The sequence below is a fragment of the Oncorhynchus kisutch genome, linkage group LG10 (genome assembly GCF_002021735.2).
Source record: "Oncorhynchus kisutch isolate 150728-3 linkage group LG10, Okis_V2, whole genome shotgun sequence".
Taxonomy (NCBI): domain Eukaryota; kingdom Metazoa; phylum Chordata; class Actinopteri; order Salmoniformes; family Salmonidae; genus Oncorhynchus; species Oncorhynchus kisutch.
Window position 1 is genome coordinate 11,021,089 of NC_034183.2, and position 121,896 is coordinate 11,142,984.

General features: G+C 43.7%; 4 protein-coding genes across 7 annotated transcripts; 2 read left to right on the forward strand and 2 right to left on the reverse strand.

Annotated features, from left to right (window-relative positions):
- Positions 1-4,770: 4,770 nt before the first annotated feature.
- Positions 4,771-15,995, reverse strand: LOC109897745 (40S ribosomal protein S13-like). 2 transcript variants are annotated; one of them, XM_031833052.1, is made up of 8 exons: positions 15,886-15,987; positions 15,239-15,388; positions 13,756-13,834; positions 11,007-11,176; positions 9,040-9,140; positions 7,724-8,525; positions 6,043-7,373; positions 4,771-5,432 (listed from the first exon to the last, which is right to left on the reverse strand). In XM_031833052.1, exons 6-8 carry the CDS (start codon positions 7,905-7,907, stop codon positions 5,190-5,192), a joined length of 1,758 nt encoding a protein of 585 aa, XP_031688912.1. In that variant the 5' UTR covers positions 7,908-8,525; positions 9,040-9,140; positions 11,007-11,176; positions 13,756-13,834; positions 15,239-15,388; positions 15,886-15,987; the 3' UTR covers positions 4,771-5,189. The 2 variants fall into 2 exon arrangements, with proteins under 2 accessions (XP_031688912.1, XP_020347878.1); XM_020492289.2 differs by lacking the exons at positions 4,771-5,432; positions 6,043-7,373 and having other exon boundaries at positions 8,452-8,525; positions 15,340-15,388; positions 15,886-15,995.
- A 6,521-nt stretch (positions 15,996-22,516) lies between these two features.
- Positions 22,517-95,901, reverse strand: LOC109897747 (phosphatidylinositol 4-phosphate 3-kinase C2 domain-containing subunit alpha). Its single transcript, XM_031833040.1, has 33 exons — positions 95,805-95,901; positions 85,302-86,506; positions 74,360-74,454; positions 73,587-73,747; positions 67,652-67,772; positions 64,778-64,889; positions 63,672-63,751; positions 63,487-63,550; positions 63,089-63,235; positions 61,325-61,358; positions 60,889-61,147; positions 54,863-54,985; positions 53,680-53,847; positions 51,160-51,268; positions 45,471-45,613; positions 40,482-40,670; positions 39,786-39,879; positions 39,586-39,680; positions 38,797-38,977; positions 37,658-37,762; positions 34,253-34,345; positions 33,462-33,591; positions 32,993-33,129; positions 32,346-32,515; positions 31,131-31,287; positions 30,336-30,445; positions 26,239-26,446; positions 25,877-26,001; positions 25,593-25,710; positions 25,393-25,474; positions 25,212-25,321; positions 24,819-24,944; positions 22,517-24,438 (listed from the first exon to the last, which is right to left on the reverse strand). The coding sequence occupies exons 2-33, from the start codon at positions 86,415-86,417 to the stop codon at positions 24,256-24,258; spliced, it is 5,145 nt and encodes a 1,714-aa protein (XP_031688900.1). The 5' UTR covers positions 86,418-86,506; positions 95,805-95,901; the 3' UTR covers positions 22,517-24,255.
- Positions 95,902-96,637: 736 nt separating this feature from the next.
- On the forward strand, positions 96,638-105,358 carry nucb2b (nucleobindin 2b). 2 transcript variants are annotated; one of them, XM_020492259.2, is made up of 13 exons: positions 96,638-96,768; positions 97,758-97,895; positions 99,996-100,103; positions 100,355-100,487; positions 101,177-101,274; positions 102,867-103,052; positions 103,284-103,374; positions 103,504-103,562; positions 103,733-103,825; positions 103,960-104,049; positions 104,175-104,345; positions 104,909-104,969; positions 105,180-105,358. In XM_020492259.2, the coding sequence occupies exons 2-13, from the start codon at positions 97,758-97,760 to the stop codon at positions 105,290-105,292; spliced, it is 1,341 nt and encodes a 446-aa protein (XP_020347848.1). In that variant the 5' UTR covers positions 96,638-96,768; the 3' UTR covers positions 105,293-105,358. The 2 variants fall into 2 exon arrangements, with proteins under 2 accessions (XP_020347848.1, XP_031688927.1); XM_031833067.1 differs by lacking the exons at positions 104,909-104,969; positions 105,180-105,358 and adding an exon at positions 104,697-104,902.
- An 8,848-nt stretch (positions 105,359-114,206) lies between these two features.
- Positions 114,207-121,651, forward strand: LOC109898401 (tripartite motif-containing protein 16-like). 2 transcript variants are annotated; one of them, XM_031833053.1, is made up of 6 exons: positions 114,207-114,871; positions 115,260-115,355; positions 116,964-117,197; positions 117,344-117,503; positions 117,629-117,688; positions 118,110-121,651. In XM_031833053.1, the coding sequence occupies exons 1-6, from the start codon at positions 114,278-114,280 to the stop codon at positions 118,631-118,633; spliced, it is 1,668 nt and encodes a 555-aa protein (XP_031688913.1). In that variant the 5' UTR covers positions 114,207-114,277; the 3' UTR covers positions 118,634-121,651. The 2 variants fall into 2 exon arrangements, with proteins under 2 accessions (XP_031688913.1, XP_031688914.1); XM_031833054.1 differs by lacking the exon at positions 117,629-117,688 and having other exon boundaries at positions 114,215-114,871.
- Positions 121,652-121,896: the final 245 nt, after the last annotated feature.

The following is a 121,896-nucleotide window of genomic DNA, read 5'->3' on the forward strand; positions in this document are numbered from 1 at the left end:
CACGCAAGAAGCAATAGCAGCAGACATGCTGCAATCCCCTGCAATCCTTTCAGCACTCCGCCATGCACCGCCGTTGCCTGCCGTTGCCTAGAAACAGGGGTCAAAGACCACCATGGCTACAGATACCCTGAAAGAGTGATGCATTGGAGGTAGGAGGATAAGAGTGAGAGATGCTGAGGAAAAGAGAGAGATGCTGAGGAAAAGAGCTAGAGATGCTGAGGAAAGAGAGAGAGTGGTGCTGATTGAGAAACAACGAGGGGGAGAGAGAATGAAAGGGGGACAATGTCATTCTCTCTCCCACTCTTGTTGTTTCTCACTCAGCATCCCTCTCTCTCTTTTCCTCAGCATCACTCACATGAGAAGGACAGCGGGAGACTTCATATCTTCATTACGATCTGCTACCCAAAACAACACCTCACTGCAACAGTAGATAAAAGGTTAATTTAAGTGACTAGTTGACTTAAGGTAGGATAGAGTAGAATTGAGCATTCATTAGTGACATACAAGGAAGCCTATCCTCTAATCTGATGGATCTGTAGCTCCTTATAAGCTTCTCAGCAGAACTGCGTCTAAGAGCAACGGGGGATGCATTAGGCAGTACGACTGGGTTTGGTGTGGTGCTGACTGAGTGCAACACATCAAAACACTCAACATGAAAACATTTCACCGAAGCATCGGTCACATGAGTCACCTGCTGGGAAGCATTGCAAAGTCATGTCAGCAATTGCACACCTTTACACCATCCTGCTGGTGGCTTCATGTAGTGTGAGTGTGTGTGTCAAGGGGACATGCTAATTGATTTCTTCTCCAGGGAAGTAATTTCATCATACTTTTGTTTTTAACTCTAGTCTTACACAATGCTTGCAGTACAGTCTCCCTGAGCATGGATGCCGTCTCGAAGGGTGGGCAGGAGGGGGAAATGTGTGTAAATAAAATAAAGTTAATAAAGGTGTGAATGAGAGGGATAGGTGAAAATACACAAAATATACAAAAGTATGTGGACAAATCTTCAATTTAGTGGATTTGACTATTTCAGTCCAGGCGTTGCTGACATGTGCATAAAATCGAACACAGAAGCCATGCAATCTCCATAGACAAACATTGGCAGTAGAATGGCCTTACTGAAGAGATCAGTGACTTTCAATGTGGCACCGTCATAGGATGCCACCTTTCCAACAAGTCAGTTCGTCAAATTTCTACCCTGCAAGAGCTGCCCCGTTCAACTGTGCTATTATTTTGTTGTGGAAATGTCTAGGAACAAAAATGGCTCAGCTGCGAAGTGGTAGGCCACAAAAGCTCAGAGAACAGGACCACCGAGTGCTGAAGTGGGTAGCGAGTAAAAATAGTCTGTCCTCGGTTGCAACACTCACTACCGAGTTTCAACTGCCTCTGGAAGCAACGTCAGCACAATTACTGTTCGTTGGGACCTTCACAAAATGGGTTTCCATGGCTGAGCAGCCATACATAAGACTAAGATCCCCATGCGCATTGCCAAGCGTCGGCTGAAGTGGTGTAAAGCTAGCCGCCAGTGGAAATGCGTTCTCTGGAGTGATGAATCACACTTGACCATCTGGCAGTCCAACGGACAAATCTGTGTTTGGCGGATGCCAGGAGAACGCTACCTGTCTGAATGCATAGTGCCAACTGTAAAGTTTGGTGGAGGAGGAATAATGTTCTGGGGCTGTTTTTCATGGTTTGGGCTAGGCCCCTTAGTTCCAGTGAACGGAAATCTTAACGCTACAGCATACAATGACATTCTAGGTTATTCTGTGCTTCTAACTTTGTGGCAACAGTTTGGGGAAGGCCCTTTCCTGTTTCAGCATGACAATGCCCCAGTGCACAAAGCCAGGTCCATACAGAAATGGTTTGTCAAGATTGGTGTGGAACAAACTTGACTGGCCTGCACAGATCCCTGACCTCAACCCCATCGAACACCTTTGGGGTGAATTGGAATGCCGATTGCGAGTCAGGCCTAATTGCCAAACATCAGTGTCCGACCTCACTAATGCTCGAGACTGAATGGAAGCAAGTCCCCGCAGCAATGTTCCAACATCGTGTGGAAAGCCTTCCCAGAAGAGTGGAGGCTGTTATAGCAGAAAAGGGGGGACCAACTCCATATTAATGCCCATGATTTTGGAATGAGATGTTCGACAAGCATGTGTCCACATACTTTTGATCGTGTAGTGTAGATAGGTGACTAGGTTTATGATGTGAATTGTGGAGTACAGTGAGTTATTCAGGAAGGTGCAACATTATACAGAACATACAGACATGCTGGTATGGTGTAGGTTAAAACTGACATGTTTCTCTCTGTCACTGACTCATGTGAGTTCTATAAATGACATTTTTATCTCCAGCGTTTTGAACTTTCACTCCACTGAACACACCCCAGGTGACCACACCGTGCATGCTTTGTAAGCACTTCACAATGCTAAGGCGGAGACAGAAAGCCTAATGGTTTTACATGTAATGGCTGTGCCGACAAAAGGCATTGAATCTAAATGTGACAAAGGGCTGGACTCAATCTGTATCGCTGAAGTGTTATAGATTGCACGATCGAAATTTTAAAGTAATTTCTGATTGAGCCAACATATGCAGCGTTTACCGTGAATGCAGTCTCCGCTAACAGAGGAACGTTGCCTTTAAATTTCAATCACGCTTTAACGCTGAACTTCAGCGATACAGATTGAATCCAACCCAAAGTCCATATCATTAGTCATTGAAGTTATTGACATGAAGTGACTTCTGTGTAATACAATGACAGACATATAGGTTTGGTTGACCCCACACAAGAGAGTCAAAGTATATACTCCTAATATTGTAGCTACACAGCAAATTGGCCAGTGTTACCTAGTGTTGATTTTCAGTGTTACATTTCTAGTGTTGATTCAGGTGTTAAATTAACACAGTGGTAAATTAACCCCATTGTTGGTGTTAATAACCAGAGTTGAACCAAAACCACTACCATCAACATATTTCCCAGCATGCTCTATTGTACGTTGATTTTTAGAGATGTTTGTTCCAATATCTATGGTTTTGCATGTACATCGTTTGATTAATTAATCTTGTACAACTCAAACATAAATAACATACATTTTTCTAAACTAATCAAATATGTTACTTGGACTTACTGCACCCATTATTGAAATGGTTGTACCAGTTTAGATGGTTTAGGTAGTCTCATAACATAATATTCCCAAAAGTTTAGTGATGTGCATTTTAAAAGTATTTTGGATGAGTTGCATCATTTGACTCGGCTCATCATTAACCACATAAAACAGTAGTAGGATCTAACTTGTAATTCTATGACAAGATCCATGACATTGAAAAGCTCTAATGTAATGCCCAAAAAGTCAGCTACAATTGTGTCAGATCATGACATGCACGATCAAATACATTTTTACATTGCCAAATGATTAGATAGCCTGCAAAAAAATATATATATATTTTTTTATGTACTGCAAAAATAAGCGTGGACCAGAATGAAGCGCTCTTCCCTCTATTTACCGTTTCTGCAGTGGGGATTCACAATCTTCAGATAATTAATTTGTAACTTTTTTGCAGATAATGGTTGTTTGAAACTCAAAAAGCAATAGTAGCCGTATGGAAATCAGGGATCCGAATGAACGGCTCTTTTACCGATGCGATTCGGTTCCCAACGTTCACCAAAAAGAGCCCCTCAAAGTCTTATTCGTTCGCGAACAATCCATCACTGCTTCTCAGCCCGGCAGTCACTGCTTCTCAACCCGGCAGTCACTGCTTCCCAACCCGGCAGTCACTGCTTCCCAACCCGGCAGTCACTGCTTCCCAACCCGGCAGTCACTGCTTCCCAACCCGGCAGTCACTGCTTAACCAACCCGGCAGTCACTGCTTCCCAACCCGGCAGTCACTGCTTCTCAACCCGGCAGTCACTGCTTAACAACCCGGCAGTCACTGCTTAACCCGGCAGTCACTGCTTCCCAACCCGGCAGTCACTGCTTCCCAACCCAGCAGTCACAGAGGTCCTGAATCCAGGCTGCTGGTGAATAAAAACAAACATATTGGATATCCCCTCGGGCCTGATTCCAATAGGAATTACACATTTTGTAAGCCATCATAATGCAACTTGTACACCTGAAAACCATCAGTTTCAGGCCACTGTATAAAGGCAAAACTAGGCTCTCAAATAAGGCCACATTACTTGCATTGCATTTAAGAATTTAATTTGAATAATAACATATTTGCTTAGGATCTCACTTGGTGAATGGCACAGGACTGAACATGTGTGAATGAATGTAACTAAGTCTCTGTCACTAACACATAGTCATGGTGGGGTAAATACAACTTAATTGTGGCAAGGTCCTCTGGGAAATACGCAAATAAGGCTTTACACAAACCAATCATTTACTTTAAACACTGGGAAATTTGCCGTGTATCTAACGTTTGCTGTTATAGCTAGAATGTTGAAATATGGTTGAGTCACAAGTCATCAAAAACATGACTTGAATCCAAGTCTAGTCCCAGTGCTGGTACTACAACAGCTTTCCAGTAAAATAATCACGCCAACAGAATGTATCCTGATTCTTCACGTAGCTGACATGTAAAAGCAGATGCTTAGTTGTGTCTTTTCCAAAGTCCTAATCGTGTTAAAGTCAAGATTCAGTCTTTTGAACGTTACACTGCTCAGAGATGCACAGAATCTATATAGCATTCAAAGTGGGTGAATCCTTCCTATAACCTGCTTAGGAACATTCAGAATGTGTTAAGATGAATATAGACAGTCCATTATGATTATGGTGTGAAAAAAGGTTTTATTTATTAACTACAGTATGATCACAAATACCATCTGCTAATAATAATAATAAATAGAGTTCTAAATACACCACATACTTGGATTAGCATGAATATTTCAAAACTGATACAATTCAAACACTTCAAACATTCACAATAAAAACAAGCTCCATAGGGCATGAATAAATTACATAGCTGGATCAATGAGTAAGGCATACAAAAGTACATTACATACAAGATTAAAAACTATAATAAATATAAAATCAGTGCAACAGTCACTTGAGTGTTTTGAGGTACAGTGTGGGTAACATTTGATGCCAAATCCTATTGGCCTAGGACCACCTTTGTTCTAATGGACCTAAAAACATGTGTTGCATTGCAACCAGTCAAAAGTCTAATAGAAAATTATGGAGAAACATTTATGTTCGGAGCACTTGGACCAGAGGAGTGGCTGATGTTGAAATGCTAAGCAGATTGGCCCAGATCTTCTCTCTGTGAGACTGACTGAAGCAGTAGTCAATGGTCTGCTCTGCTTCCTGGATCCTCCTTCGGAACCGGCCTCGGTCTCGGGCTAGCTCCTCCCAGGGTCCTTTGCGAGACACATGCCTAGCGAAGGGCCAGGTACGCATCACGTGGACCTGAACAAGAGGTGAGAACCGCACCTAAAACATACAAAACAGGTGTCAGAGTCAGATAAGGTCTTCTTCAATCGCACATTATTGTAGTTAAGAATATAACAGAATGGGCATCTTTAGTTCCATTTAAATATTCTAATCCAGTTGTGTTAAAAAGAGCATTTGACTGGAGTGTCAGACTGACTCGCACAACACCAATTAACTGGAAATAAACTCTCTGCTGACTCGTATCACATGACAGGGTTAGTCATGACAACCTCTGTTGTTGCTAACCAACCATAAACAAGGGCTTGGGTGAGTGCTTATGAGGCAGAAGTGTCATATTGACTGACCTCACCATAAACAATACTATAAGTGACATGACCTATTAGTAATCACATACATTGGTTGTTAATACCAAGTTTTTCTGAGTAAATTAGTGGTTCTACCATTCAGTTCCTAATATTCAAGTAGTGTGAACTGGATTTCTTGTGTGTTCATTGTTTAGCTAATATGTCAAGTTTGAGCTATAAATAGCCCATGTTTAGTTGTGTATGTTTATATGGAGGATGTGATAGTGGTACATCATGTTTAAGGTGGTAACACTAGAACTAGGACTATAGACTGAGGGATGTAGAACACTGAGAACTATAATAACCTTTTTTAGAGGATGGATGTCCTTGTCTTCCTGTGTTACTTTAGCTTCAGGTCTCCTCCAGGGCACCAGTGTAGTAGCTGGGTGGCAATGCTGCTTCCGCGGTCTCTTGGGTAGACAAGGCTTTGTGGGCCTGGTTGTTTGGGGTTTTTTGGTCCCCCTCTGCTTAGCCTGGCCGAGTGGTGTCTCTGTGGGGCAGCTATGTGGAGTAAGTGGGTCTTTAGTGCTGAAGGCAGGTGGTTCTGTGGTTTTCGGGGATCTCTGGAAGCAGGCACGGAAGTTCAGAGGGTGGTAAAGGTCGTCGTTTTGGGAGAGGGACATCCATAGATGCTGCTCCTCATCATCCTCAGAAGAGGAATGGCCCACACTCTCCCTCTCTGTGTCAGAAGAACATGAGGTCATGACTGAGGCCCCTTCAGCCTCCTGGAAGTGTGTAAGTGTTTTGTCTGTGTGAGGGACTGAGCTGACTACAGATGCCGTGAAGCACAGGGGGTTATATGGGTCGGTGGGGCTGGTGAAGAGCTCCCAGAGCCTCTCACTCTCCTCTTTGTCCAGGTCTGCGCACGAACCTTCAGAACTGCCCCAGCTGCTTTCACTATCTGAACGGCTGCTCCAGAAGTTCACGCCACCGCAGGTCTCTTGAAGTTCTTCTCCGGGCCTGCTGGATAAGTTACATTCGAGGCGGCTCCCAACACAATCTTCATTTTTTCCTTCCCCCATATTGGAGCAGCTTGAAATGCAGGCGGAGAAAGATAGAGGGTTGTAGGGGTCGCTGGAGATGGACAAGGACTCCCAAAGTGCTTTATTGTCCTCGCTGTCAAACTCACCCATGTTTCGGTCAGCCTCCTTTCCCCAGTTAAGATCCATATCATCTTCAGTGGTGTCATGTTTGGGTTTGAAGCCAAACACTTTCTCCTTGTTCTTGCAACACATTTCATCTGAGCTGGAGCTGCTGTCAGTGCTGCTCATAAACAGGTTCCAGTCACCTGGAAAGCCAAGTTTCCAGCTGGGGTGGAGTCCAAGGCAAAGTCCATCTTCGCTATCCATTGTGGCGCGGGACACGAAGTCGTCCACCAATCCGCAGCACAGCTCCTCAGCTCGTAGGCTGGACAGAAGGGACCCTGCGTGGGGATTCCCAGAGAAAGAATCACCCACGTCCCCACAGAAATTCGATAGGGGGTTAGAGCCAGCAAGCATGACACTTTCTTCACTGTCAAACAATGAGGAGAAGAGGAAGGAGTCAGCTGGATTTGATGCCGTGGTCATGTGCTGGACGTGTTGACCAGTTTCATCGGTGATTCTCAGGTGAACTTCAAACCTGAACATTTGGAAAACTGTTAAAAAGAACAAAACAAAAAGATTAGGCTCACAATAAATTCACAAAAAATTTGCCCTCTTTTTGCCTGATTAAACCAGACTATGGATTTAACAATTAACAAAAATATGACAATATTATGGCAACAGTAGTTCCAAATCCGGCATGTGTTACTTTGTAACGTCACTAGTACATTCTGTCCGTGTTCTAAAACGTAAGCCACCGGTATATTGTTACGAACGATAGTACAGCAGGGTTTAGAAACTGGGTCTGTTGTACTGTAACAAAACACAAGTTAGCAGTCTGACCAGGACCACATTAACCACACATACAAAATAAACACTGGAGGTTTCTGTTACATCAAATTACCTGCCAAGAAGCTGTAGTAAATGACATGGACCAACACCCGTAGTTGTTCCCACAGTACGGTCAGTACGTGCTTGGTCCACGGTAGAAGCGCCATACCCCCGTCGCCAAACCTCTCCATCGCAGTTCGATGAGAACCCTTCCTAAAATCAACACTTGATGCCATTTTTTCTTGAGCGATGTCCATGATCCTAGGAATTATCCTCACGTATTCTGATATTCCTCGTCCAAAACAAATAGATTATTCTCCGTCGTCAGTTGTCGTACTATACGAAAAGGCTTCATTTTCACCAGAATGTATTTCTTTCCACTTATATAAAATCTCAAATGTTGATTAGTGGCGCCATATTTCCAGTCGTTCTTGTTGTAGCTAGAGTAGAGTGAATGTCAAATGATTGCAACACTGCCCTACTATAAACAAGTCGTGTCGTCATAACATGATGTGATTGGACAAACAAGTCGTGTCGTAAAAACATGTGATTGGACCAAGTAAGTGTCAGTTACACCCAAGTACCCCATTGTAGACACTGCCTCTGTTTTAGTGACGCACTGAAAGTGCCCGTAAATTCCCGCTTACCCCTTTCGGTCAGTGTGAATTTAAATTGAAGACCGCACAATAACAAAGACAGCTTTCACTATCCATTTCATGCCGAAGTGTTATTCAATGGTGGGCTTCATAAAGCCAAACAAACTATTCTCAAACATTTCCTCTTCAAATAAAGACAAATTAATATTTGAATCCAAATTCTTTATTTCTCCAAAACGTGATGATTATGCCACCAGAGCAGAAGCTGTTGACGACTCACTGTAGAACAGAAAGATGGAAATGATTAGAAATAGGAAAACACAAGTCTACTTTTATAAACCAAAAGTTTAACACAAAACAACCATGAGGAAAATACATAACTGCTTTGCATTTCAATACCCAACATTAATCCAGGAAACCACACTTTCATTTCAAGGCTTTACTTTAAAATCCTAAATAATTACTCACTTTCTAATAATTTATATCTGATCCCAGATCAGTCTGAATAAGCCTATGTGAATCAAATGAATAGAGTACTGGAAATCCCAGGAACTAAACCATTGGTTGGAGTGTTTATACAATACTGTTTGAAGGTGACTGGAAGAGTTGACACAGTGCAGCCACTCTGCTAATTGACCTCCAAAGTTCCTCTGGCACAAAATATATCTCATCTCTTACAGAGCAGGACTGTGAATTGTGCAGGATGAATGGCATAGACAGTGGCTTGATACAGTAATATAATGTGATTTATCAGGGGTAAAACATTTCCCTGACAGAGGTTTTGGGTACATACTACTTCCAGTTGGGAGCAACTACTCTCCTGGTCTTATAGTAACGGGCCAGCCTGTGGATCCTGCTCTCGGTGAGGATCAGGCGGAACTTGGCATCCTTGTCCTGCAAAGAATACCGGTACAGATATTAGCATATCTAGAAACAAAAATCTTGACAATCGATTCTTGAAGAGTGTGAACATGACTCCTCCCCACATGCAGTACAAAAACACCCAGCCAAGAAGGGAGTGTGCAGTCCATGATATGGCTCAAAATAGGCTGTAAGCAACATACTATATATCTATATATATCTAGAAACACACACACAAAAGTATGTGGACACCCTTTCATTTTAGTGGATTCAGCCACAACCGTTGCTGACAGGTGTATAAAATTAAGCACACAGCCATGCAATCTCCACAGACAAACATTGGCAGTAAATTGGCCTTACTGGAGAGCTCAGTGACTTTCAACGTGGCACCATCATAGGATACCACCTTTCCAACAAGTTAGTTCATAACATTTTTGCCCTATTCGAGCTACCCGGTCGACTGTAAGCTCACAAAAATCGTCTGTCCTCAGTTGCAACACTCACTAACAAGTTCCAAACTGCCTCTGGAATCATCAGCAGCACAATAACGGTTCATCGGGAGCTTCGTATAATGCGTTTCCATGGTCGAGCAGCCGCACACAAGCCTACGATCATGCGCAATGCCAAGAGTTGGCTGAAGTGGTGTAAAGCTCGCCGCCATTGGACACTGGAGCAGTGGAAAAGCGTTGCCTGGAGTGATGAATCACGCGTCTCCATCTGGAAGTTTGATGGATGAATCTGGGTTTGGCGGATGCCAGGAGAACCCTACCTGCTCAAATGTATAGTGCCAACTGTAAAGTTTGGTGGAGGAGGAATAATGGTCTGAGGCTGTTTTTCCATGGTTTGGGCTAGGCCCCTTAGTTCCAGTGTAGGGAAATATTAACGCTACAGCATACAATGACATTCTAGATGATTCTTTGCTTCTAACTTTGTGGCAACAATTTGGGGAAGGCCCTTTCCTGTATCAGCATGACAATGCCCCTGTGCACAAAGAGAGTTCCATACAGAAATGGTTTGTCGAGATTGGTGTGGAAGAACTTTACTGTCCTGCACAGAACCCTGACCTCAACCCCATCAAACACCTTTGGGATGAATTGGAACGCCCAATCGACCAACATCAGTGCCCAACCTTACTAATGCTTGAGGCTGAATGGAAGCAAGTCCCCGCAGCGACGTTCCAATAACTAGGGCAGAATGTTCTAGTGACCAACTTCATATTAATGCTCATGATTTTGGAATTAGATATTTGACAAGCAAGTGTCCACATACACTACATGAACAAAAGTATCTTGTGACAGAAAAACATGTTTACATCGGTTGGCCTACTTTGCCAATTGTGAGATGGGGGTCACGTCGACTATCGGATGTTAGAGTAGCTAGCTAGTGCAGCACACAATATTTGGTTCAGAGAAATAATAATGTATAAAATACATTACAGTAACCTGGGTTGTTTATTAGACTCGTAATGGGGGAAATCGTGGAAATTGTGTGTGTAATGAACGCAACACATGCATTCTGGTTCTTTCAAAAACCTGCTTGACATCTGGATACATGTCTTGTGTAGCTCATTCCCAAAAATGTGTCCCTTTTCTCTTCCATAGAGGTAGGCAAGAGCACCATCTAGTAGTTTCTACCCCATAACGTTCACTTCTATCAGATCGATGGAGTGACTTGAGGGCTTGAAGGGACAGCTATCTGAATACAATGCAGCTTAAGTAAAAAGAAACCTCCAAACCCTTGTAGTAAAAACTGATCGGTCATGACTAGATTTCACCCATCAAATCAAACTTTTTCAAATACAACAAGTGTAGACCTTACTGTGAAATCAAGCCATATTAAGAGCAGCCATTAGCCTACAAGGAAGGACACTTTTTTTAAATGTTATGTGAGCCTGCTCACCTTTCGGTTCCTCTCCAGATGCTTCCTGACAGCCACAGCCTTCTTGATGAGGTGATACAGGTCCTCTGGGAGGTCTGGGGCCAGGCCCTTGGTCTTGAGGATCCTCAAAATCTTGTTGCCGGTGACAAAGCGCACCTGGGCCACACCGTGGGAGTCCCTTAAAATGACACCTGGACACAGAGGGGGAGGAACGAAAGGTCAGAGTCAACTGGACAGTCAAGAGAAATTACCTATATCAAGGCTGGATGCCTGTCTGGCATAACAATGGCGTCTGCCTATGAAGAAACGGACAGACACCGGAGCTAGCCAAAATCCAGCTTAACAACAAATAGATATTAATCGCTCTCATTCATGGACTGTCTGCTAGAGGAACATTTTTGCTGTTTACTAACATGAATACTTAGTATTGATAGATTTTATATTGAACAAAAATATAAAAACGCAACATGCATGTTTCATGAGATGCCATTATTATTAATTTGTGCACAATGCTGATTAAACAGCATGATCATTACAGGTGCACCTTGTGCTGGGGACAATAAAATGCCACTAAAATGTGCAGTTAACACAATGCCACAGATGTCTCAAGTTTTGAGGTAGTGTGCAATTGGCAAGCTGACTGCAGAGCTGCTGCCAGAGAATTGAATAATAAATTCTCTACCACAAGCTGCCTCCAACATCATTTTAGAGAATTATGCAGTACATCCAACCAGAGACTACATGTAACCATGCCAGCTAAAGACCTTCACATCCAGCTTCTTCACTTGTGGGATCATGAGACCAGCCACCCAGAAAGCTAATAAAATTGTGGCTTTGCACAACTGAATAATTTAGTTACAAATCGTCAGGAACGGACTCAAGGAAGCTTATCTGTGTGCTCGTCATCCACACTGACTGCAGTTTGGCGTCGTAACAGACTTCAGTGGACAAATGCTCACCTTCGATGGCCACTGGCATGCGGGAGAAGTGTGCTCTTCATGGACGAATCCCGTTTCAACTGTACCAGGAAGATGGCAGACTGCGTGTATGGAGTCATGTGGGCGAGTGGTTTGCAGATGTCAATGATTGAACAGAGTGCCCCATGGTGGTGGTGGGGTTATGGTATGGGCAGGCATGTGCTATGGACAACGAACATAATTGTATTTTATCGACGGCAATTTGAACGCAGCGATACCGCGATGAGATCCTGAGGCCCATTGTCGTGCCATTCATCCCCCGCCACCACTTCAGTTCAGCACGATAATACATGGCCTCATGTCGCAAGGATCTGTACACAATTCCTGGAAGTTGAAAATGTCCCATTCCTGCACTCACCTGACATGTCAAACATTGAGCATGTGTGGGATGCCCTGGATCGACATGTACGATGGCATGTTGTAGTTCCCGCCAATATCCAGCACCTTCGTAGATCCATTGAAGAAGAGTGCTACAACATTCCACAGGCCAGAATCAACATCCCGATCAACTATGTGACGGAGACTGGTTTTCTGATCCAGGCATCTGTGACCAACAGATGCATATCTGAATATTCCCAGTTAAGTGAAATCCATATAAAAGGACCTAATGAGTTTATTTAAATTGACTGTAATATGAATTGTAAGTTGTTGCGTTTATATTTTTGTTCAGTGTATTTGCTAGTAATTAATTATTATTTTTTAAAACATGACAGGGATATCACAAAAAAGTCTGACGTATTTCCAGTGTGGTCCCAGAACTGGATTAGACCGGTTTTCTTTTAATGAGTCCCATAGCGCGGCGCACGTTGGCCCAGCGTCGCCCGGGTTTGGCCGTCATTGTAAATAAGAATTTGTTCTTAACTGACTTGCCTAGTTAAATACAGGTAAAAAAGAAATATATATATATATATATATATATATATATATATATATTTGTAACTACGTTATGGTCAACATGGGCTTTGAGTTGATGTGATCATTTGTTCCACTCAACAGCGCAGGTATATAAAAAGGTTTTTAGATACTCTTGAATATATTAAGAGTCTCTGGTGCTGTATTGGTAGACATCTCTAATATAAGTCAAATAATAATAGTACCTGGGGGCTGAGTCTATAGATAATAACTCTATACAACAGACAAAGCTGAGTTAATATGACAATTCTCTACAGATAACCAGCCTAGCTGATATTCAGTTAAAGACCCACTATGTAGAAACAATATATTGTGACAATATAAGCAAGTATAGTGTTGAGAATCATTGTACCATCGAAATCGCTGTGAAATATATTTTCCATTACGAAAAATATTGTATTTTCAGCGGTTTGAAGCCAATTTACAAAACCAAAGGACTCTGAATAGAAATTGCGCACTTGGAACCAATCTACTGCTTCTTAAGACTTGCTTTCAATGACAGATCTGTAACTTATTTCTATATGAATTTGGTCATGTCCCCCAAAAAGTTACATACTGCAGCTTTAAGAGTGATTAACACAATGCTTAGCATATTTATACATTTCCCCTTTCTGTATGCATAATTTCCAGTGTTCTTACTATAAGTTGCTCAGGATAAGAGCGTCTGCTAAATGACTTGAACGTAAATGTTTAGAGAACATTTTGTACAATCTAATTAGAATATAAATCACCTGTCTCCAAGAGCCCAGTTAGACATTATGTAATTCTGTGCTGGAGGTGTTCTCCTTGAATTAAACCAGATTGATAATATCAATACAAAAATCAATGACAGCTCTACTTATGTGTTAATTCCTATTACACTGTGGAGTACTTAACCTTACCAATCTGAGAGGGGGTCAATCCCTTTTTGGCTAGCTTGAAGATCTGTTCCTTGACATCATCAGAGGCCAGCTTCAGCCACTGGAAGAGAAGACCATAAGAGTATTACGGCCCGATGATCACCTCACACAACCCAAACTCAAAACGGATAGGAAAATGTTCCTCAATCCAGGACTTGAGTCGGAAAAGGCTATTCCCGATTATGCGTCAACTCAAAGAGGCAAATCAAATGTAGCAAAATACATTTAGTTTATTCATAAAAAACAGCTTTCCATCTCCAAGCTAATGCTAAAGCAGGCCAATGGAATCCAAAGTGTGACGCATATTGTTGGGATGAAAAGCTGCCGTAGGAGTCTTGGAATACAATGGGCAGGCCGCTTTAGCATTAGCTACCTAGCTAACAGTTGGAATGCTGCGTTTTTTTAAAAGAACTAGGCATATTTTTTATACTTTATTTGCCGCTTTTTGTTGCACTGTTCTAAAGCATTTTGCAACAATGTGCGACTATTGAATAACCCCCGGGACTGAGGAACCTTTTCATATCCATTTGGAGTCAGTGTCCAGCGAGCAGATCAGGAAATGACAACAGTAACACCTAGCCACACTAACCAGGTATGTGGTGTTCGCACACACGGTTACATATTGCTGTTGGCTACATACTCACCAAATACAGAAGCATTTCAACCCAACTTAACTTGTCGATACTTCATTCTAGTTTTGGAAAGTGGCTTAAACTCCTGTGGCTAGCCGCCCATGATAACCAGGCAGTCAGGCAGTAATTTCATTTATTTTTTTGCACCATGCACAAATTACATTTGAGTAATTTAGCAGATGGGCTTATCCAGAGTGACTTACAAAAGCAATTCGAGTTAAGTGCCTTGCTCAAGGGCACAATGACAGATCTTTCACCTAGTCGGGTCAGAGATTCCAACCAGCAACCTTTCGGTTTCTGGCCTAACACTTAACCGCTAGACTACCTGCTGCCCCCCCCCCCCCCCCCAAAACCATACTGCCATCGTCTTTCCCAAATATCATCTTGTTTGATCAAGAGGAGTAGGTAACGACTCATAATCCAAGCAGCACTGTGACATGCAGTACTTTGGGTTGGACTCATTTGTGACACACCATAGCGAAACGTTGTCACAGAAAACACTTTGCAACTTGACATAAAAGCGGTTGAGTTCCGTTATGTTCTTAAACAGTAGTTGAGGTTAATCTGCATCGCTCTGCTGCCCTGCTTCAAAATAATTAACTGCCACGAAACAGAACTAAAACCCTTTTAAGTCATGTTTCAAAGCAATTGGAGTAAACGGTTTCCATTGTAAAACGTTATGCTACGGTGTGCCACGAATGAATACACCCACCTTGATCTATGAGAAGAGATCGAAGAGAGATCAGATGGCGAGAATTCAGAAAGTATCGCCAAGTTCAAATCTGATTAAATTGGACTGCAACAGGTAGGTGTCCAGTCACCTTCTTACTTACCCGTCTTATGTAGATAGTAGACACTAGTTGCCTACATCCACTGGTATAGTAAACAGCAGACCAATATTGACCCAACAATATTGATGAACCGTTATACTTACAGTGGGGACACTTCGCCTGTACGGCAACGCCGACTGGGACAAGCCCTTTCTGCAACAATAATTATATTAAATGTATAAGTAAACTGTGACTATAAAAAAAGTTGCAAAAAAGTTGAGTGCGGTGCAATTCATTGGCTACAAAATAAATGAACCAACTGACGTGGCAATAGCGAGATAGCTAAATCTGTCAAATACTAACTAACCAATGGCTCTATTTTAGACAATATGACAAAAAAAAATGTAACCAGGGCGTAGGCCTGACTAACTAATTTATAAACCAGTGATAAAAATTGCGTTGTGGATCCTTTAGCTTGTCGACTTCACATCCGACATGATTATGAAAGCAGTGAAGTTTGTTGGCTAACTAACATTAGCTAGCGGCAACTAGCTTATTGCTGGGTAGCTTGTTCAAATCAATTATTTGGAACTGGGGAAATTTCGACGTTTCAATGTGGATGTCATGTGTACACAATATATTCCCATTGTATAAATGGTAAATACATGTCATTTAGAAAAACACTTTAGTACGTAGAAAATAAAGCTTACCCTGGAGCATGCATGCGACCCATAATGGCGCTAGAGGAAGAGAGGACTTCCAGCCGACTGAAAAGACGACTTTGTGTCTGTGTGGGGAAATGACGTCAGATGTTCTTGAGTAGATAGCCACAATCCTGAATTTCATAACAGATCTTGGATTTCCAAGTAAAAATATGTTGCATTTAGGGACATATTTCAAATATTTATTTTTGTCAATAACGACAACAAAAAAACACGGTGTTCTTACAACCCTTCCATAAGTTTATACAACTGTAACCCCTGGCTTTTTATCCTTGTTTTTTTTATATATATTTTTTTAGGAACTTTAACTTTTGAAAGTCAATTCTTGTGATTTAAAAAAAAAATATATATTTTTACTTTTAATGCTATTTTATGTTTTTTTTTCATAAAAATATACATGTAGTGATGTCTTACGTTAAAAAATATATATAATTTTTAAAAAAACGTTACATTTTTGTATTCCTGCATTTCTTTCTCAGCTAAATGAACCGCAGCACCACAACTTGTTTAGCTGTAAAGCTGAGGGATGGAGCTGGAGGTATATCCACTCTCAAATCAACCCTATTTTTGGTCAGATGAGTAGTATAATTTTATTTTGGGGCTGTAATATGGAAAGAATGCTTGTCTATCTATACTCAACAAAAATATAAACAACATGTTTCATGAGCTGAAATAAAAGATCCCAGACATTTCCCATAAGCCAAAAAGGCTTACTTCTCTCAAATGTTGTGCACAAATTTGTTTTATATCCCTGTTATTGAGCATTTCACCTTTCCCAAGATATTGCATCCACCTGGCAGGTGTGGCATATCAAGAAGCTGATTAAACAGCATGAGTATTACACATGTGCACCTTGTGCTGGGGTCAATAAAAGGCCACTCTAAAATGCACAGTTTTGTCACACAACAAAATGCCACAGATGTCTCGAGGGAGCATGCGATTGACATGCTGACTGCAGGAATGTCCAGCAGAACGGTTGCCAGAGAATTTGTTAATTTCACTACCATAAGCCGCCTCCAACGTCGTTTTAGATAATTTGTCAGTACGTCCAACCGGCCTCACAACCGCAGATCACGTGTAACCACGCCAGTCCAGGAATTCCACATCCAGCTTCTTCACATCCGGGATTGTCTGAGACCAGCCACCGGACAGCTGATCCAACTGTGGGTTCGCACAAACTGTCAGAAACCAGCTCAGGGAAGCTCATCAGATTTCTGTACACAATTCCTGGAAGCTGAAAATGGCCTGCATACTCACCAGACATGTTGCCACCCATTGAGCATGTTTGGGATACTCTGGAATGAAGGGTACAACAGCGTGTTTCAGTTCCCTCCAATATCCAGCAACTTTGCACAGCCATTGAAGGAGTGGGAAAACATTCCACAGGCCACAATCAACATCAGGGTCAACTCTATGTGAAGGAGATATGAGGCAAATGGTGGTCACAGCAGATACTGGATTTCTTATCCACGCCGCTACTTAAAAAAGGGAAGGTATCTGTGACTAACAGATGCATTTCTTTATTCCCAGTCATGTGAAATCCATAGCTTTGGACCTAAGGAATTTATTTCAGTTGACTTTCCTTATAAATCTTAAATGGTTGCATATTGCATTTATATTTTTGTTCAGTTTAATAAAATGTTTTAGGCCAGTGGGCCTGTCTAATTTAGGTTTTTACTGCAAAATGATAATTGTCTGGCTAATAATGGGGGCAGAGGAAAGAAAATGGTCCGATGTGTTAAATGCCAGGGCCTATTTCTGATCCCAGTCTGCCCGACTCCAATGCATTACATTGATTGATTGGAGTCATTGAATCCCTCTTGGATTACCTGAGGGGAATTGATCAAAGCTTTAAACAATTGACTGGAGTAAATTGTATCCAAAAACAATTGATCCTTGATTGCAATACAGTTTTGAAAACCTTGAACACTCAAATATAATTTAAAGAATTTGACAAATACAAAAAGGTACACTTACTGTTAGCTGTTTTAGCACCGATTTCCACTGAGGTTTTGTGGAACAGCTTCGAGCCAACATTTTTTCTGAGTTCCCTCCCAAGTTTCCATAGTTAAGGTAAATGTGCCATGCAAAAAAATACCTCTGTGGGAATCTGTTAAAAACGACACACATTAAGGCTGCAATTAGACAGGCAGGACTATAATGCGCTGTGGTTAACGCTTCGAATGAGAACCCAAGGGTTGCCTGGCCCTTTGGATCCCCAAGAGATAATCAGGTGCATTGAAATATTAGCCCAACTTTGCAGGCGTTAAAGAAATGGCTGAAAATACAGGGGGCGCAGATCAGGGTGCTTATATGAGAATTCATCGAGTGGGTAACCCTACCATCCGTTCTATTGGCCAACGTGCAATCACTGGAGAATAAACTGGATGAGCTCCGTTCAAGACTATCTTACCAACGGGACAATAAAAACTGTAATATCTTGTGTGTCACAGAGTTGTGGCTGAACGACAACACGGATGATATACATCATCAGGACAGAACAGCTACATCCGGTAAGACGAGGGGTGGGGGTGTGTGTCTACTTGCAAATAACAGGTGGTGCGCGATGTCTAATATTAAATTAGTCTTGGTGTATTGCACGCCTGAGGTAGAGTACCTCAAGATAAGCTGTAGATCACACTGTATATTTTTCGTAGCCATCTATTTACCACCACAAACCGACGGTGGCACTAAGACAGCACTCAAGGAGCGGTATAAGCAAACAAGAAAATGCTCATCAATCAACAAGATAATTGAAAAAAAAGTTGTAAAAAACGCTTATTTTATTTCATAATATACACCATTTAAAACAGCCAAACTTTCTTCACAACAGTATTCAGTTAGTAAGAGACAGACATTCAGTAAATACTAGGATTAGTTTGTGCACCATCTATATATTATCCAGACAGAAAAGAAAATAGGCAAAATAACATTTAGATTTAGAGCAATAAAGAAATGTAATAATTTATCTGAGCAAACCAGAAACCTTTCAATATATAAATTCAAACAAATACATCGGAAAGTCGGGCTGGACTATGGTAGATAGATTGATTCTTTATCTTTTTAGACTGTTAAGAGTATTTATCTGGTCAATATGCCCGTGTATTATGTCTGTTTGTAACAGTGTGTTATGTCAAAATGTGATCGTATTATAAATTGTTTAATGTTTAAGGACTCTGGAAGATTAGTCCAAATGAGGACTTAAAAGCAATCCTAATAAAATAAAATCAAGTAGCGATGCTCCTAGTGGCCAGGGACTTTAATGCAGACAAACTTAAATCAGTTTGACTTCATTTCTACCAGCATGTCACAAAACTCTTGACCTTTACTCGGCACACAGAGACGCGTACAAAGCTCTCCCTCGCCCTCCATTTTGCAAATTTGGCCATAATTGTATTCTCCTGATTCCTGCTTAGAAGCAAAAACTAAAGCAGGAAGTACCAGTGACTCGCTCAATACGGAAGTGGCCAGATGATGCGGATGCCACGCTTAAGGACTGTTTTGCTAGCACAGACTGGAATATGTTCCGGGATTCATCCAAGGGCATGATACCACCTCAGTCATCGGCTTCATCAATAAGTGCATCGATGACGTAATACCCCAACCAGAAGCCATGGATTACAGGCAACATCCACACCAAGCTAAAAGGCTACAGCTGCCGCTTTCAAGGAGCGGGACACTAATCCAGACGCTTATAAGAAACCCCGCTATGTACTCACATGAACTATCAAACATCAATACAGGACTAAGACTGAAACCTACTACACTGGCTCTGACACTCGTCAGATGTGGCAGGGCTTGCAAACTATTACAGACTACAAAGGGAAACCCAGCCGCGAGCTGCCCAGTGATTCGAGCTTACCAGATTGGCAAAATGACTTATGCTCCCTTTGAGGCAAGCAACACTGAAGCATGCATGAGAACACCAGCTGTTCCGGACGACTTTGTGATCATGCTCTCCGTAGCTGATGTGAGCAAGACCTTTAAACAGGTCAACATTCACAAGGCCGGGGGGCCAGAAGGATTACCAGGATGGGTACTCAGAGCATGCACGGCACAACCGGCAAGTGTCTTCATTGACATTTTCAACCTCTCCCTGATCGAGTCTAATTCCTACCACCATAGTTCCTGTGCCCAAGAAAGCGAAGGTAGCCAGACCCATTCCAATTAGCATACCGCACCAACAGATTCAGAGGACGCAATCTCAATCACACTCCCCTTTCCCAAATGGACAAAAGGAACACCTACGTGAGAATGCTGTTCATTGAGTACAGCTCAGTGTTCAATACCATAGTGCCCACAAAGCTCATCACTAAGCTAAGGACCCTGGGACTAAACACCTCCCTCTACAACTGGATCCTGGACTTCCTGATAGGCCGCCCCCAGGTGCTAAGTGTAGGCAACAACACATCTGCCACGCTGATTCTTAACACGGGGGCCCCTCAGGGGTGCGTGCTTGGTCCTGCCCTGTACTCCCTGTTCGCCCACGACTGCGTGGCCAAGCACGACTCAAACACTATCATTAAGTTTGCTGACAATACAACTGTGGTAGGCCCGATCACCGACAGCAATGAGCCAGCCCATAGGGAGGAGGTCAGAGACCTGGCAGTGTGGTGCCAGGACAACCTCTCCCTCAATGTGAGCAAGACAAAGGAGATGATCGTGGACTACAGGAAAAGGAGGGACGAACACGTCCACGACTCCAGTCACCCAAGTCATAGACTGTTCTCTCTGCTACCGCATGGCAAGCGGTACCGGAGTGCCAAGTCTAGGTCCAAAAGTTTCCTTAAGTCTTATGGCTTGGGGGTAGAAGTTAACAATTAATCAAATGGCCGCCCGGACTATTTGCATTGACCCCCCACCCCCTTTGTTTTTACACTGCTGCTACTCGCTGTTTTATCTATGTATAGTCATTTTACCCTTACCTGCCGTCGGAAGTTTACATACACTTAGGTTGGAATCATTAAAACTCATTTTTCAACCACTCCACACATTTCTTGTTAACAAACTATAGTTTTGGCAAGTTAGTTAGGACATCTACTTTGTGCATGACAAGTCATTTTTCCAACAATTGTTTACAGACGGATTCTTTCACTTATAATTCACTGCGTCACAATTCCAGTGGGTCAGAAGTTTACATACAAAGTTGACTGTGCCTTTTAAACAGCTTGGAGAATTCCAGAAAACTATGGCATGGCTTTAGAAGCTTCTGGTAGGCTAATTGACATAATTTGAGTCAATTGGAGGTGTACCTGTGGATTTATTTCAAGGCCTACCTTCAAACCCAGCCCCTCTTTGCTTGACATCATGGGAAAATCAAAAGAAATCAGTCAAGACCTCAGAAAAAAAATTGTAGACCACAAGTCTGGTTCATCCTTGGGAGCAATTTCCAAACACCTGAAGTTACCGCATTCATCTGTACAAACAATAGTTCGCAAGTATAAACACCATGGGACCCCACAGCCGCCATGCCGCTCAGGAAGGAGACGCATTCTGTCTCCTAGAGATGAACGTACTTTTGTACGAAAAGTGCAAATCAATCCCAGAACAACAGCAAAGGACCTTGTGACGATGCTGGAGGAAACAGGTACAAAAGTATCTATATCCACAGTATAACGAGTCCTATATTGCCCTAAAAGCCTACTCAACACAGAAAAAGCCACTGCTCCAAAACTGCCATAAAAAAGCCAGACTACGGTTTGCAACTTCACATGGGGACAAAGATTGTACTTTTTGGAGAAATGTCCTCTGGTCTGATGAAACAAAAATCGTTATGTTTGGAGGTAAAAGGGGGAGGCTTGCTAGCCGAATAACACCATCCCAACCGCGAAGCACGGGGGTGGCAGCATCATGTTGTGGGGGTGCTTTGCTACAGGAGGGACTGGTGCACTTCACAAAATAGATGGCTTCATGAGGTTGGAAAATCTTGTGGATATATTTAAACACCTCAAGACATCAGTCAGGAAGTTAAAGCTTGGTCGCAAATGGGTCTTCCAAATGGACAATGACCCAAAGCACACTTCCAAAATTGTGGCAAAATGGCTTAAGGACAACAAAGTCAAGGTATTGGAGTGGACATCAAAGCCCTGACCTCAATCCTATAGGAAATTTGTAGGCAGAACTGAAAAAGCGTGTGTGAGCAAGGAGGCCTACAAACCTGACTCCGTTACACCAGCTCTGTCAGGAGGAATGGGCCAAAATTCAAAATTTGAACATTTAAAAGTTAATACTAACAAATACTAATTGAGTGTATGTAAACTTTTGACCCACTGGGAATGTGATGAAAGAAATAAAAGCTGAAATAAATCACTCTATTATTCTGACATTTCACATTCTTAAAATAAAGTGGTGATCCTAACTGACCTAAAACAGATCATTTTTACTTGGATTAAATTTCAGGAATTGTGAAAAACTGAATGTGGAGGAGTTAAAATGGAGTGTCGCCTTGCTAACATCAAAGTAGAAGTCGCAGGCTTTTTGGCTTTTTTAATTTCCCCTGAAAAACGGGACATCCGGTTGAATGGGCTATTGAAATATAGACCTTTCTCTCAATGAGAGTCAATATCACAGATTATATTGACCCTTATCCAAAATAAATCATAAAAAAACAATGTCACAATCTTTGTTCAAAAAACATTTAATTTGCTTTAGGAAAGAGGGATTACAGTACACACCGATTCATTCGGGTTAAGGTAACCAATTAAGAATAAATAACTGGCCATGTTAATAGAAACTCATACAGTCATTAAAATAGGAGATCAAGTCGCTCATCATAATAGTCTTTGTTGACATTCTCTTGAAAACCCCTCCTGGATGAATTCATTATTTCATCCTTAGGTTTGTAAGCAGCTCAGAGGAAGCAGTGCATCTCCTGACCTGGATGGCTTTCCCTTTTTTTCTCCAGTTACCACTTGAGCACAAGTTTACGATCACCCCACTCTAAATTCTACCCTTAAAACCAATAAGAGGTGAAATAAAAACTGGCATTGGATCAGCGTTGAGGCAACTTGTCTTCCCCAAAAGTGTGCCGTGAAAAGTCAAGTTTTTACCATATTAAATATATGGTAGTGTGCATACAAGTGGGAGGTGACCATTCCAACACCTTCTGATGCTTGTCCACAACCCTGCTCACACTGAGAACTGTTGACATTATTTGACAGAATAGATACATTTTTTTCAATTGGAATATCACATTTTTTTAAATAAAGTACATTGCAATAAGGCTAAAGTGGAGTGTATAAGAGATTGTGAACACAAACAAGGCACCATGATCGGTTCCCCTTTGGGAGAGTGGTTTGCCATCATCAGTTATTTTGGCATGTGATTGGGAAACACAAGAACACTCTTTCCTGGAGTCTGGTTCGTGATGGGCAAATTCCCAGACGTTCTCAGCTAGTTTAGCAGGAAACCAGACTCTTCCTATTTGTTTACGTATAATTATTTTTTTGTTGTAAAAATGAGCCACTATAAAATGTTTTAAAAAAGTGTCAATCTATATATACTCTTCTGAAGGTAAGATGTTTTGGTCCTCGAATGTCAAAATTTACAAAACATTACAGCTCTTGTGTTATAGTTTAGGACAAACTAAATAAGTGGAGATTGAAGCAAACAATGAGAAAAAAACCTTGATTAGTGAGGGAGAGAGAGAGAATGGCCCTACCCAGAATAAACCCCTAGCCCCCATCTATCTAGGCACTTGTGTAGAGCTGAAAGGTCGGTGCTACAACCATATTGCTTATCATTCTTTGAGATCTAACAAAAGGGTTAAGGGGCTAGGGATGGTTTCTGGACAGGGCCTAAGGGTGGTTTCTGGACAGGGCCTAAAGGGGTAAGGGGTGGTTTCTGGACAGGGCCTAAAGGGGCTAGGACTGGTTTCTGGACAGGGCCTAAAGGGGCTAGGGATGGTTTCTAGACAGGGCCTAAAGGGGCTAGGGGTGGTTTCTGGACAGGTCCTAAGGGTGGTTTCTGGACAGGGCCTAAAGGGGTAAGGGGTGGTTTCTGGAAAGGGCCTAAAGGGGTAAGGGGTAGTTTCTGGACAGGGCCTAAAGGGGCTAGGACTGGTTTCTGGACAGGGCCTAAAGTGGCTAGGACTGGTTTATGGACAGGGCCTAAAGGGGCTAGGACTGGTTTCTGGACAGGGCCTAAAGGGGCTAGGGGTGGTTTCTGGACAGGTCCTAAAGGGGCTAGGGGTGGTTTCTGGACAGGTCCTAAAGGGGCTAGGGGTGGGTTCTGGACAGGGTCTTGAGCTTGAGGAGGAAGGGGGAGGATTTGAGGCACCACCCTGGGGTGTTCCGCTGCCCTTAAATAGGTGTATCTCGAGTTTTCTTGATAAGCAGCGTTTTTCTCAGGTGGAGTCATCTAGAAGTAGGGTACGGCAGTCAGCTTGTACCACTTGATCGTCTCCTTGCTGAGGTCGAAGTCTTTGAGTGTGAGCGTGACGCCGCCTAGGTAGCAGTTCTCTCTCAGCGACTCGGCACTGAGCACGCTCAGTTGTAGCTCCCGCAGCCCCAGGGTCTCCTTGCTGTAGCCACTGTACACCAGCTGAGGTGGAGGAGGTAGTCAGACTAGTTAGCAGCAGTTTGTATAAGTTAGATCAGTCACACAAGCAGATCAGGAGAACAGTGGCAGGGTAGCCTAGTGGTTAGAGCGTTGGACTAGTAACCGGAAGGTTGCAAGTTCAAATCCCTGAGCTAACAAGGTACAAATCTGTCGTTCTGCCCCTGAACAGGCAGTTAACCCACTGTTCCTAGGCCGTCATTGAAAATAAGAATTTGTTCTTAACTGACTTGCCTAGTTAAATAAAAGGTCAAATAAAAAAAAACAAAGTGACACAGCAGGTCAGGACACAAAGTCGTTAACTATGACAATTTGCTACAGGGCCCTAATAGAAATGACCAACATGCTACACCGATTTCACTCACCATTTCGTTGAAAGTGGGATTCCTGGTCTTCCTGGATATCTTTGTTTTGCGCTTGGAGGTTTTGTGGGGGTCTGGGAGCAGGTAGGTTTTCACATAGGGGTTAGGGTCTGTCCCCTCCTCAGATACCTATGAGCAGGCGGATGTTAGCTAATGCTCCACTAACTAAGGCCAAACTGAGGATTCACGTTCGTAATTCAATCCAATAAAACTTTATTCATCCCATCAGGGGCAAATAAATGTCCCTTGAGATATGTTTAATGGTAAATGAACCATCACGCTGCCGTAGCCCCATCTGTAAGGCTGAGGATAAACAGTATAAATTCATTATAAAAATGCTAAAAGTTTTGAGTGGTGCGCTAGTTAGGATTGGGCCCTGTGAGCCACTGTACTCACCAGGTCCCGGATGTGCATGACCATGATAAAGAGTGTGCTGTTTCTGTAGGACACGGACAGCTTCACCTCCCCCTCCACTCTGCCGGAGCTGGGACTCAACGGGGGCTTATCTGCAGAACAAATCACTCTTTAAAAACTGTAGTGGCGACAATGGTCATACATAGAGTGGGCTCAGGTTTACCTGGTGCTCTGGCCGTCGTCTCCAATCCTTCCGTCTTGTCGTCTCTCGCGATCGGATGGAAGAATGTGTAGATAAGATCACACTGATAGAGAGAAAATTATCAGTGAAAATTGAGTGCGTTGGGCTTTTTACTTGTGTGTGTGTGTGTGTGGATGGATAGATGGATGTGGTGGGTGGGTGTGTGTGTTTGTGTAAGTCACCTGTGTGACCTCTGTGGAACTCCTCAACAGGTTTTGAACATAACCGTTGAGCTCAATCTTCCTCTTGGCCGCCACGTCCTTGATGTGGGTACGGCCCAGCACCATCCTATTAGGGAACCTAGGGAGGGGATGGGGAAAGATTAGTGCACTAACAAGAAGGGTGCATCTGTGGTACAAGTGGGAGCTCCCTTTGGTGTATCTCCCACTTTGGCTTTCTAAGGTCCAATAAGGCAGACTTTCAACCTTCTCCACACGTGTGTCTGTCTGTGTGTGTCTGTGTGTACCCTGGCAGCTTCCACAGAGGGAAGAGGATGCACAGCTTGTTGTGGAGCTCCTGGAACTCATCGAAGGTGCGGAAGAGAAACTGGGCCTCGCTCTGCCCCTCGCGTAGGAGCCTCACCACGTACGTCTACAGGAGGGGGAGGAGGAAGAGGAGGAATTTGAGCTCATCTTAGTCAGAATTCCATTAATGTTGTGACTTCTCTATATAGTTTGATTTACACAAAGAACTGTGTATGCCAGATATGTGTTCTTCTGGGATCCTATAGGAAAGCTAGGCCCTGTCAGTGAAGGAACAGTGAGACCATGGTGTATGAAAACACATCAGTAGACATGAATATATGTACGTCTCTGGTTGGAGACTCACGTAGTGCTTGTCGGGGTTGTATCTCTTCTGGAAGGAGAAGATGGAGGCATCGCGGATGCGCCCCTCCTGCTTCAGCGTGTAGGTCTTGGGGGAGAAGGACAGGATGGGCTCGTCGTTGGACGGTAGGCCAGAGAAGCGCAGCTGGGCCAGGTTGTGGATGAAGAAGTTGAACTTGGTGGCCACGCTGCCCAGGCTGGATTCGATCAACCTGGAGGGAGGGAAAGAAGGTTAAACTTCAGACAAAAGGGAGTATGTTGTTGAATTAATCTATTACACAGAGGAAGAAGAGAGACAGGAGGTGAATGGTAGATATAACATGGCTAATAGCAGCATTTCACATCAATGTTTTAGGCTAGTAAATGAGAGTTCTAAGGCGTTCGTAATGTTGTGTGTATATACACACACACACACACACTAGATTACTAACAGGGGGTGCTGTTTTGAAGCCACTGTAAATCCATCTTGGTACTCCACCACCATTGTAAAAAACTATTTGGGAAGCTATAAAAATACATTTGTCTACATGTATTTTTACTGAAGGCTGAAGAACTGTGGTCACTTCTCAGAGGCTCTTAGTCATTTGCCGTGTGATCAGGTTACTCAGAAGCAGAGACCTTGAAACAATACAGGTCTATCTGTTCCTCAAGCTTATCTCTATCTCATGTCCTTGACAACAAGACCAGCTGTGGGGAGTGAACGTGGAAGAGAAGAACCATCCTCTCTCAGAAGCACAGCATTGGCACTAAAGATACGTCTTTACAATTTGTTAAGCATGTTAAAGTGTTAACTATTAATATTAAACAAATCAGGTAAATAGTGCTTTCTCTCACAACCCTTCTCCAAGGCCCGCATTACTCTCTGCCACATGGTGTCAAAACGCACCATAATGTTTCTATCCATCGCCCACACACTTTCAACACTTAGATAAAGAATTTGACCCTTCCATTGTGTTAATGACTGAGGATTGGTTGCAGTCCAGGGTTTATATACATCATTGTTATGCTGCCACCAGCTGGGCATTGTGGGGAAAGTACACAGTTTCCCACTATTCCATTTCAGCCAAGTTATATTTTATTTGAGACTACTGATTGCTTTTTTCAAGTGAAACTAATTCAAGCTCCTAAACAGAGTAAGAGTTAAGGTGCATTGTGCACTGTAAGGCAGAACAATGTCTGTGACAGAGGCTCAAAGTGGAGCAGTGCACCTTGTTTCAAGATAATCACCAGAGAGTTTGTGGGAAAACAAACACTTGACAGACAGCACCTGGTGAAGATGGTGGCCTCTAATATAATATATTATGTTGAAGGTAGATTGTGCTTCCTATTTGGCCTTCTTTTGAAGACTGCTCATTAAGAAATGCTAGCGGCCATGACTCAAGCCAAACGAGTTGTCTTGAGGTTGTGTTATGTTTGTACTTCGTACCCTGGGAGGTACTGTTGTTTGTCCATCCTGAGTACTGTTGCAAAATTCCTGGACCTTTCAATAAATTCGCTGGTTGTCCCGAGATCCTGGTTGGAGGATTCCCGGAATCAGGAGGGAATAAGCAACCCTAAGTCACCGTAGCAATGTTCTGAAAATAGTCACTTAAAATAGTTAGAAAGCTACGATAACAAAACAAAAAAATGTAATTTCTTTCTTTCTCTCTCTCGGAGGACCTGAGCCCTAGGACCATGCCCCAGGACTACCTGACATGATGACTCCTTGCTGTCCCCAGTCCACCTGGCCATGCTGCTGTTCCAGTTTCAACTGACCTGAGCCCTAGGACCATGCCCCAGGACTACCTGACATGATGACTCCTTGCTGTCCCCAGTCTACCTGGCCATGCTGCTGCTCCAGTTTCAACTTCCACCTGACTGTGCTGCTGCTCTAGTTTCAACTGTTCTGCCTTATTATTATTCGACCATGCTGGTCATTTATGAACATTGAACATCTTGACCATGTTCTGTTATAATCTCCACCCGGCACAGCCAGAAGAGGACTGGCCACCCCACATAGCCTGGTTCCTCTCTAGGTTTCTTCCTAGGTATTGGCCTCTCTAGGGAGTTTTTCCTAGCCACCGTGCTTCTCCACCTGCATTGCTTGCTGTTTGGGGTTTTAGGCTGGGTTTCTGTACAGCACTTTGAGATATCAGCTGATGTACGAAGGGCTATATAAATACATTTGATTTGATTTGATTAATTCATTTTGACATTTTTGAAGAGGTCTTAGTCGCACAATTTTGCATCTAACTAATGTTTTTGGTGCAGTATTTCTCAAGTGAAAACATTTGCAGGAAAAACTAGACGGTGCACTGCATATAGTCAATCGAGTCGGGAAAGTCTGGCTGCACGCTCAAGACTGATTGCTGAGAACAATAACATGTCTACAACTTCCTCATCAGCGGTCAAAGTATCGTAAATAAAGCACAAGCTACATGATGTTTGTCAGTGCCCAAAATCACTGGCTGGCAAGCTAAGTTCCAACTCTGTGTCTGTTAATGAAGCTAGCAAATAGTAGCTAGGAAGCACATTGAGCAGCCAGACCACAATCAGCTTATCAAGTCCCTGGCGAGTGGCGACGTGTGCTTCAGTGCCATTTTGTTTTTTACAACTTTCTCACTATCTATTAATAACAGAGTATGCGTCTGTCTGGCAGTGTTCCATATCAGGTTGGGGGAAAAACAACATGTTCGCAAATGGGTTTTGGAATATTGACAAGTTGCAGTTAGGTGTGTTCTGATTGTTTCAATTCTCAAGTGATTGACACTAGAGTCAATCAGCCAGTGGCCAACCCATGAAGGGTTTAGGGCCAAGGGTTATTTCAACATGACATTGGCGATGTGTTGTCTTAGGTAAACAAGTCAGAGGGGCTGCATAATGGGCAGGTCTGTCTCACTCTCAGGAGGTTCTGTCTGCTATATGATTGGATAGAGCACATGCAGCTGTTACTGGGCAAGTGGGCATGATCGTAACCCATACCCAATACCTCAGTAAATTGTGACACAGTCACACAAAAAAGTGTTTTGTGCGAGAGACTTTATGACCAAAACAATCCTATTAACACTAGAATTAATGTTTCTGACCAGGGGTTGGAACCCAAATTATTTTCCAATCATTTAGTTCTGAACAGAACCACTCTTTTTTTCATTCTGTTCCACTCTTCAGAACAGCAAAATAAAGTTCTGAACTGGTTCAAAAGTAAGTTTATATCCTTCCTTTCTGTACCTATTTTTTTGGTGGTGGGGGGGGGGGGCTTGACACTAAATTACTTAACCAAACTTTGTGGATAGAGCAGCTTGCTATGGCGTGGGCACGTTATTTACATGCATTGGACAGACAAGTGTAGGACGCAAGATGCAACTGAAATTTTGCAGGTGGGGAGAGTGCGAAGGAGGGTGGAAGAGGATGGCTTGGCTTGAAGCGCTGGGAATCTTCTTATGACATGCATTATCTGAATAAGGCCCACAGAATTATACCTACGGAGGACCGGCTTCTATGGAGGAACGTTGAATGTCTTTGTTGGACCAAAACTAGCTAGCTAGCAAGCCTTTCTGTAGAGCGGCACCAGAATAATAAAATAAAAACACGTCTTACCTTTTTGAAGTTAATAAATCCAATGTGAAATGTGAACTTTAGTATCCTTTTTTTTTTCCTAGCTTTGAAAAAGTTAATCCATTCTTCTCTAATTAAGAATATCTCTCCACAATTTCTGAGTCACACTTGTAACGTCAGTATTATTCTCGTAGAGGGGGAGGGGCAGGAAGCTCACAGAGGCATAGATTTTCAACTGGCAGGCAGACACTGGATTAAGTTTGAGTGACAGATTGAAGTCTTTGCATAGGCACTTTGTTGCATTTTTTGTGTGACCAAAAAAATGCCCAGAACGTAAAATAACATGAATGACCGTTTCCCATCCTTTTAAAATAATGCTTCTGTTCCCGAAACAGTATAGATCAGTCATTCCCAGTTTTGATTCTGTTCCTCAAAATATTACGTTATTTTCCGGTTTGGTTCCTTGTACCGGTTCCAACCCCTGTTTTTGACTATATCGATACCAGATAAGTTGGTTCATAAGGGGCAGTTGATCGTTAATATATGGTAATATGTGTCTCTATGTACCTGGTGAAGAAGATGGTGGCCTCTGCGTCGGTGGTCTGGGGCTGCAGAGCGTCGTATACATACTTCAGGTCCTGATTTCCCGTCAGCTCTGGTAGGCCTGACAACGTCATCTGTCAATCACACACACGTGAATTTGTTTTGGTTTGAGACAGTAAAAAACTGTTTTATAATTGCAAATGCAATACATTATAATGTACAAAGAAATGATTTAGTAAAAAAAAGACTAAGAACCAATGATTTGAGGAAGGTAATACTGTAGCCAGCAAGGTTTGATTCGAGGCAAGAGTAGAGCATTTGAATCCCTAAGATAACACTCAAGAAATTCCTTGGGCCATCACCACGGCCAAACAAAAAAGATTACCCAGGCAACAGGAGAGTAATCATTACCAGTTATTTACTAGGCTGGCATCACACTTTTAAAAACACTTATTTCATGAAGCAGTCTCTTTGTGACCCATCCATCCGTCAGTGGTCCTGCAACTGATCTATCTTTCAGCTGTCCTGTGCACCTTGGCCTCCATTGGTGTGAATTATTTATCATTGGCATGAATTATTTATCATGCAAACTCAAGAAATGCCAGGTAAATTCATATAAAAGGCCAATGTAGTTATACGACTTGAACTTGGTCTTAACTAGTCTGGTCCCAGATCTGGTTTTGTTCCATTTCCGACTCCTTCGGTCGTTGTCACGTTAAATGTTTGGCATGACAACAACCATAGGAGTAGGCTATACAGTACATGCTGATCTGGGACCAGGATAGAACTGGAACTTGACAGCAGAGTTTTAGTTATTACCAGGGAGAGCAGGTTGAGGATGAGGCCTGAGTGTTTGCGGATGAGGTTGTAGGCCTGGGAGCACAGGTCCACAAACAGCTGGAAGCGACTGGTGGGCCTCTCTCCCCCGTTGATCACGTAGGCCATGTCAGAGGTAAGCACGAATGGAGCACGGTCCCTGGGAGAAGGGGAGGGAGAGAAAGACTCAATAAAACATGGGACACATGTAACCTGGTTAAATGGTGAGCATAGCGTTCAGTCTGGTTTAAAGCTGGAATCCTTAATGGTGAAACTGCCACGTCTTCCCTCAGACTTTGACGTGCGATAGCAGAATATCTACTGCACATGTTTATACCACGACACTCCTCACCTCCACTTTGTCAACAAAACTAAAACAGCGGTGGGGCGGACACTGTTTCCACCCACTGCAGAGTCCATCTTGACCCAAGCTGGGCCTACATGTCATTTTGTATGGACAGCTGAGAACAACATGCAACCTACTTTCTGGTTTCCCAGGTCTAAGTCAGAGAAAGAACACTCAGGCCCCATCTGGAGTGCAAATGGTTCTCGGAGCACACGTCCTTGTTGTCAATAAACCTTTACTTCTAGTATTTTAACTAAGCACACAATTGACTTTTACTAAGGAGGGGGAAGAAACAGTAAAAGTTAGGGGGGAGGGAGTGAGGGAGTGTGCTAGAAGAGTAGTGGGTCAGATTTGTTAGCACTGTTGCATGTGATCTGGAGGAAGCAGGTTACCCATGCTAACACTGTTACAACGTGTGTTCTGGAGGAAGCAGGTTACCCATGTTAACACTGTTACAACGTGTGTTCTGAAGGAAGCAGGTTACCCATGCTAACACTGTTACAACGTGTGTTCTGGAGGAAGCAGGTTACCCATGCTAACACTGTTACAACGTGTGTTCAGGAGGAAGCAGGTTACCCATGCTAACACTGTTACAACGTGTGTTCTGGAGGAAGCAGGTTACCCATGTTAACACTGTTACAATGTGTGTTCTGAAGGAAGCAGGTTACCCATGCTAACACTGTTACAACGTGTGTTCTGGAGGAAGCAGGTTACCCATGCTAACACTGTTACAACGTGTGTGGAGGAAGCAGGTTACCCATGTTAACACTGTTACAACGAGTGTTCAGGAGGAAGCAGGTTACCCATGTTAACACTGTTACAACGTGTGTTCTGGAGGAAGCAGCTTAGACCACCGCAGGTAACATTCTTACCTTTTGAAGCTGCCGAACATCTGGGCGTGGCCCAGAAACTTGCCAAAGTCGATGTGGAACATGTGACCGGTGGAACGCAGCATGATGTTGTCGTTGTGGCGGTCGCAGATACCCAGCACGTAGGTGGCCACGCAGCAGCCCGCACACGAGTAGATGAAGTTCTCCGAAGCCTGAACACACACATAGAGAGGGGCAGAGAGTCGTCGTTAGATACACAACATTTTCACACAGTCATGCTGAGCCAAACCAAACTGTGCTGGATTGGATTTCTTTGGTTCACATTGCCCTCTTCAGCACTGTTCCAGCAACTATGGTGGACGTGTAACCAGGGCAGCTCAGAACAGCTGGACTTGGCGCCATTCAGCTCAGTGTGAAAAGCCCTACAGTATCTTGTCCTCAATCCAAAAGGAACTCGGAACTCTGAGCTAATGCTCAATAGAGATCTGCATACGTAAATTGGGACTTTCAGCTGAATCATGCATTGATATCAAGGACAAATCAGTGTGTAACATATGCATATCGAATACAGACAAGAAATAAAGCGTAGAAGTCATCATCAGTTGTTCATCTTCCCAACCTCACCCTCTGTAAGAGTCTGTGTTAGGGTTCAAAGGTCAGAGGGTAAAGTTTCGGGGTCAGACAGTTACCTTGTCGTACTCGTCCTCAGCGGGGTTGTACTTGCGGAGCCACTCCGCCAGGGGCTTGTCCTTAAAGGAGCCCGTCACTCCGTACTCCGCCTGGATCTTCCTCAGGGTGTCGGAGGACGGCACCAGCTCCACCATTCCTGGCAATACACATACAGAACCACGTCAAAACTGCAGGCATGGCATGAGTACACATTTATAAATTAGTAAACCGGATGTAATATGACGCAGAGAACCAAGTTCATCAGCAATCATCTAACAATCACCCACTGAAATATAGCTGTGACGGTGCTGTGACGGTGCTGTGACGGTGCAGTGGCATCCACTTTGAGCTAGTTTTATAATGGCCAGAATGGTAGAATCAGAGCCACAGAGGTTGTGATGAGGACAAACAGGTTTCAGTAAGTTTCATTCATATCAGAATGATTTATCTGGTGATTTGAGTGTGAGTTCTAGTCTGTGTGTGTAGTACCGTTGTCTTTCCCGGTGGAAATGCATTTGAAGTTGACGATGCGCAGGTCCAGTCCCTCCTGAAGCCAGATGCGGTCCATGACCCGGATCATCTGCAGAGCCAGCATGTCCTGCCTCAGGTCCTCTCCCACCTAGTAGACCACACACACATTAGTTACCATCCACAGAGACCTATTATAATATTCTCATTAAGGAGTTTCATTCCATCTGTGTGTCTGCAAGTCTGGTCAAACAAAGACTCCCGTACACATTCTATCATCAGGGTCTGGTGTTATATTATGCCACCAGGTGGTGCTGTTTCAACTATGAAAGACAATGCAAACGAGTGCAGTAACTGATCTCTTCCCTATGGGGAAGATAATGGACAATGCAGCGTTGATATTAAGCTGTTATATCATCAAAACACAAAGGGAACTCTTTAGAATATACTCCTGCATTCCTTCAAGCTTCAAATACTCCAGAAGGAATGGTGAAGTCATGCAGAGAATGTGTTCTAGAACGTGTCAAGGTATTTCATGGATTACTTAGTATTACATTTGTGATAAACTGCTTGTCTATGGAACTTTGCATCTTTTCAGAGACTCTGGCGCCATAGAAACAGAATCTAGTCGTCTAATCTGATAGCTATTTCTGTGTGGACCCCAATTCACAAAACGTGGCCAGAATAGGAGTGTAAATATAGGTTCAGCTATTTACAAGGCAAAACTGGTCCTAGATCAGCACTCTAAATATATCCCAGGTGTGTTTAAAGTAGGAATGCTGATCTAGGATCAGCGTGTCCCAGCCACCCACCTTGAACATGACGTTGATCTCCTCTCCCAGAGGGTCGGAGTTCACCAGGGCCAGCTTCAAGGGCACCGCGTTGGAGTTGAAAAAGGAGCACGACTGTACATACACACGTGCACAAACACACACACAAAGAGAGAGACCCTGTGGTTAGTTATACAAGCCTTCCTTGGCCCCTGGGAGCACTAGCCTGCTTTAGGGAGACAAAGGGCGGATTTTATTAAATGAGGGGGCATCGCCATGGCTTGTCTGGTATGAGATTGTGGTCAGATACACCGCTGAGCAAAACACATACTCCAACAACAAATACACAACCTCTCATATACAAACACACTTGCCCAGCGGTGAGAAACGTGGCCGTGAGAATGGAGCAAAACACTCAGACAGGAAAAGAGGAGCAATCGGGGACAGCACACACACGCCCAGATATTGTATTCTAGTCAACGGCCTCTTACAACAGAGGTGGTGGGGGTAACTGAAGTGACCTGTAGATGAAGTGCCAGTCAGCGTTTGGATGGTAGAGGTTATGGTGACGTCACCAATCACTAGGACGACTACATTATGTGTCAGGGTTTACCGAACATCCATATGCATTGGGTGCGAAACACATTAGGACGGCTACCCACAGGGCTCAAAATCATATTTACATGATTGTAATTAGTCTTAACAGAAGATAAATTATCCTAAGCAAAACATTGCCTTGGATAGTACTAACATGGTCTAGAGACGCTCCATGTCTAAGCAAAACATTTAAATCATAAATGAATATAATTTTAAAAATAAAACAATTTAGCCTAGAATAACAAGTCACCAGTAATAAAACATCAAAATATACGTGTATAAAATCATTTGAGAACAACCTGTCTTATAGGCTATTTGTATGACCATTTTCATTAATAAATAACAAAACACAGATGTTTACAAATACAATCTAGGCCTCTCTAGTTGAATCTCTATGTAATTTAGCATCTATTTAATTTAGCCTAGGCATGAACCTTTTAATTAGGCCTAACAAATAACAAAACATGGTTGTCTATGAACACAAGGACCGGCCCAGTCATGGCTAGAATGGATCCAGCTTTTTTTCAAATGAACGTCAGATTTCACTTTTTGTAGCAGGTTAGGATAATTAACGAAGCAGGTTAGGAGAACTTACACAGCAGGTTAGGAGAACTTACACAGCAGGTCAGGATAATTAACGTAGCAGGTTAGGAGAACTTACACAGCAGGTTAGGAGAATTAACGTAGCAGGTTAGGAGAACTTACACAGCAGGTTAGGATAATTAACGTAGCAGGTTAGGAGACTGAGGTTAGGAAAAGGGTTAGTGTTAGCTAAAATGTAACCGACCAAAAAAATACTTTTGATGTTAATTTGACAAAAGCTGGATGCCTTCACCACAGCAGTGGAAAGAGGACACTTATACTTAAACTATATGCAAATAAACTAAACCTATTAAGGCTGGTTCATTAAGCGAAAGCTTATTTTTGTGAAATGAAGCCATGCATTTATGAGAGCACTTGATTCCAAAGTTCAAATTTTATCTCACCCTTTACAGTTCTACTTATCGTTAATACATGATGTTTACTGTAATTTGAACTATCGTTTGGTCGTGACTCGTGTCATGTGGCTTATTGATAACAACTCGGGTTCCTACTATAGGCAGATGGCTGCCTAGTGATTGCAACATTGTAACGCCGCTGTGAATAGTTGGCAACGATGTTTCGTTTCCAAGTGCAACTGAATAAGCTCATCTGAAATGCACCAATTGCGCATGATACATATCATTACTCTAGTCCAGGGCTCCCCAACCCTCTTCCTGGAGATCTACCGTCCTGTGGGTTCTGTCCAACCCTCTTCCTGGAGATCTACCATCCTGTGGGTTTTCCTATGGGTTTTCAGGACAGTAGATCTCCTACAGGACAGTAGATCTCCAGGAAGAGGGTTGGACTGAAAACCTGCAGGACAGTAGATCTCCAGGAAGAGGGTTGGACTGAAAACCTGCAGGACAGTAGATCTCCAGGAAGAGGGTTGGACTGAAAACCTGCAGGACAGTAGATCTCCAGGAAGAGGGTTGGACTGAAAACCTGCAGGACAGTAGATCTCCAGGAAGAGGGTTAGACTGAAAACCTACAGGACAGTAGATCTCCAGGAAGAGGGTTGGACAGAAAACCTACAGGACAGTAGATCTCCAGGAAGAGGGGTTGGACAGAAAACCTACAGGACAGTAGATCTCCAGGAAGAGGGGTTGGACTGAAAACCTACAGGACAGTAGATCTCCAGGAAGAGGGGTTGGACTGAAAACCTACTGGACAGTAGATCTCCAGGAAGAGGGTTGGACAGAAAACCTACAGGACAGTAGATCTCCAGGAAGAGGGTTGGACTCAAAACCTACTGGACAGTAGATCTCCAGGAAGAGGGTTGGACTCAAAACCTACTGGACAGTAGATCTCCAGGAAGAGGGTTGGACTCAAAACCTACTGGACAGTAGATCTCCAGGAAGAGGGTTGGACTCAAAACCTACAGGACAGTAGATCTCCAGGAAGAGGGTTGGACTCAAAACCTACTGGACAGTAGATCTCCAGGAAGAGGGTTGGACAGAAAACCTACAGGACAGTAGATCTCCAGGAAGAGGGTTGGACTCAAAACCTACTGGACAGTAGATCTCCAGGAAGAGGGTTGGACAGAAAACCTACAGGACAGTAGATCTCCAGGAAGAGGGTTGGACTCAAAACCTACTGGACAGTAGATCGCCAGGAAGAGGGTTGGACAGAAAACCTACAGGACAGTAGATCTCCAGGAAGAGGGTTGGACTCAAAACCTACTGGACAGTAGATCGCCAGGAAGAGGGTTGGACAGAAAACCTACAGGACAGTAGATCTCCAGGAAAAGAGTTGGGCAGCCCTGCTCTAGTCTATCAATCCATTCCAAATCTTTAAACTATATATGAGACAGGGGTGGCATATGTTGGTCTTGCCTAGGGAGGCAGCAGACCTGCTAGAAAAGGGCCAGAGGAACACAATTTGCCTCTAATTTACTTGCGCTTGCAGAGGACATTGGACTGCTCAAAGTGAGCTGCTGCTGTTGGGAAATCAAAACTGTCCAACTCCTTGGAGCAGCTTGATGCACATCAGCCTTGTTACCTTGTACTCAAGAAGGAGCGATCTGGAGGCTGTCTTTACTCTGTTTTGAAGAAAGAATCCCCTCTCGGATTTTTTCAGGCAATTTGGCGGGCAACTATTTATTTATTTTTATTTAAAATCAGCCAAAAGCTGGCTAACAGAAACCCTGGTATGGGTCATAGTCCATATGTTGTTGAGATGGTAAAAATGATTTTGATGGTCAAATGGGCATTTGCAGAGTGAATGGTCAAGCTTTGGGTCACTCTTTCCATTGGTGGACAATGGTCTTACCTTGATATTGAGTTGTTTGGCCTCCAGGCTGGGGCTGAGGGGCAGCCTGCAGCTGTTCTTCTGGAAGAATGACTGCATCCTCTCCAGACCCTCCTGGAGCACCACCTGGACACACACAAATAGTTGAATTACTGGCAACCAATTAACATTTGGCAGCGCTTTATTTCATCGTTTAGCTGATATTTACAACGGAATTACAAGGTAAAAATTGGAAACTTAAACAATTTTTAAATAACTGGTACCAAATGAAATAAAAGTGATTTTAACCCCTTCAGTCCCGAGACCCCAGCAAAAATCCTATTTTCATTTATCTGCCTTTCAGTTAGCTGCATGTCCAGCCCTTATATTTAGCTTCACAATTAAGTGTTTTATCATTTTCCTTTCAGGACAACCAACCAGGGCTAAAAGTAGAACACAACCCTATTTGACAAACAGTTGCATTCATGAATTTTATTGACAAATGTCAATAAACAAAATAAAGTCTGCTCAAAATGAATTTACATGAATGCTGTAAACACAGAAATTGTTTGCTGAGTGGGAAATTAATATCCAACTAGTCAGTGACAACTCTGTGGCGTTTGTGACAGCAACTATGTGAACTTAAGGTATTATAGACACTATGTCCAGGGATTTCCTTTTATCTTCTACGTAGAAGAACCCCGTACCTTCTAACAACTCTTGTGTAGCTTGTGAGCGTCATAGAGCACATGTTACATGTGCATGTTCGATAGAGTCTCAGCTTTTCATAGATTGGTTTGAATTACAAACTACTTAAAGCTTTCTGACTACAGATGTTTTTGTAAAAATAAAAAAAAAGACCTGGCCTCGGGTCCCATCCGAGATCCGCCCTCGTCTCACAAACACCGCTCTAGCTCAGCCCCAGTAAATTACACAGACGGTTGGTTGGTACCAACAGATGCCGAAGAAATAGACGAGTTCTATAGCTCAAACTCACAATGTTGAAAAGGGGTTTGAGGTCCTAAATCACAGGGGCGGGACTCATTGGGTTAACAGGACATCCCTACCATAAGTAAATACAAGATGAACAGCTGACTGTAAAATAAAGTGTTAACAAGTCCTTTTAGAGGCTCCCTGAGGTATAGGTTGGACATTCTAGTAGCGTTTCCTAGCCCCATCACCTGTCGTGTGGAGCCCCCGGCCTGCCGGACCTTCTCGGCCAGCTCCCCCAGCAGAGTGACCAGGCGGGTCTGTTTGTCCAGCTCATCCCGGAGGCCGGCCCCACACAGACACAGCAGGGACCCCAGCACTTGGTCGTACCTCCGGCCAAACGCAGGGTCTAGAACTGCATCTCTCAGTAGCCTGGTGGGGGAGAGAGGATCCGAGTACAATGGGATCAGACAAAGCAGTTGATATCGCTAATAGCTCCGTAGAGATTATTGTGGCTTTTTAGATACAATATTCTTACTACATGTAGTCCTACGACAGTTCCCAGCCTAGATACCTACTTAAAATGATCTGTTTTGGGTGTCCGGGACAAGCACACTACCTCCTTTTCCATAAAGGTCCAGACCACTTAGCAGAGGCCATGTACCTCTATATACTATGCTACACAATATATTATACTTAATAAACAAGGTCCGTGGGGGTGTGGTATATGGCCAATTTATCACGACTAAGGGCTGTTCTTACGCACAACGCAACGCAGAGTGCCTGGACACAGCCCTTAGCCATGGTATATTGGTCATATACCACAAACCCCAGAGGTGCCTTATTGCTATTATAAACTGTTTACCAATGTAATAAGAGCAGTAAAAATAAGTGTTTTGTCATACCCGTGGTATACGGTCTGATATACCACAGCTGTCAGCCAATCAGCATTCAGGGCTTGAACCACCCAGTTTAGAATATGCTATGTTCTATACACCATATTATATACTATGCTACTAGTTCAGTGGGTGGAGACTCACCAGTACAGGTAGTGGGCGATACTGACGTTGCCCTGTGCTCTGGACAGTAGGAACATGACCAAGGCATTCTTTAGGTGACACTCAAACTTCAGGGCCTGAGAGAGCCAAAAGAACAGGGACAAGCAGATGGGGTGAGGAAAGCATTCAGAGTCACTAACAAACTGATTTCCTGTGTGTGTGTGTGTATACACACTGTTTACCTGCACTAGCTGAGGCAGGTAGTCGGCCAATTCGTCATCACTGCTGGATTCGATCCAGCCGACAGCCACACTCCTCACCTCTGTGTCAGCAAACCTGCAGGACAGAAACAAAGACCGACAGAGTGACCTTCAACCTATGTTCCTTACAGTAAAGTATTTGTCACATACACATGGTTAGCAGATGTTAATGCGAGTGTAGCGAAATGCTTGTGCTTCTAGTTCCGACAATGCAGTAATAACCAACACGTAATCTAACTAACAATTCCAAAACTACTGTCTTATACACAGTGTAAGGGGATAAAGAATATGTACATAAGGATATATGAATGAGTGATGGTACAGAGCAGCATAGGCAAGATACAGTAGATGATATCGAGTACAGTATATACATATGAGATGAGTATGTAAACAAAGTGGCATAGTTAAAGTACAATCTGACCGTCTACCATTTATTGAACTATAGTCAAACAGGTGATTTAAGTAGTATAGGTTACATTCTCTTAGCTCTCAAGCTAACACACACAGAAATATAAAAGACTCCTGTGATATCAACTTGCACCTCCCATTTTACAAATCCAACTTTTTTCTATTGACCATAAATCAAACTCGAGCTCTCTCAAACAACTTCTCTCAACGTCTCAAAAAAGTGTATCAAGTGTTCAAGAGAATCTGTGTGCATGTGTACGCCACACATACTTAGAGTGAAGCAGCTCCAGGGCACAGACTGGTTGAAGCGAGGGCCAGTGATGGAGGAGGGAGTGGATCTCAGCCATGCTGCCCCAGTCCCAGCTGGGGGCGCTGGCCAGCACCTTGGGCAGGCTATGGGTGTGGGCCCGGCAGTGATGCCGCTGATCCCACAGCAGCTGGCGGTCGGCCCGCGTCAACCTGAAAGAGGGAGGGAAGAGGGAGAGGCATAAAACAAATCAATATTTTTTTTATTTGTATTTTTTTAACACTGAGAGCCACGTCCTCCAAAACACAACCCAACCAAGCCGCACTGCTTCTTGACACAATGCCCACTTAACCTGGAAGCCAGCTGCACCAATGTGTCGGAGGAAACACTGTACACCTGGCGACGACCGTGTCAGCGTGCACTGCGCCCGGCCTGCCACAGGAGTCGCTAGTGCGTGATGGGACAAGGACATCCCTGTCGGCCAAACCCTCCCTTAACCCGGACAACGCTGGGCCAAATGTGCGCCGCCCCCGGTCACGACAGAGTCTGATGCAGTGTCTTAGACCACTGCGCCACTCAGGAGACCCCCACTATCCATCTTTATTGATCGGTCATATAGAGACCATGGAAAATGTACATTTCGCTATTACAGTACCCCTCATACTGTACCCCTCATCCTGTACATACACACGACCGGCTGGGAACAGCACAGGGTCCACCACAGAGCTGGCTGGGAGCAGCACAGAGGTGGTTAGGGGTTAGGCTGGGAGCAGCACAGAGCAGGTTAGGGGTTAGGCTGGGAGCAGCACAGAGCAGGTTAGGGGTTAGGCTGGGAGCAGCACAGAGGAGGTTGGGGGTTAGGCTGGAAGCAGCACAGAGGAGGTTGGGGGTTAGGCTGGAAGCAGCACAGAGGAGGTTGGGGGTTAGGCTGGAAGCAGCACAGAGGAGGTTGGGGGTTAGGCTGGAAGCAGCACAGAGGAGGTTGGGGGTTAGGCTGGGAGCAGCACAGAGGAGGTTGGGGGTTAGGCTGGGAGCAGCACAGAGGTTGGGGGTTAGGCTGGGAGCAGCACAGAGGAGGTTAGGGGTTTAGGCTGGGAGCAGCACAGAGCAGGTTAGGGGTTAGGCTGGGAGCAGCACAGAGGAGGTTAGGGGTTAGGCTGGGAGCAGCACAGAGGAGGTTAGGGGTTAGGCTGGGAGCAGCACAGAGGAGGTTAGGGGTTAGGCTGGGAGCAGCACAGAGGAGGTTAGGGGTTAGGCTGGGAGCAGCACAGAGGAGGTTAGGGGTTAGGCTGGGAGCAGCACAGAGGAGGTTAGGGGTTAGGCTGGGAGCAGCACAGAGCACGTTTGGGGTTAAGTGTAGAGGTCGACCGTTTAAATCGGTATGGGCGATTAATTAGGGCCGATTTCAAGTTTTCATAACAATCGGAAATCTGTGTTTTTGGACACATTTTGGAATATATATATATATATTTTTTTACACCTTTATTTATCCTTTATTTAACTAGGCAAGTCAGTTCAGAACACATTCTTATTTTCAACGAGGAACGGTGGGTTAACTGCCTTGTTCAGGGGCAGAACAACAGATTTTTACCTTGTCAGCTCGGGGATTCAATCTTGCAACCTTACAGTTAACTAGTCCAACGCTGTTACGCGAATGCAGTAAGAAGCCAAGGTAAGTTGCTAGCTAGCAATAAACTTATCTTATATAAAACAATCAATCATAATCACTAGTTGACTACACCATGGTTGACTTCGACAAACAGGGGATGATTTAACAAAAGCGCATTTGCGAAAAAAGCACAATCGTTGCACGACTGTACCTAACCATAAACATCAATGCCTTTCTTAAAATCAATACACAGAAGTATATATTATTAAAACTGCATATTTTGCTAAAAGAAATCCAGGTTAGCAGGCAATATTCACCAGGTGAAATTGTGTCACTTCTCTTGCGTTCATTGCACGCAGAGTCAGTGTATATGCAACAGTTTGGGCCACCTAATTTGCCAGAATTTTTTACGTAATTATGACATAACATTGAAGGTTGTGCAATGTAACAGGAATATTTAGACTTGCCAGTTAAAATAAGTGTTCATTCAGTATTGTTGTAATTGTCATTATCAAAAATACATTAAAAAAAAATGGCAGATTTATCAGTATCGGCCTTTTTTGGTCCTACAATAAATCGGTATCGGCCTTTTGTGGTCCTACAATAATCGGTATTGAAAAATCATAATCGGTTGACCTCTAGTTAAGTGCCTTGCTCAATGGCAGTAGGTGAGTCATAGGATGGGTCAAAAAAGACCACTGCTGACAGGGTCATCACTATCTGGCAATAGGATGGACAGCAGTGCGACATTATCGCTACCAATGCCAAAATTCTTCAACCTTACCCAGTCTAAAGCCATCTACTAGTTGGCAACGTACCCTCTGATGATATCCCCTTTATTGCACATGTTAGTACGTCCTTTATATCTTGGTCATCTAGAGACCATCCTGGGCTAGTGGGAGACCAGGCATGGGCTTGTTGGAGTCTTATACCAGCCATTTCCTTTCAGATCAGTGAAGGGAACTGAACAAGTGCACACTAGCTGAAGTCTCTTGTTTTAAGAGAATCTTAAATAACTCCGAAATACACCCTAACAAAACAGATGGCAAAAGAAGAAGTTCAAACCACAGAAGGTTAACATGGGAGTAAATGAGAGAACGCTCAGAGAAAGTCAAAGGGATTAGTGCCTCAGAAGAAATGACTCTCTGTGGAGGCTGAAAAAGGCTAATGGATCTGGCTGGCAGCCTGGCAGAGGTTGGCAGTGGGTGTAAGTGGGCATTTATATGCCCACAATTAAACGTCTGGGGGAACAGACACTCTGGAATGAGAACAGATAGACGTCTATGGTCTGGGAGGACTGGAGAGTCATTTGGGCATGAAGACTTGAAACTTCCATCATAAAATCCTACACAAGAGTGTTAGAATATGAAATTCATTGCTATAAACCTGGACTTGGAACTACTCTCTGGGTGCAGGTATAGGGCACCAGCCTGCAAGAAAAACACAACTAGACAATCATTTGTGCCAGGTGTGATATCTCTCCTAAACAGCTGGGGTTAATGTCCCTAGCCACCCAGTAAGGTGTGATATCTCTCCTAAACAGCTGGGGTTAATGTCCCTAGCCACCCAGTAAGGTGTGATATCTCTCCTAAACAGCTGGGGTTAATGTCCCTAGCCACCCAGTAAGGTGTGATATCTCTCCTAAACAGCTGGGGTTAATGTCCCTAGCCACCCAGTAAGGTTTGACATCTCCCCTAAACAGCTGGGGTTAATGTCCCTAGCCACCCAGTAAGGTTTGACATCTCCCCTAAACAGCTGGGGTTAATGTCCCTAGCCACCCAGTAAGGTGTGACATCTCTCCTAAACAGCTGGGGTTAATATATAATGTATATAACGGCCCTGATTTTGTTGTCTACTGTACTGTTGTCCTTTTCTTAATTCCATTTTAAACGTGGAAAATAAAGCCAGTAAAGATATGTCACGGCAGCAGGTAAAGTAAAGATATGTCACGGCAGCAGGTAAAGTAAAGATATGTCACGGCAGCAGGTAAAGTAATGATATGTCACGGCAGCAGGTAAAGTAATGATATGTCACGGCAGCAGGTAAAGTAATGATATGTCACGGCAGCAGGTAAAGATACGTCACGGCAGCAGGTAAAGATACGTCACGGCAGCAGGTAAAGATACGTCACGGCAGCAGGTAAAGATATGTCACGGCAGCAGGTAAAGATATGTCACGGCAGCAGGTAAAGTAATGATATGTCACGGCAGCTGGTAAAGTAATGATATGTCACGGCAGCAGGTAAAGATATGTCACGGCAGCAGGTAAAGTAATGATATGTCACGGCAGCAGGTAAAGTAATGATATGTCACGGCAGCAGGTAAAGTAATGATATGTCACGGCAGCAGGTAAAGTAAAGATATGTCACGGCAGCAGGTAAAGATATGTCACGGCAGCAGGTAAAGTAATGATATGTCACGGCAGCAGGTAAAGTAATGATATGTCACGGCAGCAGGTAAAGTAATGATATGTCACGGCAGCAGGTAAAGTAAAGATATGTCACGGCAGCAGGTAAAGATACGTCACGGCAGCAGGTAAAGATACGTCACGGCAGCAGGTAAAGATACGTCACGGCAGCAGGTAAAGATACGTCACGGCAGCAGGTAAAGATACGTCACGGCAGCAGGTAAAGATGCGTCACGGCAGCAGGTAAAGATGCGTCACGGCAGCAGGTAAAGATACGTCACGGCAGCAGGTATCAGCTTATGACAGACGCAACAGTTATGATGGCAAACTGTTAAGAAACATCCATCATAAGGCCCTACATAACACTACTATAATTGTAACAGTTGTCATGGCAGCTAGTATCAGCTTATGAAATCAGACCCATCTAAGATGCTAACACCCTTGCCAACTAGCTAGGGTCTTTGCCTAAGACGTTGATTCATGAGTATATTTGGTGTCAATAGTCACCACAGTCAGTGCCACCTTAATTTGTCCTCCTGTTGTAGCCTGTGTTTACTTTGGCTTAGCACCTAATTCACCAAACCTGCCCTTGATAAACAAATGCCCTACGGCTGGGACATAACGTCATCTTTGTGTATTAAGTCTTAAGCATAGGAACATTTGCATGTGCCCAATTTTTGGGGAATACTTTAATACCTTGGCTGGATCTCATTAGAACGTAGATAGTGATGATGTAATCATCGAAAACAAAGAAAAAAGCTACACAATAAAATAGTGTCTTTAAAACTTAGCTGTTACCTTGTAGACAGGCCTAAGCAACCACTGAAGAGTCCAACAGCGGAACAGACCAACACAAAATCATTATGCGATACACACGCCCGTAAGTCAAATGTTTCTCGAATTGATATCGATCAGGATTTCGGTAAAGTTGTAGCCTGTTACATAAGTTAGGGATGGGGGGTGGCCTTACTGAAGTGCCCCAGTAACTCATACGTACCCGAAGGTGGAGGCTCGGCTGCAGAGTTTGTCCACCTGGCGACGCAGGTCAGGGTCAAGCTCCTCCAGGGTGTTTGGATCAGGGCTGGGTCTCTCCTGGGGTCCCACGTACAGCACATCCACCGCTGGACTGGGGAAGTCCACCTGAAGGGGGTCAGAGGTCATGGAATGGTTAAGGCATCCGCATACTAGGTTTGGTTTGTTCCTAGCATAATTTGACTAGGCGAAGCGAATGTCTGTGCCTTGTATACACCCTTAAAAATACATTTGGTTGAAAAAATTTAAGAAAGAAGTAAATTTACTGTTTGTCACCTTTTTGAGACGCCATAGCAACAACATAGGTAGAATCAATCTAAGCCAAATCAAGAAATGTGTCATAAATGTGTACGTTTTTGCATCTAGCTAAGATATTTAGTACCGTGTTTCTCAAGTGAAAAAATGTACATGAAAACCAGTCGTCTCTCATTAGACAACAAACACTTAATTGAAGAATCCCTACTCTTGACCAATAATCAACGAGTGGGGGCATAGACATCAGCTGCAGAACTTCGGGTGCCACAAGAAAAATTGTGTGCTCGAACAGCAGGGAAAAAAACATAGTCAATACTGCTGAACACCAAAACTAACAATAACGTCACAAAATATTGTCGTAATATATGCTCAAATTGTTTGGACTGGAAAGCATACGGTAAGCTCTAGGTAGACACACACGTATTAGGTCGCCACAGAAGAGGAAATATATTTGTGTAAGGGGAGTGTGTGAGCAAGACCTTGGTCCTGTTTCAAATACTTAACAATAACAAATATATAATAACAAATAAGCATCTTCCATTTTCTTGAGGTAAAAACAGATCTAACATGACTGAACAGGTGCTTGATTTCCAATGGCTGAATCACTGATTGCTTTGAGGAAGCATTTAAACAGTGCCTGTACATTACAACATTGCCGAAAATTGACTTTAATGGTAAAGGCCATTCCAGTAATTCCCAATTATATTGGTTGTAAAATTTCACATTTATATGGGTATTCCCGTGTGTGTGTGGTGTTTGTGTATTTTATTTAACTAGGCAAGTAGTGTGTGTGTGTGTGTGTGTGCGTAGAGTGGTGTGTGTGTGTGTGTGTGTGTGTAGAGTGGTGTGTGTGTGTGTAGAGTGGTGTGGTGTGTGTGTGTGTGTGTAGAGTGGTGTGGTGTGTGTAGAGTGGTGTGTGTGTGTGTAGAGTGGTGTGGTGTGTGTGTGTGTGTGTGTAGAGTGGTGTGGTGTGTGTAGAGTGGTGTGGTGTGTGTAGAGTGGTGTGGTGTGTGTAGAGTGGTGTGGTGTGTGTAGAGTGGTGTGGTGTGTGTAGAGTGGTGTGGTGTGTGTAGAGTGGTGTGGTGTGTGTAGAGTGGTGTGGTGTGTGTAGAGTGGTGTGGTGTGTGTGTGTAGAGTGGTGTGGTGTGTGTGTGTGTGTGTGTGTGTGTGTGTAGAGTGGTGTGGTGTGTGTGTGTGTGTGTGTGTGTGTAGAGTGGTGTGGTGTGTGTGTGTAGAGTGGTGTGTGTGTGTGTGTGGTGTGTGTGTGTGTGTAGAGTGGTGTGGTGTGTGTGTAGAGTGGTGTGGTGTGTGTGTAGAGTGGTGTGGTGTGTGTGTGTGTGTGTGTGTGTAGAGTGGTGTGTGTGTGTGTAGAGTAGTGTGTGTGTGTGTGGTGTGGTGTGGTGTGTGTGTGTGTGTGTAGAGTGGTGTGGTGTGTGTGTGTAGAGTGGTGTGGTGTGTAGAGTGGTGTGTGTGTGTGTGTGTGTGTGTAGAGTGGTGTGTGTGTGTGTGTAGAGTGGTGTGTGTAGAGTGGTGTGTGTGTGTGTAGAGTGGTGTGTGTAGAGTGGTGTGGTGTGTGGTGTGTGTGTGTGTGTGTGTGTGTGTGTGTGTGTAGAGTGGTGTGGTGTGTGTGTAGAGTGGTGTGGTGTGTGTGTAGAGTGGTGTGTGTGTGTAGTGTAGAGTGGTGTGGTGTGTGTAGTGTAGAGTGGTGTGGTGTGTGTGTGTAGAGTGGTGTGGTGTGTGTGTAGAGTGGTGTGGTGTGTGTGTAGAGTGGTGTGTGTGTGTAGTGTGGTGTGGTGTGTGTGTGTAGTGTGGTGTGTGTGTGTAGAGTGGTGTGGTGTGTGTGTGTGTAGAGTGGTGTGGTGTGTGTGTGTAGAGTGGTGTGGTGTGTGTGTGTAGAGTGGTGTGGTGTGTGTGTGTAGAGTGGTGTGGTGTGTGTGTGTAGAGTGGTGTGTGTGTGTGTAGAGTGGTGGTGTGTGTGTAGAGTGGTGTGGTGTGTGTGTAGAGTGGTGTGGTGTGTGTAGAGTGGTGTGGTGTGGTGTGGTGTGGTGTGGTGTGGTGTGGTGTGGTGTGGTGTGGTGTGGTGTGTGTGTGTGTAGAGTGGTGTGGTGTGTGTGTGTGTGTGTGAGTGGTGTGGTGTGTGTGTGTGTAGAGTGGTGTGGTGTGTGTGTGTGTGTAGAGTGGTGTGTGTGTGTGTGTGTGTGTAGAGTGGTGTGGTGTGTGTGTGTGTGTGTGTAGAGTGGTGTGGTGTGTGTGTGTGGTGGTGTGTGAGTGGTGTGTAGAGTGGTGTGGTGTGTGTGTGTGTGTGTAGAGTGGTGTGGTGTGTGTGTGTGTGTGTGTGTGTGTGTAGAGTGGTGTGGTGTGTGTGTGTGTGTGTAGAGTGGTGTGGTGTGTGTGTGTGTAGAGTGGTGTGGTGTGTGTGTGTGTAGAGTGGTGTGGTGTGTGTGTGTGTGTAGAGTGGTGTGGTGGTGTGTGTGTGAGTGTGTGTGTAGAGTGGTGTGTGTGTGTGTGTGTGTAGAGTGGTGTGGTGTGTGTGTGTGAGTGTGTGTGTAGAGTGGTGTGTGTGTGTGTAGAGTGGTGTGGTGTGTGTGTAGAGTGGTGTGGTGTGTGTGTAGAGTGGTGTGGTGTGTGTGTGTAGTGGTGTGGTGTGTGTGTGTAGTGGTGTGGTGTGTGTGTGTGTGTGTGTGTGTGTAGTGGTGTGGTGTGTGTGTGTGTGTGTGTGTGTGTGGTGTGTGTGTGTGTGTGTGTGGTGTGTGTGTAGAGTAGTGTGGTGTGTGTGTGTAGAGTGGTTGTGGTGGTGTGTGTGTGTGTAGTGTGTGTGTGTGTGTGTAGAGTAGAGTAGTGTGGTGTGTGTGTAGAGTAGAGTAGTGGTGGTGTGTGTGTGTAGAGTAGAGTAGTGTGGTGTGTGTGTGTAGAGTAGTGTGTGGTGTGTGTGTGTGTAGAGTAGTGTGTGGTGTGTGTGTGTAGAGTAGTGTGTGGTGTGTGTGTGTAGAGTAGTGTGTGGTGTGGTGTGTGTAGAGTAGTGTGTGGTGTGTGTGTGTGTAGAGTAGTGTGTGGTGTGTGTGTGTGTAGAGTAGTGTGTGGTGTGTGTGTGTGTAGAGTAGTGTGTGGTGTGTGTGTGTGTAGAGTAGTGTGTGGTGTGTGTGTGTGTAGAGTAGTGTGTGGTGTGTGTGTGTGTAGAGTAGTGTGTGGTGTGTGTAGAGTAGTGTGTGGTGTGTGTAGAGTAGTGTGTGGTGGTGTGTGTGTAGAGTAGTGTGTGGTGTGTGTGTGTGTGTGTAGAGTAGTGTGTGGTGTGTGTTGTGTGTGTGTAGAGTAGTGTGTGGTGTGTGTGTGTGTGTGTAGAGTAGTGTGTGGTGTGTGTGTGTGTGTGTAGAGTAGTGTGTGGTTGTGTGTGTGTGTGTAGAGTAGTGTGTGGTGTGTGTGTGTGTGTGTAGAGTAGTGTGTGGTGTGTGTGTGTGTGTGTAGAGTAGTGTGTGGTGTGTGTGTGTGTGTAGAGTAGTGTGTGGTGTGTGTGTGTGTGTAGAGTAGTGTGTGGTGTGTGTGTGTGTGTAGAGTAGTGTGTGGTGTGTGTGTGTGTGTAGAGTAGTGTGTGGTGTGTGTGTGTGTGTAGAGTAGTGTGTGGTGTGTGTGTGTGTGTGTAGAGTAGTGTGTGGTGTGTAGAGTAGTGTGTGGTGTGTGTGTGTGTGTAGAGTAGTGTGGTGTGTGTGTGTGTGTGTAGAGTAGTGTGGTGTGTGTGTGTAGAGTGGTGTAGTGTGTGGTGTGTGTGTGTAGAGTGGTGTAGTGTGTGGTGTGTGTGTGTAGAGTGGTGTAGTGTGTGGTGTGTGTGTGTAGAGTAGGTGTGGGTGTGTGTGTGTAGAGTAGTGTGTGTGTGGTGTGTGTGTAGAGTAGTGTGTGGTGTGTGTGTGTGTAGACTGGTGTGGTGTGTGTGTGTGTGAGACTGGTGTGGTGGTGTGTGTGTGTGTGTGTAGAGTGGTGTGGTGTGTGTGTGTGTGTGTGTAGAGTGGTGTGTGTGTGTAGAGTAGTGTGGTGTGTGTTGTAGAGTAGAGTAGTGGTGGTGTGGTGTTGTAGAGTAGAGTAGTGTGGTGTTGTGTGTGTGTAGAGTAGTGTGGGTGTGTGTGTGTAGAGTAGTGTGGTGTGTGTGTGTAGAGTAGTGTGGTGTGGTGTGTGTAGAGTAGTGTGTGTGTGTGTGTGTAGAGTGGTGTGGTGTGTGTGTAGAGTGGTGTGGTGGTGTGTGAGTGGTGTGGTGTGTGTGTGGTGTGTAGAGTGGTGTGGTGTGGTGTGTGTGTGTAGAGTGGTGTGGGTGTGTGTAGAGTGGTGTGGTGTGTGTGTGTAGAGTGGTGTGGTGTGTGTGTAGAGTGGTGTGGGTGTGTGTGTGTGTGTGTGTGTAGAGTGTGTGTGTGTGTGTGTAGAGTGGTGTGGTGTGTGTGTGTGTAGAGTTGGTGTGGTGTGTGTGTGTGTAGAGTGGTGTGGTGTGTGTGTGTGTAGAGTGGTGTGGTGTGTGTGTGTGTAGAGTGGTGTGGTGTGTGTGTGTGTAGAGTGGTGTGGTGTGTGTGTGTAGAGTGGTGTGGTGTGTGTGTGTAGAGTGGTGTGGTGTGTGTGTAGAGTGGTGTGGTGTGTGTGTAGAGTGGTGTGGTGTGTGTGTGTGTGTGTAGAGTGTTGTGGTGTGGTGTGTGTGTGTAGAGTGGTGTGGTGTGTGTGTGTGTGTGTGTGTGTGTAGAGTGGTGTGGTGTGTGTGTGTGTGTGTGTGTGTGTAGAGTGGTGTGGTGTGTGTGTGTGTGTGTGGTGTGTGTAGAGTGGTGTGGGTGTGTGTGTAGAGTGGTGTGGTGTGTGTGTGTGTGTGTGTGTGTGTAGAGTGGTGTGGTGTGTGTGTGTGTGTGTGTGTGTGTAGAGTGGTGTGGTGTGTGTGTGTGTGTGTGTGTAGAGTGGTGTGGTGTGTGTGTGTGTGTGTAGAGTGGTGTGGTGTGTGTGTGTGTGTGTGTGTGTAGAGTGGTGTGGTGTGGTGTGTGTGTGTGTGTGTGTGGTGTGGTGTGGTGTGTGGTGTGTGTGTGTGTGTGTAGAGTGGTGTGGGTGTGTGTGTGTGTGTGTGTGTGTGTGTGTAACAGTGGAGTGGAGTGGAGTGGTGTGTGTGTGTGTGTGTGTGTGTAGAGTGGTGTGGTGTGGTGTGGGTGTGTGTATAGAGTGGTGTGGTGTGGTGTGTGTGTGTGTGTGTATAGAGTGGTGTGGTGTGGTGTGTGTGTGTATAGAGTGGTGTGGTGTGGTGTGGTGTGTGTGTGTGTGTGTATAGAGTGGTGTGGTGTGTGTGTGTATAGAGTGGTGTGGTGTGGTGTGTGTGTGTGTGTGTATAGAGTGGTGTGTGTGTGTGTGTGTGTGTGTGTGTGTGTAGAGTGGTGTGGTGTGGTCACCTGCAGTATGATCCTCTCAGCCAGGTTCTTCCTCCGGCTCCCGGCTGCAGCAGAGGAAGGCTGAGGAGACGTCCACAGACACAGCAGCTTGGTCCCACTCATCAGCACCCTGAAACACACACCTAAGTATTAACATACATAGTCACACACACCCCACCCACCACTCTATACCCACACACACCCCACCCACCACTCTATACCCACACACCACACTATACCCACACACACCCAACCCACCACACTATACCCACCCACCACTCTATACCCACACACACCCCCCTCTACACACACACCCCACCCACCACTCTATACCCACCCCACCCACCACTCTATACCCACCCACTCAACCCACCACTCTATACCCACACACACTCCACTCTATACCCCCACACACACACCACTCTATACCCACCCACCACTCTATACCCACCCCTTTATACCCACACCCCCCACCCACCACTCTATACCCACACACACCCCACCCACCACTCTATACCCACACACCACACCCAACCCACCACTCTATACCCACCCACACCCAAGCCACCACTCTATACCCACACACACTCCACCCACCACTCTATACCCCCACACACACACACACACACCACTCTATACCCACCCACCACTCTATACCCACACACACCCCACCCACCACTCTATACCCACACACCACACTATACCCACACACACCCAACCCACCACACTATACCCACCCACCACTCTATACCCACACACACCCCCCTCTACACACACACCCCACCCACCACTCTATACCCACCCCACCCACCACTCTACACACACCCACTCAACCCACCACTCTATACCCACACACTCCACTCTATACCCCCACACACACACCACTCTATACCCACCCACCACTCTATACCCACCCCTTTATACCCACACCCCCCACCCACCACTCTATACCCACACACACCCCACCCACCACTCTATACCCACACACCACACCCAACCCACCACTCTATACCCACCCACACCCAAGCCACCACTCTATACCCACACACACTCCACCCACCACTCTATACCCCCACACACACACACACACCACTCTATACCCACCCACCACTCTATACCCACACACACCCCACCCACCACTCTATACCCACACACCACACTATACCCACACACACCCAACCCACCACACTATACCCACCCACCACTCTATACCCACACACACCCCCCTCTACACACACACCCCACCCACCACTCTATACCCACCCCACCCACCACTCTACACACACCCCCCTCTACACACACCCCACCCACCACTCTATACCCACCCCACCCACCACTCTATACCCACCCACTCAACCCACCACTCTATACCCACACACTCCACTCTATACCCCCCCACACACACACACCACTCTATACCCACCCACCACTCTATACCCACCCCTTTATACCCACACCCCCCACCCACCACTCTATACCCACACACACACCCCACCCACCACTCTATACCCACACACCACACCCAACCCACCACTCTATACCCACCCACACCCAAGCCACCACTCTATACCCACACACACTCCACCCACCACTCTATACCCCCCCACACACACACACACACACCACTCTATACCCACCCACCACTCTATACCCACACACACCCCACCCACCACTCTATACCCACACACACCCCATCCACCACTCTATACCCACACACACACACCACCCTATACCCACACACACCCCACCCACCACTCTATACCCACACACACACCACACACTCTATACCCACCCACCACTCTAGACCCACCCACCACTCTAGACCCACCCCACCCACCACTCTAGACCCACCCCACCCACCACTCTATACCCACACACACCCCACCCACCACTCTATACCCACACACACCCCACCCACCACTCTATACCCACACACCCCACCCACCACTCTATACCCACACACCCCACCCACCACTCTATAACCACACACACACCACTCTACACACGCCACCCCCCTACACACACACCCACCCGCCACCCCCCTACACACACACCCGCCACCCCCCTACACACACACACACACGCCACCCCCCTACACACACGCCACCCCCCTACACACACACACACACACGCCACCCCCCTACACACACACGCCACCCCCCTACACACGCACACGCCACCCCCCTACACACGCACACGCCACCCCCCCTACACACGCCACCCCCCCCTACACACGCCACCCCCCCCTACACACGCCACCCCCCCTACACACGCCACCCCCCCTACACACGCCACCCCCCCTACACACGCCACCCCCCCTACACACGCACACGCCACCCCCCCTACACATGCACACGCCACCGCCCTACACATGCACACGCCACCGCCCTACACACGCGCACAACACTCTGAATCCCCAATAGACAGCGATTACACACAATTAACTCTTGAAATAGACCACAAGACTATGCCATACAACACAACAGACACACAGAAATGACACAACCACACTACTAAAATGTATATGTGGTTGTGCAATACCGTCGAAAGTCAAATAGGGGCAGGGAGACTTTGCCCAGCAGCTCTGGTCCTTTGCGTTGTTTGTTGGAGTCTGGGGAGCCACTGACGTTCTGGTTCAGAACCCCGAAGAGAGAGAGAGTCAGCATGGACTCCAATGGAAGCAGGGCCACCGCCATTGGGAAGTTGATCCTGGAGAGAGACAGAGACAGAGACAGAGAGAGAGAGAGACAGAGACAGACAGAGACAGAGAGAGAGACAGAGACAGAGAGAGACAGACAGAGAGAGACAGAGACAGAGAGAGACAGACACAGAGAGAGACACAGAGAGAGACACAGACACAGAGAGAGACACAGAGAGAGACACAGAGAGAGACACAGAGAGAGACACAGAGAGAGACACAGAGAGAGACACAGAGAGAGACACAGAGAGAGACACAGAGAGAGACACAGAGAGAGACACAGAGAGAGACACAGAGAGAGACACAGAGAGAGACACAGAGAGAGACACAGAGAGAGACACATGATCGCTTATCCTGATCACATAATGAGTAGTTATTTGTGGGACGTAAGGTAATTTTTGGAGATCAGTGATTCCGCGCAGTCTGACTGCATATAGTTCCTCTCAAACACACAATAGCGTAAGTATGAATGTGCATCGTCTGTGATATATAATGGTAGTGTGTGTTTGAGTTGGTAAGAGGGTTCAACAATCACATACTAAACATTCACTGACTGTACCCTTAAGTTTCTTTGGATAAAAAAAAGTGTCTGTTATGTGGGGATCTGTAATTATTACTGGTAATTGTATCCAGCGGTTGACTAAAGGATACATGTATTACAAGGTAACAATCCTTTAAATGTTGTCATATCATATCAGTTTGTATTATTGTCCTGATATGTTTGTGGTGTTGGTGACTGGGCCTGTGCAACAGATGCCAAGGAAATTTGATCCTAGTTGACATCTGACCCTAAATGGGGAAACTCAAGATTGGTATAGGCACAAAATTCAATACAACGATATTATAGATTAGATAAACACCACAATTATAGATTAGATCAGCTATTATTGATTTGTTCAGTTGCTTCGTGATCATGTACACATAAAAACAGAACAATATACAGTGAAAATTCATATGGTTGTTTTATGTATAATGTCTTGTCTAACGGTATTGTATTTCTATGGGTAGAGGGCAGTAGTGACATACAGTTCGTCCCATTTGATGTGGTAGAAGAAGCTCTTGTAGGTGCCGACTTTCTTGGACTGGATAGGCTTGAACAGGTTCCGGCCATTGTGTGTCAGAGCACACATCAGGTAGTACTTCTCATAGCTGCAAAAGAAAGGAGGAAGGAAAGAAAGGAAGGAACTAATTATTCTAGAGTTAAAATCCATCTTTGTACAGAGAGAAAAAAAAAATGGTGATAAGTTGGCTCTGTTTATTTTCACAGTTCACATTATTGATGTAAGACATCTTTGACATTTTGAAAGACCTGACAATCCATAAGCTCCAATGAGAAAACCAGGCAGTGAACCATTTAGGATTCCAAAAGATTTCCTATTACTCAACGCCATCTGTCTTGTGCTTCAACACAGCACAACACGCATGCGTTCACTGTTGCTGGTGCATCACTGTGCCTACAGATGGTGTGTGTGTGTGTGTGTGTGTGTGTGTGTGTGTGTGTGTGTGTGTCATAATACGCTAGCCACAACAGATCAGAACAGTCCCTCCTTAATGATGAGACGATTCCAGCCATGCCATAACGTTGGAGTAACTGTTAGTTCAAGACTAAATATTTCCGGGCCGCATTTCTCGTCGTGTTACGGGATTAATATTTTCAGTTCCATTGATACGGTGCTCAGAAAGGTTTTCCATGCCTCCTAAAAACACACTATATGTATACACAAAAGTATTCAAATTAGTGGATTCGGCTACTTCACCCACACCCGTTGCTGACAGGTGAATAAAATTGAGCACACAGCCATGAAATCTCCATAGACAAACATTGGCAGCAGAATGGCCTTACTGAAGAGCTCAGTGACTTTCAAATGTGGCACCATCATAGGACGCCACCTTTCCAACAAGTCAGTTTGTCAAATGTCTTCCCTGCTAGAGCTGCCCCAGTCAACTGTAAGTGCTGTTATTGTGAATTGGACACATCTAGGAGCAACAGTGGCTCAGCCGTGAAGTGGTAGGCAACACAAGCTCACAGAACGGGACTGCAGAGTGCTGAAGTGTGAAATAAATAGTCCGTCCTCGGTTGCAAGAGTCACTACAGAGTTCCAAACTGCCTCGAAGCAACGTCAGAGCAAAAACTGTTCGTCGAGAGTATGTCATGAAATGGGTTTCCATGGTCGAGCAGCTGCACACAAGTCTAAGATCATGCACAATGCCAAGCATCGGCTGGAGTGGTGTAAAGCTTGCCACCACTGGACACTGGAGCAGTGAAAACACGTTGTCTGGAGTGATGAATCACGCTTCACCATCTGGCAGTCTGACGGACGAATCTGGGTTTGGTGGATGCCAGGAGAACGCAGACTTGCCCCAGCAGTGCCAACTGTAAAGTTTGGTGGAGGAGGAAAAATGGTCTGGGGCTGTTTCATGGTTCAGGCCCCTTAGTTCCAGTGAAGGGAAATCTTAACGCTACAGCATACAATGACATTCTAGATTATTTTGTATTTCCAACATTGTGACAACAGTTTGGGGAAGGCCCTTTCCTGTTCAGCATGACAAACAGGTGTCCACATACTTTTGGTCATGTAGTGCAAGCTCTTGGACGATGCCCTATGGATGACGGGCAGAAGGAATTAGCCTCCGATTACCAGTGCATCTTTTTTTTAACCCTCGTTGGCCAAACACACAGGCACAGGTGTCCGGAACACATTTTCCAGTGGCATTTTGGACCTGCCTCCCTCTCACCAAGCCTGGGTTGTGTTCATTAGGCATCAAACGGAAGAACAGTGACCGAAACTGTCACTGCCAGTGTTTCAAAACATTTTCCATTGTGTGCCATAATGAACACAACCCTTGAGTGAGACAGTCAAAAATGTGCCACTCCAAGTCTCCACTGCCGTGCAAGATTGTGCTCACTGAATGGAAAGGTTGGCTCAAGTCTGTTCCAGGAAGAAAGATGGATATAGATACAATTGAGCCACAGAGGAATTGGATACTGTTGTGGAAAATGAGATGCGGAGAGAAACAAGAGGTGCAAGAGATCAAAGGTATCACTTCTAGGGCCAAGTCCTTCTTGAAGGTGGAAACTATTGTTTCTAGTGTCTTCCTTAATGCAATTAAGTCCACTTCAAATGATGGCACTTTTTATTTTATATTGAACTAAAATATGTTCAAAAGAACTTGACCAGGGCAATAAAGGTGTGATGCAAAAGGTGAAAGGTATACCAAATGACAGGCACTGACAAGTCCATTCAGAAATGTGCAAACAGAAAGTGACTATTAGGATGGGACTGGTCAGTAACCAGGAGTAAAGAACACCACTTTTTTTTACTGGGGGTTTCTCTTTCTTGGCTCAGTTCATAACATACGTTCCTGGGTGTGCAAATCTGTAACAACAGAAGAGTCACTGTCCAATTACCGAGCAACAGCACCTAGCAGACATTCCAGCCTCACGCAACATTCACCAGAGTTATGGACTCGAGTCACAAATTTCATGACTTGAGACTCAACAGAAAATAAAATAATGAAACTTGACTCAGAGCCTCAAGACTCAACTTTGACTTGAGAAATTATCTGGCCATGTTTTCTAATGCGTTCTCTCTCATTTTGTGGCACAGAGTCTACGGGGATTACTCTACACACAGCCAGAGACCGTAGCATCGCCCTTGCAAAAAAACCTGCAACAGTTTGGCTAGTGAAACGCACCCTCGGCACTCTGATTGTGCCAGAAAACTGACAAACAGGCCGGGTGGTGAGCTAGCATACAAATTGCTGATCTGCTGTACCGCTATAGGGTGCAGCAAAAACATCAAATTATAGGAAGAGAAGATGATTTATTATGGAAAACATGCAGCTCCAAAAATTGTTTGGTGATCAAGAATACTTTGCAAGCTCATCAGCAATGGGGCAACGATTACTAGCATAGGCCTACTGGTATGTAACAATTGCTTGACATGTTTAATTTAGTTATGAATTTTGCATTTGGAATTTGTTTAAAATGAATTATTACTGTGGTGAGGACGCACCATAGGCGTGGTCCTTCACTTGCCCTCTCCAAACTCCCGTCAGTGGAGTTTCTCTTGTTCAAATGTTTGCTGTTGTTTTCACATGTTTAAATGAATAGGCCCTATGTGGTAAATCTCTATTCCATCTAATACTACAATAAAATGCTAGCATTTCATCATTCCATCCCCGAACCTTTCATTGCAACACGTAGACATTTGTTTCATGTTTGATAGGCTTCCGATACATTTTCATTTAGCCAACCATTTCTTACCCTCTGAGTGGCGCAATGTTTATTGTGCACATGCACATTAACAAAACTCATGAGGTAGAAGTTCTGTGTATTTATTTTAATTCATTGTATGGTTTCCTTTGTTCATATTTCCCAGGTTACGTCTGAGTTCCGTGTGTCTGTGTCCTACGTCTCGGTCATTCTGGTTGTGTATAATAGCAACGTGCGCGCCTCAGTGCACATAGAAATTGGCTACGTGGCCTGAGCTCCAGGCTTTGGAGTCAGAAAGTTGAATAAGATAAAATTGTTCCATGTATGCATGTGTTGAAATCTCATTAATAATAATTAAGTCTGATTAAGACAAATGTATGTGGAAATAAAGTTTCACATTGTAGAAGCCGTTGATTGGTGGTAATCGTATGGTCCTGGAGGCCAAGTGCTTATGTTGTGGAGGCTTACCTTTTAGACCGCCTGTTAGACAGATTCCATTTGGTTTCTCAAGGGGAGGCTGTACAGCCTTGCCCTCTACCGGTGTCGATTCAGATAGGACAGGTTAAAAGGATTCTCAGGTACATTTGTTTACATTTTAGCCAGTAGTCACAAAGTACTGGAGCATGTATTTAAGTCTGATACAGAGGCTATTTCTTTTGGGCTATTGCCGGTGCACAGGGCCTTCAGAAAGAATTTAGACCCCTTGACTTTTTCCATATTTTGTTACGTTACAGCCTTATTCTAAAATTGATTTAAAAATTATTTAAAAAAAATATCAAATCTAAGCACAATAACCCATAATGGCAAAGCTAAAACTGGTTGTTAGAAATATTTGCAAATTTATACAAAATAAAAAACAGAAATAGCTTATTTACATAAGTATTCAGACCCTTTGCTATGAGACTCGAACTGGAGCTCAGGTGCATCCTGTTTCCCTTGATCATCCTTGAGATGTTTCTACAACTTGATTGGAGTCCACCTGTGGTAAATTCAATTGATTGGACATGATTTGGAAAGGCACTCACCTGTCTATATAAGGTCCCACAGTTGAGAGTGGATGTCTGAGCAAAAACCAAGCCATGAGGTCAAAGGAATGGTCAGAGATAGGATTGTATCGAAGCACAGATCTGGGGAAGGTTACCAAAAAATGTCTGCAGCATTGAAGGGCCCCAAAAACACAGTAGTCTCCATTCTTAAATGGGAGAAGTTTGGAACCCCCAAGAGACTCTTCCCAGAGCTGGCCCCCCCGGCCAAACTGAGCAATCGGGGGAGAAAGGCCTTGGTCAGGGAGGTGACCAAAAACTCAATGGTCAGTCTGACAGAGCTCCAGAGTTCCTCTGTGGAGATGGGAGAACCTTCCAAAAGTACAAACAATCTCCACAGCACTCCACCAATCAGGCCTTTCTGGTAGAGTGGCCAGACAGAAGCCACTCCTCAGTAAAAGGCACATAACAGCCAGCTTGGAGTTGACCAAAAGGCACTTGTAGGACTCAAACAATGAGAAACAAGATTCTCTGGTCTGATGAAACCAAGATCGAACTCTTTGGCCTGAATGTCAAGAGTCACATCTGGAGGAAACCTGGCACCAAACCTACGGAGAAGCATGGTGGTGGCAGCATCATGCTGTGGGGATGTTTTTCAGGGACTGGGAGACTAGTCCTGATCAAGGGAAAGATGAACAGAGCAAAGTACAGAGAGATCCTTGATGAAAACCTGCTCCAGAGAGCTCAGGATGTCAAACTGGTGCAAAGGCTCACCTTCCAACATGACAACGACCCTAAGCACACAGCCAGGACTGGCTTTGGGACAAGTCTCTGAATGTCCTTGAGTGGCACAGCCAGAGCCCGGACCTGAACCCGATCTAACATTTCTGAAGAGACTTGGAAAATAGCTATGCAGCGACACTCCTCATCTAACCTGACATATTTGATTTGACAGGATCAGTAGAGAAGAATGGGAGAAACTCCCCAAATATAGGTGTGCCAAGATTGGGGCGTCACACCCAAGAAGAGTCGAGGCTGTAATCGCTGCCAAAGCTGCTTCAACAAAGTACAGAGTAAAGGGTCTGAATACTTATGTAAATGTAATATTTCCGTTTTTTTATTTTTATACATTAGCAAAAATGTCTAAAAACCTGTTTTTTTTCTTTGTCAGTATGAGGTATTGTGTCTCATCAATTTTAGAATAAGGATGTAGCGTAACAAAATGTTGAAAAAGTCAAGGGGTCTGAATACTTTCCGAATACACTGTATATTTGGAAAATGCACTGGTATATTTTATATGATATGGGGCTTTCACCATTGGATCACCAAGACCTGTAAATAAATCTACACTCTGAGCACGTCAACCTGCTGATGTCATGTCCTTACGACTGCTACATGGTCCCCATTTCACAATTACATCATCAAAATGTGTTGTAGACAAAATCATGAAAAGGGCTGTCTGGTAGTCTCAATGAACAAAGATTTGTAGTTGAACAAGTTGTTGCATGGATAGATTTTTTTTTACTTGACTTGAGACTTGACTTGCTCTTAGAATGCACGACTTGGACTTGACCCGTTCTAGAATAAACAGTGACTTGGTCCTACCGCTGACATTCGCTACCAAACATGTTTGAGGATAGATAAGACAGATGTGTAGCATAGCATCCAAACTTTGTAAAGTGCCATATTGTATTTAGTTAATTATTGGACTGCTAGGTGAGGATCTTTCCTGTTTATTTGTATTATTATCAAACCATTCCCAAAAAGTAGCTAGTAGCAAAACAATGTGTTAGTAAACCCCTAGCTAGCTGCACTACCATGTCAAGCCAATAGGTGGTGCCTGGTACACTCACCTGCTGACCCAAGCGGCAGGGATGCCATGCATGGCGAACAGGGTGAACTGCAGGTGGTCAGTGGTGCCCGAGGCCTCCTTACAGCTACGCCCCTCCACAAGAGACTCCCCCTCGGCATGCTGGGAGATGGATAAGGAGGAGTCAGGGGAGGAGCTAGAGGAAGAGGAGGCGGGGCAGAAGGAGCGCAGGTAGAGCTTGGCCAGGTCATAGACGGCATCTGTCAGGAAGCACATGCTCTCCTCTACGGGGCTGAGGTGACCTGGAGGGGTCAAAGGGTATGGAGAGGGTCATGTTAACTCAAACGATTTGAACTATTTTTTGTTGATTTCTGTAAGCAGGAAGTTGCGCCACTGTGTGTGATGATATTCTGATCATAGTCTTGCTGAGTCAAACTTTTAAATGTGTGAAAATTGTGACTGGTTGTTGTAGCACTCACCATTTGCAGAGCCACCTAAGGATTTGGAGCCCACCTGAGACAGAAACGTAAACAGATATGAATGATAGGACTGGAATTCTATGCCCATCTCTTCAGTTCAGAGAGCTGTTAGTTTCGTTTATTAGGATCCCCATTAGCAACCGCATATACGGCAGAAACTTTTTATTTGTTCCATAAAACATAAACACATGACAAAGTACAGAACTGTTAGAGACAAAATAAATAAGAGTGATATATTGTAAACAGAACATAATTACTATTTACACACTTCATATATCCATATTCTTATATACAGTAGAGTTAAATCAGATCTCTAGAGAGAGGAGAGGTGCTGTGACAATATCTTTTTTATACATTTTTTAAAGCTAAAAACTTTCTTTCCTCTGGTGGCGGAGCCTTCCACGATTACATGGCTCTATATATACATAACTGTGACGCATTAAATCTGTTTTTGGTTTGGGTACTTTGAAGAAACCCATAGTGGCATGTCTGGTGGGGTATGCATGTCTGCTTGAAGTGTATGCAAATAGATTATACAAGTGGTTAGGCATTTTCTATGGGAGGCACACAGTACTACATAGAGCTATGACTGCATCAAGTAACTGATGCAAGCAGTAGAATCAGATCAAAAAACACAAAACAAAATACACCTTATGGAACAGCAGGGTCTGTGAACACACACACACACACACACACACAAACGCTAGCACTCTACACACGTACATTGAAATAATGTTGTATGGTGGTATTATACATTTTGTATTGTAGATATGTAGTGGTGTAATAATGTTATATGATGAATATATGATTATATTATTATCTTCATGAACCCCAGGAAGAGTAGCTGCTGCCATGGCAGGAATTAATAGGGATCCCTAATAAACCCCAGGAAGAGTAGTTTCTGCCAAGTCAGCAGCTAATAGGGATCCCTAATAAACCCCAGGAAGAGGAGCTGCTGCCATGGTAGGAACTAATAGGGATCCCTAATAAACCCCAGGAAGAGGAGCTGCTGCCATGGTAGGAACTAATAGGGATCCCTAATAAACCCCAAGAAGAGTAGCTGCTGCCAAGGTAGGAACTAATAGGGATCCCTAATAAACCCCAAGAAGAGTAGCTGCTGCCATAGCAGGAACTAATAGGGATCCCTAATAAACCCCAAGAAGAGTAGCTGCTGTCATGGCAGGAACTAATAGGGATCCCTAATAAACCCCAGGAAAAGTTCCTGCTGCATTGGCAATAGCTAATGGGGATCCCTAATAAACCCCAGGAAGAGTAGCTGCTGCCATGGCAGGAACTAATAGGGATCCCTAATAAATCCCAGGAAGAGTAGCTGCTGCCATGGCAGGAACTAATAGGGTTCCCTAATAAATCCCAGGAAGAGTAGCTGTTGCCATGGCAGGAACTAATAGGGATCCCTAATAAATCCCAGGAAGAGTAGCTGTTGCCATGGCAGGAACTAATAGGATCCCTAATAAATCCCAGGAAGAGTAGCTGCTACCATGGCAGCAAATAATAGGGATCTCTTCTAAACTTGACCAAATTCAAAACAGCAATCCTTCTCTTTCAATATTAGATCTTCAATAGACAAATATGATGGTTCACTGTTGTCACTTCACTTCTCATTTTGTGCACTTTACTAGGTGAAATAGTCGTTGAAATGAATGGCTACATCAAAAGGTTTTGTTAGTCGGTGCCCAGTAGTAGAGACATGAACAACCCATACATTGATATATTCATATGATGTTTATGCATCGTTGAACATACCTCTGGCGAGCGTGTCCTGGGGAGGTTTACTGAGCGTTTGACTTTCTTGACTGCCTCCGTGATGGCCTGGGTCTCTACCTCATCCAGGGCACAGCACAGGTTCTTCACCATCTGAACCACCCCATCCACAGTCTTATACTGGGTACTCTGTGGTGGAACAAAGTCATTGTTCAGAGTGTGTGTGAGAGCAATCTCTATTGAGTTACTCAACAATGCAAGTGACTCTTGAAACAGCACGTGTTCCAGGAATCTATAGGCCTTTCGCAATTGTGTGTGAACTACCCACGCAACGCACAACCCCCATTCAACGCCTGATAGCAATTCTGCACCACAACCCCACATACATGTTTAAGGCCGTCAATGCAGCATCAAAGAGGTGAATTTACTTCATAAATTACCTCATTCTGCAGGCAGATGTTGACTTGATTGTGATAGCCTTCCAGATAGTCGGCCAGGCCTTGCCTGGGGGGGGGGGGGGGGGGCGAGAGAATCAACAGATAGTTATTGGGAATTCCAGATGGCCTTATTTGGCTCCAGACAATGGTGAAGATGATGCGATAAGAAGCAGAAAGAAAGTTCCTACCTGGTGACCTTTTCCTTAAACAGCCTCTCCACTTGGCTCAGGTGCCTCTCCAAGTCCACCGGAGAGGAGTCATCTTCCGCCTGCATGCACACAAAGCATGAAACAATGAGATCTCACTGTGCTCTCACTCCAGTCTCACTAGGTGCTCAATGGCTGCAGTCCAAACACGTTATTTTTACCCCCTCAGCCCTGGCGCTAGCCACTTTCCCTTGGGGGAATCCCCATTGTAACCGGATGGAGTTTGATTGCCATCATAAATGAGGGTCCAATTCAATAACGTAGCCACCCTCGGTCCTCGATTTATAGCTCAAGGGAGCAAGTGAAGAACTCTGATCACTTATGGGGTTGACATGACCCACAATTCAACACAAACTGTAGTCACGTGTCATATCCCTTGGTGGCCGCGAAGTTTCATATTTAATCAACACAGCATTTTCGGCGAGACAAAATTATGACACGAGCTTACTAAAATATATATATAGATGAATTTAGCATTGGCTTAGTCTTGTAGTGAGTGGCCTATAAAAAACATAGCTAGCTTCATTAACATATTTTTGGCAATTCTGAAATGTATTGGAATAAATGACCAAACAATAAAACTAGCTGGCCAGCTATGGGTAACTGTAACTAGCAAGCTACCCGACAGGAGTTCTAGCTAGCTACGTTAGCTTACTAGGTACATTAATAGCTTTAGGTTGGTTGTTTTTAAGCTCAACTTCAAGATTTCCACCAAGAACATTGTCTCTCCGATCATCACTTTCCCTCGCTTGGGCAAGGCACATTTAAGGGCTGAGGACCGGGTTTAGACTGCAGTTTGTCTAGCTATTGATGTGAGATATCTTTCTCTCTCTGAAAGTCTACCCGTCGGTCTCTCTCTCTGAAAGTCTACCTGTCGGTCTCTCTCCGCAAGTCTACCTGTCGGTCTCTCTCTCTGAAAGTCTACCTGTCGGTCTCTCTCCGCAAGTCTGAAAGTTCGTCTTTCTGGACGTCTGTCTGTTTCATTGACCTTCCTCCAGGCCTCTGACCTCTAGCTGGTCTTTCTTTGTGACAAACACACACACACCAAAGTGATACGTCGCTGATTGGTTTGTTGGTTTGGGTCTTACCGATCGTGCCAGATCCCTTCTCATGGTGCTCTGGGAGAGCAGCTGGAGCTTGATCTCTGCTTCCCACTTCCTGCAGCTCTGTACATACTCGTGGCTGCCCAGGCTGTGTTTACTATGGAGAGGACACAGGACCAGGGGTCAAAGGTCAATGTGATATCATGGCACCAATCGGAAAAAAACATCAGGGATTACCTTGGTCCAAAAAGAAACACATGTTCTTCTGCCTTTTCAATCCGTTTTTAAATGTTTCCTGTTGCCTGCTCAAATGAACAACACCCGGCAGTAATATCCTTATGCTCAAACAATTGTGAGGCACGGGCCCAGTTCCATTTTAGCCTTCAGGCCCTAGCCCTTACCACCTCTCCTTTTGATATAGATCAAAGGATGGAATGATGTCAGCAAAATGATGGTGGATCCACCTAGACATCCTATAGGCTACAGTGGGACTTCCAGCATCTTGTTTAACTTCTTGCGGATCAGTGAGACGCTACTGTCCCATTTCGACAACATCCAGTGAAATGGCAGAGCGCCAAATTCAAATTACAATAAATATTCAACTTTAATGAAACCACATGTGCAATACATCAAAATAAAGCTTAACTTATACCGATATCAGGATTGCAGCCATAAGTGTCATCAACAACCACTGAATAGCATAGCGCTACATACAATAACAATTACTATAAATATTTATATTAATGAAATCACAAGTGCAATATAGGAAAACACAGTTTAGCCTTTTGTTAATCCACCTGTCGTGTCAGATTTTGAAATTTACTTTACAGCGAAAGCAATCCAAGCATTTGTGTAAGTTTATCGATCGCACGATAAACATTAAGTACACTTAGATTCAGGTAGCTCGGTCACGAAAATCAGAAAAGCAATCAAATTAATCGTTTACCTTTGATGATCTTCGGATGTTTTTACTCACGAGACTCCCAGTTACACAACAGATGTTCCTTTTGTTCTATAGGTTATTTTTAGATCCAAAATACCTCTGTTTGTTTGTCGCGTTATGTTCAGAAATCCACAGGAAAGAGTGGTAACGACCAAAAATTCCAAATAGTTTCCATAATGTCCACAGAAACATGTCAAACATTTTTATAATCAATCCTCAGGTTGTTTTCAAAATATTTAATTGATAATATATCAACTGCAAATGTCTTTCACAGTAGGAGAGGGAAAAGCAATAGCTATCCAAATTCTGTTGCGTGACCACTTGATGCGATGTTATCATTCTGGCTCATTTTTCAAAATAAAAGCCTGAAACTATGTCTGAAGACTGTTGACACCTTGAGGAAGCGATAGGAAAAGGAATCTGGTTCATATCCCTTTAAATCCAGCAACGGGAGGCTATGGAACATGGAGTTTTCAAAATAGAAGCCATATCACTTCTGTTATACTCACAGACAATATTTTGACAGTTTTGGAAACTTTGGAGTGTTTTCTATCCAATACTAATAATAATAATAATATGCATATATTAGCAACTGAGACTGAGGAGCTGGCCGTTTACAATGGGCACCTTTTCATCCAAGCTACTCAATACTGCCCCTGCAGCCATAAAAAGTTAACTTGTTGTTAATCCAGCCGCCATGTCAGATTTCAAAAAGGCTTTACGGCAAAAGCAAACCATGCGATTATCTGAGGACAACGCCCAGCACACAAATGCATAACAAATCATTTTCAACCATGGAGTTGCGACATGAAAGTCAGAAATAGCGATATAATATATGTCTTACCGTTGAAGATCTTCTTCTGTTGGCACTCCTAAAGGTCCCAGTTACATTACAAATGGTCATTTTGATCGATAATGTCTTTCTTTATATCCATAAAAACTCAGTTTAGCTGGCGCGCGAGCTTCAGTTAATAATCCACTCGGTTTCCTTCCTTCAAAATACATAAAAGTCTATACAAAATGAATCCCAAACGTGACCAATAAACTTATCCAAGTCTATCAACGTTTATAATCAAACTTTAGGTACCCTAATACGCAAATAAATGATACAATTTAAGACGTAGAATCGTTAGTCTTTACCAGAGATAAATACCAAAGAACGAGCTCTAATTCACACGCTTGAAAACACTACAGCCAAAATGGAAGCTATCTAGAAAATTTCTGGCTCAAACACCGGCCTGAAACTCTTTCTAAAGACTTTTGACATCTACTGGAAGCCCTAGGAACTGCAATCAGGCACGATTTCGCCCTATTATTAAAGTACCAGCCATTGAAATCAGTGGTATGATGAGGGGGCGGGGGGGGGGGGGGGGGGGAGAGTAGCAGGCAGTTTACTTTGGGCACGCTTTTCATCCGGAAGACAAAATACCACCCCCTAGCACAAAGAGGCTAAACACTTAACACCCACTTAAAAGTTAGAGTTCCCATGAATCTAAAGAGTGAGAGGGGGACCTGACTTGAGATGCTATGCTTAGCAGGGAACAATGGAAACATCGGCTGAGTCTAATTCCATCACTTTCTGAGGGCTTGCCAAGACCAGACAAGGCTGGGAGAGTCTTGATCACACACACACACACACACACACACACACACGTAGTGGGACACAAAGCAATACAAATATGTGCGCACGTATAAGTATACACACAATGTGCCTAAGAAGTCTCTAAAAAGGGAGACCTGCTATTGCACAACCCCTCCATTGTTTATTAGTAAAAGCATCCACTGCAAAATGGCCAAAGGGAAACATTTTCCTAACACAATTAAAAGACAAATAGCTCCCTGCTTGTGGAATGTTGGCAGTGATCTTATTGATATCCTTCTTTTATCTCACTCCCCTCTCTCTGCCAGGGGACATTGAGGCAGGATTGTGGGAAACGCAGGGGTCAGTGAGGTTTCTGAGTATGTGCAGGACTCACTTTTGCAGCACCTCCTCCTGGCCGCAGACCTTGAGGACGTAGCTGCCAATATCCACCTGGTTGAGGTCGTCATGAACCCAACATAGGGCCTGCATGATGAGGAGTTCCACAGGAGAACTCACTATGGGGTAGAAGGTGGTGGGTGAGAGAGAGAAAGAAGGGCGAGAGAGATTAAAAGAGGGGAGAGAGAAAAAGGGGGGGGGAGTGAGTGAGTGAGAGAGGGGAGAGAGAGAAAAGGGGGGGAGAGAGAGAAAAGGGGGGGGAGAGGAAGGATGGTTAAAACAAGCATAATTGCATACACAGACCTGTAAAGTGTATCCTTCCCTTTCCCTCTAATCACTGATTAGACATGATTGGTGAGCGCCAGCCCTCCACAGGGCTTTCAATGGTCCACTCATTTGTAATCAGTGAACACAAGAAAGGGAGAAAGGAAGAATGCACATGTAAAGTTTGAACAGGGCCATAGGCTGCATCTCACACTACTAAGGGGCATCAGGCATAAAGCAAGATGGCCTTTGTCTATGTCTCGTCACAGGTAGGAGGGGAGCAGATTTTAATGAAAGGAGGAGGTTAGATCTAGTGATCCACGCAATAAGTGAAGATTCCAAGTCCAAGAGGCTCAATGGAACTATGTCCGAAACAATCACTCATGTAAAAACAGTCAATTGGCCCGACAGAAGTTTTTTTTATACCGTGGTGGGCCTCTTGGACGGATTATACTCATACTTAACCTGTTCCCAGACCTGTATGTGCCGTCTTGCCAACTTCTATAGTCATGATAATGACTATAGAGTTGTCAAGATATCATAAACAGATCTAGGACAAGGCTAATTCATATTCTATTACCATATTCCCTTATTCAATAAAAACAGTTAACCGAATCCAGATCTCAAGATGCTACAGTACTCTGTTATTGGAAAACACATGTCAGCATGTCTCCTTCTAGGAAATATGTGTGTGTGAAACCTGACACACAACAGATCTGCCACTTCTGGCGGGGGGTTACTGCCTTCTCCGTTTGATGCCAACACACACACACACACACACACACACAATCACCCCGGGCTCTCCAGCAATAACAACCCCACACCCACTGAGGAATGGACCGGATTAAGGTACCAATACTAGAGGGATTCAGAGCGTGTTTTGATTGGTCACGCCTTGGTAGTGGGTGGGTGCTGTGAGGTGGCTTTCTAGGGATACTTGGGAGGCTAAAATCATCAACGACCGAAGAGGTAGCCTGTTCCCAGATCTGCTGGTGCTGCCTTGCCTCCTGGTCATAGGAGGAGGCAAGACAGCACAAACAGATCTGAGACCAGGCTGGCATTTCCGAGGGTGTGTGTTGATAAAATTTAAAAAAAAAAGACTCTACAAACTCACACATGGTGCTGGAATGTTTGAGACGTGCAAGGTCACACACACCAATATGGGTGTTAGGGGGTTGGTCTGGTCTAAAGCCAGATTGGTGTCTATGATTACAGTACTAGTCTAGCAACACAGCAGGATGCTAGGCAAAAGGAGAACATAACAAGTGAGAGAAAGAACATACCAGAAGATAATAAGAGAGAGAGTATGATGGCCAGTGCATTTCAGAGAACTGCAGCAGAGTTCAAAAGAGATGGTTTGATTAAGGTGGCATCCAACACTCAAAGCCACAAGACATCCACCTCAGCCAGTTCCCAGGGTTTCCCCTCTCCCCACACCAGGGTATCACTAACCTAAATCTTGCTGTTGGAGATTCTAGCCTAAGAAAGAAGTCATTATCTCCCCGGTAACAGAAGCCAGCTCGGCTCTGATTGGCTGTTAAATACAGTAAGAGTGTCAGCGGAGAGCAGAGAAGCTGCAACAGTAGCAGTTGGGGAAAGAGTTGTCTGGGAATGGGTCCCCCCCCCGGTTTACTTTTCCACGTGTCACATTTAGGAAGCTGGTAAAACGCTGGTGGAAGTGGAAGAAAGGGGCCTGGCCTACCTGACGACAAAGAGAGGAACGCCACAGATTAGAGAAGCAAGAGACAGGGAAAGAAAACAAACAACTTTTCCGCCTGCTCTCCTTCCCCCCGCACACCTCTCTTCTAATAGAATAGAGAACTGAAGGCCAGTGTTCCTGTGTGCCGATATATACGACCTTGGCTTTTCCATTGTGACCAATCAGGGGAATCTAAACACAACAATGTGGGTCAGCACAATTGGGTAGCAAACCAGGAAGTGAACCGAGGAGGAGGCGGTGTGGCCAGCGAATCAGGCCTGGCCGTACAGTACAGGGGAAGGAAGAGACAGTATGACCAGTTAGTGAGGTACAGAGAGAAACTGGGTCAGCAGGACTGGGCACGCACACAAGCACAACACACGAAATAGCAAACGATACCAGTTTGTTTGGCACAGAGGGTAAAAAAAAAAAAAGGCAATTAGGACAGATGAAACACAGACATCATGTGAGGAAAGGGAGGGACGCCATTTGTAGCTTCCCAGCTAGAGTCCTCAGTGGGGACAGACAGCGCCTAAGCTCATAACACAGTCAGTATTATCCACACACAAAAGGTTGGTGTTGATTCGCTGCCAGGGCCCAGGGAGTCCAGGACAGACTCCATCAGAGAACTTGGTCACAGTGTGCGGGCCAAGAGAGATCAGTGATTGGCTTTGGAGGGGTTGCCTCGGAGGCGGAGCTACAAACCTGGGGTCAGCCAATGACAACGCACCCCCAGAGAGTGAACGAAAAGCCCTTTGGACGAATGAGAAGATAATATAGAGAAGGCCTTATACAGTAACTACTGCAGGACAGGGGTATAGAGAAGGCCTTATACAGTAACTACTGCAGGACAAGGGTACAGAGAAGGCCTTTGGTGCGACACAGGGACAAGGGTACAGAGAAGGCCTTTGGGGCGACACAGGGACAAGGGTATAGAGAAGGCCTTTGGGGCGACACAGGGACAAGGGTACAGAGGAGGCCTTTGGTGCAGGGGCCCAACCTTTTATGTGAGGAGAGGGAATGTGGCATATTCCCACAACAACAAAACATATATTTTTTAAATGATAATAGTAGCTCCAACTCCAAAAAGTTCTGAGACACTGTGAAGTCCATGGAGAACAAGAGCACCTCCTCCCAGCTGCCCACTGCACTGAGGCTAGGTAACACGGTCACCACTGATAAATCCATGATTATCGAAAACTTCAATAAGCATTTCTCAACGGCTGGCCATGCCTTCCGCCTGGCTACTTCAACCTCGGCCAACAGCTCCGCCCCCCCCGCAGCTCCTCGCCCAAGCCTCTCCAGGTTCTCCTTTACCCAAATCCAGATAGCAGATGTTCTGAAAGAGCTGCAAAACCTGGACCCGTACAAATCAGCTGGGCTTGACAATCTGGACCCTCTATTTCTGAAACTATCTGCCACCATTGTCGCAACCCCTATTACCAGCCTGTTCAACCTCTCTTTCATATCGTCTGAGATCCCCAAGGATTGGAAAGCTGCCGCAGTCATCCCCCTGTTCAAAGGGGGAGACACCCTGGACCCAAACTGTTACAGACCTATATCCATCCTGCCCTGCCTATTTAAGGTCTTCGAAAGCCAAGTCAACAAACAGGTCACTGACCATCTCGAATCCCACCGTACCTTCTCCGCTGTGCAATCTGGTTTCCGAGCCGGTCATGGGTGCACCTCAGCCACACTCAAGGTACTAAACGACATCATAACCGCCATCAATAAAAGACAGTACTGTGCAGCAGTCTTCATCGACCTTGCCAAGGCTTTCGACTCTGTCAATCACCATATTCTTATCGGCAGACTCAGTAGCCTCGGTTTTTCGGATGACTGCCTTGCCTGGTTCACCAATTACTTTGCAGACAGAGTTCAGTGTGTCAAATCGGAGGGCATGCTGTCCGGTCCTCTGGCAGTCTCTATGGGGGTGCCACAGGGTTCAATTCTCGGGCCGACTCTTTTCTCTGTGTATATCAATGATGTTGCTCTTGCTGCGGGCGATTCCCTGATCCACCTCTACGCAGACGACACCATTCTATATACTTTCGGCCCGTCTTTGGACACTGTGCTATCTAACCTCCAAACAAGCTTCAATGCCATACAACACTCCTTCCGTGGCCTCCAACTGCTCTTAAACGCTAGTAAAACCAAATGCATGCTTTTCAACCGGTCGCTGCCTGCACCTGCATGCCCGACTAGCATCACCACCCTGGATGGTTCCGACCTAGAATATGTGGACGTCTATAAGTACCTAGGTGTCTGGCTAGACTGCAAACTCTCCTTCCAGACTCATATCAAACATCTCCAATCGAAAATCAAATCAAGAGTCGGCTTTCTATTCCGCAACAAAGCCTCCTTCACTCAAGCCGCCAAGCTTACCCTAGTAAAACTGACTATCCTACCGATCCTCGACTTCGGCGATGTCATCTACAAAATGGCTTCCAACACTCTACTCAGCAAACTGGATGCAGTCTATCACAGTGCCATCCGTTTTGTCACTAAAGCACCTTATACCACCCACCACTGCGACTTGTATGCTCTAGTCGGCTGGCCCTCGCTACATATTCGTCGCCAGACCCACTGGCTCCAGGTCATCTACAAGTCTATGCTAGGTAAAGCTCCGCCTTATCTCAGCTCACTGGTCACGATGGCAACACCCATCCGTATCACGCGCTCCAGCAGGTGTATCTCACTGATCATCCCTAAAGCCAACACCTCATTTGGCCGCCTTTCGTTCCAGTACTCTGCTGCCTGTGACTGGAACGAATTGCAAAAATCGCTGAAGTTGGAGACTTTTATCTCCCTCACCAACTTCAAACATCAGCTATCTGAGCAGCTAACCGATCGCTGCAGCTGTACATAGTCTATTGGTAAATAGCCCACCCTTTTCACCTACCTCATCCCCATACTGTTTTTATTTATTTACTTTTCTGCACACCAATATCTCTACCTGTACATGACCATCTGATCTTTTATCACTCCAGTGTTAATCTGCAAAATTGTAATTATTTGCCTACCTCCTCATGCCTTTTGCACACATTGTATATAGACCCCCCCTTTGTTTTCTACTGTGTTATTGACTTGTTAATTGTTTACTCCATGTGTAACTCTTTGTTGTATGCTCACACTGCTATGCTTTATCTTGGCCAGGTCGTAGTTGCAAATGAGAACTTGTCCTCAACTAGCCTACCTGGTTAAATAAAGGTGTTCTCAACTAGCCTACCTGGTTAAATAAAGGTGTTCTCAACTAGCCTACCTGGTTAAATAAAGGTGTTCTCAACTAGCCTACCTGGTTAAATAAAGGTGTTCTCAACTAGCCTACCTGGTTAAATAAAGGTGTTCTCAACTAGCCTACCTGGTTAAATAAAGGTGTTCTCAACTAGCCTACCTGGTTAAATAAAGGTGTTCTCAACTAGCCTACCTGGTTAAATAAAGGTGTTCTCAACTAGCCTACCTGGTTAAATAAAGGTGAAATAAAAAAAATAAAAATAAAATAGTAAACTGGCTGTTCCCGAATGCTGCTTCCTCCTTCAGACCTCTCATCCAGTGTTCTCATCTTCTATGTGAAGCTCAGTCTTAAAAAGGGAAATGCCTCAGATACAAATAGAAAAGTAAAATGAATTGGAGTTGGGTTATTGAAACCTGGAAGAGCTCCATTCTAAAAAATAAAAATAAAAAAAAGAGGCCAATTGATGTCATTGCATACTTTTATGGGTATAAAGGTGTCTTACCACAAAGCCTGCACACTCAGGGTCTGGGACCACTAAGCTCCTATGTTTGGGTCAGGGTTGCAAAGAAACGTTCCTAAAATTCCCAGGTTTTCCAGAAATCCCATTTGGAGGATTCTGTTTCCCCTCCTGATTCCCGGGAACTCTCCTATCGGGATTTCTGGAAAACCTGGGAATTTTGAGAACGTTTATGGGATTTAGCAATGTTAGTAGGTGTATTGTGTTATTGTCCTTACCGTCGCAGGTGAAGGTGACAGGCTCCTGGGACTCTGAGATCTCGATGGACACCTTGACGCTACAGCCATTGTCCCCGCCCCCATCCCTCTGAGGGATGACTGCACTCAGCACATACCCCGGGTTGGTGTGGAGGTCATCATGGGTGAACTTTGACCTCAGGCTGAAAAAAAAAATAGCCAGTATGTCATCTTTACCGTTCATAAACTTCATATCCTTAATGATCTTATTTGTATTTCCTTAAATTAGCTTATCTAGAAGTTATACACCCATAAACTAGTAGATAAGTAGGAGAATGGATCATAAAGGGATTAACTTCCCATAAAAAAGTAAAACATGTATTGTCACATACATTTCACTGCATCTATCTAGTGTGTTGTTTTACAGGGTCAGACAGACATATGCCGCCCCTGGAGCAGATTAAGTGCCTTGCTTGGGACACATCAGCAGATTTTCACCATGTCGGCTCAGGTATTCGAACCAGCGACCTTTCAGTTACTGGCCCAACGCGCAAACCACTAGGCTACCTGGAGCACTTTCACTGCCCCGTACTTCCTTATGGGATCCAAAGAACTTCAAATACTCTTCTGCTTTGCTGATATTTGTTGCATATGTGTTTATTGAATAGTGTGTGTGTGTGGTGTAATGCAGGTGTTCATCATGTCAGAGTGATTCCCAGAGCACAGATATTCATCACTGCACCCTGAAAGGACTGGAGTGAGGCTGCATACCGAATCATTCAAACATTATAGCACACACACACACGGTGGCTTACGTTGCTACGTCTTCACAGAAGGCTACAACTTCTAGGTTCTGGGCTTCCTTCTCCTCCAGGGCGGTGTACAGTACTCTCACAGGTCTCTTATCGTGCTGCAAGACAACGACACACAACAGTAAGCAAACAGAAAAACAGTTCATGGGCCAAAACACACATTTCATATGGAATTTAATTGGTGTTCGGTTAGTCATGCATGCATGTATGTATGTATTGTAAACAGATTAAAACACAAAAACTTGCAGTAAAGACAGGAAATACAAATGAGCACCCCAACACTAAATTGGACCAATCCACGAATACATTTACACATTATACAAACTGACTGAGGCTCTGTTCATTTAGTCTTGTGCATTTTCCCCAAAGTAACTGAGGTGTTTAGGAGTGGTGTATGCTGACGGCTTAAATAATGAGGAGACATTTTGATATGAACGCATTGAATCCCATCGAGTGAATAAACATCAAGTCAGGAGGGGCAGAGACTGGGGCAAAAAGCTACACACTAAAAGGACCCCCCTAGGAATTGAGTTCTGGGATTCCTGGATGTAGTGTGAAAGCTGCCAGGAACTGGCAGGAAGTACGCCCCATAATATTACAAACTAGCCATCTAAGAATGCGTATCCTTTCCTGTGCAACAGGAAATTACCAGCAAAAGTCCCGCCTCTTCATCGTCTACTGTGATTTGGCACAACCGCACAAGAGGTGTGTTGGAATTCAGTGACATCACGATGCACACAGAGGAGCGCTGGAATTCAGTGACATCACGATGCATGAAAGAGAACGACTGATTCTGCTCAGAGGGAATTGGGGAGGGTAACAAAAATGCCTCGTAGGCAGAGTCCCTTTCGTGTGTTGTTCCATGTGTTACATTTTAAACCAAAAACACAAATGTGTGATTTCTAGGACACGGACTAAAAGTTGCATCAGAGCACAGCTTTACACTGAACAACATTCCACTAGCAAAGTAATTGCACCTGGAGAGCCAATCACATTCTCTGTAGCCGATGGAAAACCTGTTTAAAGGTTAACATTCAGAAGACCACAGGGCCAGATGAATTACCAAAGACGCGTACTCTGAGCATGCACTGACGAGCTGGCAAGTCTTCACTGACATTTTCAACCCATCCTCAACCCAGTCTGTAATACCTACATGTTTCAAGACGACCACCATTGTCCCTGTGCCCAAGAACGCGAAGGTAACTTGTCTAAAATGACAATCACCCCATAGCACTCACATCTGGGTTGTTCGCCAATGCTGGAAGGGGGGCCTTCCCCCAGAGTGAAAAAGTTTGTGATCCCCTGCGCTAGAGAACGTTGCCGGGCAGCTCAAACATAAGCACCAACACTTGATTAACAGTGTAAACTATTGTAGAGGATTCATTGCATGAAGAAATATATCAGGATTTTTTTTGTTTTGTTTCCTTTACAATAAAATGTAGTCCTATAGCCTATTTTAGTTTCCTTTACAATAAAAACACACTAATGTAATCCATTTGATTAACTTTATTTGTAGATTTGATTAGTAATAGACTTAATAGGAAAAGTCCAGTTACAGCTCTGTTTGACAAAGTAGAAATTAAAAAGATGATAATAATAAATAATAACAACCCCAGGTGCACAGGTGAAATGATTTGCCTAAACAAAAGCACCAGCGCATGAACAATCGTAAAGGATGAATTCCATAAAAAAAATGTGGAAATTAATTAATGACAAGATAAAGTAATTTGTTGATCGTATTGGAAACTGTATTGTGGCCTTATACGTGTGCCTTTTCACATTAATCAATCTAGTCTTCTCTTTATGCTTCGTGTCCACAGTCGGCACACATTTTCGGGGCTTTGTGCGAGCAAGCCCCACAAACAAAATTGATTGAACTTCAGTTTATGGGCCTTGTTTTGTGTGCACATGCCGCACGTGTGGCATGGCCTCTCACACAAGAGGTTGTGTGGCATGGTCTCTGGGGAAAAAGGTCCACCCCATACCTATCATACCAAAATGACTCCACATTCCACGGACACACAAGAGTACAATAAATGCTTTGAGTTCATCCATAAACATGTCTCATGTACGGTTTCCTTTTCTGTGCGCATAAGCAACAGTACAATCTGATATGCTGCAACATCTGCATGTCAAACTCATCACTCCTTTCTACCTAAACCGTGCCCCCCCCCCCCCAGACTCCTGTCTCACCGTGCCGTCCCCCCCCAGACTCCTGTCTCACCGTGCCGTCCCCCCCCAGACTCCTGTCTCACTGTGCCGTCCCCCCCAGACTCCTGTCTCACCGTGCCGTCCCCCCCAGACTCCTGTCTCACCGTGCCGTCCCCCCCCAGACTCCTGTCTCACCGTGCCATCCCTCCCAGACTCCTGTCTCACCGTGCCATCCCTCCCAGACTCCTGTCTGGCAGTTGGGATCAACGTCTGTTGGCTCTGTTGTTTTTCTGCGGCGAGACTCAGGCATCGGAGGCAGAGGCTCGAAGTAAACATCAGAATCAGATTACTTTTCATCAGCAACGTCGATTTCAAGTTCAATAGCCAACCCGCCATCCAACTCATCTAAATTCTGCAACATTTGCAATGCTGTCAGTGCATCCATTTGTTTGGTTGGGCATGCTATTGTATGGTTGTACTCAGCGTCTATAAATGGTATATCATTTCCTGAGTCATATCAATCTTTCATTATAAATGAAGACCGCCCACGACTCTTTATCATTACACTATTGTTCTAAATTCAATCATCCTCTTCACCCTCAGAATTCAGATCAAATTTAATCACCCTCTTCCTCATTCAGTTCATTGAAGTCACATGCACCATTATCAGTTTGTCAGGTGTCTATTCATTGATGACAGAATAGCATATTTTAATTGTATGTGATTGGTTTTATGTTACTTGTAGCCAAAGCAATGCTGCCGTGCAAGTGGTCATGTTCTGAATGCATGGACAGCACGGATATTCCTGGAAAAAGTCACACTTGGAAATAGAGCTGCACCTCTTCAATTGAGAGAGTTATGACACTAATAAATGTCATAGAACCAGCAGACCATGCTCTTTCTGATACTATATAGAAGTCAAAATGTCTTACACGCATGTGACTGAAGGAGGATTTGATAAAGTGATGCTCCTTTCCCTGCATCTGTTAACCCACTGTTCCTAGGCCGTCATTGAAAATAAGAATTTGTTCTTAACTGACTTGCCTAGTTAAATAAAAGGTAACATAAAATTTAAAAAATTTAGGCATAGTTGAGGTGGGCCTGACTGGCATTGTTCCTTTCCTGCTCATCAACTTTGATCGAGTCAAGGATATATGTTTTGCATTATTCTAAAGGCCTAATGCAACACATAGCATATTTTCGTTTTCCTTACAATACATTTGATTAGTGATAGAGTTAGTCAATAACAGTCCTGTAACAGCTTATTTTTACAAAAGATAAACATAAGAGAATGGCATCAATTCGCAAGGCACACGGTCAAATTATTAACATGAGCGCCAATTCTGATAAAGAGGCATATCAAACAATTAAAAACAACATCTTATCGCCCATTCCATCCATGTCATTCTGTGGGCTGGTATCGTTGGTGCATTCAGAAAGAATTCAGACCCCTAGACTTTTCCCACATGGTTACGTTACAGCCTTATTCATCTGGTCTGATGAAACCAAGATTGAACTCTTTGGCCTGAATGCCAGGCGTCACGTCTGGAGGAAACCTGGCACCATCCATACGGTGAAGCATGGTGGTGGTAGCATCATGCTGTGGGGATATTTCTCTCACAGCAGGGACTGGGAGACTGGTCAGGATCGAGGGAAAGATAGAGAGATCCTTGATTAAAACCTGCTCCAGAGCACTCAGGACCTTGGAAAGTGAACCTTCACCCCAGTCTAACAGGACAATGACCCTAAGCACACAGCCAAGCAAACACAGGAGTGGCTTCGTCGCTCTGAATGTCCTCTGAATGTCCTTGAGTGGCCCAGCCAGAGCTCGGACTTGAACACGAACAAACATATTTGAGTTCTGAAAATAGCTGTGCAGCGACGCTCTCTATCCAACCTGACAAACCTTGAGAGGATCTGCAGAGAAAGCAAGAAACTCCAAATACAGGTGTGCCAAGCTTGTATCATCATAACCAAGAAGACTCAAGGATGTAATCGCTACCAAAGGTGCTTCAAAGTACTGAGTAAAGGGTCTGAATACTTACGTAAATGTGATATTTCCAGTTTCTAAAAACCAGTTTTTGCTTTGTCATTATGGGGTAGTGTGTGTAGATTGATGAGGGAATATATATATATATATATATATATATATATATTAGAATAAGGCTGTAATGTAACAAAATGTAGAAAAAGTCAAGGGGTCTGAATAATTTCAGAATGCACTATATATTGTTTTATAAAAATATTCTAATTCATTGTTTTTATTTCATATCCCAATACCTAGGTGTATGTAGTAATGCATGAAAACAAACTGATTAAGAACATTTGAGGTAAACAAAAAAAGAGAAACCTCCAATGTTTTATCAGAGCCCCTCTGTCGGGCACCATCTTAACCATAGTTAAGATGGCACCCACACACACGCTGCTGCTACTACTACAGTCTGTCTATTATCTATCCTGTTGCCTAGTAACGTTACCCTTACCTATATGTACAGTACATCACTACCACAATTACCTCATACCCCTGCACACTTGGTACTGGTACTTCCTGTATATAGCCATGTTATTTTCTACTCCCTACATTCTACTCGCTGTTGTCTACAAAGCATGTGAAATAAAATTGTATTCTACACTTCCATGTTAAGAGATCTATGAAAAATCTAAACACGCACACTTAATGGCCAGCAAGGTAATGTCAGTTTTGTTTATAGAGAAGGTCCCATCTTTCCAGTTGTTTATAAGAACAGGATGTTATGGCTGTCTATCTGCAATTGAAGAAATGAGTAGTACAATGGTAATGCTGTACTGCAACATAAGTCTGCCTTCTTCATGTTGGTCATTCAGCGGGTGAAGAACATAGCAGATTAGCTCATAAAATAATGCTCACTTTGCTCAGCGGTTCTTAACTTCACACAAGCAAAACCAACAACTCGGACATGAAATGTGACTGAACCTAGAAGTGGCATCAGGGTCGTGTTCATTAGGTGCCAAACGGAAGACAACCGACTGGAATATGGAAAGACTACCTGGACTTGTCCAATAAGAAAATGCTTATTTTAGCTTTCTGTTGAAAAACGTTTTTTTTTTTTAAGTATTTGTTGCGGAGAACTTTTACAGAGACAAACATGGTTTTGACCAGAAATAGTATTAAAATGAAACATTTACAAAGCAGTGTGCTAGTAGCGTCTCTCGCTCTCACCAAGCACCTTGTACATCCCATCTAGCCAGGCAAGAAAGGAGTGAGGGATTAGCAGTGTGTGTTTTTATACACAATCCATTCATTGAAAACAAACATGCAAAGATAATCCAATGAGGCATTGTGAGCGGTGTGTTCACTCACATCCCCCCACAGGACAGACACCGGCATGTTAGACAGGCCCGTCTTTGTATTCTCTGGTTCATTGTCTGACAGGGGTGAGTAAGTGAGTGAGAGAGAGGATGGGTAAGGCCCATGTGACTCACAGATCATTAATCTAACTGTGGTTTGCTTTAGTCCACCCTACTGTTCTGAGTCAGGTCCAGTCTGCTTTACAACTCCTCCGTCTTAGGTCAGTCTTAAGAGTAAACAGTAAACCACTTTATTGTCCGAGGCTTGTCCAGTTTTGCTGCCTGTAGCTGTCCTAGAATGGTACCTACTTCACTAGCCCAGGTTATTAGTGGTTTAGTAATACTATAGACTTCCACCGGCAGGAGTCTATTGTACTTTCCTCAACCTCTTCACCATTCTTGGTTGGCCCTGGTTAACTAGGTCAAGAGAACCAGCTGACCAAATTCAGTTTAACTTCCTGATTTGAAAAAGGAAGTCAATGATTTCTCTCTAGTTTAAACTTCCACTGAGGCATTATAGAAATCAAATTTTTCAACAAAGGTTGCAGTTGTTGTCTAGCTAGGACTTCACCAGCTATTTCAGAGAATGCCATTGGTGGTTGTTTCCCTCTCACCCACAATGTACTTCCCGTTTGTTGAAAGTAAAACCGGGTGAGGGGTGAAGACACAGAGTTCACTTGTATCCATCGTCACTCTGTAGGCCCATCGATACACCACCACACAGGGCGTATGGAAGAGATCAGTATGCAGCACGAAAATTATAATTTAGTCATAACTGCTCTGCCATTTCCTGGTTTCTAAAATTCTAATAGGTTGCCTAATTTCAGTTTATATGTCACAAAATAAGCAAGTATAGTGTAGCGAATCATTGTGCCATTTAAACCACTGTGAAATATGTTTTCCCATAAACCAAAAATATTGTATTTTCAGCTGGTGTACAAAACTGAAAGTAAAAATATTTTAAAAAAACTAAAGAATGGGAACAATAGAAATAACACAGACAGAACCAATCTACTGCTTCTTAAGACTTCCTTTCAATGAGAATGACAGATATATATAACTCAAATTTCTATGTGAATGTGGTCGGGTCGCCCAAAAAGTTACATATTGGGAAAGGGATATACTGACCTTGTCAGTTGTACAACTGAAATGTGTCCATTCATCAACTGTCCCCACACACAGAAACAAGCACAATAGCCTGTCGTAACAGGCAAGTCCTAGCTAGTACTCTGCTGTGACGACACAGGCGTTCTGTGCGTACAAAAGTCTTGACTTCGCAATGACTGAACTCTATGGTGCACTTCAGTGCTCTGTTGCAGATGGTGATGTCCCCTGGGCTTACTGCATGCTGGGAAGTCCTCTCGGCTTTCCAATACAAACTGCAGGGGGAGCTGGCCTGACTAAATGTTTTTTAAATCTGAGACATATCCGTTGTTCGAGCAGTTAATGTTGTTTGCTTGACTTTGGTTCTTCAGTACAAGGGCCCGGCCCTGGGCTTAGCTACCACAGGTTGTCAAAGAGAGAAGAAAAAAAAAAAACGAAAAGAAAAACAGGCGGATGTAAATACAATTGTTACCTCCTGAACTAAGCGCACTTGTTTAATTTAATACAAGAGCAAACATTACCACAGAAACAAACTCCACCTGCTTTGCAACATCTGATGCCAGCCCTTGTAGTGTTATCAACAACAGGCTTCCTTACACCCAACCTGTTAATCTGGAAGGTAACAAAATAGCACTCTGGCTCAAGTAGGGAGTTGACTGTGATATGTTGTGGGCCAGATTACTATGGGTCTGGAAACCGATAAGGGGTGTCTTGGTCTGTAGAAGGTAACACTACACCACTGTGCCATGCTGGTTCAGAGTAGTGCTTTGCCCACCAGCACTCTCACAGTATTACACACTCGGCCTATATGAGAGCGCCTGCTGCCATGGCAACACTGGGCCGCTCTGGGGCTTGTCAGATGAGTCTGCAGTGGGGCATGGTGGGGAGCTGTATGGGCTTGTCCCAGTTTAGGCTATACCAACATTACTGCTGCCTGGCAGCTAGGCTAGCAAACTAGGGCAACACACTGTTAAGGCGAAAGCATGTACAACAGATCGACATGAATGCACACATCCAGACAACACGTTATGTAACAGTAGTATGTTTAACATACAGACATAGGACAGGCAGACAAACGTTCACAGAAAAACAGACATAGTGAACTGGACATAGTTCTCAACTAATGGTATACAGTTGATGACAGACACATTGAAAGGGTTTTAGGTAAATCTGACATGTCACAGATATTTGTTAAATCAAATCTTATTTGTCACGTGCCGAATACAAAAAGTGGAGACTTTACAGTGAAATGCTTACTTACACACTAAAATAGATGAAAAGATAATAGTAACAAAATAACAATGAGCTATATACAAGGAGTAACGGTACTGAGTCAGTGTACTGGGGCACGAGGTAGTTGCAGTGATTGATCGAGGTAATATGTAGGTTTGGTTAGGTGATTGATTGTATTACTAACCTCATCAAAAAAAAGAAACATCTTCTCATGTCAACTGTGGCATCTTTCTTTTGGTGTTTTTCAGAGTTAGTAGAAAGGCCTCTTTAGTGTCCTAAGTTTTAATAACTGTGACCTTAATTGCCTACAGTCTGTAAGCTGTTAGCATCTTAATGACCATTCCACAGGTGTATGTTCATTGAACAAGCATGGGAAACCGTGTTTAAACCATTTTCAAAGAAGATCCGTGAAGTTATTTGGAATTTTAGGAATTATCTTTGAAAGACAGGGTCCTGAAAAAGGGACGTTTTTTTATTTGTTGCTGAGTGTATGTACATGTAGGTAAAGGTAAGCAGAAACTGTTTAACTGTTCAGCAGTTTAATGGCTTTTGGGTAGAAGCTGTTCAGGAGCCTTTTGGTCTTAGAGACTTCTACCGCTTGCCGTGTGGTAGTAGAGAGAACAGACTGACTTGGGTGGCCGGAATCTGACACCGCCTGGTATAGAGGTCCTGGATGGCAGGGAGCTCTGCCCCAGTGATGTACTGGGCCATACGCACTGCCCTCTAATGATTTGCCGTCAAATGCCGAACAGGTGCCATACCAAGCAGTGATGCAACCAGTCAAGATCCTCTCAGTGGTGCAGCTGTAGAACTGAGGATCTGAGGGCACATGCCAAATCTTTTCAGTCTCCAGAGGGGGAAGAGGCGTTGTCGTGCCCTCTTCACGTCTGTCTTGGTGTGTTTGGACCATAATAGGTCCTTAGTTATGTGGACACTGAGGAACTAACCTTGGCAAGCTTGGACACTGGGACTATGGTGGTCTGCTTGAAACATGCGTATTACAGACAGGGTCAAGGAGGTTGAAAATGTCAGTGAAGGTCAGCACTAGGTGGTCAGCACATGCTCGGAGTATGCGTCCTGGCAATCGGTCTGGCCCCGCGGCCTTGTGAATGTTACCCTGTTTAAAAGGTTTTACTGACATTGTCCGGAACAGCTGGTGCGCTCATGCAAGGTTCAGTGTTCCTTGCCTCGAAGAGAGCTTAGAGAAGGCATTCAGCTTGTCTGATAGGTTTGCGTCACTGGGCAGCTTGTGGCTGGGTTTCCCTTTGTAATCTGTGATAGTTTGCAAGCCCTGACACATCTGATGAGCGTCAGAGCCAGTGTAGTATAATTTGATCTGCGTCCTGTACTGATGCTTTGCCTGTTTGATAGTTCGTCGGAGGGTGTAGCAGGATTTATTTTTATAAGTGCCCAGATTTGTGCCCCGCTCCTTGAAAGCGGCAGCTCTAGCCTTTAGCTCAGTAAGGCTGTTGCCTGTACTTCATGGCTTCTGGTTAGGATATGTACATATTGCCACTGTGGGGACGACATCATCCATGCACTTAATGAAGCCGGTGACTTATGTGGTAAACTCCTCAATGCCATGGGATTAGTCATATATTCCAATCTGTGCTAGCGAAAATGTCCTGTAGCTTTGCATCCGCGTTATTTGACCACTTCTATATTGAGCGCATCACTGGTACTTCCTGTTTGAGTTTTTGCTTGTAAACAGGAATTAATAGGATGGAGTAAGTCAGATTTGCCAAATGGAGGGTGAGATTTGTATGTGTCTCTGCGTGTAGAGGTGGTCTAGAGTTTTTTCCCCAGTTGCACAGGAGACATGCTGGTGGAAATAAGTTGAAATGGATTTAAGTTTCCCTGCATTAAAATCCCCGGCCACTAGGAGCACCACATCTGGATGACCATTTTCTTCTTTGATTGTGGCCTTATACAGCTCGTTGAGTGCGGTGTTAGTGCCAGCATCGGTTTGTGGTGGTAAATAGACATCAAGAGGTTCATAAAGGTGGTATCCCAAAAGTCCCCCTATTCACTTCATAGTGCACTACTTTGGACCATCATAGTCAATGTACAGTAAACAAAGCAGGTGTCCTGCTTACTATGCCTCCGAGACAGTGGGGGAAATAAACAAATGACACCGTTTATATTTAAGACAATCATCTCATGCAGAACGGAAATTATGGTCTTTCTGTGGGAAGAATGTGACAGCAGCCAATTGTCCTGTTCCGACACAGAGAAACACAATGAGACAGGAAGTGGGCTTTCTGGGAACGCCACACACACACACATACATACACAGGCAACGCCTTTATTCCTTATTACTCATTTATTCTCTCATTACAAAATCTATTTTCTGACTAAACCAGACTAAAAGGAAAGAGACACGGTAAATAAAAAGTGATAGACGAGTCATTGTGTATATAGAGAAGTTAGAATTGTTTTGTGGCCTCCCTTCAGTTGAGCTCAAACCCACTGACAAATGCTTCAGACAGATGGTTGCTCACTTATAGGAAAATGGAGGCGAATGGTATTTTGCGCCACATGCCTTCGGTCCCTTCCCAAATCTCAGAAATGTTGATTAAAAAGAGACCGATTTGGAGTAGAAAGAGCATCTTTCCTCTCAAAAAGGATTTAAAAAAAGTGTAAGTATAGTAGGTCAAGCCTTCAAAGTGTGGGCAACCATACCAGACTACTTGGCTACATGCTTTGGGAACCAAAATGTATGTTTTGGCAGTGCTGGTATGATGTGGGACTTGTTACCTGGCTGTTTTGGCTGGGCTTTGTTGAACCCCTTTAAAATTATTTTATTGTGCTAGAATCATACCCATTTGTTTTGGCTTGTCACAAGGGCTACGTTTAGACAGTCAGCCCAATTCTGATATTTTTTCCCACTTACTGACCTTTTGACAAATCACATCAGACCTTTTCACATTAGATATTTTTCAGAGCTGATCTGATTGGTCAAGAGACACAATTAGTGAATTGGGCTGCCTGTCTAAACACAGCCATTGTGTGGGCAATGGGCATTGCAACCATTACTGATTGCTTGGCTAGTGGTATTTGCTTTAGGGACAAAATTTGAGGTTTCAGTTTCAGAGTTTTTATGATCGTCTTATGCGAGTACTAGACATACCTGATTGTTTGGCTTGTGCTGGGAAGCGGATTCTGGGATGGTGAGGGAGTGGCTCCTGGTGACCCCCACCCCTACCGACAACTGCCGAGGCTGAGAGCGGCATGCGAGATGACCCTTCACCTCAGTTGGTGGACTGCTGCCGCCAGCCCCTCCCTCAGTCTCATCTAGCAGCACGGCGTCCCAGGGGTCCCCGCCGGCTGGCCCTCCCACTACAGTCACGTTGCCGCTCGGTGCCGGTGAGGTGCCCTCATCACCCTCAGCTTTGCACCTGTTGAGCGGGTCCAGGTCCAGCCACTCGAAGCGGCTGACGGCAAGTGGTTCCACGGCAGATGGCGGTGGGTTGGGCGCCAGCGACACGGCACAGGTCGGTGCAGCATCCAGGTCAGTACTGGCTGACCTGCCGTTCTTCAAGTATTCCGAGGTGCTGTGGATCTTGTGGAAGAGCTTGGCCATCTCCGGTGTGACAGTGGGCTGATGGAACACCATGGCTCCGGGCTGCTGGATAGGAGTGAAGGCCATGAAGGAGGTCTGCGGGCCAGGCAAGCCCATGTAGGGCGGCATGGCTGGAGAAAAGCCATTCTGGAAGGAGCAGGTCTGGGGCTTGGGGAACGGAGCAGAGGGGAACATGGGAGCCTGATGGTGGGTTGGTGTGGACACGCCGGAGCCGGAGGGGGTGGAGAGGATGGAAGGCGTCCACTGGCCGTTGGGGAAGGGAGAGGTAGCTTGGCCCCCCGGGTAGGAGGCGCTGAGGTTGAATCCCAGCAGCGAGGAGGGCCGTGAGGCCTTGCCGCTGTTGGCCCCGAAGCTGTCGTCCAGCAGGAGCTTCTCCAGCTCCTCATTGGTCAGCTTGTCTACATCGATGTCCTGGAACTTGTCCTTCTCCGCCTGCTTCTTGGTATCGGGGAAGACTATGAGGTCCTTCTCTGGTCGGCTGCTGGAGGAAGGAGTGGGCCTTGGAGCGGCAGTGGTGGGGGTCGCCGGGAGCGTGTGTCTCTTCTCCCTTTGTAGTTTCGCTAAGGCCTCCGCTTCCATGCGAAGGGCCTCCTCCTTACCCACAACCCCCATGGGCTGGGTCACGTCCAGCTTGAACCCATTACCACTGGATATCTGGGCCATGATGTCAATTTGAGGGTGCCATGTAAGTCGAGTTTGTAGTCAGCACGGGTGACAAATGGGTCAGACGGGAGATTTGTTTATTCAAACACCTGGGAAAGGACAAGAAAAGAGAGCAAGTCACAATACAGACATCACCAGGAACAGTCTACAACCACGACAGGGTCTGACAGAGGCATCTGTTCTGCATTTAGTGAGCCATTTCCATAGCCAATAGTAAAGTCTGCAAGACAAAAAGAAAACTAGCCGATCCTAATGCCGTTACATTTTAAATAGCCTAGCTGTAAGGGAACAATGTATTACCAAGATTTATCAGCTATAAATCACACGGGACCTTTGACTGTGACTTGTAAAAACAACAGAGCAAGAGGCTTACTGACGTCCTGAAGTATCGAAGTTGTTCAACATGTAGAGACAGCAGAGAGAAAATCCCTGACAGTCCCACATACACAATGATGCACAGTCAGGGTCAAGGTGAAGACCATAAAAGGCCTGTTAAAGTTTACTGCGCCTGACTAGCACAAGGACTGTCACATGGGTTTCACACTATAGTACAATGTGCTTCAAAATAAACCATCTTTCTTACTGATTTCACTGAGTGTAGCTACAGTACGGATCAATGTCATAAGTGACTGTTATTTGGCTTGTGTGTGTTATTGGAGGGAAGAGTTGAGAATCAGGCCAACATCTACTGCATGCCCTTTTCATTGAAATTGATTGTCTGTCTCATACAGCAGCAAGCAATAGCCATGTTATCAGAGGCTTACTTCTTCCTGAAAATTGAAAACCATGATACAGATAGGTAGTTAAATGATGATGTTGTATAAAATGTTTCATAGACAGGCTAAATGATAATACCATGATTTTACAGTGCCTGTTTGTTGTATTTGTTGTCTTCTGTAACAAATCTCAGCAGTATGGTGCAGAACATTAACAGGTCTACATGTTGTGATAAAAACATCTCCCTGGCTGCAACGTGTGCATTCATCGAGTTCCTCAAAACGACACAGCGCTCCTATTCTCCTCACTACCCAGGCCCTCAGAGTTCTCCCCCCCAGGCAACACAGCCCTTTCCTGAGCTCCCCTCCCATAGTGGTGAAGGCTAGCTGTGCATGGGATCTCCAGCTAGCCTAGCGCCATTGTACGTGAGGAATTTGGCATGAAAGGCAGCCAGACGGGTCTCTTTCTCTCTGTATCATTTTGTATGCTACGGCCCAAGAGTGTCTTATCAGCTGTACTAATATCAGATCCTGGGCAGAGATTCCAGCGGTGACAAACCAACGGAGGGAACAGCACTCAAACATTTGTCTAGCAGCTTTGTGAGACAGACAGCTCTGCCAGACAGACGTCGACCGAGTTTGATCTGGGTAAAGAAAACAGGAAGGCAGAGTGGTGGTACTGGATGATTTTTATTTTTTTGACATCATGTATCCTAGAATATGCAGTTTGTTAAGTTTTGCCCTCAGTCTTCCTTTTAAAAAGTAGCCTATACTTGGAGTAGATGCCGTGGGCTATGGCATCTGTTAATGCTATAGGCTAGGCCAGTGGTTTTCAAACATTTGATAGTTTTGTTGTAGCATTAAAATAGCTCACCTCAATCAAGGGCTTTGACAGTTGACAAGTTGAATCAGGTGAGCTAGCTCTGGCATAGTTCAAATATATGGAACGGCTGAGGGTCCCCGAGGAGAGGTTTGAATTGAAAGGGCTGCAGTAAGGGATCAGGCCTATATACATTTTTCATCTTGTAGCTTTGCAGAAGGACTGCCAATGCCATTCAAAGTAAGGGTCACTGAGGAAGAATGAGCGAATGCAAGACTATATGCAATATAAATGACAGAACGACCGATAATAGGCCGAGCTGAATTATCGGGTCAATAGTCCTTTTGTAGTCTTTGCCGATAGTAAAAGCTGCTGCTATTGTACCTGCCACTTACCGCCTGAGCCACGAGCACTACACAATGCCGAGGAGTGTCTGAGACAATCAGCAGCAAGCAACAAGCTAGCCCATCATCCAGTGACCAAAACCAAACTCCTATTGCAAATATTAGTTTAGTTAATTGACGAATAAAGGCTTGTCAACATGCCCACCCAGACATGCATGCAATAGCAAGCTAGCTATGTGAACTGTTAGCAAAGATCACAAGAACTGTGTTAGCTAGCTAGATAAACATGGAGCTAAGATTTCAGATAGGAGCTAATAGCCAACGTAGCTAGCTAACATCAGCCGGTTATCTTTTTGAACATGCACCATTTTCGACAACGAGCCATCTGACTTGTGGTGCAACGTTAGCTATTCACTGGAATGCTGATCTGACCAACTGCAATCTTATCCAGAAATTGACAGTTGGTTGTCGCATTACATTATTGTTGTGATATGGAACGGTGTTTTAAAAATGTTTAAATAAAAAGGTTAGCAATAGGTTTAGCTTCCTAAGAATCTTCCTGCATGTTTATGCACCAAGAAAGCTGAAGATCGGCGCTCGTGTGTGCGTTCACCCTTCTCAAACTATGGGCAGATTTGAGTCATTCAGCTAGAACATGCATTGTCGCTTCATATTCTTCCCTAACCTCACTCTCCTTGTCAGATATTAAGCACATTTATGGCTTGGTAGCAAAAGTCATCGCCATTGAGGGAGTTCTCATAGTAGCAGTAAACTGCAGCAAGTGATATGAGTGATGGGGAGAGATATGAAAAGGAGCAGAGTTACAGCCTAGCTCTATCTAATCGTAGCAGAAGGATCAAGATACAGTGCATTCGGAGAGTATTCAGAACCTTTGACTTTTTCCACATTTTGTTAAGTTAAAACATTGTTCAAAAATGGATTACATTTTCTTTTTCCTTCAGCAATCTACACACAAGACCCCATAATGACAAAGCGAGAATAGGTTCAGAAATGTTTGCAAATTTATAAAAAAATATAACGCATTTCATTTAAGTATTCAGACCCCTTGCTATGAGACTCGAAATTGATCTCAGGTGCATCCTGTTTCCATTGGTCATCCTTGAGATGTTTCTACAACTTATGTCGAGGCACAGATCTGGGGAAGGGTATCAAAACATCTCTGCAGCATTGAATGTCCCAAAGAACAAATTGGCCTCCATCATTCTTAAATAGAAGAAGTTTAGAACCAAGATTCTTGGCCGCCCGGCCAAACTGAGCAATCGAGGGAGAAGAGCCTTTGTCAGGGAGGTGACCAAGAACCCGATGGTCACAAGAACCTTCCAGAAGGACAACCATCTCTGCAGCACTCCGCCAATCAGGCCATTATGGTAGAGTGGCCAGACAGAAGCCACTCCTTAGTAAAAAGGCACATGACAGCCTGCTTGGAGTTTGTCAAAAAGGTATCCAAAGGACTCAGACCATGAGAAACAAGATTCTCTGGCCTGATGAAACCAAGATTGAACTCTGAATGAAAAAATGTCACATCTGGAGGAAACCTTGCACCATCCCTACAGTGAAGCATGGTGGTGGTACCATCATGCTGTGGGGATGTTTTTCAGCAGCAGGGACAGGGAGACTAGTCAGGATCGAGGGAAAGATGAACGGAGTGCTCAGGACTTCAGACTGGGGCGAAGGTTCACCTTCCAACAGGACAATGACGCTAAGCACAGAGCCAAGACAACGCAGGACTGGCTTCGGGGACAAGTCTCTGAATGTCCTGATTGGCCCAGCCAGAGCCCGGACTTGACCACGATCTAACATCTCGGGATAGAACTGAAAATAGCTGTACAGCAACACTCCCCTTCCAACCTGACAGAGCTTGAGTGGATCTGCAGAAAAGAACGTGAGAAACTCACCAAATACATGTGTGCCAAGCTTGTAGCGTCATACCCAAGAAGACTGCCAAAGGTGCTTAAACAAAGTAATGTTTTTTATTTTTAATACATTTGCAAAACATTTAAACCCCATAATGACAAATCAAAAACAGGTTGTGTGTAGATTGACAAGGGAATAATAAAAATAAAAAGGAATTTTAAAGTAAGGCTGTAACATAACAAAATGTGGAAAAAGGGGTCTGAATACTTTCCAAAAACACTGTTCAACCCGCCCATTTCTTGACAGATGACTGAATTGGCTAGTTCAGCTATTTCATCCTGGCAGCCAAGTTGTTTAGAGATGCGTCCTAACAGAAACACATATCTATATAGATTGATATCTCCCTCTCTCCAGAGCACAGAATATGGTATCTCAGCTCACTGGTCACCATAGCAACACCAACCCGTAGCACGTGCTACAGCAGGTATATTTCACTGGTCATTCCCAAAGCCAACACTTCCTTTGGCCACCTTTCCTTCCATTTCTCTGCCCCCAATGACTGGAACGAATTGCAAATATCACTGAAGCTGGAGTCTTATATCTCCCTATAACTTCAAGCATCAGCTGTCTGAGCAGCTTACCAATCACTGTACACAGCCCATCTGTAAATAGCACACCCAACTACCTCATCCCCATATTATTACTTACCCTCTTGCACCCCAGTATCTCTACTTGCATATCATCATCTGCACATCTATCACTCCAGTGTTAATGCTAAATTGTAATTATTTCACCTCTATGGCCTATTTATTGCCTTACCTCCCTACTCTTCTACATTTTCACACACTGTACATAGATTTTTCTATTGTGTTATTGATGTCATCTACAAAATAGCTTCCAATACTCTACTCAGCAAACTGGATGCAGTTTATCACAGTGCCATCCGTTTTGTTACTAAAGCACCTTATACCACCCACCACTGCGACCTGTATGCTCTAGTCGGCTGGCCCTCGCTACATGTTCGTCGTCAGACTCACTGGCTCCAGGTCATCTACAAGTCCATGCTAGGTAAAGCTCCGCCTTACCTCAATTCACTGGTCACGATGGCAACACCCACCCGTAGCACGCGCTCCTGCCAGCAGCTGTATCTCACTGATCATCCCTAAAGCCAACATCTCATTTGGCCGCCTTTCGTTCCAGTTCTCTGCTGCCTGTGACTGGAACGAATTGCAAAAATCTCTGAAGTTGGAGACTTATCTCCCTCACCAACTTTAAACATCTCCTTTCTGAGCAGCTAACCGATCACTGCAGCTGTACATTGTCTATCGGTAAATAGCCCACCCAATTTACCTACCTCATCCCCCTACTCTTTATATTTATTTACTTTTCTGCTCTTTTGCACAACAGTATCTCTACCTGTACATGACCATGTGATCATTTATCACTCCAGTGTTAATCTGAAAATGTTTAATTTTTTCGCCTAACTCCTCATGCCTTTTGCACACAATGTATATAGACTCTTTCTTCCTTTTTTTTCCTACTGTGTTATTGACTTGTTAATTGTTTACTCCATGTGTAACTCTGTGTTGTCTGTTCACACTGCTTTGCTTTATCTTGGCCAGGTCGCAGTTGTAAATGAGAACTTGTTCTCAACTAGCCTACCTGGTTAAATAAAGGTGAAGAAAAAAAAACACTAAATAAGCATCCATGAGCACAAGTCATGACATTACGTTGAAAGCATCTGCATTGAATAGATGTTCTTTTATATTCTCAAACTAACAGCAGTGCCTACAGTATATGACGTCCTTCCACACAGGGGTGAAATGCTGGAGTGATGTTTCTATGGAAATGTTGTTGATTAGTAGGCTAATGGAAGTCCAATGGAAGGCAAACAGATTTTATCATCTGTGGCACCATAGACTCCACTGATCAGCCAAAACAAGCTCAATAACTCAATGCATGCACACACTCCTATTGAATATGCATTCACCTGTATTGTAGGCCAATGCCATCTTAATTTACCCTGTTTATCAAGAGATTTGCCATTCATATAACAATTATTACCATTATGTTGTTTGTTTTTACCAATCTAAGTACAATTTATTGTTCGATATTAAAATTGATGCAGTAATGCATAAATGGCTGTCTGGAAAATTGTCATCAACATTTTCTAATTCAATGATAAGCCCCCTAAAAAAAATACACATCGGACATTCTCTAATATAAATGGATGGACATGAATCGCAAAAAAAAAGAAAGTTTATAACAGAATGTACCCAAATGTCTCTTACATTTAGCCTCCACATTAGGCTACTATGTGGGGCTGTAGGAAGGCAGGCTAAACCTACAGAACAAAAGATCCTGACCGGAGATGGGCATCATGTTTTAGAAGCACTTAAAAGGGAAAGGGTGAAATTAAAATTCAAAAGCAGTTGGAGAATAGGCTCAAAGTAAAACATATCTGTGTAAACCATGTTGGGCTAAATTCCCTAATGACGTATTAAAGTAAAACGTGTTAAAAAGACAAACGATACTCGAAGCTACCTACTACTAGGGAAATGTCTGTTTGACTAGAATCATTTATGAAGGATGGAGGGGTCACGACACCAAATTACATTCTGAGGTTGGAACTTCCAGAGATCATTTGTTCACTCGATTGAGTAGAATAGCCTCTTTTGCATTTCAAATTGCCTAATAAAAATGTAAGCTAACAATTTACTGGGCAGCAGATCAAAGTACAAAACAACATCTTTAAGAAAGGAATGAGTAACCAGGTCAGTTTGTACAGTGATGGCTGGGCTAAATCTAAAATGCTGAGCTTCCTGCTGCTTTGGGTCCAACAGAGAGCTGGTGCAACAAGAAAGAAACACATTGACATGACTTTAGAGTCCACGCTTAAAAGTAGAGTCTCAATACCCTATACACAACTACAATGTCACATATTACTGACATAGATGAGATTTGAGAGGTAAAAGTATGCAACAAAGTGGCAATAGCCTAACTCAAAATGTCAGTTCATAACCTCAGTACATGTGCACTTCACAATTCATGGTTCCCACACCCAAACTCTGCCACAAACAACATTTCCATCCACAGTTACTTGAATAAAGTCATACTGTATAAATAAATATCACAACTGTGATGGAAACCGGTAGTTTCGCTACAATTTTATAAATGCAGACAATTTATTCATTCGACGCGGTGGGAACTCTGTGTCTTACAGTTTATTACGCAAGAAATGGTGGTGGAAATGCCTTTATGCGCAAATATTAATATAGTAACCACCATATGACTTGAGAAAGCAAGCAGTTTACTAGGCTACTGATTAAATAAGTTATGAAGACCTTCACTGGGTGGTGAAAGTGCACAGTGATCTTGATGTTCTTTTCCAATAAATATCGAGGGTCTTATTCTGGTGACATGATCGATGCTTGACTGCCGTTAGACAAATAAAAATATGAATTGCTCTTATCCATAATCTCCTCATGTGGACTAGCCTACCCACACTGTATCTGCAAGCTATTGGCTAGAGAGCACGTGTCAGAGTAGGCATATTTGCTATTCAACACAACAGTTTGTAACAAAACTATCGGTAGAGTTGAAGATGTGATGGAAACACATTGAACTTTAGATTTGTATTCGGTACATGAAAACTTAAGTGAAAAAGTACAGTGGGTGTACTATGTCATCATGCACTGATTTTTATCCACAACAAGTCTGTTGCGTGGGAACACCACTGGTGGGAAAATGTGCATATTTTCTTTATGCAGATATTTTAAATAGTCGCATGAAAATCTGTCGCCAATTGGATGGAAAACTAGCTAGACACAGATCCTGCCTTTCCTTCTGGGAAACATTTCTGATGACTGGGCAAATAGTTATTGGACAATCAAAGGAGCACCTGCTTCTCCAGTCTTTCTGTAGTAACATTACCAACTGTTCTACTGTAACTAGGCCAAATTTAACAAAACCATAATGATCATCTTTAACACCAACATACTTGCTATGCAGTTGAACAACGACTTTCATTTTAAAATCCTCCTGCCCCTTATAGGACACATCACTGCACTCTATACTCCTCTGTAAACTGGTCATCTCTGTTTACCCGTCGCAAGACCCACTGGTTGATGCTTATTTATAAAACCCTCTTAGACCTCACTCCCCCCTATATGAGATATCTACAGCAGCCCTCACCCTCCACATACAACACCCGTTCTGCCAGTCACATTCTGTTAAAGGTCCCCAAAGCACACACATGCCTGGGTCACATCTTTTCAGGTTCACTGCAGCTAGCAACTGGAACCAGCTGCAAACAAACTCAAACTGGACAGTCTTCATTCAAAGACTCAATCATGGACACGCTTACTGACAGTTGTGGCTGCTTTGTGTGATGTACTGTTGTCTCTACCTTCTTGCCCTTTGTGCTGTTGTCTGTACCGCTAACATGTCTTTCTGCCATGTTGCTGTCATGCTGTGTTGTCATGTGTTGCTGTCATAGAGCTCTTTATTTATTTTTATTTCACCTTTATTTAACCAGGTAAGCTAGTTGAAACCAAGTTCTCAATTACAACTGTGACCTGCCCAAGATAAAGCAAAGCAGTGCGACACAAACAGAGTTACACATGGAATAAAAGCGTACAGTTAATAACACAACTGAAAAACAGAAAGTCTATATACAGTGTGTGCAAATGGCGTGAGGAGGTAAGGAAATAAATTGGCCATAGTAGCGACGAAATTACAATTTAGCAAATTAACACTGGAGTGACAGATGAGCAGATGATGATGTGCAAGTAGAAATACTGGTGTGCAAAAGAGCAGAAAAGTAAATAAAAACAATATGGGGGATGAGGTAGATAGATTGGATGGGCTATTTACAGGTGGGCTATGTACAGCTGCAGCGATCGGTTAGCTGATGTTTAAAGTTGCTGTAGTGTTGTATGTGTTCTCTCGTCGTGATGTGTGTTTTGTCCTATATTTACACACAAATAAATAAATAAATATATATATACCAGAAGGAGGCCTTTTGACTTTTGTAGGCCGTCATTGTAGATAAGAATTTGTTCTTAAGGTTAAAAGGACTTGCCTAGGTAAATAAAGATTTTTAAAAAAATGTAACACCTGACTCGAGCTGAACTTTGAAGCCGATCCTATTACTGTTGCCACAAATACAATTCGTACTTTGATACGCACACGTGTCAAGTAGGACTTCACAAATTGAAAATAATAATTTAGAGTTGATTAACTAGTTAGAGATAATTCAGAGAATAGACTTGTCAATATAGTTTGGCTACATTGACTAACTTCAAATAGCCAGACAGAGTGAGAGAAATCAATTTAAACATCGAACCAATTTTGGTACGCGACGGTGGCAGAACTACGTGTCATTTGTCTTGGAATAATAATGCTCTGGAGGCGTCAAACGTTTATCTTCGTTGATCAGAATTTTGCACAACACTGATTCAATAATTTAAAGCACTCCGTGACCTGCCAACAAAGTTAAACAACAAGGAAGAAACGCAGGAATTTGAGTACGAGCAAAGCCCGAATACCTGACCGATTTTGGCCAAATATAGTTATCGGTATCTTAACTTTTCCATGCATATATGATCAGTAAATAAATATAATTTCTCACCTTTTAGCGGTACGATGTTTGTAGCCATTTTTCTGAAGCTGCAATTTTTATCCATCCACTCGCTCGCGCAGACACAACGTCAGTTCCTGTTGAGGTAGTTTGGTTTGATCACGTTTCACCAAAATCATACAAAATTGGGAAACAGCGTCACCATGTGCCACAAAACAGAAAGATGACAAGGAAAAATAATACTGGAAAATCTTTGGACAATGTTGATGTTATCTGAATCTCTGATTGTAATGTGTTTATTTGTGCGTGATTGGCTATTTGGTGTCACTGTCCTCAGGTTCACAAACAATATGAACAGCTAGTAATTTTATTTTGTATGCTCCATTTGTAGTCAGATGTTTTTACTTAGCTGGAGCGTTGACTACTATGAGAAAAACAACAAACAGAACAGCTTATTCAAATAAAATAAAACAATAGCTGTATCATCTTAACCTCAAGACACACGACATGAGAAATTCTAAGACATTTACATTTTGAGGGCTGTGCATTGCATTCAAATTACTACTGTAATTCTTGACTCCCAGAATGACTCAAATACAGGCAACAGTTGAGACTGGAATGGGTTGGACCACGTCCCAATTCAGCATCTCTTTGGCTCTGATGTAACTCCGCCCTCTTGCTTTACACAGGTTTGTAAACGCCACGTACATCTTGCTTCACAGCACCTTGACCAACAATTTTAAGAAAACAATTGGACTGACTACTTCTGCCCAACTGGCTGCCAACGCGACTTTTTCACAGAGCAAAGAGAACATTTCTACCCAATGAGGATGGTTGGGGGCGGGGCGTTACCATGGCAATTAGCTGTTCGGTTGGTCTTACTAGGAAGAGGCTGACCAGTGTAAAGTGCATGACATCTGTAAACAGACTCCAGTCTTTTCGAATTGTCTCCAGGGTTGGATGAATTATAGCAAACGTTAAAAAAATAATAACTGAGCAGGTGGACACTGTCAAAGTAAGTTTCTGTTGCTTTTAGCTTTTCAATTAAATGTAGTATCATACTATTATGGACAAATTACATTTCAGTAGTTGGAGATCGTGCGTGCTCTATCCACACCCTACTTGTTCAACACTTCAGTACCTAGCTAGATAGTTATTATGCTGCTACCTGTATATCTTACAAATGTATCCAGAGCTCATTAGAATATTATCAAAAAAGAACCACAATATGAACCTGGTAAAATGAGATGGCTAGATAACAGATGTAACAGAACAAGTGCAACACTATTGACTGCTGCTGCTGATGTGGTCATGATGTTACACCTAAACAGGTTGACAGGGTTCTCTTTCAGGTGTCAAAGCCCAAGAGAACTGGGCTATGTTCAGTTGCTAAACGTTGTTGAACACTGTAGATAGAAATGCAACCAACATGATTTCTTGTTCTACATGTCGGAGAGGCACTTTTGTTCTGCATAACATATCTGAACGTTTCAAAACGTGTCCTGCTGAACACCCCTTTTATCCCATAGGCAAGGGAGTGGCACAGTCACCACGGTTTTATTCTGGTCGGGATTAAGATTAAACTAGTTTAACTTGTCAACACATTGGTCAATAGTGAGGTGGGGGTTCACTGGTTCCAAAAGCATCGGCCACATTTCCCAGGCCAGTGAGCTTACTGTAAGAGGGTGATGTTTACTGACGAACAGTGCAGTATAACCCTGTTTCTTCATGTTACCTATGAAACATTTAGCAATTTAATATGCCCTATATATATGAAGAGATCGTTTGGCAACACACAATATCAATGACTTACCTATAGGCTCAAATAGATGCTGTATATCTTGCCATTCTGTCTGTGAAATAGTATATTAGTGTCAGTTTATTTAACCAACCGTGAAATGTGTCTATTTGACCATTAGCTATTTCTCATAGTTTCTCTTGAAGCAGATGTTTTATGTAGTCAATGATTAACCTCAGCTATGTGATGTTCTCCTCTGTACACAGATGTTGTGGAGTAAAGCCTTCTGCCACAACACTGTGCTCCTCCTGAGCCTGTGGTTCTGTGTGGAAGCAGTGCCCATCGCTGTGGACAAGACTGAAGTGGAAACCCCAGAGGAGAAACTGGAGGCACCACAGAGTGTGGTGAGTGGATAGTGGAGTGTGGAATGTGTGTGTGTTGCAGTACCTACATTGCCTTCGGAAAGTATTCAGACCCCTTGATTTTTCTTCCACATTTTGCTACGTTAAAGCCTTATTCTAAAATGAATTCAATGTACACCGTACCCCATAATGACCTTTACGGACTGAAACCAACAGGTCTGTCCATTCTCTGGTCCATCCAATCCTTTATGGACTGAAACCAACACAATATCCATCATTACACCCAGAGCCACACTGTATATAGGAGTGCCTTCGGAAAGTATTCAGACACCTTAACATTTTCCACCTTTTGTTACATTACAGCCTTATTCTAAAATTGATTGAATTATATTTTTTCTTCATCAATCTACACAAAATACCCCATAATGACAAAGTGAAAACAGGTTTTTTAAATGATTGCAAATGATTATTTAAAAAAATCTTATTTACATAAGTATTCAGACCCTCGAAATTGAGCTCAGGTGAATCCTGTTTCCATTGATCATCCTTGAGATGTCTCTACAACTTGATTGGAGTCCACCTGTTGTAAATTCAATTGATTGGACATGATTTGGAAAGGCATACACCTGTCTATATAAGGTCCCACAGTTGACAGTGCGTGTCAGAGCAAAAACCAAACCATGAGCTCTGAGACAGGATTGTGTCGAGGCTCAGACCTGCGGAAGTGTACCAAAATGTCTGCAGCATTGAAGGACCCTAAGAACACAGTGGTCTCCATCATTCTTAAATGGAAGAAGTTTGGAACCACCTAGACCCTTCCTACAGCTGGCCACCTGGACAAACTGAGCAATCGGGGGAGAAGGGCCTTGGTCAGGGTGGTGACCAAGAACCTGTTGGTCACTTTTATAGAGTTCTAGAGTTCCTCTGTGGAGATGAGAGAACCTTCCAGAAGGACAATCATCTTTGCAGCACTCCACCAATCAGGCCTTTCTGGTAGAGTTGCCAGACGAAAGCCAATCCTCTGTAAAGGCACATGACAGCCCGCTTGGAGTTTGCCAAAAGGCACCTAAAGACTGACCATGAGAAATAACATTCTCTAATCTGATGAAACCAAGATTGAACTCTTTGGCCTGAATGCCAAGCGTCACGTCTGAAGGAAACCTGGCACCACCCCTACGGTGAAGCATGGTGGTGGCAGCATCATGCTGTGGGGGTGTTTTTCAGCGGCAGGGACTGGGGAGCCTAGTCAGGATTGAGGGGAAAGATAAACGGAGCAGAGTGCAGAGAGATCCTTGATGAAAACCTGCTCCAGAGCGCTCAGGACCTCAGATTGGGGCTAAGGTTCACCTTCCAACAGGACAACGGCCCTTAGGACGCAGCCAAGACAACGCAGGAGTGGCTTCGAGACAAGTCTCTGAATGTCCTTGAGTGGCCCGGACTTAAACCCGATTGAACATCTCTGGAAAGACCTGAAAATAACTGTGCAGCAACGCTCCCCATCCAATCTGACAGAGCTTGAGAGGATCCACAGAGAAGAATGGGAGAAACTCCCAAAATACTGGTTTGTCAAAGGTGCCTCAACAAAGCACTGAGTAAAGCTTGTAACTACTTATGTAAATGTGATATTTCCGTTTTCTTGTTTTCTTTGTTGCAAAAATTGCTAGAAACTTGTTTTTGCTTTGTCGTTATGGTGCATTGTGTGTAGATCGAGATTACATTTTTTTGTGAAGTTCATCATAATTTATTACAGTTGTGTCATTGCATGACTCCAAGTTTACTTCGATAGGATGGTTATTATATTAATATTTGTGCATAAAGGCATTCCCACCGCCATTTGTCGCATACTACATTTTACAGACACAAAAAGATCCCACCATGTCGAACGAACAAATCATCTGTCAGCATTTATAAAATTGTAACGAAACTACCTGTTTCCGTCACAGCTGTCGTGATTTGTTTTTGTACGCACTTGGAGCATGAATAATGAGTCAAAGAGGAAAGGCTCTTAAAGAAATACACCACTGCAGAAAATGGAAGGAGGTCTAGACATATCATAGGCCACATGTGAATCCAATGTAAACCTCTCCCCTTTCTACTTACATACTACAATGTGGATTTTTATTATTATATATTTTTTTTCAGGACACCGGGCTTCACTATGACCGCTACCTCAGGGAAGTCATTGATTTCCTGGAGAAGGACCAGCATTTCAGAGAGAAGCTCCACAATACAGACATGGAGGACATTAAGGTACCCCATTAGCTATAGCATTTGCAGGGCTGTGTTCATTAGACACCAAATATATATTTTTTAAATGTACTGAAACAGAGATGGGCTACCTGTACTCGTCCAATAAGAAATGCTTATTTTATTTTCCCTTTGCAAAACATTTTCAGCTGTTGTTCATTCCATGCCCTAATGAACACGATCCAGCTGGCCTGGTCGGTTTCCTTTGATTGTTATTGGCCCTCAAATCTCTGGCTGCTTTTGTTTCTGAGCAGCAAGGCAAGCTGGCCAAAGAGCTGGACTTTGTCGGCCATCAAGTGAGGACCAAACTGGACGAGCTGAAGAGGCAGGAGGTGAACAGGCTAAGGAAGCTCATCAAAGCCAAACAAGATGCTGAGGGAGGCCATGGTGCGCTGGTGTATCTGTTATTCAAATATGTAATTTCCTGTCTAAATGGCTGCCATCCTATGAGCAGAAATGTTTGTCCAGTTGACAGGACATGATGCAGTGCACCACCAACATCCTCAGATTGATATAGTGTGTCACATAGGAAAGTGGAAGTGCCTTGAGGCTATTGTGCAAGTAAATAGGAAAGTCACATGTTGTGAAATGTCTATATTGACACATTTGGGAAGAGGGGTTGAGGTTCTACTACCGAGCATGGTCTTGCACTCAACCAAGACCGTGCTTACATTGGAACTGCCAGAAATACTTGGCTGTGGTCACTGCCAAAGCTAACGTGCAGTTGAGTCGGGCCTCAAAAAACTCTCAACTGCCTGTGAAATGTTAGCACATTCTTTTAGCGTTGCACTACAAATGTCCACAATGTCAGTAACTGCTTGGTGTCATCAGTCAACATGGTGTGACTAGTTAATTATTAAGAGGGGATTTTAATATGGAACATTTCAGAGTAAAGGTCACTATCATTAATTACAAGGATTTGAATTGCGGATAAACGTCAGCTGTAACTACACAATTACCTAATCATATACAGCCTCCATTTTGTCAGCAGTTTTCAGCAAGGGACTTGTAACCACTTAACTCGTATAGTATTAGTTTCCCTCTTAATTAGAGCCTTCTCTCCTCTTTCCCCTCAGAAATGAACCACAAGGCGCTGCTCAAGCAGTTTGAGTACATGAATCACATGAACCCACACACCTTTGAAGTGGAGGACCTGGATAAGCTTATTCAATCGGTAGGGATGTTGTCCATGCGCACTACACCAGGGATCATCAACTAGATTCAGCCTCGGGACTTTTTCTTGAGTGGATGGTCGAAGGACCGGAACATAATTACATATAATTTGTAGACTGCAAATTGACTGCAAGAAGCCCAAACATATATAATATTTGACTAAAACATAATCATTTCAAACCTTACTTACAGTTGTATACAATCATGTATCTCTATTATGCGTGTGAATACTTGAAAATCCCTTGGAGCTGATTTTGCCAGTTGGGAAACCTTGCACTACACCATGATACAATGATTTAAAATGGCCGCACAACGGTTCTTAAAACCACCGTGCTCAGAACTTGTGGTGCATGTACCAAAACTAAACCAGGTTCAATACTGAAAAATAGTTTTAAAAGTTCACACACTGACAATGGCCTTACAACCAAAATGTTTGCTCTGCACTTGTCTCTTGAATGAATAACAACTCTCTGGTGAACGAGGACATCCATTTTGAGCCAACAGTCCAAAGGGGTTGTAGCCTTAAAGCTAACTTGCTGTGTTTGAATAGAGGCTGTATTGGAAAGTTCACCCTAACCATGTACATGTGCTACATCTGTTAATAAAACGTTTAGAGGACCATCATTTGCACTTAACTAATCATCAGGAACATGTCTTTCTCACTCTCTTCTCTAATGGTCTCGTTCCCCAGTTGTTATTGGTCTCTGACACTGAACAGTGGGCTTGTATAGTATTTATTTAAATTCCAGATTATAATGGGAATTTTCAGGTGAACAAAAAGGAGAGCAGTCATTGAGGAAGTCAATCCAGTTTAATACAATAATTCAGGGAGACCCCTCCAGAACATAAGCATAAAACACGTCTAACGGTCCTCTGAGAAGGCACCTATATTAATCAGACCGTACCAAATATTCTGTAAACATCAGCCCGAGAGACTTGTACAAAGTCACATGAGCAACATCAGCGACTACAGGATCACACTGTGTCACAGAGATATTTTCAGTGTACCTTCTGCAGCTCTGGCATCAATCACTATCAAACATTCAACACTGACACGCATTTGATACAGGCAGTTAAAACAGGTCAAAGGTAAGAACATGCATACATATAGTTACAACAGATAATTGTAGACTCACAAGTGAAAACGACCTAATTAAATATGGTACTTAAATGTACATGGTTAAGTCCTGTTTCCCTCCCCAAGAGAATGTATCTGTATGCGTCTCCCCGAACATAAAATCATGTTTATTACATAGGAGGCTGCGGAGGGGAGAACGACTCTTACTAATGTCTGGAATGGGGTAAATGGAATGAAACCATAGAAACCATGTGTTTGAGTTCAATACCATTCCATTTGCTCCATTCTAACCATTACTATGAGCCCGTCCTCCCCAACTAAGGTGCCACCGGCCGGTTATGATTTATTACATATCAATCCAGATCCCAGTAAATCAAATACTGGAAAATAATTTATCAAATCATTTCTCATTACACAGATCTATCAAAATGTTCACTTACCTGGTAAAATGAGGGTTGCTATAGGAAGAATAAGAATCCAATAAGAATGCTTTCTTTTTTCTGGTTGATATATAGGCTACTAATGACTTGGAGAACTATGACCAGAAGCGTCACGAGGAGTTTAAGAGGTACGAAATGATGAAGGAGCACGAGAGGAAGGAGCACTTGAAGAACCTCGACGAGGAGCATCGCAAAGACGAGGAGCAGCACTATGAAGAGCTGAGGAAGAAACACGCAGACCATCCTAAAATCAACCACCCTGTAAGACGTTTGCCTTGATACTGTAACTAAACCCAAAATCCACCACCCTGTGAGGCATTTACCTTGATAATCAACCCCCCCCCCCCCCAAGACATTTCAGTGGCATTAAACCCCAAATTCACTAGCCTGGTCTCAGATCTTTTTGTGCTGTAGACCTATAGCCAACCATAAGAGTTGGCTTCACAGCACAAACCTATCTGGGACCAGGCTACAAATTGTGTGTGTGTGTAGGGCAGTCAGGACCAGCTGAAAGAGGTCTGGAAGGAGTCAGATGGTTTGGACCCAAATGACTTTGACCCCAAGACCTTCTTCAAACTCCATGGTAAGTTCACACCAGAAGCTATTCACAGCTTGAAAACACAGAACAAAAGTCTAATACAATAATATTGTCTCACATTCTCAAATTACACACCAACCATAATGAACCCTATTGAGAAATTATGTCTTGCAGACACCAATGGAGACAGCTACATTGATGAGCAGGAGCTTGAAGCCCTGTTCACTAAAGAGGTGTGTGTGTGTGTGTGTGTGTGTGTGTGTGTGTGTGTGTGTGTGTGTGTGTGTGTGTGTGTGTGTGTGTGTGTGTGTGTGTGTGTGTGTGTGTGTGTGTGTGTGTGTGTGTGTGTGTGTGTGTGGCTGGAGCAGGCCTAGTTTTGAAATATGTGTGTTGTGTTTTGTAGCTGGAGAAGATGTACAGACCCAATCTAGATGAGGATGACATGACAGAGATGGAGGAGGAGAGACTGCGCATGAGGGAACACGTCATGAATGAGGTGAGCTGATACAAGGGGTGGGGTATGATGGGGTCACTGAGTCATTCACACAGCCAACAGTTTTCTGGATTTTACCCCACTGCTTCTTCAGTCAACCTACTTGCTGACATTGACTTCCTTTCATCTGTACTCAGGTAGACACCAACAAGGACAGACTGGTCTCCCTGGAGGAGTTCCTGATGTCCACAAACAAGAAAGAGTTCTTAGAGCCAGACAGCTGGGAGGTAAGAGACAGGCCACCACCTGCTGCCATCTGAGGTGGTCAAGAGTACAGACATGTTGTTGATCCTAACTCTGAGAGGCTATGCAGTAATGGAGCGTCTACCCTCTCCTCTCGTCTCCTCCTCAGACTCTGGAGCAGGCTCCCGCGTACACCGACGAGGAGATGAAGTTGTTTGAGGAGCAGCTGGCCCAGGAGGAGAGCAACCTCAACCAGAAGAACTCAGATCTGCAGAAACAGAAGGAGGAGCTGGAGAGGCAGCAGGAGAAGCTCAATGCCCAGAAAGCTGAGCTGCAGCAGGTAACATAAAACAGTAGCACATAGCAATGTTATCATTTACAAAATGTTAGCATAAACAGCTAACAATCCATTAACAACTAACGTACCCGTTTGACACAAAATGCATCTGCAGCACACAGCAGCAGAGCTTTGACACTGTAGAATCAAGTACCTTCAGTATTAGAGGGGTAACCAACTTAATAAATAAGTGACTTGTAATTTGACTGTTTTATTGTGTGACATTGGCTCACCCTCAACAAAAGAGAGCTGTTTCATCTACAATTTTGTTAATTGTAAAAAACTTTTAAACTGGGTCATCACTCTCCCATGTTGTTGGTGGATAACTTCTTCTCTTGTCTGTCTTCTCCTCAGGCTGTGGAACACATGCAGATAATAACTTCTTCTCTTGTCTGTCTTCTCCTCAGGCTGTGGAACACATGCAGATAATAACTTCTTCTCTTGTCTGTCTTCTCCTCAGGCTGTGGAACACATGCAGATAATAACTTCTTCTCTTGTCTGTCTTCTCCTCAGGCTGTGGAACACATGCAGATAATAACTTCTTCTCTTGTCTGTCTTCTCCTCAGGCTGTGGAACACATGCAGATAATAAAATCGGAAAAAGCAAACGCCGCCATTGACGTTAAAGGTTAGTTCAAGTTGCCTTCAGTTATAATATCCTCTTTCATAGACTGGTATTACCATCATTAATAATAACTATTGGTCGAATCCTAACTTCCACTTAAGTAGTCATGCATTGATGTCAATGGGAGACCAAGTCAACATTTGACTGAAGAGGAAGTTAGGATTTGCCCCTATCTGTTTCAAACACAGGGATGATGTGTTAACTTGTCTTTAGATGGCGGCTCTACAGTAGCAGTGCCCCCTGGAGGTCAAGCATTGCCAGTACTACCAGGAGACAGCCTACCTCTACCCCCTGGTCACCAGCAACACTTACCTGCAAGCTCTTAGCAGGCCCGGAAGCTTTTTCTGTGTGTTTGAGTGTTTGTGTGTACATATAAATCTCGCAGTGAATCAGTTTTAGTCTGTTTTAATGTGTTGTCAGACCTCCGGATTTCCCAACACACACCCGAATGCACACATACAGTCCAACAATTTCCGGACACTAGCTGATCCAATTAGAATGTAGCCTTTTGATTTTGACCCACTTCTAGTTGTGGCATTCTGTAGCTGGCAGGAGCAGCCAGCACAACCCACAAGACTTGAAAGAATCTGAACCAGACATTCTGTGGACAATCCACTCTTCGTTATTAGTTCATTATAACCTATTGACAACCACGGCACAGTTCTAGATGGGGATGTGCTTTGGGAGAAGTGGGAAGAGTTTTTGTTCCTGAATATTCGCAGAATGTGTGCAGTATTTTGTTTTCTACCTAGTTAGGTAGAATACCCAGTGGCATCGCTTCTTTGGAGAAACATGTTTAAAATACATTTGGTTGAATAGTTTACAGAGGTGGGAAAATAAAGGTCAAATGAATGCCTATTTTGACATGCTGCTTGATAGTATGTCAACCTCAATAAGTTCAAATTGACCTTGATAATAAATAGCCTTGCCGATTCATTCCTGACATTAATAATTGCCCATACACAGATAAACTCCTATTGGCTTCACATCAATGGCAATGAAGGCATAAATAGTTATTTTCAGTATTACATTCGTTTTAATTGGATTTTGTTAATTAAGAAACTATTATTGTACTGTAATTCAATATTGGCCACCTTTTTTTAACCTGCCATAAACTGCCATTCTTCCTCTTTGAACAAAGAGGATGTGGACTGTGAATGTTATTTATTCCATTGTGGTTGATACTGACAATAGTAGTATTGGTATTTCATTTATCTTAGTGGTGACTGTCTGTTTACTGTATTTGTGTGTGAGTGCTTGTCTTTGTGCTTTGTGTGAGAGTAAGTATGATGATTACAGATTAGGAACAAAATCCATGGATTTGTGGGGTAATACCATGGATATTCAACATTAATACCACAGATCTATACTTAATACCATGGGTATTCTACTATACTTAATACCAGTGGTGTAAAGTACTTACGTTTAAATACTTTAAAGTACTACTTAAGTAGATTTGTTTGGTATCTTTACTCTACTTTTTTTTTTCTTTTTACAACTTTTACTCCATATGTTTTCCTGACACCCAAAAGTACTCATTACATTTTGAATGCTTAGCAGGACAGGAACATGATCCAATTCACACACTTATCAAGAGAACATCCCTGGTCATCCCTACTGCCTGATTTGGCGGACTCACTAAACACAAATGCTTCATTTGTAAATAGTGTCTGAGTGTTGGCGTGTGCCCCTGGCTATCCGTAAATAAAAAAAATAAAAAAATGTCAAACGTGCTGTCTGGTTTGCTTAATAAGGAATTTGAAATTATTTATACTTTTACTTTTGATGCTTAAGTACATTTTATCAATTGCATTTACTTTTGATACTTAAGTATGTTTAAAACCAAATACTTGTAGACTTTTACTCAAGTGTTATTTTACTTGGGAACTTTAACTTTTACTTGAGTAATTTTCTATTAATATATCTTTACTTTTACTGAAGTATTACAATTGGGTACGTTTTCCACCACTGCTTAATATCATGGTTCCGTTCCACAGGAAGAGCAGTAAAACAAATATAGGAAACTACAGGCCTGTGACGATCCTCAGCACCTTATCCAAAGTTGTTGAGAGATTAGTTTTTAATCATCTTGAGGGATACCTTCTCAAGCACAAACTTCTTTATGAACTCCAATCTGGCTTTAGAACAGTTTATCCACCTTTTTGACCACATCTAGCAGGAAAGTGAGAAGGGGAACTACAGGTATGGTCATGTTAGAATTGCAGTAAGCTTTTGACACTGTGGACCATAATATTCTCCTAATGAAACTGAAATGCATGCGTCTAAATGATGTAGCAGTGAATTGGTTTAGGTCTTCTCTGACCAACAGAACACAAGAATGTAATGTTGGTGATGTTCTGTCAGAGGCCAAATAAATATCCTGTGGAGTACCGCAGGGATCCATTTTAGGGCCTCTCATTTCTTATATATGTTAATGATATGCCAGATACAGTAAATTGCAAACTCCTGCTTTACTCCTGCTGACGACTCAGCCATACTGATATCAGGGAAGGATACAATTCACATAGAGGAGACCATCAGGAAGGAATTGCATTTTGTTAGAGATTGGTTGACTGACAACAAATTGTCGTGACATTTGGGAAAAACTGAATTGATTTTGTTTGGAACAAAACTTAGATTGCTTAGGGCTGACAAGATAAAGGTAAACTGTGCAGGCAAGGAGATTGAATCTTAAACAAGTGTGACTTATCTTGGTGTGTCCCTAGATCAATCCATTTCTGGAGACCTGATTGCTGCTAAAATGGTGAACACATTTTAATTGTTATATGGGTAACACCAGATATTGCTTGTCTCAACCTTCATTCAGTGTCATTTTGATTATGCTACTCTGCTTGGTATAGTGGGCTATCAAAAAAGCTGAAAAAGAGAATGCAGGTTATGCAAAATAATGTTATCGGGTATATGCTAAATGTCCCCCCTAGGACCCGCATAGGGGTACAGGAGTTCTGGGAGGTGGGCTTGTTGCCTTTGGAGTCCAGAGTGGACCAACTTAACCTTAATCATATGTTTGACATCTTAAATGACCGGGCCCCAGGTTATATGAAAAAAACACATTGAAATGGTCTATAACCGACACAGTTACAATACCAGAGTTAGTGTTATGTCTTGTAAAATTGTCTAAGTAAGAGAAACCACTCCACTGCCCCCTACTGCTGGTCAGGTGGATTTATTTGAATGATAGGTATGATAATATTGTTTTAATGTGATTTTTAAAGTTAGGGGAAAATGCATTGAGTAGTGCCACTTTTTAGCATGTCAATATAAATGTATGTATTTATGGTTGTTCGTAATTTTGACTTGCCTTTTCATCATTATATTTGTTATTGTTTTACTATCGAGGACCACTTTGGAAACAAGCGTTTTAATTAATACTTTCAAATGATATCCTCTCGGTCCACATAGTACATTTTGTTGTATATGTCTGTTACCCGAAAATTAATTAAATTCAATGGATATTCTTCTATACGTAATACCATGGATATTCTACTATACGTAATACCATGGATATTCTACTATACTTAATACAATGGATATTCTACTATACTTAACACCATGTATATTCTCTATACTAAATATCACGGATATACTTAATACCATGTATATTCTACTATACTTAATACCATGGATATACTTAATACCATGCATATTCTTCTATACCTAATACCATGGACTTACTTAATATCATGGATATTCTTCTATACTTAATACCATGGATATTCTATTATACTTAATACCATGGATATTCTTCTATACTTAATACCATGGATATTCTATTATACTTAATACCATGGATATTCTTCTATACTTAATACCATGGATATTTTCCACTATACCAAATACCATGGATATTCTTCTACATTATTCCTAGTTGCATGTCTGACTACAGTAGCTTCTGTCCACAGGTCTGACCATTCTCTGATCCATCCAATCCTTTACAGACTGAAACCAACAGTTCTGGCCATTCTCTGATCCATCCAATCCTTTACAGACTGAAACCAACAGTTCTGGCCATTCTCTGATCCATCCAATCCTTTACAGACTGAAACCAACAGGTCTGGCCATTCTCTGATCCATCCAATCCTTTACGGACTGAAACCAACAGGTCTGGCCATTCTCTGATCCATCCAATCCTTTACGGACTGAAACCAACAGGTCTGGCCATTCTCTGATCCATCCAATCCTTTACAGACTGAAACCAACACAATATCCATCATTACACCCAGAGCCATACTGTATATAGGAGTGCCTTCAGAAAGTATTCAGACACCTTAACGTTTTCCACATTTTGTTACATTACAGCCTTATTCTAAAATTGATTAAATTATATTTTTTCTTCATCAATCTACACAAAATACCCCATAATGACAAAGTGAAAACATGTTTAAGAAATGAAGTATTCAGACCCTTTTGCTATGAGACTCGAAATTGAGCTCAGGTGAATCCTGTTTCATTGATCATCCTTGAGATGTTTCTACAACTTGATTGGAGTCCACCTGTGGTAAATTCAATTGATTGGACATGATTTGGAAAGGCACACACCTGTCTATATAAGGTCCCACAGTTGACAGTGCATGTCAGAGCAAAAACCAAGCTAAGAGGTCGAAGGAATTGCCCGTAGAGGTCAGAGACAGGATTTTGTTGAGGCACAGATCTGGGGAAAGTGTACCAAAAATATTCTGCAGCATTGAAGGTCCCCAAAAACACAGAACACAGGCCTCCATCACTCTTAAATCAGAAAAAGTTTATAACCAACAAGACTTTTCCTAGAGCTGGACCCCCGGCCAAACTGAGCAATCGGGAGAGAAGGGCCTTGGTCAGAGAGGTGACTAAGAACCCGATGGTCACTCTGACAGAGCTCCAGAGTTACTCTGTGGAGATGTGAGAACCTTCCAGAAGGACAACCATCTCTGCAGTACTCCACCAATCAGGCATTTATGGTAGAGTGGCCAGAGTGGATTTTCCCAAAAGGCACCTAAAGGACTCTCAGAACATGAGAAACAAGATTCTCTGGTCTGATGAAACCAGCATTGAACTCTTTGACCTGAATACCAAGGGTCATGTCTGGAGGAAACCAAGTACCGCTCATCACCTGGCCAATACCATCCCTATGGTGAAGCATGGTGGTGGCAGCATCATGCTGTGGGGATTATTTGCAGCGGCAGGGACTGGGAGACTAGTCAGGATCAAGGGAAAGATGAACAGAGCAAAGTGCAGAGAGATCCTAAGCACACAGCCAAGACAACACAGGAGTGGCTTCTGGACAATTGCTTGAATGTCCTTGAGTGGCACAGCCAGAGCCCGGACTTGAACCCGATCCAACATCTCTGGAGAAACCTGAAAATGAATGTCAATGAAGCAAGTCAGATAAAGCAGATGCTAAGCTACAGGACTGTTTTGCTAGCACAGACTGGAATATGTTCCATGATCCTTCTGATGGTATTGAGGAGTACACCACGTCAGTCACTGGCTTCATCAATAAGTGCACTGATGACGTCGTCCCCACAGTGACTGTACGTACATACCCCAACCAGAAGCCATGGGTTGCAGGCAATATCCACACTGAGCTAAAGGGTAGAGCTGCCACTTTTAAGGAGCGGGACCCAGATGTCCATAAGAAATCCCGCTATGCCCCTGACGAACCATCAAACAGGCAAGGCATCAATACAGGACAAAGGTCGAATCTGACCCTCGTTGGATGTGGCAGGGCTTGCAAACTAATTACAGACTACAAAGGGAAGCACAGCCGAGAGCTGCCCAATGACACGAGCCTACCAGACGAGCTAAATTATTTCTAATCTCGCTTCAAGGCAAGTAACACTGAAACATGCATGAGAACACCAGCTGTTCCGGATGACTGTGTGATCACGCTCTTCACAGCTGATGTGAGTAAGACGTTTAAACAGGTCAACATTCACATGGCCGCAGGGCAAGACGGATTACCAGGACGTGTACTCCTAGCATGCGCTGACCAACTGGCATGTGTCTTCACTAACATTTTCAACCTCTCCCTGTCTGAGTCTGTAATACCAACATGTTTCAAGCAGACCACCATAGTCCCTGTGCCCAAGAACACTAAGGTAACCTGCCTAAATGACTACCGACCTGTAGCATTCATGTCTGTAGCTATAAAGTGCTTTGAAAGGCTGGTCATGGCTCACATCAACACCATTATCCCAGAAACCCTAGACCCACTCCGGTTTGCATACCGCCCTAACAGATCCACAGATGACGCAATCTCTATTGCACTCCACACTACCCTTTCTCACCTGGACAAAAATAACACTTACGTGAGAATGCTATTCATTGACTACAGCTCAGCATTCAAGACTATAGTGCCCTCAAAGCTTATCACTAAGCTAAGGGCCCTGGGACTAAACACCTCCCTCTGCAACTGGATCCCCCAGGTGGTAAGGGTAGGTAACAACACATCTGCCACGCTGATCCTCAAGATGGAGGCCCCTCGGGGGTGCAGGCTCAGTTCCCTCCCATACTCCCTATTCACTCATGACTGCACGGCTAGGCATGACTCCAACACCGTCATTAAGTTTGCAGATGACACAACAGTGGTAGGCCTGATCATCAACGACGACGAGACAGACTATAGGGAGGAGGTCAGAGACCTGGCCGTGTGGTGCCAGGACAACAACCTCTCCCTCAACATGATCAAGACAAAAGAGATGATTGTGGACTTGGAGGAAAAGGAGGGCCGACCACGACCCCATTCTCATCAACAGGGCTGTAGTGGAGCAGGTTGAGAGCTTCAAGTTCCTTGGTGTCCACATCACCAACAAACTAGCATGGTCCAAGCACACCAAGACAGTCGTGAAGAGGGCACGACAAAACTTCAGTATCCCCCTCAGGAGACTGAAAAGATTTGGCATGGGTCATCAGATCCTCAGATGATCCAAGATGGCGTAGCAGTCAGACGTCCGTGTCCTGTCGTGTCCCTTGTATATATCGTTTTACATATTTTTATGTCGCATATCCTTTAAAATATTTTGCTAAACCTCATCATCTAAATACTCTCCTGCAACCCGCCTCACCCAATGTGGCGTGGATCTGCTTTTTTCCCCTAAAGTATTTATATTTACTTCGGATCTGGAATCCCTCAACTGAAGGTAGCCAGCTAACTACCAGCTATCAGTCAGCAAACCATTGCCAGCGGTCATCAGCTAACCTTCAGCTCGGAAAGCTCTCGCCAGTTCGAACAACGTGACTCTAACCAGAGCATAACGGACCTGTTATTTTTATTCCTACCGCAAACGGAACATTTTCATCCGGATCTTCACAACTAGCTAACCGCAATCCCGGATGACTACTCCTGGCTAGCGTTTCCATCCCAGAGCAAGCACCAATTTAGCTTGAAGCTAGCCCGGCCAGGGCTCCTGTGCTACCACCGAAGCATACTCCTGGGCTACAATATCGGCCTGCTAGCTACCTAGAGCTACTTGGAACTACTAATTCCCTACTAAAAACAGACTTACCCCCATTGCGACGCCCCCCCCCCCCCCCCCCCCAAGGCTAACTTTCTAGCCCCTGCTATCTGCTTGCTTGCTAACCCGGTCTGCTAACTGCTGAACTGCCGAGCCCTGGTCTGCTAACTGCTAGCTTGCCTGCGCGGACTGCTAACTGCTAGCCCTTGCTAACTGCTTGCTTGCTAACCAGGTCTGCTAACCGCTAGCTTGCCTGCCCGGTCTGCTAACTGCTAGCCCTTGCTAACTGCTTGCTTGCAAACCCGGTCTGCTAACTGCTAGCTTACCCTGGTCTACTAACTGCTAGCCCATGCTAACTGCTTGCTTGCTAACCCGGCCTGCTAACTGCTAGCTTGCCCTGGTCTACTAGCTGCTTGCTTGTTTAGCTCCGGCCTACTAACTGCTAGCTTGTTAGCCTGCTAACTGTCTGAATCGCTGTGTCCCCAGCCAGCCCAACCACTCACTGGACCCATATGTTCACTTGGCTACGCATGCCTCTCTCTAATATCAATATGCCTTGTCCATTACTGTCCTGGTTAGTGATTACTGTCTTATATCACTGTAGAGCCTCTAGCTCTGCTCAATATGCCTTAACCAACCATGTTGTGCCATCTCCTACATATGCGATGACATCACCTGGTTTAAACATCTCTTTCACCCCCCCCCCCCCCCCCCCCCTTTAAGGAGTCTAGTAGGGAACCAACCCCACTCCGGATTTACCCCTTATGACTTATCCTCTGTAGGTACCAGGCTGCTCTGACTTACCTTCCGGGACTTACTCTGTTCTTTATGTTACTCGCAGGAACCAACCCAATCAGGATTCACCCCCTCGGACTTACCCTCTGCAGGGACTACACTGCTCAGGCCCACTAGGGGCCCCAATCCCTAGGTCTACCGGTAGTATTTACAGTGGGCCTACTGAATAAACTCAGGATTTTCAGATCTGTATCCGGTAGTTTGTATTCAGCTTACGACTCTAGTCTAGGAACTTTACCTACATTGTTTTTTATGTGCCGGCTCCTGTTTCACTGACGCAGACTCTCCAGTTTGACTATAAATCGTGGTGAATCATGCTGACAACGCCAACTGTTAGGTTCTGACAATCAGAGTTAAAAACTCAAACGGGTGACTAGAAAAAGCTCAAACCAAGCTTATTCACCCACTTGGTCAAACAGCTGAAAAGACAAAGACATGTTTCCACAAGTAAATATATTTATACCCTCTACTGGTCAGAGTCAAATCCTTGCACATCTAGACAGCCAATACATCTCTGTTGCTAAGCATGAACTTAAGTGGTTCCTCTCATTGGTGTAGTCACGGTCCTGCCTCCTATGTGTGTATGTCATAGGACTGTTCCTCCTCACAATATCTGACCTTACCCCTGCCCACATTCCTCACTCCTTCTTAACTCGCGGCTGTCCTACTTTATCAGTGACGGAAACCAGACCGTTGCCCTTCTCCTCTCCATAGGATACATGAGATTTAACCATAACATGTTCTGACAGAATGTAAACTTTCTGCACTCCCCTTTCTCACTCAGTAGATTTGCATACACCCAGTTCTAATATGTTAACATGAATAAGGATATTTTAAATTATTTCAAGATAGAACCCAGCACTAGGAACAAAACGGTCTCTCTCAACGTTGAATGCAGTTCTCTCTCTCTCTCTCGAACCCCTCCCTTTCTCCCTCCCTCTAAACACACCCCTCTGGCAGAACCAGGAAGTCCCCTCCCCTCCCACAAACTCTCTTCTGAGAAAATGAAACTTATCTGAGTCTCTGTGTCGTCTGTCTGTGTGAGAGTGAACAACAGTCCAAATGGCTCAGCAGGCAGTTCTGCTGGACCAGGACCAGTTCTGTTGTTCTGTCTGCCTGGATCTACTGAAAGTACCAATCACCATCCCCTGTGGACACAGTTACTGTAGAAGCTGTATTGAGGGCTGCTGGGATCAGGATGTTCTGAAAGGCTATAGCTGTCCTCAGTGCAGACAGACCTTCACTCCAAGGCCCACTCTGAGGAAAAATAACATGTTGGCTGAGGTGGTGGAGAAACTGAAGAAGACAGGACTCCAGGCTGCTCCCCCTCCTGCTCTGTGCTATGCTGAACCTGTAGATGTGGCGTGTGATTTCTGCACTGGGACCAGAAAGCAGAAAGCCCTCATGTCCTGTCTGGCGTGTCTTGCCTCTTACTGTGAGACTCACCTCCAATCTCACTATGAATCTCCTGCTTTCAAGAAGCACAAGCTGGTCAAAGCCACCGCACAACTACAGGAGAATATCTGCTCTCATCATGACAAACTGCTGGAGGTTTACTGTCGTACCGATCAGCGGTGTATCTGTTATCTGTGTACAATGGATGAACATAAAGGCCATGATACAGTGTCAGCTTCAGCAGAGAGGACGGAGAAACAGGTAAGACCAGAACAACTTGTTGGTGACTGTCTGATAAGCAAAGAATTAAAGATACAGTAGGAACTAAGACTGTTTGAATATGAGATCATTCAAATGAAATCGATCCTCAGCAGAACAAATATGAACACAAACCTTGAGGATAACGATTTTCTTAACCTAGATGCTCCAAATGAATCGCCATTGTAATGTTTAGCTTAAACTCCCTGATACATGTAGGTCTACTGTAAAACTGTAATCATTCACATAGCAACAAATAAATATCATATTGAAACGGTACTATATCGATATTTTAGACCTTCCTCTCTATGGGCCCTATGTCACATGACTATACTATTGATCTACTGGCCAAATAAAGCTTGATATCTCATTGAAGAGTGATTCTCCACAGAGGCAGCTGGGGATGAGTCAGCAGAAGGTCCAGCAGAGATTCCAGGAGAGAGAGAAGGAGCTGAAGGAGCTCCAACAGGCTGTGGAGTCTTTCAAGGTGAGTATTGTTGACCAGAGGAAACATACCATTTCACTTCTCTCCTCCAGTGAGTGAGAAAGCAAGATTTGCTCGAGGGCACTAGAAATGTCTGCAGCCCTTGGCCTCTCACGACTCGAATCTGAAGTCAAATATCTACTATTTGCTGATGATCTGGTTGCTTCTGTCCCCAACCAAGTAGGGCCTACTACAGCAGCACCTAGATCTTCTGCACAGATTCTGTCAGACCTGGGCCCGACAGTAAATCTCATTTAGACAAAAATAATGGTGTTCCAAAAAAGGTCCAGTTGCCAGGAACACAAATACAAATTATGTCTAGACAACGTTGCCCTAGAGCACACAAAAAAACATACACACCTTGGCCTAAACATCAGCGCCCTAGGTAACTTCCACAAAGCTGTGAACGATTTTTGCCAGATCCAATTAGGAAAATACTTGAATCAGTTATAGAACCCATTGTCCTGTATGGTTGTGAGGTCTGGGGTCCGCTCACTAACCAATCATTCACAAAATGGGACAAAACCAAAAATATACCAAATAATGCATGCAGAGCAGAATTAGGCCAATACCCGCTGATGATTAAAATCCAGAAAAGAGCTGTTAAATTCTACAACCACATAACAGGAAGCGATTCCCAAACCTTCCATAACAAAGCCATCAACTACAGAAAGATTAACCTTGAGAAGAATCCCCTAAGCAAGCTGGTCCTAGGGCTCTGTTCACAAACAGACCACACAGAGCCCCAGGACAGCAACACAATTAGACCCAACCAAATCATGAGAAAACAAAAAGATAATTACTTGACACATTAGAAAGAACAAACAAAATAACTATGCAAACTAAAATGCTATTTGTTACTTAACAGAGATTACACAATAGCAGAATACCTGACCACTCTGACTGACCCAAATTTAAGGAAAGCTTTGACTATGTAGAGACTCAGTGAGCATAGCTTTGCTATTGAGAGAGGCCGCCGTAGGCAGACCTGGCTCTTAAGAGAAGACAGGCTTTGTGCACACTGCCCACAAAATGAGGTGGAAACTGAGAAACACTTCCCAACCTCCTGCCAAATGTTTGGCCATAGAAACACATATATCCCTCATATTACACAGACCCACAAAATAATTTGAAAACCAATCCAATTTTGATAAACTCCCATATCTATTTGGTAAAATACCAGTGTGCCATCACAGCAGCAATATATGTGACCTGTTGTCACAAGAAAAGGGCAACCAGTGAAGAACAAACACCATTGTAAATACATCCCATATTTATTTTCTCTTTTGTATTTTAACTATTTGCACATCGTTACAACACTGTATATAGACATAATGACATTTGAAATGTCTTTATTATTTTTGAACTTTTTTGAGTGTAATGTTTACTGTTCATTTTTTGTATTTTTTTCCCTCACTTTTGTTTATTATCTATTTCACTTGCTTTGGTAATGTAAACAAACATATGTTTCCCATGCCAATAAAGCCCTGAATTGAATGGAGAGAGACCTCTCCAATCACGCTGAGCCCCACTCTGGGGAACAGGCTATCTGGGCTTCCAGTTAGAGAGAGAATAGACTGTTTAATCTGGAGCCTCTCTCTCTCTTAACAGCACTCTGCACAGGCAGCAGTGGAGGACAGTGATAATATATTTACTGAGCTGATCCGCTCCATTGAGAGAAGGCGCTCTGAGGTGAAGAAGCTGATCAGAGCCCAAGAGAAGGCTCAAGTGAGTCAAGCTGAAGGACTCCTGGAACAAGTGGAACAGGAGATAGCAGAGCTGAGGAAGAGAAGCATTCAACTGGAGCAGCTCTCACACACAGAGGATCACATCCATTTCCTCCAGGTAACTAAACTGCCTTGTTACATGTGATATGAAAATGAACATATTGTGAAACTTCAGTTCTGTTCTGTGTGTGTGTGTGTGTCTCTCTCTCTCTCTCTCTCTCTCTCTCTCTCTCTCTCTCTCTCTCTCTCTCTCTCTCTCTCCAGCATTATCAGGCTCTCTCCAGTATCAGTGTATCTTCAGACTTACCCAGCATCGTTGTCCGTCCTCTTCAGTACTTTAGAGATGTGAGTAAGACTGTGTCTGAACTGAGAGAGAAACTAGAAGACTTCCTTAAAGGAGAATGGACCAAGATCTCCACTACAGGTGTGTTGAAAATAATAAGAACATCAACTTTAGACCATTGAAAGTTCCCTACTAGTCATATACATGTGGAATATGGTATGATGATAACATTCCCTCTCTCTGTCAATGTGTTTGTGTGTCTGTAGTGAATATAGTGGATGTTGTACTACCTCCAGAGCCCAAGACCAGAGAACAGTTGTTACAATGTGAGTCTCTTTATTCTGAAGTAACAAATAGCCTCTTTTTTACAACTCCTGACACACAACTCCAAATATAGATAGATAGATAGATAGATAGATAGATAGATAGATAGATAGATAGATAGATAGATAGATAGATAGATAGATAGATAGATAGATAGATAGATAGATAGATAGATAGATAGATAGATAGATAGATAGATAGATAGATAGATAGATAGATACTGTAGATAGATACTGTAGATAGATAGATACTGTAGATCGATAGATATTAATAGTATATCTAAAAAAAGACTGGGTATCTATCTGACTCCTCATATTTCTCTGATCTCTGCTGTGCTCTAATCAAAGACAGGGTAGATACAGTATCTGACTTAACTTATTGTTCTAACTCCCCTCATTGGTCTCTGCTCTGCTCTTCTACCAGATTCCTGTCAGCTCACACTGGACCCAGACACAGCACACACACACCTCTCTCTGTCTGAAGGGAACAGAAAGGTGACCTATACAGGCCAAGTCCAACCATATCCTGATCATCCAGACAGATTCACAAATGACTTGATGGTTCTGTGTAGAGAGGGTCTGTCTGGACGCTGTTACTGGGAAGTGGAGTGGAGTGGACGGTGGGTTATTATAGCAGTCTCATATAAAGACATCAGCAGAACAGGGAGAGGTAACGCATTTGGATTGAATGACAAGTCCTGGAGTTTACAATGCTCTAGTGGTGGTTATTGTCTCAGACACAATCATGTTGTGACTAAAGTATCAGGCCCTCGGTCCTCCAGAGTAGGAGTGTACCTGGATCACAAGGCAGGCACTCTGTCCTTCTACAGTGTCTCTGACACAATGACGCTCCTCCACAGAGTCCAGACCACATTCACTCAGCCACTCTATCCTGGGGTTTGGCTCAATAGTGATAATGGTACTGCTGAGCTGGTTAAACTGTACTAGGGTCCACATAGATAGTAGTCATGCTGGTGTAGTCTACAGCTGAGCTGGTTAAACTGTAGTAGGGTCCACATAGATACTAGTCATGCTGGTGTAGTCTATAGCTGAGCTGGTTAAGTTGTAGTAGGTTCCACATAGATAGTGGTCATGCTGGTGTAGTCTATAGCTGAGCTGGTTAAGTTGTAGTAGGTTCCACATAGATAGTAGTCATGCTGGTGTAGTCTACAGCTGAGCTGGTTAAACTGTAGTAGGGTCCACATAGATACTAGTCATGCTGGTGTAGTCTATAGCTGAGCTGGTTAAACTATAGTAGGGTCCACATAGATACTAGTCATGCTGGTGTAGTCTATAGCTGAGCTGGTTAAACTGTAGTAGGGTCCACAAAGATAGTGGTCATGCTGGTGTAGTCTATAGCTGAGCTGGTTAAGTTGTAGTAGGTTCCACATAGATAGTAGTCATGCTGGTGTTGATGGTCCTCAGATGTTATGATCAGTGGCGATTTTAGCATGTAAATCTTGGTGGGGCAAAAAAAACAAAGCACAGATTTAACAAGACATCAATTGCACTATAATGGTGAACAACAGTGCCAACAAACTGTTAGGGCCTACATAAAGCTGTCCCAACAGCAGAGTCCCAACACCTTACCACTGCTACACCTGCCGATCAGCGGAGCCTTGTCTTAGCAGCGGAACCGTTAAATCAGCCTCATTTACTGCTATAAAAAACCCATTGCTGATATGGCTGACTTGTTTAAACAAATGTGGTTTCTATTGAGATGTACAAACTATGGCATAAGGGAACGACAAGCGCATAAGAGGTAATCCATAATTTTGATTATGACATTAATGAGCGAGCTAGGACGCTCTGTATTTTCTGCTGGCTAGCCCCACCACAACAGAAAGCACGGAGCTGGGCCGAAACAACAGCAATTTGGAGCTGCAATACTCAAGAAAACAACAAATGTGTCGTCATTACAGGTGAGACACATTTAAACTGGTCTTGGTCTCATTACAGTATAGACACATTTAAACTGTTCTTGGTCTCATTACAGGTGAGACGCATTTAAACTGGTCTTGGTCTCATTACAGATGAGACACATGGGTCTAGAGGTCTCTAGTGGTTGATTGTTGGTCTGGGTTTCACTGGTTCCGTTCCAATCTGTCCTGTCTCCATCTCTGGTACCAATACACCAACATCATACACTCCAGACCTGGGTTCAAATACTATTTAAAATCTTTCAAATACATTGAGCATTTGCTTTTGCCTGCCTGGAGTGTCAGGTGGTCAGGGTTTTGCACGATTATCATTTTTCTGTTGCTTCCATTGTACCAGACAAGTTTAATCAAGCCCACATAAAGTTTTAGAAATGATTTCAAATCGGGAAATTGTAATAGAAGGTTCAGGATGGCAACTTAATTCTCTTCAATGATATTAATTGCTGAAATGTTTCCCAGCAGCTTCTTGGTCAGAGCACTATTATAACACAGTGTTATTACACATCCACATTGACATGGAAAGGAACCATGATTAATATCTATGTGTAACAGTCTGACACTGTGATAGATCACTCTGTTACATTGACATAGAAAGGAACCATGATTAATATCTATGTGTAACAGTCTGACACTGTGATAGATCACTCTGTTACATTGACATGGAAAGGAACCATGATTAATATCTATGTGTAACAGTCTGATACTGTGATAGATCACTCTGTTACATTGACATGGAAAGCAACCATGATTAATATCTATGTAACAGTCTGACACTGTGATAGATCACTCTGTTACATTGACATGGAAAGCAACCATGATTACTGTCTATGTGTAACAGTCTGACACTGTGATAGATCACTCTGTTACATTGACATCGAAAGGAACCATGATTCATGTCTATGTAACAGTCTGACACTGTGATAGATCACTCTGTTACATTGACATGGAAAGGAACCACGATTAATGTGTAACAGTCTGACACTGTGATAGATCACTCTGTTACATTGACATGGAAAGGAACCATGATTAATATCTATGTAACAGTCTGACACTGTGATAGATCACTCTGTTACATTGACATGGAAAGGAACCATGATTCATGTCTATGTAACAGTCTGACACTGTGATAGATCACTCTGTTACATTGACATGGAAAGGAACCATGATTCATGTCTATGTAACAGTCTGACACTGTGATAGATCACTCTGTTACATTGACATGGAAAGGAACCATGATTAATATCTATGTAACAGTCTGACACTGTGATAGATCACTCTGTTACATTGACATGGAAAGGAACCATGATTCATGTCTATGTAACAGTCTGACACTGTGATAGATCACTCTGTTACATTGACATGGAAAGGAACCATGATTAATATCTATGTAACAGTCTGACACTGTGATAGATCACTCTGTTACATTGACATGGAAAGCAACCATGATGTAACAGTTTGACACTGTGTGGTAGGTTACCATATTACTTTGACTAACCATTGTTATGGATACTTCTAAATTCTTATCTTAATCCTCAGAATTCATACAGTATGGAGCACCTGTAATGGGAATTTTAAGGTTTGTGCTTTTCTTTTATTCTGTGTCCCATTCATGTGCTGTTCTATAAACCAGTTTCTGTGTTCATGCAAGTGGTTGACTGAATAAATCCTCCTCTTATCAGTAACTGCAATTTGGCAGTAGGCCCAGACCTTGTTTTGAGAACAAACAAAAGATATCTCAGTTTCAAGGTCTCAGTTTACAGAGGAGAAGCCTTGTGAGGTGTTGGTCTGTCACGTTATGTTATGTTATGAAACAGTATTGGTCAGTCATGTGAATGAAACAAAACGGTAACGATTAATTAAGTATGCTAAATCATGCAAATAGAACTTGTCTGTGTATAGCCATACATAATACAACTGCTGGGTCTGCCCAGGGAGAGCTCCTGATTGACATGTGTACTATGGTGCAATAAGTTGGTTGGAACCTCTCCAGGGCGCTGACAATAAACAATGGTTCATTTAAGATTGACTTTGAGTGTCCCTGTGTAAGAATTTCCACAACACACCATGTAGAAGACATAGACATATCATTACATACAGTATGGAACACCATCTAGAAGACATATCATTACATACAGTATGGAACACCACATAGAAGACACAGACATATCATTACATACAGTATGGAACACCATCTAGAAGACATATCATTACATACAGTATGGAACACCACATAGAAGACACAGACATATCATTACACACAGTATGGAACAC

What these genes read in the sequence shown, in the direction of transcription:
- LOC109897745 (XM_031833052.1), bottom strand. Translation starts at nt 7,907, where the DNA reads ATGGACATCGCTCAAGAAAAAATGGCATCAAGTGTTGATTTTAGGAAG. An exon ending in TTACTACAGCTTCTTGGCAG is followed by an intron (nt 7,374 to 7,723) that starts GTAATTTGATGT and finishes TCTTTTTAACAG; the next exon opens with TTTTCCAAATGTTCAGGTTT. An exon ending in ACATCCATCCTCTAAAAAAG is followed by an intron (nt 5,433 to 6,042) that starts GTTATTATAGTT and finishes TGTATGTTTTAG; the next exon opens with GTGCGGTTCTCACCTCTTGT.
- LOC109897747 (XM_031833040.1), bottom strand. Translation starts at nt 86,417, where the DNA reads ATGGCCCAGATATCCAGTGGTAATGGGTTCAAGCTGGACGTGACCCAG. An exon ending in ATCGCCCACTACCTGTACTG is followed by an intron (nt 38,978 to 39,585) that starts GTGAGTCTCCAC and finishes CTCCCCCACCAG; the next exon opens with GCTACTGAGAGATGCAGTTC. An exon ending in GTTCCACAGAGGTCACACAG is followed by an intron (nt 25,475 to 25,592) that starts GTGACTTACACA and finishes TCTCTCTATCAG; the next exon opens with TGTGATCTTATCTACACATT.
- nucb2b (XM_020492259.2), top strand. Translation starts at nt 97,758, where the DNA reads ATGTTGTGGAGTAAAGCCTTCTGCCACAACACTGTGCTCCTCCTGAGC. An exon ending in ATCCTAAAATCAACCACCCT is followed by an intron (nt 103,053 to 103,283) that starts GTAAGACGTTTG and finishes GTGTGTGTGTAG; the next exon opens with GGCAGTCAGGACCAGCTGAA. An exon ending in GACCTTCTTCAAACTCCATG is followed by an intron (nt 103,375 to 103,503) that starts GTAAGTTCACAC and finishes TATGTCTTGCAG; the next exon opens with ACACCAATGGAGACAGCTAC.
- LOC109898401 (XM_031833053.1), top strand. Translation starts at nt 114,278, where the DNA reads ATGGCTCAGCAGGCAGTTCTGCTGGACCAGGACCAGTTCTGTTGTTCT. An exon ending in AGGCTGTGGAGTCTTTCAAG is followed by an intron (nt 115,356 to 116,963) that starts GTGAGTATTGTT and finishes CTCTCTTAACAG; the next exon opens with CACTCTGCACAGGCAGCAGT. An exon ending in ATCACATCCATTTCCTCCAG is followed by an intron (nt 117,198 to 117,343) that starts GTAACTAAACTG and finishes CTCTCTCTCCAG; the next exon opens with CATTATCAGGCTCTCTCCAG.